The 113,047-nt window shown below is 43.9% G+C and overlaps 1 protein-coding gene across 1 annotated transcript; it reads right to left on the bottom strand.

Annotated features, from left to right (window-relative positions):
• Window positions 1-11,629: 11,629 nt before the first annotated feature.
• Window positions 11,630-80,121, bottom strand: RELL1 (RELT like 1). Its single transcript, XM_030314055.1, is given in 8 exon segments — window positions 11,630-13,722; window positions 30,268-30,406; window positions 35,121-35,357; window positions 37,960-38,017; window positions 45,252-45,323; window positions 47,451-47,630; window positions 47,633-47,674; window positions 79,969-80,121. Coding segments are annotated over 7 exon segments (813 nt in total). The 5' UTR covers window positions 80,057-80,121; the 3' UTR covers window positions 11,630-13,722; window positions 30,268-30,270.
• Window positions 80,122-113,047: the final 32,926 nt, after the last annotated feature.

Below are 113,047 nucleotides of genomic sequence, written 5' to 3'. Positions count from 1 at the left end.
GTCTCTAAAACAGAAGAAGGAAAGAAGGAAATTCAGACAGAAAGAGGGTAAGGTGAGGAGTTAGTGCAGACAGGTCTCTGTACCTTGCACAGAAACCCACTCCTGCACTTGGAACGTGTGCACGATTTTACATCCTGAGACAGCTGCATATTCACCATGATCAGCAGTTCTCCTAAGTTTTAAAGATTCTTTTTTGTGCGAATAACTGCTTCAAAAAGGTTAGCAGATGGCCAAGGTTTTCAAGGTGTGTTTTTTTTTTTGTTTTGTTTTGTTTTTACGTTTGTTTGTTTTTAAAGCTATCGTGGCTCCTTTTGTCTAACCCCACATCCAGGCTCTACCAAAGGATGTCAGAGGAAGTCAGAATCTAAAGAATGAAAAGAAATTCCAGACTGTAGCTTCATCCACCGGGTTGTCTAGCAACTGACTAAGCGTCCCACCCCGTGTAGCGTGTCTTCTTTCTGCAGTTGGGTGCACCCCCCATCAGAAACGTGATGCTTGCCAATAGTGAACTTTTCAAATATTCTGAACGCCCCCAAAGCGCCAAAGCACCCTGAACGTGAGGCACTGGCTGTGGTCAGGAGTGGACATCCTGGTCTTCCGTGAACTTAGCAAACTGCGTCCTGTAGGTATCCACCACGTTAAACCTCGACTGTGATTGTGATATAAGATTATTACTATATTACATGTATGTGTATATATGTATATACGCACATACACGTTCTTTACTGGCAGAAGTTGAACTGTCATATAAATATGAAAGTAGATATTTTTCCTCTGGTTTCCAAGGCCATTAGTAGCAAGTTGTTATAACTGTCAAACCCGACCTTCAAAGGAACAAAGAGAATTTGAGGTTGCTTAACACACGCCCATTTGTCCACGCTCAGCAACTGCTGGCCAGACGCCATTTCTCCCTTTCTGCTTCACTCTGCCTCTGACCCAAAGGATAAGACTCACTCTTCCTAAGTTTTCCATCAGCATCTGCAAGCAGGAGGCCCTCGGAAGAATAAAGGAGGCACAAAATCCCAGTATGTGAGCAAAGATCTGACTCCCTTAGTTTTGCCTGTGTGGTCACGGGAACCAAGCCTCCAGTCTTGGACTTACTTAGTCTTTCAGATGAAAATGTGGAAATTCTTGCTTTCTGTTTGTTTATTTTTAACTCCAGAGTAAACCTCAGTTATTTTCAAATCCTCTATTTGGGAACTAGTGATAATTAAACAGAGACAAGCTGACATTTGTTTTTCATGGTAAATGCTTTTCCTGTGAATATGTGGGAAAAATATGTCGTACATTTGTATACTAAATTTGTCAGTTTCTCCAACACATGAGATTATAGTAGACATCTGTAAACAGTCTGACCTTCCAAGCACTCTTGGCCACTTGAAGAAACAACACTTGAGGCGCACCGATTACATATGCTGATTCCAGATGATTCTCACCTGCCACATTAAATCAGTTGCCTGGAGTCGACTGCTAGCAATTTTTTTTCAACTAAAGCAACTATAACAAGTGCCTTTAAAAAAAATTTTTTTTTCATGTTTATTCATTATTGAGAGACAGAGAGAGACAGAGCACAAGCATGGGAGGGGCAGAGAGAGGGGGAGACAGAGAATCTGAAGCGGGCTCCAGGCTCTGAGCTGTCAGCACAGAGCCCAACGTGGGGCTCAAACTCACAAACCGTGAGATCATGACCTGAGCTGAAGTTGGATGCTTAACTGATTGAGCTGCCCGGGTGCCCCACGAACAAGTGCCTTTTGCCTCGATCTAGGATAGCCTGTGGCGTAAGGTGAGGACTCAACACATTATTGGGGGGGCGGGTGAACCCATAAAAACTCCTCACACTATAGTTGAGGAGACCTCACACAGCTGAGACTCTGGATGCTAATTAGGAGATGGTGACAGGTGTCATAAAGGTATAAATGCAGGGCCGTGAAAGAACAAGTCCATTTCAGTTTGAGAGAAGAGAACTGGCATTTATTTATGCTTTTCACTCTTAGACTGTCCTGCTCTGTTTGAACAACGGGCCTTTACAGTGGTCTCGGGAAAGGCAGGCAGAGAGTAGAATTTGAACAGCCAGAGAAGGTTCAGTCTCTCGAGTGAGGCCGTGTTACTCTGAGGACCTTAATTCCAAATTGAGAACAAAGCCTCAAGAAAACCAATGTTTGGGACGAAGCAATGGGAAACTTGGCTAACCACATTTTTCACTCATTTTGAACCTAATCTTTAAAATCCTGAGGGAGAAAGAAAGGATGTGTATTTGTATAACAAGACTCAGATGTCACTTTTCTCTTGGCTTCTAGCGATGGAGAAAGCCCATGGGGGTCGGCTCTTCAGTTAACCACCTGCAGCCATGCATCATGACCTCCAGGTCTCAGAGGTTATGATCATGTGGCATGTACCAAGCACTCATGCACCCCTGTAATCCTAAAAAAATTGGGGTGGAATCAGCCCATGCCTCTTGCTCGCTGTATGACGTTGGGTTTAAATTTCTTGACTTTCCGGAGCCTCAGTTTCCCCATCTGTAAAATGGGAGTGACTCCTACCTCCCAAGTTGAAAGCAGACACTCTCCAATTTTCAGTGTGCTTGTTTCCAAACAGCCGATTTCTGAGTCTTACCTCCCAGAGATTTCAACTCAGTAGGTCTTGGGTGGGGACCTGGCGTATGTATAGGTTGATGCGGGTGACTTTCCAGCCACACATGGAGAAGCACTAAGACTATATACTAGGAACTGCCACATCTTCTTGATCTTGGCAGCAGTTGCCAGTAAAAAAAGTTTGCGCTCATACCCCTAATAGGAGCACATTTACAATTAAATCTACGGTCAGGACAAAGCAATATTAAGATGGGATAACAATTAAATATAAAAGTTTTTTTTTTTGGTTTTGGGTTGGTTTTTTTTTTTTTTTTTAGAGAGTGTGTGCAAACAGAGGAGAGGGGCAGAGAGAGAGAGAGAGAGAGAATCCCAAGCAGGTTCCATACTCAGCATGGAACCCAGCACGGGGCTCAACCCTAGGGTCATGATCATGATCCCACGACCCTGGGATCATGACCTGAGCCGAAATCAAGAGTCAGACGCTCAACCGTCTGAGTCCCCCAGGTGCCCTAACTATCCAAGTTTTAATATTTTCTTCCCATACCCCTGGGTTATGTAAAATCCACTTTGAAAACCACTGATTTAGAAGCCCAAATGAACTATCTGTAAAAACACTTTGTAAATAGACAAAATTGGAGTAAGATTTTTGACAATATATACAGCATACACATGCATATGATCACACACCTAGAATGCACACTCAGCCATACGAAGCAGATGTGAAACATACACCATCAATACCACTCATCTGTTACCATTCGTCCTCACCTTTTGAGCCTGATTTTGTAGGAAATTCTGTATTTTCTGCTTTTAAGCATTTTGGAGTAGTTAATATAAAACTAGGGTAAAATATGACCTAGAGGCCAGAAAGCAAAGTATTTTACTCATCTACCTTATCAAAACTATACGCTCCCAACCAATATGAGCAAGCCAGCTGGGGGACAGGCCAATTAGAGTATTTGTTTTGTCAGGATCTCACTATTTGGAAAGCAGAACCATAACATTTTCTCTTGACATCAGTTACCAACTTTAAAAAACATCACAAAAATAATTTCATTTTCAGCTCCTACTCACCCTTTCCCATTCCCCCAAAATAGTCCTAAAGCTGTGGATAATGGTGCATGTAAACCTTGGCGCTTATATAAAAAAAGGACAATCTCACAGGCCAAAGAGGGTTGTTGGTCTCTTCCCATTAATGAACGTGCTCTCCCTGTCTTGAATTTCAATGCTTAGAAAGGAATCCAAAGTTTTAAATTATCCATTTACAAAGCCACACGATCATAGGCTCTCAGATCTTCCTGACCTCAGCCATTAGCTGGGAGACAAACCAAGGAGTGTTACAGTATTTAAAATGTTATAGAGAAAAAAATTCATATCAAGGAAAGTTTATCAGCAAAGACACCATTTCAAAATAATTTGCCAAATCATACAATTATTGATACAGAAATCCTATTCAGTGCTGATTTATGGGAGCCATCAAGTTACAGGTATTGGTTTTTTATAGGTGCAAATATGACTTAACTTTTTTTCAAAATGACCATTTATTAAGCATTCAGTCCAATCTAAGATCTGCGTATGCATCACCGTGTTTAGGTCCACCATGACCTCATGAGTTGGAGGTATGATTATCCCCCATTTCACAGATGAGGAAATGGAGGCTCAAAAAGCTGTATAATTCGTCCATGGTCACACAGAATCTCAACTGAATCCAGATTGAACAAGCTGGTCCTTTTAAGGAATACAAAATACAGCCTCCTTGTGGAGACAGCCATGTTGCCGTCAAACGAACAAACAAAAGACTAAATCAAAATATGAAATTTCTAGGAAAACAAAGCCTTTGGTCTCCATGATCTCAAGGAACACAACAATCACAGCAATGAAATGAATCTGAGATCTGAAAAGTGAGGGAACTTTCAAACAAAATGGTGGAGAGAAAGACAATGCCATTTCGAAAAAGTAAAATTATATGGATTGCCGGTTGCTCAAGAAAGGTTATTTTCTGGTTCTGAGGAAGATTTTAATAAAGAATTGAAAAATTAGCCAAGGCCTTAATAAATTACAGTCTCTAAGACTGTCTACTGTCAATGATACTTGTTTTTAAATGATCATAGGACCACAAGCTTCTTATCCTACAAAGTATGAGATGGACCCATGGCCCTGCATGTCTGCCTCATGAGCGGCCGGTACAATGTGTGTTGAGATTCCTGTCCTCAGTTTGTCTCCCTCTGGGCCCTAATGAGACTTACGTTGAGATAAAGTGCTTCCACTTTATCAGCATGAAGTAAGTAATAAATGTTAGATGTGATTTTATTACCCAGTGCATGTCATCTCACACCGACCACCCTTTCTTTGTAACACCCAACACTTTGATTGCTGTGAACCACTTGTTTTTGCTTTTTTTTTTTTAAGATTTTCTTTTATTTTCGTGAGTAATCTCTACACGCAATGTGGGGGCTCGAACTTACAACCCCGAGATCAAGATTTGTATGCTCTACCGCCTGAGCCAGCCAGATGCTCCAACCACTTCTAATAATTTTAGACACTTTCTAACTGAGTAAATCCTTTTCTGCCTACATCATGAACGATCATCTCAAGGCAAAAATGTACCTGAGGGGCACTTCACATTTAGTGTATTTTTTATTCTCATGATTATTCTTTATTTTCATCATTTAACTATTGTAGGACACAGTAATTTATGCTGGGTTAACAAATTTAAATCATACTGTGTTTGAAGTGAATATTTATGACATTAAAACTGACCTATTTCTTTTATCTTTCCTTCCCCTAAGTAAGTTTTTTATAAAATAAAATGCACTTAATGCAAGACAGAAACCTGGGGAGGCTTGGTAAGGGTCGGTTTGTTATTTCAGAGGATTTGTTTGGTTTGTTTTTTGTTGGATTTCATCAACATTAAGATATTCATTCATAGTCAGCAAACCCATAAATTTGTGATTTGGGTATAAATGTTATGGATCCCAAACACATGTTAACCTATCATTTCTCAGCTAGATCCACTTGCAAATAAGAAGAAATCACATTCTTTTTAAACTCGCCGGGATGACCACGGTACATTCAGGTCTTATCGGAAGAGCGATAAGATTAAATGACAGCCTGAATAAACACAGAAAGAACAAACCCTTGTGTATCTGCGGCCATTCGATATCAGGGCAAAGAGATTGGTATTTAACTCAAGGTATTTAACCTGGTGTCAAGAGAATGTCAGGACCAAGAGATATCATGGCTCCCTCTTCGACCGGGGCCCTCCTACCCCCCTAAACCCAACCCCCACCCCCAAGTTCATCTTAAAATGTTGAGCAAAGTGAATACGGAAGAAACGTCAAGAACCGACTCTCAAATGGCCTAACTCTTCATCATTCCGTCACTTATTTCACTGAAGAGAATCTGAACTTGGCAATTCTGAGGCAGCTCACTGAGTCAGCACTGGCTGTACCTGGCCCTGGGCTAAGTGCATCACACCCTCGCGTTCACAGAATCCTTGCAACCACCCTAAAAGGCACATGTTATCTTCACTCTACAGTGAGAAGATTGGGTCCAAGAATTTAAGGTCACAGATGGCCAGAGGGATCCGAAGGCCAACCTGTGCTCTTAAGGGAGGTTATCCTAAAGCAATCAAGGGCAGAGGGTTTGCAAGGGCATTTCGGAACAGAAAACCCCCACACGACGGCCAGGCCGCCTGGCCACGGATCCAAGGCAGCTCTGGAAATCTCAGTTTTAGGGCTGGATGCCAGGGCCTCACTAGCCCTGTGCTCTCTAACTCCTCCTGTATCTATTTTTCTGTGAATAAGTGCATTAGTCATGGGGTTTTGTTGTTGTGCTATAGAAACTCAACCCAAACGAGGTAAGACGAAAGAGGAATGTCCTGGAATGTCCATAAAACCCAGAAGGGCAGCTGATCTTCAGGGACAACGGAGCCCCGGGCTTGAGAGCAAACAGGACGGCCTCTCTTCCCTCTGCATGTGTGAATGCGGCACAACTGGAATGTCTCTTCCTTTCCCCAGACCTGTGTCCACATGGCAGGACACATGGCCTCCACCAGCCCCTGAGCCCACAGCTTCAGCCCCCAGAAAAATAAGCCACCTTCTCCAGCTCCCTTTGGCAAACATCCCAGAGGACCTGCATTTGTCCAGGTCACCGATGAGGGTCCTGTGCCCACCTCAGCCGCGTCCGGCTGCGGTCAGAGGGCGTCAGGCCGTGGCTAGCTTTCTAACAGGGAGACGAAGGGTTCTGCAAAGGGAGAGGCATCATTCCCAGAGAGGGAGCGGTGCTGGGCTGACAGAGTCTCAGCTGTCCCGCACACGCTGCCTCGTCATCCTCAGATCCTTTTCCTCCCCCTGTACCCCTGCCTCCTCAGAACCTGGACCCTTCTCTGTTCCGTGGCTCTTCTGTGAGGCTTGGAACTCTGTGGTTCAGCTCCCGAGCAAGACACTTCCTGCTCCAGCTCCACTCTTGGACGAAGCTGTGTGCTGGGCCACTTCCTAGGCCACGTTAATCAGCTGTGGTGGGACAGAGGCACCCAGAACGCTTTACCCAGTGACCGCGTGTGGTGGCTCACAACGGCAGTGCCCGCAGTCAGGGTGGACACGAGGCCGTGGCAGGCGCTTTGTATACTTCATCTACCTCTTAATAAGTGACCTGCGAGATAGGTCATTTACCAGATGAGGAGATTGCGGCTCAGAAAGGTAAGGCAGTTTTTCCCAATGTCACACAGCAGTGAGTAGCAGAGCCAGCCTTGAAACTCAACAGCAGGGGCACCTGGGTGGCTCAGTCGGTTAAGCGTCCGACTTCAACTCAGGTCATATCTCGTGGTCCTGAGTTCGAGCCCCGCGTCGGGCCCTGGGCTGATGGCTCAGAGCCTGGAGCCTGCTTCCGATTCTGTGTCTCCCTCTCTCTCTGCCCCTCCCCCGTTCATGCTCTGTCTCTCTCTGTCTCAAAAAAATAAACGTTAAAAAAAAAATTAAAAAAATAAAAATTAACAGCAAAGCCTGGGCTACCCCTCCCCGACCACACTGCTTCAAGTCACACCAGTTCCCCAACGGGACTCAGGGCATGGGGTTTCTTCCAAATTGGAACTCAGTTATTCCTGGCAGCACTTGAGCTCACACATGCAGGGACGTGACATCCCGGGTTTCTGATGAGAAAGAAAATAAGGACAAGCTGGCAGAGTCAGAAAATGGGTTAGGCCAAACCCAAACTTGAATTTTTATTCCCATAAAATAGCTAATGGTCTTCTTGCATTTTTAAAGGTGGACTTTGTTTATTCAGTAAGCAAATGATCATGAACGCCTTCTCTGCACCAGGCCCTGGAAGGACAGACCAACACATGGCCTTAGGAACCAGGCTCCCTGCAGTTCTCCCATGTGGCCAGCAGGGGGGGCGGGTGCCAGCTCTGCGCCAGGCAGAAACCCGGCAGGTCTGGACTTCCCGCCGATTGGAGTAGGCAGGGGGACATCAGCTGGGCTGCCACAGAATGCCAGAGACAGGTAAGTCCCGGCTGTCCTTTCAGGTCTTTGGAGCTACAATGGGGGTGCCCCGGGAAGACCTAAGAGCAGTCCTGAAGAACGGTTCTGGGAAGGTGAGGAGTGAGCAAGGGAAGCCCTAGGTAGAAACAACCTGTTCCATAAACTTTCCAGGGGTCAGAGGATCCGGGAAGCGGCAGGACCTCAGGTGCAAAACAGCCCCCCTCTGACCACAGCCGAGCCCCCCCCCCCCCCCCCAGTGACCAGGACTGAATCGTGGAACCCCACCTCCAAGCCTTCAACATCGTGCTGTCCTCAGTGGAAAGAAGGAAGGTCCCTAACCTTTCTCTTACACCAGATTAGGGTGGAAGGCGCCTGAGACTTCCGGATAGATTCGCAGGAGCGAACAAGGCCGCGGACAGTTGGCAAATCCACCCAGGACCCGGGACTGGGACCGAGCTGAACGAACCGTTCAAGGTGGAACTGCCAGCTTGGTGCTCTGTCTCCACGTCCCACAGACGGGCCACAGGGGCCGCACGTCCGCATGCTCGTCGCTCCCCTGACGCGGAGAAAGACACGAAAGCCGGGTGACTCGGCCGGGCCATTCTGCGCTGCACTGTGCTGGAGAATCAAAGGCTGACCAGCCAAGAACAAAAACCATCATCCCCAGTGACCCCTTTCGACTATAAGATGAGGAATTTGGAGGCGCCAACCGGGGTGGGGGGGAGGGGGTGGGTGGGGGGGGCTCAGTCGGTTAAGCATCTCTTGGTTTGGGCTTCGGTCGCAGTCTCACGGTTTGTGACATCGAGCCCCTCGTTGGGCTCTGCGCTGACAGTGTGGGGTCAGCTTGGGATTCTCTCTCTCTCTCTCTCTCTCTCTCTCTCTCTCCTCCCCTCCCTAATTCATGCCTGTTCTCTCTCTCACCCACAAAATAAATAAATACACTTAAAAAAAAAAAAGAAAGAATTTGGAGGAAATTTCTCACATTCTCCTAGTGCATACATTCTGGAATTCTTGGTTTGGGGGAAGTGAAAACGATGAAACCAGCTTTTCCACTTTCTTAACCTAAGCCACTATTGGTCATCTTGTTTTCAAGGCACAACAAAATCCCCATGAAAATTCAAAATCCAATCCAATGAGGCACCACAGTGAACTCTGCCGCATTAATTTTAAAAATTCTAACCAGGACGTAAAGGAAAGACGGAACACAGACAATGACAAGTGACTCTGTGCTAAAACTGAATCACGTGACCACGCTGAGGGGGACAAAGGAGCCGACCTAAGCACCTGTGCACAGGGCTGGAGGCTGTAAGGCTAAACACTAAGTGAGCTGTCCACACACACTGTGCTCTAGATGGCAATTTGTTCCTCCCAGGGCTATATATTCAGACTACCTTATATGTATGCTAGGATTGAACAACTATAGACATTTTATAGTTCATTTATTTTTGAGCGGGGGACAGGGAGAGAGAGAATCCCAAGCAGACCCCATGCTGTCAGCACAGAGCCCAGTGCAGGCTCGAACTCATGAACCGTGAGATCACTACCTGAGCCAAAATCAAGAATCAGACGCTTAACCGACTGAGCCACCCAGGCACCCCCTGGGTACAAATATTTCAGACAGTAAGAGCCAGGTTTCCTCCCTGGAGGAGGAGAGCAGGATGTTTGGAATGAGCTTTTAGAGCTAGGCTGCAGTCAGAATGCCGGTCCCAGCTTATGCTTGTTCTAAAGATATATACAGAAAGGAACAGAAGTGGGTGTGGGTGTGTTATACACATAGAAGCCTAGAAGCAGGGATGCCTCTGCTTCAGTGAGCACACCCACTGTCCTGAGCTTTATTTCTACACCCAATTGTACAGTAAGAGGAACCAGGGCTCCTTGATTGCTGGCCAATTCTGGGGCTGAGACAAGGGAAATACAAGGCAAGGTGACAAGATGAGTCTGGAGCCTCTTGTGGTTCCACCAGTGAGAATGGGCCAAAGGGTAAAAGAAAAAGGAAGGGATCAAGAGAGGGAGGGAGGCAGAAGGGGGGGGGGTAGGAAGGGAGGAAGGAAGGAAGGAAGGGAAGAAGGAAGGAAGGAAAAGAGGAAAAGAGGGAAGGAGGAAGGGAGGAAGGAAGGGAGAGAAAGAAAGAGGGAGAGATGCAGGGAGGAAGGAGGGAGGGAGGGAGGGAGGAAGGGTAGAGGAAAGGATGGAATGGAGGGAGAAATAAGAGCATGGAACCCTATCAAAAGGACACGGGCACCAACCTGAAAGAGCCCCTGATCACAGTAATACTGTCGCAGGCAAGATCCACCACTGGATGGTGTAGTGGCTTGAATTGTGTTTCCTAAAAAACGTGTTGAAGTCCTGACACCTGATGCCTGCGAATGTGATCTTATTTGAAATTAGGGCCTTTGCAAATGTAATCAAGTTAAAATGAAGCACACGGGACTACGGTGGGTCCTAAATCCAATGACTGGCATCATGAGAAGAGCGGACAGAGGCACACACACAGGAAAGACGGCCATGGAAAGACAGAGGCAGAGCTTGGAGGGGAGCAGCCACAGAGCAAGGGACACTGAGGATTGCTAGCAACCAGCAGCAGCTAGGAGCGAGGCATGAACACACTCTCTCTCAGGGGCTTCGAAAGAAGGAGTGCTGCAGACCCCACAGTCTCAGCCTTCTGGACTTCTAAACGGGGAAAGAATAAATTTCTGTGGTTTCAGGCCACCCAGTTTGTGGCAATTTGTTACATGAGCCCTAAGAAACTAATACAGATGGTAGAACTAATGGGTGAAACCTTAAGTGGAAATAGGATACCTGCCTCAGCTCAAAGGCTCTCCTCTCAAATGTTAATTGCGACAGGGAAAAAAGGGTGACTTTACCAAAGTGAAAGCTGATGGCCGTCGCCTTGACCAAAGGATGGAAGTTAACATCACTAGTAATCTGTACGGACATCACGCCCCCCTGCTGTGATGCAGTGGGAAAGGCACATGGGATCCTTCCCGGAACACGGACCCTCCATCCAGTCAGGAGAAACAACTGGCCAACTTACACTGAGGGGCATCCTGCAAAATAACAGAATGGTACAGAGTAAAGCATCAAGATCCTAAATCCCAAGAAAAGAGATGAGGGACGATCACAGCTCAGAGGAGACCAGACGACCAAAGGCAGTGAGTGATCCCAGGACACTATTGAACGACTGGTGTGGCTTCACCAGTAGCATTGTACCCGCGTTAATGTCTTAGCGTGGATCACTGGTCTCCAGTGACGTAAGATGCTGACATAGAGGGAAACGGGGTGAAGGGCACACAGAAACTCTTTGCACCGACACTGCAACTCTTCTATACAGAAGAGTGATCTCTACATCTTAAAAATAATCAAGGGTTGGGGAGGGCTGTTGCTGGGAGAGGCAGGGGCTGAAATCCAGCGGGGAGAGTCAGGCAAATCATCACGGGTCGATTCGGACCCAAGAAATCGGGCACGGCGCTAGCCAAGCGCCACACGAGCCTTGTCGCTCCTGTCACATTTTCAGGGCCCCGGGGGCACCGACAGCTCGATCGTTCAAACACCCACACAACGTGTTCAACGTTTTATTTTTAACTCTGTTTTGGTAGTACAAAAGTCGTAAAAGTACAAACCAGACAGTTAAAAATACATCTGACACTCAAAATGGTGCAAAATTTCCTTTACAAATTTTTACATCAAGGTCGTAGCCAACTCACGCGTTACACCAGAAGTTAGCCATCGTTAGTGTTTTGTACAGTAAGTTTGTTGTGGACCCCGATCCTTCTAAAGAAGGAAGAAAAACACAAGCCCTGTAAACATCAGTTGCGTTGGGAACACTTAAGAATTATTAGTAAAAAGCTTATGTGTTAACACATTGAATGCATAACTTTTGGCATATTTGGAAAGCCGGCCAGACAAAAACTGCTCAGTATTAGAAAATATTTAAAACGTACTCTTGGTATAAACACAATTTTAAATATGTTTGAGTATTCTCTTGCCTGTTGTATTGCTATAAAAAAAGTGCTCTGACCTGAAAATTTTAAAAATAATTAAAGCTGAAGAATATCTTACATTTTATTCCTCACCACTTGAGGGCGTGATATTTTTAAGCCAAAAACGGTGCTTTATTTTTAAAAACTAAAACTATTGGTCTAGACCGCACCTAGAGTATTTACACTAAGACACACCCCCAGAATTCCTATATCGCTCCTTGCTGGACCTCAGTGGAATCTTTTTTCCATACTGACCTCCTCTAGTCCACTGTGTGTTACATACGCACACACAGCTCGTATTAGTTGTCAGTTAAAAAAAAAAAAAAATCACATGAAATCGAACCTACCATTCATTTCAAAGGTTGGGAATTTTTAATTTCGATGCCAGAAACAGAATGGAATGAGCATATTTATGGGGAATAGTTTACACTACACTTTTATGGAAATCCTCCTCTTGGGAGTGAAGTGAGAAAGATGCTCTTTCTCGCTGAGATGAAAAGAAGTGCCCCGGGGCATCCATCACCCCAACACTGATGACAGGTCTCTGGGATCATGGCCCCTGGGCTCCTGGCCCCAGGCCCACGCCTATCATAAATGTGCTACTAACTCCGCCCCGGTTCTTTCAGGTGTTTCATAAACTACAAAGCTAAAAATAATATATAATAAATAAAAGTGAGGTTTTCCAGCTTACAGGGGAAATGCAACCATTAAGAGTCTTTTAAATAACGCGCATTGGTTAGAAGATGGAAAAATAGGAAAAGCCCAAGGAAAACATGCCAGAGGAAGGTACGGGCCCATCCTGCCTCAGAAGTCGGGTGTTTTTGTGTTATTTTGTCCCCAGGTTGTCAAAATAAGCATTTTTGTGTTTTGTTTTTAGACACTTTAAACTATTTCCCCCCTTTATTCAACGGACTAAATAAGAATTGCTTAGTGCAAGTTAAAAAAAAAAAAAAAAAAACGCCCTCAATATTTGTAAGTGACCTGGGAGTGGCACGGTGGGTGGCAGGAGTCAATGCAGAGTCCTTGGTCCGGGAATCCAAAGTCTGGCATCTGGTGCCATCTGACTCCATGATGTCTCGGGGGGGCCAGTTTCTCAGGACGAGGCCAGATGATCTGCAAGGACCTTTCACACCAAAGCCTCATCTTTATCTCTTGTAACAGTGAAGCTCTCAGAGGATCTTCTTGTAACCAGTTGCAAAATGAGATCCACGGGTGGCAACAAGAGTGTGCGTGTGCACAGATGTGCATGTGTGCATGCGCACATGCACACACACACACACACACACACACACACAAGGAAACACCCCCAAGCATCGGCTCGATTGCACACGAATAGTTCCCCTACACACAGTGATCATACAGGAAAAACTGCAAAATGTACACCAAGGCCAGTAATGGGAGATGGGGAGGTATGGTGGTTGGGAAAGTTCTTAAATGAGCTCTTTTCTTCACTGGAAATGCAATACATTTTCCATCAGACTTTTAAACCCAAAACTTGATTCAAAGCAAACTGATTCTGTATCCAGCACAGCACAATATTCCCTTGGAGCTTCTATCCACGTGCCTGCAGACTCCACAATAGAAACTTTATAGAAATTTTAAAAACCTCCCCAAGCAATTTCTTATCTTGTAAGTCCTCAGTGTCTTAAAACTCTTCAAATAAAGTCACCCCTGCAAGAGAAAACAAAAAGGTAAGGCTTTCCGGAAGGTAAACATCCTATCACATATTAACCTGTGTGGATATTTAAAAACACAGAGGAATTGTAATCAATCCTGACCCCATCCCACCCCACCCCACTGTGTTCCTTCCCGGGACCATTATTACATTTCTTCTAGAATTAAGTCTAAAGAAATGTAAGTACCACAATTTCAAAAGGACCTCATTATCGAGGTTTTATAAACCATGAAAGAAGAGAATTTGAGAACCACAGTAGACTAAGGGTACCAGTCTGTTTCAACAGGAGTTTCTACAGTGAAGGACTGGTCGGGCATTCTCCCCCAAGTCGTGTATCACTTCTTCTCAGGACCGTGCTCTTAACTCCTCGGCCACATTCTGCCAAGTACGAGCAGTAGGACAAATGTGTTCAGTCACAACGAAACTTCTATGTATCAGATAAGGTGTCTTTCCCAAGCGGCACCAGACAGAGTTAACTCGGTCTCTACTGGGTACACAAGGCATCTTGGCTGGGATTTCACTGGGCAAATAAGAACACAATGATGAAAGGGCCCAATCCTAGGTGTTCATTGTAGCTCGAGGGCTGCATTGTGTCTTTAAGTTCTAACAACTGGTCCGTCCGTGTCAATGTCTACATTTATATTACAGATGAAGCCCCTGATAACTTGTAAAACAGTTTTCTATTTTTCAAGGCTGTTTTCTGTTGTTGTTTTTACAAACATCTCCAAGTGACAGACAGTTACATGCCCGTGTACGTTCCGGTTTGCAGGCTGGGAAAACTTAGGACATGACTGAGATTCTAGTTCTGCCTGTGTGTGTTGAAACACATATATCACATAGGCCGACGTATACCAGGTTAGGGAATGAAGCATTCTCCCCTCTGCCTGCAAACACCAAAAAAACAAAAAACAAACAAACAAAAAAAAAAAAAAACCACCCAGATGAAACCAACTTGCAGAAATAGGAAGAATAAAAACTCAAGAGGCATCTTAATTTAAATGTTACTTTGTACTTATAGCTCCTTCTTCAAGATCTAACAGTATCCATATTATCCTCTTCTGTAATACTGTCATTTACAGTATTCATAATAATTATGAGAGAGAGAGAGAGAGAGAGAGAAGAAGAAGAGAAAGAAAAAGAGAGAGAGATTGCCCAAATGAAAAGATTTGGGTAAAGGATCCTTCTCTCCTTAGCTAAAAAGGAAGTAAAACACTGTCTCCTAGAGGTTTGTTTTTTTTTTTTAGTGTTTTATTATTTTTGAGAAAGAGAGCATGAGCGGGGTAGGACAGAGAGAGAAGGGGACAGAAGATCTGAAGCAGGCTACACACTGACAGCAGTGAGCCCATGTGGGGCTCAAACTCACAGACCGCGAGATCATGACCTGAGACGAAGTCAGGCACTCAACTGACCGAGCCACTCAGGCGCCCCTGCCTTTTTTTCTTATGTTTTATTTTATTTATTGTTTGAGAGGGGAGGGAGGGGCAGAGAGAGAGAGAGAGAGAGAGAGAGAATCTTAAGCAGGCTCCACACTCAGGGCAGAGCAGGACGCGGGGCTCAATCATACAACCAACCATGAGATCCTGACCTGAGCTAAAATCAAGAGGCAGACACTTAACTGACTGAGCCACCCAGGCACGTCTGGAGTTTTTGATTATACATGAAAACAAGAATTCCCTGCCCTGCATAGCTATAGCCTAGCACGGCCAAACCATGGATCTGTACCGTAGCATTGAACAAAGGCAAGCGTGGGAATACTTGCATTTGAGAGTTGATGAATATGAAAGATGTTAGCAAGGGAAAAGGTAGAAAAGGCAAAGATAGAGAAATAGAAAAATGGTCCTAAAAGACAAAACAGTAAAAAGTAGGAGCGAAATTTCGAAACTAAACTACAAACTAGGCCGTTGTCTACAATATAGGGAGTCAACTATTTTTATGTCTCCTCCTTTTATCTTCTGCTCCCTTAGACCTAAATTTTTTTGCATCAAGGGAAACAAGGAGGTCAAGGGCAAGGAATACAAGGGCCTGGAATGCAACGTTTCATCACAGTAAGCGTTTTCGATCCAATATAGGAAAACTTCCAACTTAGAATTCTTTGTACGATGTCACCGACTGTGAACAAACAGTGGGCAACGACTGAGGGCTGGGCTAAGGCAGGATCTGGAGCCGGAGGCCTGGATTTGAATCCAGACCCCTAGACTCTAATCCAGCCCCCTGTGACTACCTGGGGAACCCTGGGCCGCTCTGGAGCATTTCCTCAAAGGGTTGTTGGTGGTTTTGCAAAAGCACACGATGCTTAACACAGGGCCAGCAGTCAGTACGCTCCCCAAGACTAGCTAGTATGATCGTTACCGTCATCCAACTGCCCTAAACTATCATGCTGGCTTCAACGGCTGCATTTTGTGGCTGGTTAAAATTGTACCAGATGCAGTCTGAGAGAGGAAGCGAAAGATACAATTTGCTGCTTAACGTCCTCACTACTAGTAGCCGACACTAAACCGGAAAAGGAAAGTTAACCTTTCTAAAAACTCTATTAAAGCTACCTGGCACTGATACGTGCTTCTGGGCTCTCCCTCTTCAAAAGAGGCACTTTTGTTTATCAAAAGACGGCACTCCACCAGTACAGAGGCTCTCCATTTCCAGGTAAAGACCTCTTCTATCAGAATGACCATCTCGGGCAAAGAAGACGCCACCCCCTCTAGGGCTTGTACATTTCCAGCTGTGAACTCACGTGTGGGGCTGTGTCACGGGCGCATTTCCACATTGCTAAATTTCTTCTCACCGCATCCTCCAGTCGTGAATACATTCGTGTGGAGAAACAAACACATACTTTTAAATGCTATTTCTCCAACACAGCACATTAACATTAAAAGGTGCCTTCCTTGAGGTCTCACAGCAGTCAGACACCATGAGTGGGCCAGCAGCAGTCCGCCCACCCATTATTCTCCATTCCCATCACCAGGGGACCCTACCACAGTAACAAGCCAGACTTTCCTCTCTCTGGGGATGATTTGGTGATTACTGTCTCACATACGAGTGCTCAAGCTGAAAGAAGTTCAGCAAAACTTCCTTACAATGAAAAGACGATTGGGAAATCCCAAGCGTGACCATTTCCCCTCATAAAACAAGCCTGATGGAGAGAGATCAGAAAAGGTTTATCTGGAAAGAAGGAAGAGGTCATTCTAATTATAAAGATAAAGCCCTAATTCCATTATTATATTATGGTTCCACGGAAACCACAATACAGCACATCTTCGATTAGGACATACATGTACCTTGTTAAAAAAGGACTCTCCAGAAAAACAATAGCTGGTCCCTTTAAAAAATAGAAACATGTTTTAAAAAACATGGACACTGAATACTAAGACCTCCAAGGACAGGGAGTTAAGGAAGGAAAACACAATCTGATTAATAATAACAGTAGCTGACATTTACAGAGTGTTTTCCATGTGCCAGGCACTGCCACGCTTGGTATTCTAGAATCGTTAACTCAATCTTTCCAATGACTCCATGAGTCAAGGACGATCCCCATTTTCACAGGAAGAAACGGAGGCTTCCAAGTTCAATAACTTGCCCACAGCCACACAATTAAGAATGGTGAGGTAGCAGTTGTATGCCATGCAGCCAGACCTGGAAGCCCACCCACTCACCCCCACGCTGCACTGGCACACCAGTCCCCACGGGAACAGCCACGGCGTCACTGAGATCTTCCGGTTCCTTCACTTCCTGTTCCCCACCTGTGAGGGGGGCAACAGACGGGAAACGCAGAAACTGGAAACCTGGCCCGGCCACTCTCTAGGGAGAGTGCGGCTCTTCTAGTTCATCGTAGCTACACAGGAACCCGCAGAGGCTCAGACCCTGAGAACATCAAAAGTGCACGTGGAACATGGCACGACATGAATAGATACAAGGCTCCGGCATCGCAGAGCTGGATTAAGACTTTCCTAGAACACATTTCAATGAAATGGAGAGGGCAAGTTGTTTATAGAAACAGAGCTAAGATTAGAACAGTAATATTCATACTCAAAGTCCTACAGCAACACATACGTGATCTTTCACCAGTAATCTGTGACCCTTCGAGACTCTAACTTCCTAATTAAATTTTTTTTTTTAACGTTTATTTATTTTTGAGACAGAGGGAGACAGAGCATGAACGGGGGAGGGGCAGAGAGAGAGGGAGACACAGAATCGGAAGCAGGCTCCAGGCTCCGAGCCATCAGCCCAGAGCCCGACGCGGGGCTCGAACTCAGGGACCACGAGATCATGACCTGAGCTGAAGTCGGATGCCTAACTGACTGAGCCACCCAGGCGCCCCTCTAACTTCCTAATTAAAGGATTACCTTCTACTAGGCTCTCCTGAACACTCTGTGGTTATGTGCCCACAGGTCATTTTGCTGAAAATGTGAAGGCGGTACTGCCTGCATCAAGGGGCACCTTAGCCACTGCGGGTAAATGGGATGATACCAGAAGGTACTTGGTGTTTGCAGTCCTTTAAATCTTGCTCTGGTCTAAATTGTGTTACATTTTATAAATTAATATTAATGCCTTCCTATTTTTTAAACGTTCATTTACTTTAGACAGAGAGACAGAGAGAGAGAGTGAGTGCAAGCAGGGGGAGGGCAGAGAGACAAGGGGAGAGAGACAATCCCAAGCAGGCTCCACACTTTCAGTGCAGAGCCCAATGCGGGGCTCGAACTCACACACCTTGAGATCATGACCTGAGCCGAAACCAAGGGTCGAACGCTTAACACACTGAGCCACCCAGGTGCCCCAGTGCCTTCCTATTTTAATAAAGTCTCCACATTTAATAAAAAGCTAATGCAGACTAATGGATAGATCCATGGTACACTAGCTAATCAGTGAAGTCTCTTTAAGTCAGCCGTTCCTCAGGATGATACGCAGCACCTTCTTTAGAAGCAACTCAAATGCTACTTAAAAAAACTGCCAATTCTTTGGACTGCACCCATGACCTACGAAGTCAGGATTGAGGGGACTGGAGCCCAGGACTCCCCTTTCTTACCAGGTGCCTTAATGCACATAGAAAGGTTTAAGCCATGAGATAAAACCCAGTACTGTTTGTCAACTGATAAAAACCACAAGAATTAAGTTCACTTCCAAAGGGCAAAGCCTGCAAACACAACCCTACAAAGTCAGCTGAGGACAAAAACTGTATCAAAGAAATGGAGGAGGAAACAGATACGAAGCATTTCAAGACTCAACTATTAATAACAATCTCAGCAACTCAATCTGAATTACAACATTTTATAGCTCAGAAATCTTACACTGAACTATTAACTAAAAAAATCTGACGCAGTCTCAACTACAAAATTGTGGGATTACAGAATCATTTTTTTAAAGTTTATTTTTGAGAGAGTGAGCAAGCAGGGGAGGAACAGAGAGGGAGACAGAATCCCAAGCAGGCTCTGCCCTGTCAGCGTGGAACCCGACGCAGGGCTTGAACCCACGGACAGTGAGATCGTGACCTGAGCCAAACCCAAGAGTCGGACACTTAACCAACTGAGCTACCCAGATGCCCCAGGATCATTTTTTAACTTCTTTCATAATAGTTTGGAACTAGAGTTCAGCTCATTTGCGGACGTCTATTTTAATGATCAGATGAGTGTGCTAGCATCACACCTGTTAAGAAACCACTGAGCGCCAGCTGTGTACATATGGCCACCTGCAGGCATGACAGAAGGTAAGACACGGTCTAAAATCTCAAAGAGCTTGGTGCTTATACAAGGAAGTGTTAAGTGATCAGCTTCAACCCAAGACAAAACGAGAGACGTTGTGTATCATTTCTTAAAACTGGGGTATTTTATAACTTGCTTTTTCAGCTAATGATAGAGAGTAAATGCTCTACTGTACCAAGGAAGCAGCTCCGCTCAGGGATGCGACAGTGCCCATCCCCCTCCACCCTCTTCAACATCAAGTGCTAACCAGGGAAACCACGTGAACCAGCTGGCCTGGAGGTCTCGGTTTACTTATGTTTATTCTTTGAATGCATGTGAGTAATTATTTACAGTGTCCCTTTCACTCTCGGAAGAGTTCCATTTTGAATATAAGTTATATCATCATTGCTAGTGTTAACATTCATCTTCGCCAACAGAAAAGCAAAAAGCAATCTCATTATTTTAGTTTGTATTTATTTGAGTATTAGGAAGTTTGGGCATTTCCCATTGACCATTGTGTCTTTCATGCATTGCAAGGGTTCTGCAACCAACTCCAGTGTGTGTGTGTGTGTGTGTGTGTGTGTGTGTGTAGGCAGGGTTTCTCCCACACCACAAAGTAATGTTCAAGACAACTGATGGGGGTCCTACAATTCAACTCAATCCTACCTCTACCTACCTGATGATAGCATCAGATCCCACAGGTTAAGACTTCAATCCCACAGCGGACTGCCCTCTGCTTCAGATACTAATTTCAAATCCAGATTGGTACCTGTACTTCTGACCAACTGGCTATAGTCAGAGATTCCCACAAACCCCTCCGTGGATTCAACTAATTTTCTAGATTGGCTCACAGGGCTTAAAAGTGAGTTTATTCACTAGATTACCAATTTATTACAAAGGATATTAAAGGACATAAATCAACAGCCAGATGAAGAGATACATAGGCCAAGGCCCCGAACAAAGGAGTTTCTGTAGAGTTAGGATCTTGGACATGCACGGGGCCTGGCACAATGGCATGTGGAAGTGTTCTGGTTCACAAACCTGGAAGCTCTCCGAACCCTCCCTTTTTGAGTTTTAGGGAGGCTTCATTACAGAAGGATGGTGCATTCAATCACTAACCATTGGTTGCCCTCCAGCCCCTGTCCTTCTCTGGAGGTGGGGGGTGCAGTGGGAGTACTAAGAGTTCCACCCCTCTAATCAGATGGTTGGCTCCCTAGCAAAGCCCTCCCCATCTTTTGGTTACCTGGGGGCCTTTCAAAGTCACTTCATTAACATAAAACAAAAGACATTTTATAGTTCTCATCCCGTAAGAAATTTCAAGAGTTTTATTAGCTCTGTGCAAGAAATGAGGATCAACTATATATTTCTTATTATAAAATTTTTTTAATGTTTACTTATTTTTGAGAGAGAGACAGACAGAATGCGACCAAGGAAGGGGCAGAGAGAGAGGGACACGCAGAATCTGAAGCAGCTCCAGGCTCTGAGCTGTCAGAACAGAGCCCAACGCAGGGTTCAAACTCGGGAACAGCGAGATCATGACCTGAGCTGAAGTGGGATGCTTAACGTACTGAGCCACCCAGGTGCCCCTAGCTTTTTGTTATCAGCTGTGAGCAACTTTTTAATGTATGGGGGTCAATTCAGGAGAAATAAAAATGCTTATAGGTATTTTCCATTCAAAATTTAAATAGCTTTTTTTAAGTAGCATAGAGAAGAAATACATATTCCTACAAATTATATTATCTTCTTTATTGAATGAATAGAACCAGTAACAAATTTTTCACTCCTTATAGCTTTGAAACTTCTGACATTAGATTTGGATCTTACTGAAAAGTCTGAAGGCTGCTCTTTACTAAGTTCTTATATTCGCAGCAATTTAAATGTGTTCATATATTTGGCAACAATGGGTTTCCCAAGTGACAGTAACCGAACACTTGTGACTTACCAGCCCTTTGGGATGGTGAGATTCAGAGCACTTTATTCCAAATAAAATGTACCTGACATCAAAAGTTATTCTGTATCTAACGGGGGCACCTGAGTGGCTCAGTTGGTTAGGCATCCAACTCTTGATAAATCAACTCAGGTCATGATCGCATGGTTCGTGCGATCGAGTCCCACATTGGGTTCGGTGCAGACAGTGTGGAGCCTGCTTGGGATTCTTTCTCTCCCTCTTTCTATGTTCCTCCCTCGTTCGTATTCTTCTCTCTCTCTCTTTCTCTCTCTTTCAAGATAAAGAAATAAACTTAAAAAAAAAAGTTATTCTGTATCTGGAAAAACAAGGGTTCGCTAGGGAATTATTTAAATGCAATTCAGCAGTTCCCTCTTAGTCTCAATACATCTGTGATTCAACAGGTATACTGGCTACAGGTAGCTTTCTAAAAAGGAAAGCCAAACTAGTTAGACATTGCCTCTCCTGGCTTGTGAGCCAGAGGTTCAGCCCACTGGCTCTCGGTAAGCCGCTTCATGAGAATCAAGTGAAACACTACAACACCTATGTCTAACCTGGCCTCTCGGCACCTCAGGAAAAATTTTAAACCTCACAAACAGTAATTTTTTACACATTAGTTTGCTAAGTGTTTAAATAAGGCTTGCCTGATACAGTAATAATATCTAGCATTTGCCGGTTTAGCACTTACTAAGTGCGAGGGAATGACATCCCTATGAGGTAGGTGATATTATTACTATTATCCCCACTTTACAGGTGGAGAAGCTGAGGCATCAGAGGCGGAAGTTGTCCAGGGTTACACAGCTGACGAGTGACAGACCAGAACTTGAGCACGAGGAGCCTGATTCCAGAACCTACGCTGTGGGGTTCCTTCAGCATCCTATGTCCTGCTACCTCCAGCAAACAGGCACTATTACTTACTTGAGCTATTTAATGTTAGTAGATTCAAAGCCTCAAGTTACAAATTAAGAAAACTAAAACTCCCAGTTACAACCATTAATTCCCTTTTCTTTCTAGTTCTAGGCAAAAATGTCTCCAAAAGCCTTTCATTTTCTGCCTCTGTCACGCCCCCACAGGTCTGTGTCCGGATGGACAGTCTCCAGGAGCCGCCAAGGCTGAGTTTCTGTGTTGAAAAGGACAGGGGTCACAGCCCCCTCTTTCTTAAGTCCTGTCAAAGGACTGACAGGCTACCGAGGAAGAGGAGCTGAGTTCTCTCGAGGGGTCAGCGGGTCAAAAAATGGGAGGGGCCCTGGAACAGACACTGCGGAGGGAGAAGCACGCAGGGGACACACAGACAGACAGCTTGCTTCAGTGGCAACTGGAAGTCTGCCACCACGAAAAACCTTTGGGCCGCCACACTGTCTGAATCCTGAGAATACTCAAGAATACGCTTCAGTCTCTTCTGTCCACACAGCTGGGGAAGGAGAGCTCTGAAAGAACGTCATCGCTGACCAGCGAAGTATGCTCGCAGGTCCACCAAAACCCTCACATTGTCTCCATACGTGTCTTGGAGCAACTCCCAGGAACAAACAGGGCACATCACTTGTAAACAGTGTGCCCAGCACTTGCACTCGGCAGGGCTCAACCAATGGGGGAGAGTAAAAAGCCAACAGTCCCCGGGACCGATTAGCCATCAACCTCAACAGCAGGCAAGGTGCAGACAAATATCTACGTTCATCTTCCTCCTTGGAGGAAGGGGCAAAAGAGGGAGCTGTACACACGCGTGTGTTGCATACACACGTATACGCATAGAATACTCCTGAAAGGACAGAGGACACCAGTAATCATGGCTCCCTGCCGGGAAGACTTCACTGCAGTGAGGAGGAAGGGCTGCAAATTGGGTGAAGAATTCACGGTTTTCAAAGACTTATTTTTCACCCTGCAGCCTTTTATGCTGCTTGAATATTTTATTGTGTGCATGTCTTATTTCTCAATTCTTAAAAAATAATTCAAGTTCGGGGCTACTGGGTGGCTCAGTAGGTTAAGCATCCGACTTAGGCTCAGGTCATGATCTCGCGGTTCGGGAGTTCAAGCCCCGTGTCGGGCTCCGTGCTGACAGCTCAGAGCCTGGAGCCTGCTTCAGATTCTGTGTGTGTGTGTGTCTCCTCTGCCCCTCCCCCGCTCATGCTCGGTCTCTCTCTCTCTCTCTCTCTTAAAAATAAATAAAACATTAATAAACAAAATCTCTAAAAATAATAATAATAATTCAAGTTCAAACTCTTGTAAAAACCAATTCACCAGAGACAATGAGGGAAATGAATTGCCAGGAAGTCCAGGCTCTGGAATCCATCACTGGCATGACCTTGAACAATATACATAACCTCTTAGGAGCTCCCTCCTGACAGGAGGGGACGAGGAGGCATGGGGAGAAAAGTCCTACATAAAAACTAGAACCGAAGCTCCGAGAAAACATGGCCTTTGTCTGTCCATCTTCCACATTTCTATCTCCCTAAGGCCTGGCACAGAGCCTCACACATAGTAGGGGCTCAATAAATACTGTTAAAAAATCTAACTGTACCTGAATTGACCTGAATTGGCAATCACAGCTCCTCTGAGAACTCAAAGTCTATGATCTTAGCGTACCTGTAAGAAAACAGAATTGCTCACGGACCTGAACCTGATGCAGGCACAGCTCTAACAGCCAAATGCCATCAGAGGGTCCCCATAGGAGACAAAAGGAGGCCATGCCTGGTGAAGGCAGATAATGTGACATGATCGCTACTTTGATGCACAGCGCTGAGAGACTGAAGGAGGACTTTTTTTTTCCTCAGAGAAAGCAAAGCTCCTTCAAACTCCAAAGCCACTGAACATGTTAGCATCAAATGTGGATTTCTACCCCTCCAAGCCCTGTCACTGCCTGAACCTGGGAGCTGGGCAAAAGTAATCGCTCTGAGCCTGGTTCTTCATCTGTAGTGTGGAGAGATTATCACCCATAAGGTTGCATCTAAATCTCTGTCACTCACTCAGCTTTTCTCCTCATCTGGCCAGTTCCACCTGCCTGTTCTTCCCACTGAAAGGTCCCGGGCAGGTGTTAGCTTCCCTCCACTTCCGCGTTTCAGGTGGGCTCAGCAGGGACTTTCAGGCTCTTCCGCACAGGGACACAGGCACCCACCCAAGTACTGCTTTTGCCCTTTAGAAACGTGCTCAGCAGCTAACAATCGAGGCAGGTGTTCCTATCTATGCCTACTTAAGTACAGTTTCTTCTCATATATTTCTAGGCATGGCCTCTTTAAGGCCAGCAAGTCAAATGAAGGACTTTCATCAAACCTAAGATACCTCTGGGACACCTCGGTGGCTCAGTCAGTTAAGCATCCGACTTCGGCTCAGGTCATGATCTCACGGGTTGTGGGTTCAAGCCCCGTGTCTGGTCCTGGCTGACAGCTCAGAGCCTGGAGCCTGCTTTAGATTCTGTGTCTCCCTCTCTCTCTGCTCCTCCCCTGCTCAATCTCTCTCTCTCTCTCTCTCTCTCTCTCTCTCTCTCAAGAACAGAAAAAAACCTGAGATAACTTTTTTTGCTTTCTAAAAAAATGTATATTTTGCCCTGAAAAAATTACAAGCTCTGGAGAAAAATATTAGCTAACAGGCAGTGCCTTAAGTCTCTCATCATCCTCCCCTTGCCTGGAGAGTTAACAAAAGAACAGCAATGCAAAGGACTACAAATAATGCAGCCTGACCTCATCAGGGAGGCCCCGGGGGACCCTTCACTACACCCCAGTCATAGAGTTCAAAAGGAAGGAGGAGGAAAGGAAGGCACCAAAGGTCAGGCAAGCTGACCTTGTGATTGGCCCTGATGCTCAGGAGGCAGGGAGCACGGTCCATGAAAGAGCCTTGTCAGAAAGAAGACTTTTATCCCAGAACAGAGCCCCAGCACAGCAGTTTTGCACAGAAAACTCGGTCCACACTACCTCTTAATTTAACCCGCCCTCTGATCTGTAGGATACGAAGAACTAAAGCCGGGAAAACCTTCCAACTGCCTTGTTCCTAATTCTGATTCCACCTCCAGTAGGAGGAGACAGTTATTTCTAAATCCTCTTAACACAGACAAGAAAATGGCCCAAATTCCGGAGAGACTTGCCAAACATTAACTGTTAAAATGTCGTGAGAGTCCAATGCTCTAATATTCTTTAGATTAAAATGTCATGAAAGTCCAACGCTCTAATATTCTTTAGAGGTAAAAAGGGATTCACAGAGCCTCAAGCTGATGCTTGAGAAATGGGCCAATAAATAAGACCAACAGAGAATGGGATGAAAATTATTGGTGATAGTGAATATTTAGTAAATACTAACTCTGTGCCAAGGACAGACTGAGGAACAATATGTTACCTCACTGAAGTCCAACAACAACCCCGTTATAAAGATGAGGAACCTGAAGCTCGTAGGGGTTAAGCAGTCAGAAGCAGCACCGTTCAAATTAAGTCTAAAAACAGTTTAAAACTCAGCTTTTGGGGCGCCTGGGTGGTTCAGTCGGTTGAACATCCAACTTTGGCTCAGGTCATGATCTCGCAGTCTGTGAGTTTGAGCCCCATGTCGAGCTCTGTGCTGACAGGTGGGAGCCCGGAGCCTGCTTCTGATTCTGTGTCCCCTCTCTCTCTGTCCCTCCCCTGCTAATGCTGGGACTCTCTCTCTCAAAAATAAGTAATAATAAAACATTTTTTTAAATAATAAAATAAAACTCAGCATTTAATCACTAAAATAAATTCCTGAAATAATCAACAGAACCACCCCAATAATAAAATAGCTTAAAAAATAAAAAGCCATGTGTAATATTATGAATTTTTGTTTTGATAAAAAAGTGTTACGTACACTTTCCAAATCAATGTTTCAATAAGATCCTACCGTAAGATGCAAAAATGAACACAAACGTCAGAAATGTGTGATATCAAATGCTTACGACAGCTTCATTTTAAAAAGCAAAGAACAGTGATAATGAAGACAAGGCGGTGGCATTTGGAGGCTGAAAGCAATTTGATTTATTTAACTTCAAAGAACAAAAGCTTATTCTTCTAAGAAATCAAAACACATTTTCTGTGGAAAAAAAAGAGACCATTTTAACCGCATTGCCAAAATAAATCAGGCAGAGAGCAAGTTAGATCTCACTACAAAAAAGACCTCAGGCCAGTGAAACGGGGAAAAAAATAAGGGGAAGAAGAAATGCCAACAACAGATTTTGTTTTTTAAAAAGAGAAGGAGAGAGAGAGAGAGAGAAATATAAGTCTAGTTTCTAGTATCAATCCCTAATTTTAAAAAAAGGAACCAAGCCAAGGAGTAGATATGATTTCACATGTGAATATTTAAATCAATTTCTTCACTAAAAATCCAAATTTAAACAAAAGCATTTTTCAGGAAAAAACAAAACATTCAAAACTGTATACTAGGCTGTATGAAAGGTGCATAACACTCCTGTCTTACTTTATTAGCTATATTCTCGCAAACCTTCCGATTCAGTCCTGAACCAGAGATTTGGGGCCCAAATGGAAAAATGTCAGGATTTCTCTAGCTGGAAAATCAAGTGATGTTAAATACCCAAAACATACCCTTTGGGGGTGGGGGGTGGAGCAGGGGGTGTGAGAAATATTAAAATACCTAGCAAGAAAAATTTTAATGAATAGATTTTTACATGTCAATGACTATTCCTTTCCCTTCTTTTTCAGAATCCATTCTCATCAGACTTGGCCACTCAGCAGGCCCCAACTCCAGGAGGCTCTGACCACAGCGTCCACTTTCCCCAGACCCAGATGGGAGGTCAGGCCTGTGACTCCAGAACCTTGGCAGGGGGCGGGGCTCTAAACTCCACCTTCTTGCTGGTGACTCGGAACACGTCGCTTAAACTCTGTGGCTTAAACTCTGTGCTTTCATTTGCAGAATCGGGCACCAACTAGCACCTACCTATTGCTGTTGTGAGGATTAAATCAGTGAATATGTGCGATGTGCCTTTCAAAGCATGTCAGGTACATAGTAAATACTGGATATACAACAGGTATTTAAATTACTCAATGGCTCATGAGCATTCAGGATATAATTCTCTCCACTTCTGCATTTGTTTGAAAATTTCCATAATAAAACTTTTTATTTTTAATTTCAAAACTAATTACAATAGAAGGCTTGGAAAACACATCCCCTTTCTAAGGTCATTCATGAGCTCGTTGTTGACTTTGGATGGCTTAGTCCAATATGATTACCCTCTAGGAAGAAGAGCCAACTACATGCCAGACTCTGTTGCACTTGCCTTAAATCAATGAATTTAATGTCCTTATGTCATATTCAAGGAAAGTGGGTTTACGTGGGAGTTAAGTACAATTTCCACGAGGTGAAGCTAGGGTGTGAGACCACGTCTGCTGGTCAAATCCAATGTTCTCTTACGAAATCCTGGTGGATGACTGTGCACTTTGAAGAGAATATCGAACTGTAAATCAGATGTGGTCAGGACTTCAGATGACTGGATCAAATTCTTATGGTCAGATACAGGCAGAATTTGGGCCAAGAAAACCATCTGAGCAATCCTAATTCTTGTAACCTTCTCAAATCTCAAGTGCCCCTCTCTCCAGGAAGTCGGGCCAAGACTGAGCCTGACATGGGATCACGCTGCACTTCCTGCCTCAGGGAGACCAGTGTCTTCTTACACGGGGTCTGCTCCAAGTGTCGACACATGGCCAGGCTGAGGACTCAAGGGCAAACTGTCGTCACAACCCATAGCTTTCTCTGCTGCTGAGAGGGCTGGGCCTTCCTCACCTTACACGTGGACAGCCAGATGCTTCTCTTCTCAGGATTAAAGTCCTCACGACTTTAATCAGATTTACCTCTTTTTACCAAAGTCACTCACATTCCAACTCGAATACCGAGAATACCATCCACTCTGTTCAATAAAACTTTCCGTGACGACAGAAGTGTTCCGGATCTGCACTGTCCGGTATGGCAGCCCTAGCTGGCCAACTGTGGCTACTGAACATGAGACGTGGACGAGTGCAACCGCAAAACTACATTTTTCATTTTGATTAGCTTAGATTTAAGTAGCCACAGGTGATTAGTGGCTACCATATTAGGACACAAGCTTCTGGATCACTGTGGAAATGTCCTCCATTCATGGGTCTAGGGGTGCCTCTTAGGAAAAGCATCTTAGGACAGTAGAAGAATATAGTTGGTCTTGTAGTCAGAGCCTAGGTTCAAATCAGCTCCTCCTTCCAGTTAAGTGACCCTTAACATGTAACTTACCCTTTCCATTCACTGGCTCTCTCATCTATAAAACTGGGAAAATGATGTCCATCCCATTAGAGATGTTTATAATGGTGACATGTGAGATCTGTATCAATCAATACAACGTCCAGACGACTAGAATACTGAATCGACATCAGCTGCTTTTACTGTCTTCATCATTCTCTTCCTTTTCTTAAATCCCTCTTGGTTCCCTCCCCAAGGCACCAGTAACTGGCTGAGAAGTCAGAGATAGACTTTTCTGCTCTTCTTTCTTTATTTTTAAAGTTTGTTTGTTTGTTTGTTTATTGAGAGAGAGAGAGAGAGAGAGAGAGAGCGCGCACGCATGCACACATGCACCCACCAGCAAGGGAGGGGCAGAGAGAGAGGCAGAAAGAGAATCCCAAGCAGGCTCTGCACTGTTAGTGCAGAGGCCAACTCGGGGCTCGAATCCACGAACTGTGAGATCATGACCTGAGCCAAAATCAAGAGTCAGATGTAACATACTGAGCACCCCCGTCACCCTTGTTCCTCTTCTTTAAAGAAAGCCCTATTGGCTTCTAAACTCAGGGAAATGGGCCAGATCGTTCCCAAATGCAAGACTGCGAGAACTAACATTGGCAGCTCTCAGAGCCCCTGTGTCTTAGAGATTTCAAGAGCACTACTCCTCCAGATCATCCTCAACCCCTCCGAGCCTGGGCAGATTAGCAGAGAAACTTCACTTGCAAGGCACTTCTCTCCCCAACTCGGCCGCGCCAGCCACATCCCCGCTTGACTCCTGGGCTCAGGTTCAACCTTGCCTCTCTCCTGCACCTTCAAGACCCCAGCCAGCCTACCTCTCCACGCCCCACCCTCCCCTCCCTTTGCCAGTGTGACCTCTTCTGCCTTCACATCCAGGCTCTGGAAGTTTGACTGGAGTTTCCAGAGCATAATCACTCCAGAGTCTGTGCACTCGCCTTCTTACACATAATGAGAAACGTGAAAGGGGTGAATGCTACCCAAGCCAGAACAGAAAGAAAAGAGTCAGATGAAAGCTAAGCCAATAGCAAATTATCACAAGCCTTTTTTCTTTTCCGAGCACAATCATTCAAAATGAAGACTGCCCAGCCAAGAAGCATCCACTTTTGCTTTTTAAATCACTTCAAAATATTTACTTGGAAGAGTAATACTCCTACTGGGGCACATCAAAGAAAACTGATTTCCAACTCAATTGAAGGAAAAAACATAGGTTTGTTTGCTCCAGGCTTTTTCAAATCAGTTTACCTAGAAATGACGACAAGATTATATTTCATTTCGCCTGCATGGGTTGTTAAAGGATATTTAATAAGCTGCCAACATTAAAAACCTGTGGTGATTTCACATTTTAAAAGTCTAGATTTCTGCCTTTTTTTTTTTTTTTTTTTTTTTTTTTTTGCAGAAGAACTAGCAACACTTAAGTGCCTTCTGCCTTGTGGTGATAGAAGCCCTGTGGCTGGGTTTGCCGCAATCCCGGCCATTCCACATTGCTTCTGGAGGAACCCTCTCTCCCCATTACCATGCAGGCCAGGCCCCTGGAGGCAGCCAAGCTCGTGATCTCTTTACCAGAAGCTCTGAAAAGGCAAATAATCCCATTCCATCCCCGACAGTCCTACAGGTTGTCACTTCCCTGCCAAGTCATTCCCACACTCCCACACACCCCAGGAGGCTCCAGCACCTTCTCCCCACCGTGCCCCGCCCCCCATGCCACCCCAGCTGCAACTCACCTGCTACTCTGTGTCACTCCGTTCTCCCCTCACAGGGGTCACAGGCACCTCCCCATTGACGCCGTCAGTCCCACTAACTGACATCAAACTTCTCCGCTCCTTCTGGTTTGACTTGTGTTCCACTTTTGTCACTCTAAACCTGAGGAGGCAAAGAGCAGACGTGATGGGTGTTGCTTTTTTAGTAAAAAAGAATCAAGAGTGAATCAAAAATCTAGAGGATCCTGGGGCACCTGGGGGGCTCAGTCTGCTAAGCATCCAACTCTTGATACGGGCTCAGGTCATGATCTCCCGGTCAGTGGGTTTGAGTCCCACGTGGAACTCTGTGCTGACAGGGCAGAACCTGCTTGGCATTGTCTCTGCCCCTCCCCGGCTCATGCACACTCTGTCTCTCAAAATAAATAAATAAACTTTTACTTTTTTTTTTTTTTTTTTAAATCTAGAGGATCCCAAAGGATCTCAGTCAAAAGTTGGGACATCAAGGAAAAAAGCCCTAGTCAATAGGAGGGGCGTTCCCACCCAGCAAATGCCCCTGTCCCCTGCCAAAGTTTCCAGCTGATTTTCACTCAACACATCACACACAATGCTGGATACTTTACAGAGCATGAAAAATGCATTAAAAAGTTTGGGTACCCAAATTTTAAACAGCCTCAGGGTTGTGGTTTCTAACAAGGACACGAGATTACCATCAGTTGTTTTAACCACAGAAGGCTAGAGAAAAGCACAACTAGTTTTCAGTTAGACTGATGTAACCAAAATGTTCACTCAAGAACCGCCTCAGAGTGCACCCCTCAGAGAGACTTATCTCCGCACACACTTGGCCAGAGGAGCCCCAACCATGAATTTTATCAGGATCAGTTGGTGGTAGTTTCTGTGTGTGTTCCATTTTTGACAGGTTTTTGTTTTTTTTTTTTTAAGGCAAATTTAGCTTTTCATTAAGGGTTAAGGAAAAAGTGAAGGGAATAAGGAGGAGATTTTCACTGAGAATTAGAGTCTGCTCGGCTTCCCCTCTCCTCTGAAGAGAACAGTCACCAGGCTCACGGCAGGGATTTTGTGCTCTGTAGTTCAGAGGCCCCCGCACAGCCTCCAAGTTTGGCCTTCACCTGCAGATCATGAAAAACACGGTGGCGATCCACAGCACCCTCATGAACTACATATTGTTGCCAGGAAAACAAGTACAAGAATATGTCCATATGGGAAAAAGATAGAATAAAGATGCTCAGATTAGAAAACACACGTACTCCTGCACTTCACAAGAGTATCCCTCCAGCGAATGCAAAACTGAAAGTGGTTAAACACTTGATAAGAATCAAGCCCCTGAAGCTGCCACAAGGACTTCCGGCAGAGGAGGACCCATCTGGCACGCGGCTCGGCTCGAGAGTGCTGGGGAGTCAGTAGCATGGTGGCATCTCAATCCCGTACATCAGGAAGCACATATGTCCTGATGCCAGAACAGATTCGTATTAAAAAATGAACATCAGGGGCGCCTGGGTGGCTCAGTCATGACCTCACCGTCCATGGGTTCAAGCCCCGCGTCGGGCTCTGTGCTGACAGCTCAGAGCCTGGAGCCTGCTTGGGATTCTGTGTCTCCCTCTCTCTCTGCCCCTCCCCTGCTTGTACTCTGTCTCTCTCTGTCTCTCTCTCTCTTTCTCTCAAAAATAAATAAACATTAAAAAAACTTTTTAATTAAATCATTTTTGTTTAAAGATAATGAGAAAATGTTTTCATTAAAATACATCTTAGGGGTGCCTGGATGGCTCAGTCAGTTAAGCGTCAGACTCTTGATTTCTGCTCAGGTTATGACCTCACAGTTCATGAGACCGAGCCCTGTATTGGGCTCTGCACTGACATGGAGCCTGCTTGGGATTCTCTCTCTTTCCTCTCTCTGCCTTTCTCTACTTGTGCTTTCTCTCTTTCTCTCTCGTTCTCAAAAATGAACATGAAAAAAAAATTTTAATTAAAAAAGTAAAATATATTTTAAATGTTTATCTATTTTTGAGAGAGGGAGAGAGAGAGAGACAGAGCATGAGTGGGGGAGGGGCAGAGCGAGAGGGAGACACAGACTCAGAAGCAGGTTCCAGGCTCTGAGCTGTCAGCACAGAGCCCAACATGGGGTTTGAACCCACAAACTTCGAGATCACAACCTGAGCCAAAGTGAGGTGCTTAACCAACTGAGCCACCCAGGTGCCCCAAAATATGAAATATTTTAAAAAAAATTTTTTTTTAACATTTATTCATTTTTGAGAGACAGAGTGTGAGTGGGGGAGGGGCAGAGCGAGAGGGAGACACAGAATCCAAAGCAGGCTCCAGGCTCTGAGCTGTCAGTCCAGAGCCCAATGTGGAGCTCAAACTCATGGAGCTCAAACTCATGGGCTCAAGATCGTGACCTGAGCCGAAGTCAGACACTTAACCGACTGAGCCACCCAGGTGCCCCCCTAAAATATATTTTAAATAATAGTCATTTCCACTGGCAAAAAAAAAAAAAAGAATTAAAAGAGAAGTTAAGGAAATTTACTCAGTCTGACTGTTTTTCTAGTTCATCGTGTATCAAAATCCCAAAGTTTTTCATAAAAGTTTTTCTCTAGTTCTGGTTTTAAATTTCCTTAAAACCACCTAAAACAAAATACATCCTCCTCCTTTGTCCAAATGAGATTACCAGCCACAGGGAGGAGGGAGACGCTGAGGAAGTAAAAGAAGAATCAGAGAAAAGTTGTAACTACAGATCTGCTCGGTGGAAATGTAAGAGCCCCTCTGAGCAACACGAGAGGCCAGTAATGATTAAACGCTCCCGGCATTCTACATCCAAGAAAGAGAGCTGCATTTGGGGCATTTATAAGAGCCATGCTGAATCTCAGTTGAAAATTTCAGCAGATTTTTTTTTTTTAAAGCAAACAAAATACGCTTTGTCTAAACAAGCCACAGGTTCTCATGACATTCCACATTCACAGACTCCCATGACTCTGCTTCTTAATAAAACAGTGTGGTCATGAGTTGTACTCTTTTGCTGTAAGCGGGCAAACAGCCCTGCAGTTTTCTCGTTTCTTGCGCATAATAAAAACCAAACCGAATCAAAATAATAGTAAGAGCCAACATCCGAATGAGTAAAAAGTGCGAAAACCGGTCAAAGTTACATAAGTCATCGTATTTAATCATCACAGAACCCAGTGAGCTGAGCACCACTGCTGTCCTCGTTTTATAGAGGGGGAAACTGAGGCACAGAGAAAAGTGAGTTTGTAAGCAGTCGTGCCTGCACTCCAACCAGGTAGAGGCAACGAGTTCAGGCTACTCTGTCCGGGGTTTGTTCGCAGAGAAACAAGGAGCGTGGGCTCAGTACTGTCAGCTCTGGCTTCCCCGATCTGCCTCCAGCACACATACTCTTTTTATTTTATTTTATTTTTATAGGTTTTTTTCTTAAGTATATTTATTTATTTTGAGGTGGGGGAGGGGAAGAGAGAGAGGGAGACAGAGACTCCCAAGCAGGCTCTGTGCTGTCAGCGCAGAGCCCGCGACTCGGGGCTCAAATTCACGAAACGTGAGATGGTGACCTGAGCCGAAATCAAGAGTCAGATGTCTAACCGACTGAGCCACCAGGGCGCTCCCAACCGGCGCACATAACAACCATTACTTTCTACTGCCTTTCCACGTGCAACCTTGACAAGGCGGTTCCCGCGTGAGACTCAACATGGAAACAGCAGACGCCGCAAAAGCATCCTCCGTGCCGTCAGACCGATTCCCCGCTGAGCTGCAAGAGCTCCCCATCACATGTGGGTCGCAAGGAAATGGTACCGGAGGACTGGAAAGGCCAGGACACAAGGAAAGTGGCCTCAAAGAAGGCAGCCCTGGAATCCACACGGAACTTACATGGCAGACACTGCAGAGCAGGGGACCAGCCCCACCCCTTCTCTCCTCCCCGCGAGCTGGCACGGAGGGATGGCTGAGTGTCGGGGTCTGGACAGCAGCACGTGAGCGAAAATGAAACGTGTGGCTTCCGGGCCTGGCTCAGCAAACCTACAAACAATCTTCCTCGTACGTTTGCCTTCTACTTGCAAAGCTGGCAGGGCCACAGGGTGGAAAGCACCTGGCAGGCTGATCCTGCACTCTGTACCAGTGAAATAGAAACTTCTGTTCTGTGTTGAGTTGAAATTTGGGCTTTATCTATTAGAGCAAGGCTGCTAGTGAATTTTGTGTGTTAGCCTGACTCGACTCACAGATCCCAAAGGGCTGGTATGATGTTATTTCTGGTGGTGCCTATGAGGGTGTTTCCAGAAGAGATTAATTAGCACTCAAATCCATAGATCGAGTAAAGAAGAGTAAAGCTCTCTCACCGATGAGGGTGTGCATCATCAAACCCCGTAAGAGACTAAATAGAACAAAAAGGCTCAGGCAGGAAGAATTTGTTTTTTTTTTTCTCTTCCTGCCCCGGAACATCAGCCTTGTGGTTCTCAGACCTTTGGAATGGGGCTGAATTACACCATCAGCTTTCCTGGGTCTCCAGCTTGCAGAGGGCAGACTGTGGGACCTCTCGGCCTCCATAATCATGCAAGCCAATTCCTATATTAAATTTCCTCCTATATATATCCTATGAGCTCTGTTTGTCCAGAGAACCCTAATACAGCAAGGAATTAATTTTTTTTACCTTAATTAATACACCTGACCTCTAACCTAGCAATAGCCACCTCTTAGGATTCCTCTGCTGCTGGAAAAATGTAGGACTCACAGCAGAAAACATTTAAAAGTCCAGAGATATGACCCGAGCCAGGCTTAGGAGGTCATTCTCTATATTTAACAGGTACGCACCAATCCACACACCACAGAAAGCATGTCACACAAACCCAAAGCATCCACAGGGATCTTACCTGCCAACAGAGAGGACGGTGACCTCTCCCTGACGCCTCGCGTGGCCCTGTTTGGATTTGTTGGTAGGTCTTATGAAGTGCCACCGTTTGTGCCTACACCGATGACACACGTCCCTCTCGACAGCACCGCCCACTGTGTGCAGATGGTGGCCACAGATGTGCTTCCCGGGGGTGCCTCCTGGCGACAAGGGCCCGGGACTCACAGGTGGGCTCCCAGGAGTGCTGGGCGTCACAGGGCTAAGGGGGGGAAGAGGAAACAGTAGAACCGGTTACTTACAAAAAGTACTAGCTAAGGCGATCTCTCCCTTGCAATTCAAATAGCAGGTTTAAATCACAGCCAAGTGTCTGCCTAGATCTCTCAACAAAGAGATCCCCCGGACACATGTGCGTTGAAGGAGAGACACACGTGAATTCCCAACAAATTATCAAATGACTTAAAATAGAATGTTTGATCCAGACTGACTACTGCATCAAAGGAAGAAAGCTTTTAGGTCAAGATATCAAAAGTAATGCTCCAGCGATGTTGATGGTGTTGACAGCAGTAACAAAAAGAGCTAACAGTATTCTAAGCATTTGATATGTGTTAATTCAGTTAATCTTTACAAAACCTTCCAAGGTTGGTATTATGAACTTCCTCATTTTATTTATTTTTTTTTTTAATTTTTTTTTTCAACGTTTATTTATTTTTGGGACAGAGAGAGACAGAGCATGAACGGGGGAGGGGCAGAGAGAAAGGGAGACACAGAATCGGAAACAGGCTCCAGGCTCTGAGCCATCAGCCCAGAGCCCGACGCGGGGCTCGAACTCACGGACCGCGAGATCGTGACCTGGCTGAAGTCGGACGCTTAACCGACTGCGCCACCCAGGTGCCCCTTGAACTTCCTCATTTTAAACATGAGAAGTTAAGGAACTTGCCAAGGACACACAGCTAATAAATGATGGATCTGAGATCCAGATCTGGAAAGTCTAATTCTAGAAACCATGCACTTAAGCACCATGCTACAGTGCTTCAAAAAAACAAGGGAGCCCACATTCTTTGATAGCCCGGGGAAAAAAGTCCAGGCAAAACATAAAAAGGAGAAGTATATAGGTCAGATGTTGGCAACTTTCAAAAGACACGTCAAGACTCTGGTCCACTAGAAAAGGAGGACTTAAAACAGGACAGGGCCAGCCCGACCAGGCATCAGCCCTGCGTCATGGTAGAGGCGGGCAAGGTGGGGTGGCATGTCACCGCACAGGCTGACACCTGAGCCCGTCCTAGAGCCCCAGAGGCACGTGGATGTCTTATGACAGCATGAACCAGCCTTTCTGCTGCTGAGAACCATCCCACTTGCACTTTTAAAAAGAAGTGTGCATGGTTGAGGAGAGTCTCAAACACCACGGACAGCCAAAAGCTTTCTGGTGTTCGTTAGGGATGCTCTTTAGGTTGTTAAAATAAAAACACGCAGCAGCAGCTTTCTGAGATAAAACAATGCCAAATTAACACCACATAGTGGAAGGTAGAATTCAAAATTTTTGTTTAACGACATCCGTTCGACAAATGTTCATCGAGTACCCGCGGTGCATAAAAGCCAATGGCAGGCACTATACCACACCCAAAAATAACCGAGGCAAACACGCCGTGAGCCAACATGGTCCAAACACCATGGTCAGGGCTGGAACGTGGGAGAAATCCCAGCTCATATGTCTCTATGTAGCTCTATGAACTACACCACCAGGACTTCCTAAACAGAGCTTCCTGCATGAGCTTCCTGGTGAAAATGCAAGCCTAACACACCAGTCTGACAAACACAAGATATCCAAGATATGCCAGATGCACCGCCCCACAGAGTAAGCAGGAAAAAGGTGCCAAACTCCTTGCCCTGTCCCTCGGTCCCAACTTGCCCTCCTGGCCCTTCTTCCTACTGTCCACGGTGCGTTCTTTGGCCTCCCTGGACTGAACCTTTGGGGCTTTCTCCACCTACAAGCAAGCAGCCCCTGCCTCTTGTCTCTGCCTGTCGAACCTGGGTCAGATGGCATTTCCATGGACCTTCTATGAACCTTCCGTCACCTCCCACTGGCCCCATGGAGTTTGCAGAGCATCCAGTCTTTGCTTCTCCCATGGCACAGTCATGCGCATCCCCATCGTAAGGCCTCACACCCACACCTCCACTCCCCACTAGACCGAGTCTCCGTGCCAACAATCTGTGAATGCCCAGCTCCAGCACTGTGCCCAGCACTGAGCAGGCATTCAATAAATGCTCCTAGCTGACGAAATAAAAAATTATATAGAAATATAGTTATCTGTAATTCATTAGGAAGGACTATAATGCTCCATAACCAAACCAGCCTAATTTTTGCTGAATCGTCATTACTCCTGGAGGTCTCTCAATGCCCCAGGCCACTTGTCTTCCTTATAATAACCCAAGAAAGTGGGTACAATGGCCATCTCCATTTATAAATGATGGAACTTGAGCTCAGAGTGGTTAGTTAACTTGACCACAAAGAGGTGGCCAATAAGTGGTGCCCAATTCCAAGGCTGTTAACTTCTTCAGCATATCTCCAACACTGCAGTTCTCAACCAGGGCTGAGTTCTCCCCAGTGGACGCTGATGCTATGTGGGGACATTCTGGGTTGTCACATGGGGGACCGGGGGGGGGGGGGGGGAGAAGACACCAGAATCTAGTGAGCAGAGACCAGGAACACCGATAAACATCCCAGGATGCACAGGACGGTTCCCCACAGCAAAGAATTATCTGGCCCAAATGTCAACAGTACCAAAGCTGGGAAACCTGTTCTAATAGATAAGCAAGAAAAAAAAAAAAGTCCCACTGAAGGGAGTGGAGGGAGAAGCGCTCACCTTTCAGGGTCACCCAGGCTGTTATCTGCTACCATTGCCTTTAAAACATCAACGTTTGCTAAGGAAAAAAAAAGAAAGTAAAGGATTACAATGGGATGAATCACATGAGCAATCCTAGAATTATTACATCAGAAAAGCTGTTGGTAGAAAAATAAGAAAGAAAAGAAAAGCTGTTGGGAAAACATCCGAGTTCCTTCAGTTCACAGGACCCTGGGGTCCCAGAGAAGGGAGAGTTTTTCCCAAGGCAACCCCTCGAAATGGCACCATCGACAGATAACTCACCATGCTGGAATTTAGTATGAGTGCCAGACAGTCTACACAAAGGAAAGCAGATTATTGCAGAGCTGTGCTTCTGACACGTCATTCCAACATAACATAGAAACATACACTTCTTCCCCCGCTCCCAAACCACAGGGAAATTTACATGTTGCTATTCCACTGCATTCAACTCCCTTTGCTAAATATGCATGACATGCATGTCTTAAGAGACCTGTATTCTAAGTAACTAACTTGAATCTAAAAAAATAAATTAAAAAAAAAAAATAAACCGGTTAAAAAAAAAAAGATCTGTATTCTAACAAGTTACACGTGCCCAAATCACAAGCCTTCACCTCTGGATCCACATGTATTATCAGGTCTGTCTCACATATAATCAGGGATGGGAGATAATTTTCCAGGTGGGCCATTTGGCTTAGCTCAGCTTCAGGACCATATAAGACCTTAACTCTGGCCAGATACTTTAAATTTCCAAAAGGTGGTCACAAATATAAGTTACCTAATACGGACTGAATTAAATTGGACTTCTAATATTAATTTTTCAAAAAATCCAAATTTTTAGGTGGAGGGTGTAGGCTATCAACAAAAACAAACTGTATCTAAGCTTCTTGGGTCCCCACTCCCCCTCCCCCTCCCGCCTCCACAAACACACATCTTTAAGCCTCTTACAGAGCAGTTAGACTCTCAAGGATGGAAGACTGAATGTTCAAGTTCCTTTTGGATATTTAATTGGCAAGGCCAAATGTTATTACTGACTCCTACCCTTTTCATTGATTTTTAAAGTGCTGTTCTCATGAGGGACCACAAATTCTCCAGAGATGAAATAAAAAATCACTATTTATCATGTGGGCCAACACCAACATTTAACATTTAACATTTCAAATGACATCCCTAGGGAAGAAAATTCACACTACTGATTTTAAGTATTAACAGTGAAGGGTTTATCCAGTGATTCTCAACTTTTTAAAAACTAAATTTATCTGGGCACCTGGGTGGCCCAGTTAAGCACCTGCTTCTTGATTTCGGCTCAGGTCATGATATCACTGTTTGTGAGTCTGAGCCCCACATTAGACTCCACACTGAGTATGGAGCCTGCTTGGGATTCTCTCTCTCTCCCTCTCTCTCTGCCCCTCCCCAACTTCTCTCAAATAAATTAAATTTAAGTTTTTAATTGAAATAATTATGGCCCACCCAGGAGCCTTTTGCAACATCTTTTTCCTAATCACCCTCTCATGAAATTCTAATCTTGAAGATGCATACCTGTTTACATAGTAGATGCAAATCTGTGTTTTATATGTAAAATAATTAGGGGTTTTTGCTCCCATGATCCATTTCCCCCCTTTACAACCCTTACAAATAAACAGATTCTTTTAAAAGAAATACTAACACAACATGCCATCTTTCCTTTTTTTTTTTTTTTATTTTTTGTAAGTTTATTTATTTTGAGAGAGAGAGAGAGAGAGAGAGAGCGTGCGAACAGGGGAAGGGCAGAGAAAGGAGGAGAGACAGAATTCGAAGCAGGCTCCGCACCATCAGCACAGAGCCCAGTTGGGAGCTTGAACGCATGAACCGTGAGATCATGACCTGAGCCGAAATCAAGAGTTGGACACTTAACTGACTGAGCCCCCCAGGTGCAACCATTAACACAGCAGGCCATCTTTTCTAAAAGAAATATCCTCTTTGCCCTTCATGACTGTCTGTGAGGATGGCCAAATGCATTCCCTAACACACGTTTTGACCTAAGTAAGCCTCTTGTCATTACTGAAAACGTACTGAAATGGATCGGCACCTTGTATGTTCTCCCACACAACAAAGAAGACACGTTACCTTCTGTGACACAAACTCCAGTACAATCTAGTGATGTCACTCATTTTCCTTTTGACTAATAATAAGGATGCACAAAATTAATTTCTGTGTAGTCAAGGGGTTTAGGGAATACCCACAGTAATTTGCCAGTTGACGCTTATTCTCTGCCATCTAAACTTCAAGACTACAAACATTAAAGAGGGAAAACAACAACAAAAAAGGTCTGAAAATAAAGATAGCACTAACAGCACTCACTTACAAGAATGGGCTTTTTAAAAACAAAAGTTTAAATTAGTTGCCGGAGAAAATTTACCACCTCTAAAGATGACCTTCCTTAGAGACATGGAGTCAGAAAATGATCGAGGAAGATTACTAAAATACATTAAAATCATTCCTAAAACTGTTCTTTTATAAACTTGTGTTATTTTTTCTATATTTATGTGCTCCTGTACCTCGCCCTTATCTCTCATAAAAATTAATAAATAGCCCCATTGTTTGCTATGAGTGAATTCTTTAAGAGTGGACTCAAGTTTCTGTGTAAACATTACCCACACCCTCCCTGTCCGAGGAGGTTCAGTGTGTGAGGTCATGTGGTTTCCCCGGATGAGAAAACTTTCTAACATAACCTCACCATTAGGACTCAAACACATGCTTGAATTTGGCTGTAAAACTACTATGAAGGAACAATCATCTGATTAAGTTCTTTTGAATATGTATCCCCTCCTTGATTGTGACTCATAACTCCAATAAGCCATAAAAGATGGCTCCCCTACTCTTGTCAACATTCTGTCGACTCTACTTCCCTTCATGGGTATCCAGAGAATGGGAGGGGTCAGTTACAGGGCAAGGAAAGCCTGTCAGGAACAGGAGACATTTTCTAGAGGGTAGTAATTTCATGAAACGCTTCCTCTCTTCTGTCCTGAATGTCTGCCTGATCTTAGGTATAAAGCAGTGAAAATCAGGCAGGAGAAATGCCCTATTTCTTCCACTACCAGTCTTTTCTGCAAACATTCCCTTGCAATCAAGGCAAATCCCCAGGCCAGAACTATTGCCACCGGCAAAATCTGAGTGCCTGCCATGTGCCAGCCACTGACCGAAAGCTTTAGAGACCCTACCATGTTTGACTCTCCTGACAAGTCCAGAATAGACAGAATCATCATGCCCATTTTACAGATACAGAGGCTGAGGCACTAAAGATCATAACTGACTGGCCAGAGTCACACAGCTAGCGGGACAGAGCTGGACACAAACCCTGGTCCGTCTGAGTTTGGGTGGGTGCTTTTGACCCCATGTTATCCTTTACATTCTTCAATGTCCAAGTCCTTACCCAAATGATCAATAGTTGAATGCTTCATAGGGCATTTGCATAATCATTAAAGCAATTTTCAGAGACCTACTCGGTAATGATAATTTGTAATGGAATCCCTCCTGCCATAATATCAATTGAACCCCAAGGTAAGAATTTCACAAAAGGATCTCCCTGCCTAGAATAATCACAATATCTTCATTGTTACCAGATCAGACAGTTTAAGGGCCTGCAAGAGAGCTGTAAACGTGCAGGTATTTTCCAAATTCCCATAGAACCCAAGAAAACCCCAATGACCACCCACACACTCTTCAATTCAATCTATTTACAAAGATAAATTAAGGGTAGCACTGTGGTTAATCCAAGCCTTGAGATTAGCAGGACAGTGATGAGTATGCAGGTCAGCTGATAAATGTATCCCTCAAAAGATTTACCTAAACGAACCTGATTTGCAACATTCGAGACATGATATGTTTAAACCATAAGCAAGAATGTCACCATGAGTACAGGTGAAATATTACCCCATTAGTCAAATTAAAAATGCAAAGCAGAAGACTATTCATAAATCATGATAGCAAATGTTTTAAAATATGTAAGTACAGGCAAAGAAAACCTAAATAAACATGGCAAATGGTAATGGATGGGTTGTATTTAATTGTATTCCTTTTTTTTTTTTTCAATTTTAAAGGAAAAGTTACGTTACGGTGTGCTTACAATTAAAGAAATGGAAAACTGAATTAACATCAATAGGCAGGTCTAAATTGATATTAAGTCCAGAGACTGCTAAAGACATAGACAAAAGATTAAAAATGCATTTGTTCTCTAGAGAATTGAAGTCTCAAAGCAAACCAAAGAAGCTAGGATATAAACTGGTAAGAGACCCAACAATGGATCTAATTCCCTAGCTGTGGTTTGGGCACAGGCTGGAAGGAAGCTAGAGATGGCCATGTCTGGAAAAGGGATGTCCAGTGAGGTCAGATGTCTCCTGGTGGCCAAGGAGAACCAACGGCCACCCAAAGGATCGAAACCACCACTCATGCTCACAGGTCACTGGAGAAATCACAGGAGACAAATGAAGGCATGGACCGGGGGAGAGGGGAAAAACCAGGGAGCAGAGGAGAAAGAAGGAAAACAGTACCTTAGCTGCTACTTTCATGTACCTACCGGTAATTAACACAGAGGAAACAAAAAGGTTTCTTCCCAAAAGGAAAAGGACATCATTAAAAAAGAAAAGGACAGACCTGTTTGCCCATGAGTGTGGGAGGTAGGAAACTACACAGCAAGCTTGTTCCAGAAAGTCAAACGCTTTTCCTCTGCTGTAATGAAGCAGAGTGCCACTGTTGGCCCATCCTGCCATATGCTGCTTGTCATATGAGCTGGGGGCCAGTTTCCTCATCTGCAAGATGTGATGGTAAAAGGGCCTACCTCCATAAGGTAGTTTTGAGAATTTAATGACTTAATGCTTAAGGGTTTTATAAACTATCCCAGCTATACACTTTATCTCTTTGAAAGGAAGACACCTCCATCCCTCCTTCCTGCTACCAGGAAAGAGGCAGTAACAGCAAGTGGTTAAGTACAGACTCTGGAGTCAGATGCTACAGTTCAAATCTCAGCTCTGCCACTTGCCAGCCGTGTGATGTTGGCAAGCTAGTTAAGCACTATGAGCCTTTTGGTTTCTCAACTGTAAACTGGGAATGAAGTATCTGAATCGAAGGGTTGTTAGTCCCTAGAAAGCCCTCAGGGCCACCATACGGCAAACACTCAGCTCATACAAGGAAGTTGTACATAAGAACTTCAGCCCTTGCAAAGTTTTCACAATTTATTTATTTCTGATCCAACAGTCAGTCCCACCACATCCCATACTAACTAATTCAGCAGCTGCCCCAGCTCCCAGAAGCCCCAGTCCCAAAGGCCCCCAAGATCCCAAAGCCACGTGAGGTAGTTTCCAATGCACAAGGCACGCCATGCCTCACCGTGTGTACCTCCGTTGGCCTGAAGTTTCCATGCCAAGAACATATTTGTTTATTTCTTGTGCAAATTAAAAATGATTTCTTATGTAGAAATGTGCACCATTGGGTATTAATGAATAACATCACCAAATATCGTTCCCTGAAGGAAGGTCTCTGGAAGGCAGAGATCAAAATCCAAGTATTCTGGTCATTTTTGTTCTTACTTTAAATGCCATTCTAATAAGATTGATTATGCGGTTTTACATCCTGTAGAAACTGAAACCACAAATTAAAGAGAGGAGAGGTAATGCTGTGTAGTTGAAAGAGACCCAGCTAGGGCTAAGCTGTTCACTGACCATGTGAACTCAACTACTTGAAGCCTTCGTTTCTGCACCCGTAAAATGGGTATAACAATACTAATTTTAGAGGTGCCTGGGTGGCTCAGCCAGTTAAGTATCTGACTCTTAATTCTGGCTCAGGTCACGATCTCATGGTCGTGGGATCCAGCCCCCGAGTCCGGCTCTGCACTATAACAGTGTGGGGTCTGCTTGGGATTCTTTCTTTCTCTCTCTGCCCCTCCCCCACTCATGCTCTTTTCTCTCTCTCTCTCTCTCTCTCTCTCTCTCTCAAATAAATAAACGTTTTAAGAAAAACAATACCAACTTTAGAGGGATAGTGTGAGGATTAAATGAGATTACATACGAAAAGCACACTGTAAAGAATAACGAAAATGATGTGGAACCAGCTGAAACTGCCGTTTCTCTAAGTCAAAAGGCTGACCCACACCCAGGGCCGGGCCGGTGCTCTGCTTGACAGTGAGGCTGTGGGGGTGGGGCTCCCCAGGGAAGGGCTGGAGGCAGAGCAGCAGCATCTACTTAGCAGTACGGCTAGTTTCCCCTTCGGACGAATGGCTCGGCTGCATCGGTGTGCCCTACAGCACCGCTGTGACTGGAGCCAGGACAGAGCCCAAGGAAGAGGTTTTCTTTTCGATTCTCGTGAGAACTCAAAGTACGGCGATCTGCAGCTATTGGAGATGTGCCCAACGAGTTCCACATGCCCCAAAAGTCACTGAGAGCCTCACCCTGTGCACCCCTGTAATGGTATCCTACAGAAATAATAACCAGTGTTCTGAACAAGAACCCTGATTTATCAAATCAAGGTTCAGTTCATCCTCCACTTCAGAAGAGAGGAGTTAAGAGCACATTTCCGAGGGGGGAAATTGCCTATGTCCACAAAGGTTAAACTGTTTAAAAATTGGAACACTTGAGAATAGATCCAGAAGAGGCAAATCCATGGAGACAGAAGCAGAGAGGTCGCCGGAGGGTGGCTGGGGGAGGGCGGTGGGGTGTGGACGGTGACTGTTTAATGGGTACAGAGTTTCAGTTTGGGATGATGGAAACATTCTGGAACAAGGCAGTAGTGACGGCTTACATCATTATGAATGTACTTAATGCTACCGAACTGTACCTTTAATGGTAACTTTTTATGTTTTGTCTATTTTACCACAGTTTTTTTTAATACAAAAAAAAAAAAAAAAAGGAACAGACGATGTTTGAGTGCCTACTATACTAATAAGCATTTTACATGCAGGATGTCACAACAATGTTACCATATAAATATTATTTATTATCCTCCTTTTAAAAACAGGTGGAAATGGAGACTCCATGAGGTAATGTGACTTCCCTCAAATCAAAGTGAGGCCAGGACTAGAAGGTGCGCCTCCAGGGCGGGCTTTATGCACTACTCACACCCACTGGCTCTCTGAAAACACACTTACGTGAAACTTCATGGTTGGATAACCTGAAAGCTTAATGGATTAATGAGCTTAGGTAAAAGGTGCTGCCAATGACCAGAAATATTGACAGGAGAGTTCATACAAATTCTGACTCTCTGAAGCAAGTTTTCAATAACACATATGAATATCGAATTGTTCTGGAACACTAAAACATCCATACCTTCATTTTTCATGATGTAGCGAACAATCTGCCCAACGGTGTCACTGTTTTCATTTACACTGTCATTCAACTCTGAAAGAGAAGGCAGAGGAGGGTATGGGTTAAATTGGTCACTTCTGTGGATTGCATGACACCTCACTGAACAGTCTCAAGAAAGCTCTTGTCGTGGCACTAAGGGTCTAGGCTTTCTTCCTTCAGCCCCAAACTGCCTGGTGCACAGTCCATGGTGATTTCCTTGGCATATATAACAGACATAATGAGTACCAGAATTATCCATCAACTGTCTTCCCAAGTCCAAACACCCACTCACTTTCATGCATCTGTATCAGTCATTACTACTATATTTCTCTCTCATCATTTCCTTAAACCCTTAGGGGAAATGGGAAGAAGATAGTTAATTAAAAGAAAAAATTCTCCTTGGATTGATTGATTGATTGATTGATTGATTGATTTTGCATGCAAGCAAGTAGGGGAGGGACAGAGAGAGAGGGAGACACAGAATCCGAAGCAGACCCCATGCTCAGTGCAGAGTCTGACGCGGAGTTCAATCTCACAACTGCAGATCACAACGTGAACCGATATCAAGAGTCTGACACTTAACCAACTGAGCCACCCAGGCACCCCCGGCCTTGGATTTTCTTTTAATTGCAGGTATACTACATTAATTTAGAGTATGAACTTCTTTGGGGGCAATTATTCATCCATGTTTATAAGCCTCTCCTTTCTTTTAAATACACTTGCAACTGACCTAAATATCAGCCGTGGTTATTTGCCCACAAACCGTTAACTTTATGAGACTCTGTATATGTGACAGTGTTTGAAGAAAAATCAAACCTCCACTCTGAAACTGTGTAATTTCAGGGAGGAAGGAAAAAGGAGGGTTGAAATACACCATCTTAGTTCACAGAGAACGAATCAAGGTGTGCAGTGTCCTACTCGTGTACCTGGGAAGGTGTCTTTCTCCATCCACAGTCGGCTTCCCCCTCTGTGAAAACACACGTCTGGCCGGACGGTGCAAATGTTGACCTGCTAAGCCGGCTTACAGAGCATCTTTGAAGGAGGGGAGGAGGAGGCTTGCTTTCTATTGACAAACACTCAGCTTTGGTTTGCTCACAGCTACACATGACTCATCCTGCAACCGGGTTCTCTCTCTGCCTCAAAGGTCAGTGGGGGTGGGAAAAACCAACAGGCCAGCAGGCTGGCAAGGAATGAGGAAGCTCTCCCCAGTCCGCCCTTTGGACTTTCTTGAAAGGTGACCTACTCCAAATGCCCCCCTCTGCAAAAACTGACCTTTGAGGAGCTGAAAGGGATAAGGAAGGTTAGCTACTACTCCCCAACTCCAAGTCTGGAAATGTCCCTGAAGGATGGTTGAAAAAAAACATCTATGAAGAAAGAAAATCTCATTCTCTTGGGTTTTTCTGAACACTGCCTAACACTCCACGTTAAGAGGAAAAGGTAAGATATCCTCAAGTTAATCTAAGGCACCATTTCTTGCCACACTTTTATCGTACTGTTGACACAATTATTTTACTTAATAAATATAAATTTCAGTCACACAGATTTAAGATTGAATTCCCCCAGCAAGAGTAATACCATACAAGTGGTGAGAGCTATTTATATTTCACATTATCCTTATTAGCATCTCTTTTAATAATAATAGTAAGGATTCATATTTACTGAGTGGGCTTATGTGCCAAATACCAAATGCATCATCTCTCTAAATTCCACAATAATCCTACAAAGTGGAGATCACTGCCCTCATTTAAATTAAATTAAATTGGCATGAAATTAACTAAGATTAAATTCTAGTTAAATTATACATAGTAGGGATTTAGAGCATATGTGACTTGCCCAAGGTCACAAGGAATGAGCTGGTAGGTGTTTCGTAAAGGACAGGCAGGTTTCAAGCTCTAGGTGGGGTTACTACGAAATCTACACGGACACTCTGCCATACCACCTACTGTGAAGATGGACCATTTTGCCTCATAGAGATGGAAAATACATATGACTGGTTACTTATTTCAAAATTGCCCCCACTTGGGCACCTGGCTGGCTCAGTCAGTACAGCATGCGACTCTTGATCTCAGAGTGGTGGGTTCGAGCCCCACACTAGGTGTAGAGATTAAAAATAAAATAAAATCGTAAAAAAAAAAAAATCGTCCCTATCCACATCTCCATAAAGAGAATGCAGGTATTTACCTATCTTTTCAACCTTTTCCTCTTCCACATCTTGCTCGGCTTCTGTTGTACAACGATAGCCTTTCTTCTTGAGCAGGTGGCAGATGAGGACGCCGAAGAGACCCATGATGAAGAACACAGGGACGAGCGCATATGCAATATACTCTGGGTGTCCATTGCCAGTATTGTTAGTGGGCGATGTGTCGTCTCCGTTTTGGAGTGCAATGTGCGGCTGCCACCATTGTCTACAGGAAGAAATACACACGGCCACGTCAGATGTCGGTCGGAGGCAAGAAAAACCTGACAACACTGGGGAACGTGCACGTTAAATCCGAGTCTCCTCCCCAAACCGTGGGCCACGCGGAGACTGGTGGGTCTGGCAGCACAGAACACAGGCTGAGGGCCAGGCTTGCCTCAAAGTCTGAGTCCCCTTCCTGTCCCTGCTCCTCATAAACTAGGTCCCACCCTGGGAATTTCTTTCAAACCTCCCAAGCTAGTGTGTGCTTCTTCAGCTGTGGCAGCACCCACACAGGGCAGAAAGCATGTACAGAGTTCCGGTGAAACATAAGCACAAAGCAAACACACTATTGTTCGGTGGCATTATAGCGGGGTGCTTAGTGGTTAAGAGCATGGACCCAGGAGACCCGGGTTCAAGTCCTGGCTGTACCACCAGCAGCTGGGTGACACTGGGCAATAACTTAGCATCTCCATGCCTCAGTTTCTCGTGAAACAGGTATACTAATAGAAGCGTCCCACCCTTCTAGGGTGTTATGAAGGTGAAATAAATTATCCACGTAAAACATTTCAACCTTTTTGACAACATACTAAATGCTCAACTACGGCATCACCATGCTAGGTGTGTGTGATATATCACTGAGTAAAACAAAGATCCTTGTCCTCATGGAGCTTATGTTCTAGAAGGGTTTAGTAAGCTGACAGACCTAAAATATGCGAAAGAGAAAAATCCAGAATGGCATCAGTCCCTAACAAAACACATGGGCAGGTCACAGGTTGAGAGAAATGCCGTGGAAGGCATATACATGGGTAAACAGAAGAAAGAATAACAGCAGGGACCTGTTTTATGACAACAAAAATAGGGCGGCTGGGAAGGAGGCATCTTTCAGAGAAAAGGAGAAATTTGCCTGTGGGCATGTCAAAGCATCACATGGACTTATTTACCAGAGGTGGCAGACATCCAATCCTGCAGGGATACCACACGTAGGCTCCCAAGAGGTGCATGAGCATGGGGATCTGAATCTCCTCTATGAAGGACAGTGAGAGGCAGAGAGCCTGGTGCAGTCATGAGACATGGCCAATGAAGATACCAGAGAAAGAGCAAATTACATAGAAAACCAGCTCACAGACACAAAATGAGAAGAGAATTATGAAACGAAGGAGGGGGTCAGGTAGGATGAGAAGTAAAGGGAAATGTGAGGTTTGATGGAAATGAAGGCTCGTTATTTGGAATACTCAGATTCTGAAGTGCTAAAATGAAGTTCTCTATATCAGGGAGATTCACAGTGCTGCTTAAGAAACCCAGAAATAGGAGATGCCAGGGTGGCTCAGTTGGTTAAGCATCCAAGTCTTGATTTTGGCTCTAGTCATGATCTCGTGATTTGTGAACTTGAGCCTTGCATCAGGCTCTGCACTGACAGCGTGGGGCCTGCTTGGGATTCATTCTCTCTCTCTCTCTCTCTCTCTCTCTCTCTCCCTCTGCCTTAAAAAAATTAAAAAAGAAAAAAACAGAAAAGAAACTCAGAAATTGGAAAACTAAATACACTTAATTATAAGCTCTCTCAAAGAGTGTTTTGATAAAAAAGAATCCATGTGGCAATGATTGAATGGGACAAATATCAGGTGTGAAATAACCACATTGCATTATTGCAGCAAACAGAATCCCAATTTGCAAACCAGAGGCCATACAAAGGGCTATCAGTCTTTCACATGGAAATATCCATTACCTTTGAACATGAAAGGAAATTGCTGGTTTCTTAGGTTTGTAAAAGGCTGCTTTCATTATTTTATCAGACAATCTCTAGAATTGGGGATAACCTATTTTTTTTTCTGATTTATCTTCCAGGAATCAATATAATAAATGAATGAACAAATAATGGAAGTACACGCACACACACACACACACACACACTTCCCTAAAAATGCACAATATATCATCTAAATCAGGATTTAACTACCAGCCTTCAGTAAAAACCGGAAACATTTCTTTAACTCCTTTATAATTCTAAGTAAGTCTTATTTAAAAATTCCTTTTTTTAAGTTTATTTATTTATTTTGAGAGAGAGAGAAAGCAGGGGAGGGGTAGAGAGAGGGAGACAGAATCCCAAGCAGGCTCTGTGCTATCAGCACAGAGTCCGAAATGGGACTCAGACCCATGAAACCACAAGATAGTGACCTGAGCCAAAATAAAGAGTCGGACGCTTAACCGACTGAGGCATCCAGGTGTCCCTATTAATTCCTTTTTAGTAACATATATTCCATGTAACAGGAATAGGTGAAGCAGGCAACATGCTAAGACCGAGAGAGTTTTTACTCAGAATCATGGTCTGTTTCAATCTGGAAGTGACAACCAATTCTCTTTGGAGGGCAGCAGGAATAGGGACAAAAGCGGAGGGGCTCAGAATTGGAGCCAACAGCTCCTCCTGAATCAGGGGGTTGAGAATGTGTCTTTATCATCCATTTGGTATTTGGCAAACCCTTGCAAATACTACATTATTTAGAGTCTGTGATTTACAAACAAGTATCAGTCACTTAATCTCGTAATTATTCTACCATGGGAAAACTGAAGAGATATGAATCTAAATTAGTGAAACATGAATTACAGAGAGACGCAATATAGCACTGGGTTACAAGGTCAGAACGCCCGACATGAATAACAGTTTCGCCATCTATTAGGCATGTCACCTTGGGCAAGTTACTTCATTGTTCTATGTTCAGTTGCCTCATTATTAAATAAAATCAAAATGATTATATCTTTCTAGGATGATTTTAAAACATGGCCCCAAATCCTTTGGTACTGCTCCAACCGAGAAGTCTGTACGTCCTACCCTTGAGTATATACTCTGAGGTTTGCCTGATCAATAGAATATGGAGTGACACTTTGTCAGTTTCCACCTCCTGTCTCTTGGGGCACTTGCTTTTGGAAACTAATCACCCTGCCGTGCAGAAACCGAAGGTTCCTCAAGAAAAGAACCCAATAACAGTCATCAACTTGCCAACTCTGTAACTGAGTATCTTAGAAGTAGACCCGAGGGCCCCAGCTAGTGATGCATGGAACAAACATGAGCTGTTTCTGAACCCTGACAAGTTGTAGATTTCTAAGCAAAATGAGTGACTGTTGTTGTTTTGAGCCACGAAGCTTTGAGGTGAATTGTTATACACCAAATAGAAACTAGAAGACTACTTCATGGAGTCATCGTAAGGATTAAATATATTAATATGTAAAGCACGTAGAAGAGTGTTTAGGAAGAGGCACGCATTGTAAAAGTGTTTACTCACCACCTTGATAGAACTGTACTATCCAATATGGTGGCCACTAGCCACAAGTAGCTATTTAAATTTAAGTCAATTAAGAGGCGCCTGGGTGGCTCAGTTGGTTAAGCGTCTGACTCTTGACTTCCGCTGAGGTCATGATCCATGGTTTGTGAGATGGAACCCTGCGTTGAGCTCTGCACTTGACAGCATGGAGCCTGCTTGGATTCTCGCTCTCTCTCTCTCTCTCTCTCTCTGCCCCTCCCTCGCTCACACGCATGCTCTTTTTCTCTCTCACTTTCAAAAATAAACATTTTAAATGTAAGCCAATAAAAATGACATAAAATTAAAAATCCGGTTCTTCAGTTGCATTAATCACATTCTAAGCGTTCAGTAGTCACATGGGTAGTAATTGCTACCATACTGGACAGGTCAGATAAAAAACCATTTTCGGGGCCCCCGGGTGGCTCTGTCGGTTAAGCATCAGACTTCAGCTCAGGTCATGATCTCATGGTTTGTGAGTTTGAGCCCCACGTCAGGCTCTGTGTTGACAGCTCAGAGCCTGGAGCCTGCTTCGGATTCTGTGTCTCCTGCTCTTTGTCCCTCTGTTGCTTGTGCTCTCTCTCTCTCTCTCTCAAAGCAAATAAATAAACATTAAAAAAATTTTAAGAACATTTTCATCATCTCAAAAGTTCTGTTTGACAGCCCTGTTATAGACTACAAAGAACTGCTAAAAAGCGGTTGACTTGAGAATCTACTGTGACCTACCATAGCAATTCAATAAAAATAACTTTAAAATTACAAAGTAACTATTGACAAATAATGACTTAAAACATTGTTAACTTAGGCAATTTAGTTTTCCTTCAGTTTACACTAAAGACTTGTTTTAGAGACATTGACCATCTTTCTCTTTCTCCCCAGCTGAGTCATATCTGAATTACAAACAAATTATTTGAATCCAATTGAATAGCAAAAGTGGTCGCCACACTCTCTATAAAACAAAAAATGGCAACAATATGAATTTTGATCATGGGATAGTAAGAAAATATCTAAGTCAATCATTATCCACCCATTTGATGGAATAATATGCATCATTTAAAACTATAAAGATTTCATGAAGACATGAGAAAACACTTAAGATACAATGTTGAATATAAAAGGCTTGATTCAACATCTTACATACAGTATGGTCCAACTAGTTTTTTTAAAAATGCAAGAAGGCATAAAATGTACAAAGCAATGACCAAAATATTAAGTGATTTCAGGTAACTAAATAATAGAATAACTTTAAATTTTATTTTTATACTTATCTATAATTTTCTAAAATTCATATGTATGTATTACTTTTGTACTAAAGTGGTAGACACCTTAGGAAAAAAAAAAAAAAAAAAGATACAAAACAGAGGTGGTCAGCCATTTGGGAATCACAGACCCCTCTGGTAAACTGTTGGATGCTATGACGGTTCCCTTTCCAAATTTTGCCTTCAAGTTCTACAAGCTCTGAATCCCAAGTTCATGTAAGGGCAAAGTGAATCGATAAGGATGATGCCTAAGTTTCTGCTTGATAACAATGGTGGACATTGATGTCATTTATCAAGATGGGAAGTAACTTTAAAGAAAAAGGAAGCTTGCTTGGTGTGATGTGTTGAATTTTACCTCCCTCCCAATTCAAATGCTGAAGTATCCCAAGTACCTCAGAATGTGGCCTTATTAAAATATGGGTCTTTACAAAGGTAATCAAATTAAAATGAGGTCATTAGAGTGGACTCAAATCCCACATGTCCTTATCAAAGGAGAAATGTGGAGCCAGACAGGTACAAAGGGAAAACACAATGTGGAGATACAGGCAGAGATGGGGTGATGCTTCTAAAGGCCAAAGACTTCCATGAAACCACCAGAAGCTAGGAGAGAGGCATGAAATAGATTCTTCTTCACAGCCCTCAGAAGGAAGCAACTCTGCCGGGCTTGATCTTGGAATTCCAGCCTCCAGAAGTGTGAGGCTCTTTTTTAAGCCACCCAGTTTGTGGTACTTTGCGACAGCAGCCCAAGAAAACTAATATACTCGGCATGAGAGGACGCTATCACGAGTTCAGTTTTGAACATGGGGACAACCAGACGGAAATATCCAGTGAGAAAACCGGATCCACTCCATGAGGAAGCTGAGGGAGAGAAGCCAGGGTTCTACCCTAGAACAGAGGATAGAGTTTCCAAAAGGAATGAGCAGTCAGCAAGGTCAGAAGCTGCAAGAGAGAGCAACTAAAATAGGAAAATGGAAAATCAGTGCAGCCATATGTAAAACAATAAGTTCCTCAAAAGTTAAAAATAGAACTACCTATGATCCAGCAGTCCAACTTATCCTATTACCCAAAAGGACTGAAATCAGGATCTTAAAGAGATAACTGCTTCCCATATTCACTGCAAGTATTATTTACAATAGCCAAGATATGGAATCAACCTAGTGTTTGTTCACTGATGACTAAATATAAAGAAAGACGATGTACATATACAACCAAATCCCTTTCGGCCTTAAAAAAGAAGGAAATCCAGGGGCGCCTGGGTGGCTCAGTTGGTTAAGCGTCTGACTTCAGCTCGGGTCACGATCTCACGGTCCGTGAGTTCAAGCCCCACGTCGGGCTCTGTGCTGACAGCTCGGAGCCTAGAGCCTGCTTTGGATTCTGTGTCTTGCTCTCTCTGCTCCTCCCCGCTCACACTCTGTGTGTGTGTGTGTCTCTCTCTCCCACAAATAAACATTAAAAAAAATTAAAAAAAAAAAAAAAAAAAAGGAAATCCTGCCATAGACAACAGTTAAATGGTCCAGGAGGGCATTAGTGAAAAAATGTACATAAGTGAAAAAGCCAGTCACAGAAGGACACACACTGCATAATTCCACTTTAGGAGCAATCTAAAATAGTCAAATTTATAGAAACAGAGAGTAGAATGGTGATTGCCTGGAGTGGGGGAGGAGAAAATGGGTAGTTCCTATTGAATGGGTATAATGTTTCTATCCTGCAGCACAGCATTGTGCCTGCTGTTAACAATACTGTATCATGCACTTAAAACTTTGTTAAGAGGGCTGATCTCATGTTAAATGTTCTTAACACAATTTAAAAAAAGAAACAAGAAACAAACAACCTGAGAAGACTCTTTAGAAAAAGAATTGAGAACTCAGACAAGTCAGGCAACATAGAAGTTTCTAAGGACTCATGGGAAACCATTAGTTTCTAATTTAAGAAGCTGCTTGGAATTTTTTAAACTTTCTCCTTGTACTTTACTTCCTGTTTTTCTGTAGTTTCTTGAAGTAAACTTCAAAACCCCAAAATAAATAAATACATACATACAATGAAAAAATAAATTAAATTGGAAGGAAAATAGATCTTCGTGGCCTTGGACAGCAGTTTTTCAGTAGACCAGAATGTAAGATTCGATTTCCTGGTTTGAAGAAGAGAGACTGAGCTCAGTGTACCCCTTCTAAAAGCCCAGTAGAAGCACAAAAAGGGTAGTAGGGTAGTTCACCTTCAGGGTGAGAGGAAGAAATTTCTGTTTGGAGTTTTGTTTTGTTTTTAAGCGGCTGAAACCAATGTATTTACATACGAAAAGGGCAAAAGGAAAAGACTGAGAGGGAATAAGGAGTGATAGCCTTGAGGAGATTTCCATAGGCAGGCAGATTAAATACTGGAATGGGGGAAAAAAATTCACTTCTTCCTGAATCAGGGGGTCTGTGAGTTAGAGAGCTCAATAGTGGGCTGAAGGAAGTTGAGGGCACAAGGTGCATGACACCTCCATTTTCTCTCAGAATAAATAGGAAGAGATGACATCTGTTGAGATCTGGGGGCAGCAGGTGGGCCTGGCGGAGAGACTGAGCGAACAGGAGAGGAACAGGAGAGGGCTGTGCACAGGCACTCAGGGCACAGCCGAGAGGAGCACCCCAAATCTCCAGCAAGGCTAACCCATGTGGAGAGGTCCACACAAGCTGGAAAGCCCAGCACAGTAAGGGACCAGCGATCAGAGTCAGAACCAAAAGCATACAGAGCCATAGTAAACTAGGAAGAGAACTGTTTTGGGGGAGATGGTGTTCCAGAAGAGATGGAAGTGTGGCTCAGAGTGGTTTATTTCTCTGTTACCACTGACAACAATAACTACCACATTTACAGAGCATTTAGGAGCCAACGCTAAGCTAAGCATCAAATCTTCACGACAAACTTAGGGCAGAGTTAGAGGTCTGTCCCCACATTACAGATGGGGAAAGGAGGCACAGAAACGTACAGCAACCATCCCAAGGTCACCCCGCTACTTGGTGGCCGTGCCTCAATTCAAACCAGTCCGTCTGGATGCTGCTTGCCTTTATATTGTTTCCTCTTACCTTCTGGAAGCCTGGGTCTCCACATACGTAAAACTGTGCCTATATGTAACTGGGCACCATCCAAGTACAAATGCGTGTGTAAGGTATATTTTAATTAGTTCTCTTTCAACAATATTTTATCATTTAGCTACGTCTCTGTCAAAATGCTAAATGCTGGTTTGCTCTCCTATTTCACAACTTAGAGTAAAGACTCCCCAAACTTCAAAACCGTGGTTTCCAATTATCGCAGCAAGAAGTAGGATAGGTTTGAAAAATGCCCAGCACTAATGGACAAATACGAAACTGTTTTTTGTCCCCGTCTCTGACCTCCCTCCCCACTCCAAAATCTGACCCAGGCCGCAACCCAGGTCCACTCAGCCTCTTCAAAAAGAAGCCCATCGCCTCATCTGGAGTTTGTCCTGCACACAGCAAGCCCACCGAAGCAGGGAGTTCTTGGCTCTCAAGGAGGAATGTGATTCCCTTCAGCAACATCGCAAGTAAAAAATGTTTAACAAAAGCCAGTGTCATCAAAATCCTTTGGATTTTTCCTAGACCCAGCCAGGTTTGGTTTCTTCATTGCATTTTGAGGACCCACTATGTATTGTGACTTGCCAACATCTCATTAAGAAGGTCACAAAAGAAGACGTGATTAAAAAAAAAAAAAAAAGCCTGCAGATGGCAAGGAACTGAGGAAGAGCTCTGAAGAAATGGCTCCAAGTCAATCCCCAAAATCAAAAGCAGCTTTTTAGCTTGTTTCTAAATAATACTTGTATTTCCAACTGACCTCAGTGGTCAGAGGAGCTGAGAACCCTGGAAATGGCATTCCTCAAACCCAGTGGGCATTGCTCGAGGTTGCTAAACAATGGGGAAGACGAAGCTAATAACCAGAGACTACAGATAAGGAGGCCCTTGTGACCTCTCCCAAGCAGCTTTGCTCCAACCAAGGGACATTTTGATGGTTCTGATAGGTATCCTTCCACTTTTATCAGGAAAGGGTACACATTCTCAGAATCTAGGGTTTCCCAGCAGGGTGACCTGACAGCTCAGTGATGGAAAAGGCACTGGCTGGTATATAGATAACCCACACGAAGCCTGGCTGGAAAATCACTTTTAAACACACACACGCCCTATTTTGTTTTTAGTGAAGATTCAAATCACGGTGCCCAAGAGCAGTCTATTTTTGGTCTAGATTACTAAGATCAATAGACGTACATTTCCCTAAAAGGGTTTTTCTTCATTCAGCTTTGCCACTGGCTACCTCTGTGATCTGAACAAGTCGCTTTACCTCTGTGGACCTCAGTCTGCTCAGCTGAAAAATTATGAGCTGCAGCCAATGGTTCTCCATGGCTCTCCACGTTCCCAACCTTCTCCAGCCCCATCCGCAAAGTGTGACTGGAGATAAAAAACACAAGCTGACCCTGTTGTGTCCATCAGGCAAAATCCAAAAAGCCCTGAGAACAAAAACTTTTATGATTCACTTCATAGCAAAACCAAATCTGAGAAGCACATTGGTGGCCACACCTGTTCTGCTCTGATGTGAAGCTATATATGACCTCTATTCCGGTGAGTGTGCTGCATAAGCATTGACGTATTTGATCAGATTTCTTTTTTTTTTTTAAGTTTATTTATTTTGAGAGAGACAAAGATAGCATTGGCTGGGGGAGGGGCAGAGGGAGAAGGAGAGAGAATCCCAGGCAGTTTCCATGCCGCCAGCACTGAGCCCGACGTGGGGCTCGAACTCATGAAACCATGAGATCGTGACCTGAGCCAAAATCATGAGTCGGACGCCTAACCGACTGAGCCACCTGGGTAGGAGCCCCTTGATTCGGCTTCTGAAGCAGTGGATTACATTTGTAAAGTTTCAGCCTTGGGCCCCAAGGGTTTCAAATCTCTACGAGGTGGGTATTATCCTTTTATAGAAGGGGAATCGCAGATTCGGGGAGTCCGAAGTCACACAGTTAAAAACTGGTAAGAGCCTGCATGAAAACCAGGCAGGTGCTCGCGACCAGCCCACATGCAGCTTCTCAAACACCACTTTAGCATGATTGATCTATGAGCTTCTGCAAAACGACCTGCTTTATTAAGTTAATTGTCGAAACACAGTTTAAATCAATTACATACACTAATGATAGGGGCAAATACATAACAAATTCTACAAAACTAAATCATCCCCAAATTATTTCTATTTTGGCTACAGAGATAAAACCAAAGTCACAGAGCTTTTAAGACCATCCCCGACAGTGCCAGTTATTGAGACAGAGCATCTATGCAGACACATTTTTAAAAAGCTTAAAATGAATGGGGAGAACAAATGAGCTCAAAGGGAAACCAGAAAGACAATGGAAGTCAGTATAAATAAGTGCTAACCTTTGTAGTGAAACTTCAGGCCACCGCCAACTTCTATACAACTTCCAGATAAACAGCTGCTACAGCCCTCCCCACCCCCACTCTGAATCTGTGACCAGGCAGGGAGGGGACATCCAGATAGGATCCAGCCGCCCAGAATCCACCCACCCATGACAGTGCACCCACTCAGTTACCATTATTTTGTCAAAGTCCTTGAAATGTTCCATGACACTGGAGCACAGAACTCTGATTCGGGACAGTGAAGACCACTCTGGGAACAGACAGGGGCCGAGACACCTTCCCCAGCAAATCGTGCATAAATCAGCAATGCCCAGCTATGAATCCCTGGTTTTCAGAAGCCTTCCGCTAAGACGTCCCTTGGAAAATGCAGCTGTCCCTGAGGCTTCTGCTAATACCTGTGTGAGATCAGTGGTACCCTGGAGGATGCCAAAACGGAGAGTTCAGCAGCACCCAGACCTGTGGGAGAGGGAAACAGGGAGGGACGAGTAGCCAAAGATTTCAAAATATTGCCTGTGGCCAAGAAAGTTTCTTCCCTTCCCCAGTCCTTGGCCAAATGTTCGCTTTTGTTAGAAACGAATATAACCAAATACACAATAAGTAAACCTTGACTGGAGCCTGGCTCAGAAATTTAATCAATAAAAAAATTTCAAAACAGCTATAAAGTATATTTTGAGGACAACTGAGGAAACTGGGTTAAGGCAGGATTAGAGATGCATTGTTTATTTTCTCAGGTATAATGATGGTACTGTGGTTATGTAGAAGGAAGTCCTAAATCCCACAAGATGAATGATACAGGTATTTAGGGCGAAATGTAACAATGTCTGCATCTTGATCTCAAATGGTCCAGCAAGGAAGGATGGATAGCTAGCTAGATAGGATCAGCTAGCGGATATGGCAAAATGTTGGATCCAAGTGGTTAATATACAGGTGCCCACTTTACGATTCTTTCAATTTGGATATTAAAAGTTTGCAAAGGGGGGCACCTGGGTGGCTCAGTTGGTTGAGCGTCCGACTTCATTCAGCTTAAGTCATGATCTCGCAGTTCGTGAGTTTGAGCCCCACATCAGGCTCACTGCTGTCAGCACAGAGCCTGTTTTGGATCATCTGTCCCTCTCTCTCTGCCCTTCCCCCACTCATGCTCTCTCTCTCTCTCTCTCTCTCTCCTCCCTCAAAATAAAAGGGAGTGTAATAAAAAAAAGAGTAAAATGTTCCATATTAAAAAAAAAAAAATGGGGCACCTGAGTGGCTCATTTGGTTGAGTGTCCAACTCTTGGGTTTCAGCTCAGGTCATGATCTCACGGTTGGTAGGTTCGAACCCCATCAGGCTCCAGGCTGACAGTGTGGAGCCTGCTTGGGATTCTCTCTCTTCCTCTCTCTCTACCTCTTCCCTGCTCTCTCTCTCTCAAAAAAATAAACATTAAAAAAAAAGAAAAGCTCACAAAATCCCACTTAATCATTTTTTAAATACCCTTTGTGGGAGCCTATTATTATTTTTTAATGGGAAAATACATTTGAATCTCCAACCCAATTACTCAGAAAGGAATGTTTGGAGCACAACCCATTCTTAAGCTTCGCTTTCTTTGTATATGTACTACAGGTGTGGGAAGGGAAGTAATTCGTGTGATCCAGGAAGAAAAGGGACTTTACATTAGGCTTCAAAAGAAAAACTGAATTTGGCTGGATAAAAAGGGAACAAACATTCCTGACAGGCAGGAGAATGGGGGACAAAACTGAATCACTCCTGAACCCAAGCTAGTTACCAGAACAAAGGGCTGAAACTAGGGTGAGGTCAATATAAAGAAACAAAGATGCTTAAAATAGTGATGGAAATTATAAATATTTATCATCATAGATTTCAAATGAAACTAGAAGGGGAAAACTGCAGAGTCAGAGAAAGTCCCCAACATTCTCCAAAACTGTCAGATTTACCATTTGAAGTTACTTCTGAAGGCTACAGAACTCCCTGACCAAACACAATTCCCCAAGGGCATCAAAAGATTGAACAGAGACAACAGCCACAACCCCACAGCTGCTCCTTGGGAGAGGATTAACTTTAGGATCCCAGTGTTTAGAGAAGCCAAGGAACTCAACTTCTGGACTCTTCCTGAACCTTCCAGAGTCCTTCAAACAATGGTCTGCATTCAGAATACAACAGAAGGTTCATCTGACCCGGCCTCACCCCAGACCAGAGCAAGGTCAACTCACCAGCATCTGCACTGGGACACAGGAAAGGAAGCCACCACACATGGCCCCAAGGCAGACAAGGCTGAAGCAACGCCAGTGGGCCCTGAGCTGCAGGGCACATCTTGGGGTCCTCAGAGAGGGGTGTAAGCAAGGGCAATGCTCGTGGTTGCTACAGGGACAGGAGGGCTCCACAGTGCAGGCCCCAGCTGAATCCTCTCCTCCTCTTTTTCTGTCTCCCCATTCCCCTGCCCCTCCTCGTCTTTTGCTATTTTCAAGTGTCACCAGTCTGGGGATTTTTAAAATTTAAAAGTCTTTACCTACTGAGAGCACTGTCTGTTTTCTGGGGAGGAGCTAGATGGCTGGAGAACAGGTTTAGAGAGACACTTTTTTTTTTTCCCCTTTCTGCATGCACCTTTTGAATTGTAAATTCTGTCCAAACAAGAAAGCAATGGAATTTTTTAAAAAGTCATCTGTTTCAAGTGTCTTTAAAGCAACAAAACTTCAGAAATCTAATCTTCACTTTGGATCCTTTTTGACAAGTGGTATGTTATGAGAAATGAGCTGCTACATTAAAATAACTGTGATGGCAGCATTTACTGAGTGTTCACAGTATGGCAGGCACTGTTCCGGAAGCCTCATGTACAAAGTCATTTCATTTCCACAACATCTGTAAGGTAGGTCCTCTCACTAACCTCCAGGCCCCTCACTCTTAGCCACTAATAGTGCCTGTAAGAGTGGAGGTGGCCTTCAGTTTTAGCTAGTGACACACACCTCACAGTAAACAGGCAGGTTAAACCATCATCAACTGAAGGCAGAGCCGGGCTGGGGCCCAGGTCCACATCCATCCACTGTAATGCCCTGAAACCCTAAAAGGCTGCCTCTCTCAAAATGATCCTAGTATGTATAATAAATACTGAAATCTTCATGCATCTTTTTCTAATGTAAAAATCTTCTTCGTGAAAGAATAATTAAAGCCAGCTATAGCAAGATGAAATTTGTAATCAATTAATTTTTTTAAAAACATCCCAGCAGCATAAAATTACCCAATATTAACTTTTAACTACAAAGGCCAAAGACCACTCTAAAGTATAACTGTTTTACCCCTCCACAACTATGAAAAGGAAAGGGAAATTTTTTCCTGTCTGCTGAAATCACCTTGTTCACATACGTATGTTTTCACATTATTATCCCAAAGTATTTACTTAGAAGCAATTCAATACTTGGCACAAACATAATTTGTTCTGACAGCGTTAGTTCCGTGGCATCTAAAAATCTTTCAGATAAAGAAGGCAGGAAGGGAAAGAAAGCAAAGGACAAGGGGAGGAAAATCTTCAATCATACACATCAGCTAGAGACACCATACAAGATATAAAATTTCCTATCCAAATGACACTCGATACTTTTACATTCATTTTATCAAAACCTCTGTGGGTTTTTAACTGGGTGGTTCAGTCGGTTAAGTGTCCGACATCCCCTCAGGTCATTTATGGTTCATGGGGTCAAGCCCTGCATCGGGCCCTGTGCAGACAGCTCAGAGCCTGGAATCTGCTTCAGACTTGGTGTCTCCCTCTCTCTCTCTGCCCCTCCCTAGCTCGCGCTCATTCTTCCTCTCTCTCTCCCTCTCTCTCTCTCTCTCTCTCTCTCAAAAATAAATAAATATTTTTAAAAAGAAAAGAAACCCCTAATCCCAAGGAGATAGCCAAGAGGGTGGGTGAGATCCTCATTTTGCAAGTAAACCCACAGTGGCCTAACATGACGTCACTGGGTAGAGGCAGAGAAAGAGCCAGAAAGAAAAACCACGGCTCACACCTGCTGACTTCTTCCCCACGCCCTTCACACAGCACATGTCACCCGGCCACAGGACTGTGGTCCAAGCTAGGAAACCCAAATGTGAAACAGAACTCACAGGAAAACCCTGGTTTAAGTCACACACACCTATCTCCCCAGCTGGAAGGGCCGGTGTCCTGCCTCCTGCCTATCACACCTCCTGGGATAGGGTGTAAGCACCTTAACCATTTGTCAGGTGGTCCCTGCAAAACTGGGAAAGCAGATTCTACCCCCTCCCAGAAGGGCTCCTGGGTAACTGAGTGTCCACTCTCCCCTGTAACCTGACCAGCAGTTTTGTCAAGATGCTATTTGTAGGACACAATGTCCAGTGTACTTACACACCCATTTGCCAAATACTGACAGTCTGTTAAAAAAACATAAATATTTTCAGAGCTGGACAACTGATATACCCTGTAGCTTTACACACTTGTTGGGTCAGCCCTTTCTGAACGATGTTAATCTACCAGCAAGCCCCCGGGCTCATCGGAATCAACAGAAGGTTCCAGTTAGCAGAGATTCCAAAGGAGGCCACAAACAGCACATTCCTAACCCCAGCCTGGGGAACTGGCCCTGAAGGAGATTTTCACAGGACTCCATTCCATTCCAAATTGCTAGATCGGTAAAGGGACAGTACACAGGAGAGGAGTTTACATACCCTTTCCAAAGCCACTGCCCACTTCTCACAGGGTTGCAATTCCTAACAGACCTGTTCGTGTATATTCCTTGCAAAAGGCCAAGCAGGGACTAGGTTAGAAATTATTTAGGGGCGCCTGGGCGGCTCAGTCGGTCGAGTGTCCGACTTCGGTTCGGGTCATGATCTCACGGTTCGTGAATTTGAGACCCACGTCGGGCTCTGTGCTGACAGCATAGAGCCTGGAGCCTGCTTCTAATTCTGTGTCTCCCTCTCTCTCTCTCTGCTCCTCCCCAGCTCATGCTCTGCCTCTCTCTCTCTCCTTCAAAAATAAGTAAAAAAACATTTAAAAAAAAAAAAAAAAAAAAACAAGAAAGAAATTATTTAAACTGTGGGAGAAAGCGAACGGCAAGTGTCAGGACAAAACCACCAAACAGGCAGAAGAGGACAAGCCCAGGTAGCCTGTTTCCACCAGAAAAACAGCAAGAGTGGGGGTGAGGAAGGGGGTCCCTTAGGAACCCGCGGCTCTTCCCGAGCTCTACAGACAGGGAGCTGGCACAGAGAACCAGGCCTCTGGGATCTTCTAGGTCCCTGGTTTGTGGCACAATCCGTCCCTGCCAGGGTCGGAGTTCAGCCAAGTAGCTTCCACCCAGCAGAAGACGACACAAACTAACCACGTGGGAAAACAACAGGTGTCACTGAACCGGCAGGAGCCACGCAAGGGCTTCACGGAGGAAGACTGGCAGAGGCAGAGAGGCAGAGAGATTGATTCTCCTGTGGAGTGTTTGGGTTCATCAATCCCACATTCAAGGCCTCAGGGAAGTTCATCCACTCTACCACCAGCCGCTAACAGCACGGAACCTTTACCGAGTACTTATTTATGTGCCTGGCATTTCTACTCACATTTTTTTTTTTTACTTGTCATGATTCTGAGGCAGGTGTTATTATCAAACCCATCTTAGAAATGAGGACATGTTAAAGAACAAAATTTTGGGGTGCCTGGGTGGCGCAGTCGGTTACGCGTCCGACTTCAGCCAGGTCACGATCTCGCGGTCCGTGAGTTCGAGCCCCGGGTCGGGCTCTGGGCTGACGGCTCGGAGCCTGGAGCCTGTTTCCGATTCTGTGTCTCCCTCTCTCTCTGCCCCTCCCCCGTTCATGCTCTGTCTCTCTCTGTCCCAAAAATAAATAAACGTTGAAAAAAAAAATTAAAAAAAAAAAAAACAAAAAAAACAAAATATTGAAGTCAAGGTCACTCATCCGGGGAATGGCCAGGATTCGAACCGAGGTCCGCGGCAGGGCCCAAGCTCTGCACCGAAGCTGCTCCTGCTAAGAAAGAGGCAAAAGCGGAAGCCAGCTTGTTCTTAGCTGCACTGAGTTCCTGCACCTTGCTTCTTAGCTCCGGGACCCCAGCTAAGTCAGTTCACTTCCCTGTGCCTCAGTTTCCTCATCCCTAAAACGCAGAGAATAACAGAATTGGTTCTGAGCATGAAATGAGATGAACTCGGGTTTACCCAAGTGACCAGCACAGAGTAAGCGCCTAATGTTTGTTTTTATTGCTGCGATGATTGTTATCCGTGGTAGTCAGTGTAAAGGCCGCGAGCCTCTCCAAGCTTACGTCTCAGCCGGGGATAAAAACCAACACACAGGAAAAGACAGTGAACCACAGGAGCCACACCGGAGGAAGTGGTGTTAAATGTGTGGGACAAAAATCACTGCATAAGGCCTTCAGGTGAGGGAGCGGCTGCCCTAACGGGGCTCCCAAGGCGGCACCGTGGGGCTGTGGCCGCTGCAACCCCCACCCTGGCCCAGCAAGCGCTTCTCTTCCTTCCAGGAACAGGAAAAGGAGCATAATTAAACAGAAAGCTACAAAAGTCCTAAACACAGGATTTTCCCATTAGTCACACTTGGGCAGGCAAGGTTCTTGCAACAGAGGCACGTGGCCTGCCTTCTGGGAATACAGGAACCCGGACGCCGAGATGAGTAAAGGTGGAGGATGAGGCCCCGGCCCAGTTGAAATGCTCTGATGTGAAGCCACCTCTCATGCGGTGAGAGAAGAAGCAAAGCAAAAGAGGGCCTAAGGGAGAGAAATAAGATCACTCTGGAAAAGGCAGATGAGGTGAAGTTTAAACAGAAGTAATCAGGAAAACCCTAGACAGAGAGAAGCTGAATTTCAAGGGAAGAATAAACATGAAGGTCACTAGTACGACACTCAAATAAGAACTCTCAAAACAAGTAGCAAGGGTAAGACCCAGAGAAAAATACTATTAATGATAGTCACGTGTTGATGCGTACTTTCTATAAATACCGTTCCAAGAACTTTACAGGTATGAACTCATGTAACCCTTACAATAACCCTAGGAAGTAGGTACGATTTGTTTCAACCCCATTTCACAGATATGAAAACTAGAGCACAGAGAGGTCAGGTAACCTGCATCAGGTCACACAGCTAGCAAGTAGCAGACATAATATTTAATCAAGGCAGCCTGGTTCCAGAACACCATTCTCTGTGCTCTAGGGCCTCTGAAGTGTGACAGTTAACAGTTCTGATGTTCAGTAAAGTTCCACGAAATAGGATTATCCATAGCTCATCTCTGGTTGAGTTAGAGTCTTAAGTAGCAAATCTATGGGTAATTATTATTCACCTAATTCAAAAATAAATCTAGAATGACAGAATGGTTTTTCCTAGTGAGCCAATCATTGGGAAGGAACGGTGCATTTAAGTTTATTCTCTAAGTCAATCTACCTATTTTTTTTTTTTTTGGTATCAAGTACTAACTAAAAAAAAAATCCTGCTGCCATTTATAAGAAGCAAAATCAGAAAGCCATCCTGATCTACATTTAACACTTATAATTGTTGGTTACTCAGAAATCCTAAACCTTCTTTTGACTCTTTTAATTCTTTTATTTTATTTTTATGTTTATTTATTTTTGAGAGATAGGGAGACAGAGTGTGAGCAGGCGAGGGGCAGAGAGAGAGGGAGACACAGAATCCAAAGCAGGCTCCAGGCTCTGAGTTGTCAGCACAGAGCCTGACGTGGGGCTCGAACTCACGAACCTCGAGATCATGACCGGAGCCGAAGTCGGACCACTTAACCCACTGAGCCACCCAGGCACCACCCCCTTTGACTATTAAAACAATAGAAACAATTTGTGTGAAGGGATCAAATTTGCCATACAAGCTTTTGTCTAGAATAATCTCAGTTGTAAACGAAAAATGTTAAGTGAAAAAAATAAACACAAAGCAGGATTTTGAGCAAATATGATCCCAGTTTTATTGAAGAAAAAGATAGCAAAATGGTAACACTAGTTATCTCTGTGTGGTAAGACTGCAAGTTATTTTAATTTTTAGTGTTTTGTATCTTTTCCTGGTGGAACCTGGGAGTATTTTTTCTTTTCCTACTTACATTTTCTAAAATGTCTTGATGGTAACCAGTACAGTTGTTTTTTTTTTTTTTTAAACTGAAGATAAAAGGCCAATTAAGAAACCTGCATTACCATTAGGTTCAATAGTCCCTTAGTAAGGAGACTACTTATAACTGCAATCCATAACACTTACACACTAGATATTTCCACAACTAGAGGCAGACACAATGCACCACAGGAGAGGAGGTCAAAGAAGGCCACAGAGTCATGTAACTTCTACTTTATTACACCATAAAACACAATGTAAGTACATAAACAATAAGGCACTGACCTGGCGATTTCTTTTCTTTCCCACTGTTATTTTTTTTAATTTTTTTTAACTTTATTTATTTATTTTGAGACAGGAAGAGTAAGCACAAGTGGGGGGAGTAGAGAGAGAAGGAGAAAGAATTCTAAGCAGGCTCTGCACTACCAGCACAGAGCCGATTCGGGGGCTCAAACTCAGGAACCGTCAGATGAAGACCTGAGCTGAAATCAAGAGTCAGATGCTTAACCAACTGAGCCACCCAGGCGCCCCTCCCACTATTATTTTTTTTAATGCCTTTCGAATCCTTATCTAAGAGATTCCTCCAGGCATAATGTTTAACATTATGAGTTGGTTTTTCCAAAGAGGAAAGATTTGACTTTCACTTTTCCAACAACCAATCCTCCATCACTAACTGTGTGTCCTGCAATTCAATTCAATTTCTGACTCCAACCACATGGAGTTAGTGCAAACCCCACAGGCTTAAGGGCTCTGTCCCACAAGACTGCCCCCACTTCAGCCGCCGGCTGCAAATGGTGTCCCCAGGTTAACCAGTTACAAATTCAAGATTTTTCGTGATCTTCTCAGGTTCAACAATTTGCTAGAATAATTCACAGAATTCAGGAAAATTCTAATACTTAGGATTATGGTTCTATAAAGGATATAGGATTTAGGAACAAATGAAAGAGATGCATAAGGAAAAGTATGGGGGGGTGGTAAGCTGGTGTGCACAGAGCTCCCACACTTTCTCTAGACACACCACCCTCCCAGCACATCCATGAGTTCTGAGTTTTTATGGAAGTTTCTCACATAGGCATGACCGATTAAGTCACTGCCATTGTTGATTAATTCAATCACCAACCCCTCTCCCTTTCCTGAGATGAGAGGAAGGGACTGAAAGTTCCAACCCTCCAACCCTGTTGTTGGTTCTTCTGGCAACCAGCCCCCATCCGGAAGCTATCTAGACACCCACCAAGAGCCATTCATTAGCATAAACTCAGGTAAGGGCTAAAGGGCTCATTATGAATAACAAAAGACACTCCTATCTCTGAAAAAATTCTAAGGGTTTTAGGAGCTCTGTGCCAGGAACGGGGGACAAAGACAAATACACATACGTTTTATTATTCCACACTGACTCAAAGTCTAGAGTCCTTACTCATTTACATATCAAGATGCAGCACTGAACAGTGTGGAAAAGATAAACTTTTGTCAATTCCAGCAAAAGAATTCTTTCTCTTTGTCGTCCCCCTTCCCACTCCCACCCAGGAACTAAGGCACACCACATCCAGCACCTAGGTAACTACTTCCATAATGTGTATTCGCCTAATGTATATTAGCACTTCGAAGCAGATTATTTTCCTCTCCCAAAATCAATTTGGTCACATTATTATAAAAAATCAAGGGACATAAGAAAACGGACTTGCCAGAAATGACGGGAGATGAAGCCCTTAGCCAAGCAGGGTTTCATAAATCACCCCAGTGCTGATCTGCATGTTTTATTTAAAGAGACTGCTCTATACATCGAAGGGCCAACACTGCCCTCCTGACCTGGAGAGAAAACAATGAGAACTTGACCAACAATAGGGGGAAAGAAATAGAAATCACAACAGTCTTCTGAAAATAAATGCTTAACGATGAAAAATTCAGAAGTTAAGCAGATTTGCATAATTTCAGAGGATTTACTCGAGCATAAGACAAATACACAATTAGCTAGCTTTACCGTTAATGAACACTTCCTGGCCTTCACACCATCAAGACGGTACACTGATCTTACTTTAGGATTCCAATCTCCCAGCACACCTTAAACTTAGAAAAATGGTTTCTGTGTGTCATATGTATTATATTAAACCTATACACTATGTGTCATATTTCTATTACTTACAAAGGACTACAATATTCGATACTCCTAACCACTCTGAGATGTATAAAGAACAGTTATTCTCCTTACCCCTGCTCCCCACCCCCCCCCCCCTCCTCCTCTCTCTCTCTCTCTGTCTCTCTCTCTCTCTCTCCATCTCTGTCTCTCTAAAGAAGCAACTTAGAAACAACAACAAGAGGGGCTCCTGGGTGGCTCAGTCGGTTAAGCGTCCGACTTCAGCTCAGGTCGTGATCTCGTAGTCTGTGAGTTCGAGCCCGTGTCGGGCTCTGTGCTGACAGCTCAGAGCCTGGAGCCTGCTTCTGAGTCTGCGTCTCCCACTCTCTCTGCCCCTCCCCCACTCATGCTCTGTCTGTCTCACTCTCAAAAATGAATAAATGTTAAAAAAAAAAAAAAAAACTGCCAAAGAAACCAGAAGAAAGAACAGCAATATCAATTGCTGAAGTACTGGGGCCATGTCTGAAACTGCGGGCTTACTGAGCTCAGCATCTAGGGCTCTGCCATTACATCACAGTGCCTGGGGACTGCCTACACAATAAAGTGCAGAGTTTCAGGAGCTCCAGAGGCTAGCTTCAGCCTCCCCTCCCCCCAGTCTCATCATGTGATTTTCACTGAGGAACCCTGCACTGACTTTTCCTGTCCTACCTCTATACCTTCTCACAGGCTGTTCCTCTTGCTGGACATGCCTCCCCTACACTCCCTTTAAGGTCTACTTATGCCAAGCTTTAGGCATGTTGAAGTCCTTTCCACCTCTCCCAACAGAAGGAAAGTCCCTCCTCTGTGATCCCACGCAGCACTTTGTAGTTCTTGGATTATACCAAACTCATTCTCCATTATTCTACAATGGTTTGCATTCATCGCTTATCACTCCCTTCTCAGTCACAAGTTTGTGGAGGGCAGGAACCAAGTTTTTTTCATTTTTCATACCTCCACAACAACTAATAGTATCTCAATAAAGCCCTTTGTCTTTTAATGAACTGCATGGTGGGAATATCTACACGTTTTACCTGCAAAGACTATTAAGATGCTAACCTGGCAATCTGGCATGTGAAAGAGATTTTACCCTCAAAACTCAGCTTCCTGGGGGCCTGGGTGGCTTAATTGGTTAAGTGTCCGACTTCGGCTCAGGTCATGATGTCATGGTTCGTGGGTTCAAGCCCCATGTCAGGCTCTGTGAGGACAGCTCAGAGCCTGGAGCCTGCTTCGAATTCTGTGTTTCCCCTCCCCCATTTACGTGCGCGCGTGCGGCGGCGGTGTGGGGTGTGTGTGTGTGTGTGTGTGTGTGCGCGCGTGCGTGCGTGTGTGTGCGCGCGCGCATGCTCACTCTCTCTCTCAAAAGTAAAAACATTAAAAAAAATTAAACAACAACAAAAAAACCAACCCAGCTTCCTGGCTCTATCACCTAGCTTCCAGCAATCTTCAATGCCTCTTTTTTCTACCCATGCTTGTTTTGTGCTTTGCCTTTAGTAGGGGAGGAGGAACTTGGAAAGAAGTGAGGAAGCAGCAAAGGAATTAAGGCTCTAAAAGCATATAGCACAAACGTGTAAAGAAAAATGAAGGAATGCCTGTTCATTAGCCATCTGCCACTTTACCAATGCCAGGAAATTCCGGGCTGCTGTTTTTATACTGTAGTAATTCACATGATTGTGTTGGAGACTTCCAGCTATGAAGCGCTGTTAGAACACTGAAAATTGGTGCTATATTGTGAGACAGAAAGCCCAGTGAATTCTTCAAGCTTCCACCCCTTACAGGAATCTCAGAGAGCCACGTTATGTTCGTATGTATGCACGGGGAGGAAGGCATGTTACCGATATTGAAAAGGATTTTTGTTCGTTGTTTTTTTTTAATGCTACCTATCATGTGACATTTTATGCATAGGTTCTTTATAAGTCTTCAACCACTCGGCTAAACTTATCTGGCCAATTAAGAAGGGTAATGGCATAACTGTCTACTGTGTGTCTTTTTAGGAAACCAAAATCCACTTTTCCTTAATATCTCCCTCATGCCAAAACTTTTAAAAATTCATTTTTAAACTTAATGACATGTAAATTGAATTACTCATTCAAACAGTCACTCTAAAGCAAAAGGATGATTCCTAAAGAATTTCTTGGAAAACAGCCCATTTGAGGGGCGCCTGGGTGGCTAAGTCGGTTGGGCATCTGACTTCAGCTCAGGTCATGATTTCACAGTTTGTGAGTTCCAGCCCTGCATCAAGCTCTGTGCTGACAGCTCAGAGCCTGGAACCTGCTTCAGACTCTGTATCTCCCCTCTCTCTCCACTCTCTCCCGCTCGTGCTCTCCCTCTATCAAAATAAACATTTTTAAAAAAAGAAACAGCCCATTTCCCACTAAAAGTAAAATCTATATTCAATTTATGATGCCTTTGTTTCCTCTGTGAAAAAGTTAAAAAAAAAAAAAGAAAAGATTAAATACAAACCTTCCTTTTACCTGTGGTCCTGAGCGTGCAGGACATGCAATTTTACATAATGACAAAGGACACTTGCGAGCAAGGAACACCCATCTAGCAGTGGCTTCTCCTCATCTGTGCCGTGAGCGGGAGACACATCTCACTTCTCTCTCCATCTCGGTGACTCCTCAGTAAATCTCAAATCTCCATTTGCTCATCTGTGCGAAACAGAGAAGACGGCAGCCTGCTCCCCAGACTGGTGGCAAGAATCTGGTCCAGCAGTGAAATATCTGAGCATGTCTTCTATGCTCAAGGAGCTCCGGTCAGAGAAACACAGCGAAAACAACTGCTTATAATTTAATGTCCAATAACATGGAATGGATGCAACGTGTGTTCATGGACTCTCGTGTCTACTGACAGGACGGAAACATCGGTGTGAAACCCGGGAAAGGTTCCTGAGGAGTATTACCCTTGATCTCGGCTTGAAGGACAGGTGGAGAACAAGATTTGGACAGCGCACCAAGCGTACCCCCAGCGCACCAAGAGGGGGGGATCTCCTGGTTAAGAGAAACACAGCCCCCTAGCTCTTCCACCTCCTACCTCCCCACTCACAAGTGATACTCCAGCAGCATCACCTGGGAAATGTGTTGGGAAACAAATTCTCCAGCTCCTTCCCACATCTGCTGACGCGCACACTCTGGGGTGGGGCCCGGTGACCCACCTGTGTTTGAACCGGACCTCTTCAGCCCCTCTCTTCCGTGACCACTAGTTCTCTTCACCTCACCGACACCAACATTTTTACAAGTATAAGCTAAGCTTCATTTCCTTGCTCGAAGAAAGTCTGGCTCAACCTGTACTGGCCTCTCATCCCACTCCCAGCCCCAGGTTAGGTACTCCGGCTGGAGCCATACTTACTAAGGACACTTTATCGTGACTGCCTGTTTCATCATCTTTCCTGATAAGCTGCTAGCTCCAGAAAGGCGCCCACTGAGCCTCGTTTGTTCACATCACTTTATCCCCAGTTCCTCCCAAGCCAGAAGGCCCCTCCTTGACCAACATTTGCTGAATTAAGAAACCTAGCAGGGAATTAACTCGTGAAACAAGGTATTAAGGAAAGATATAAAGTACCATGGAACATGATAGATAGACATTAATAGATGCATTTGAAGTACTGGTTGTAGAGACACAACCGAATTCAGTTTACCTCTGAAAAGAGTTTCACGAATGGATTTGGGTTTTGAAAACTTTCTCTCTGAAATTTTCACTAACCCTTCCAAACATATCAATGTCCTACCATACTCGTCTGATAAAGCAGGACTTAACTACTTTTATTGCCATTCTTTTTTTTTTCTCAATGACCAGATTTTTCCACCTCAGGTTTTTGGAACAATGTGGCCCATTGAGGCTGACAGACAAAACAGCCTCTTATTAATTCAAGAAGGGACGGTGCAGGGAGACGACAGCTAATATTTGTGGGTGAATACTGGAAAGCCTAACCCTTCACTTTATTGTAAACAAAAAGCCTTGGGCTGAGTCAGAACACCTGGATTCCAACTCTGGCTTCCTTCCTTCCAGTATTTAAGTATCTGCTCTGTTAGAGGTCCTGTGCTTGGATCTTAGCCGGGGACAGCGACCAGACACGAACACAGGCCCTCCCCTCACCAAACCTAACGGTCTGCTCCTCCACTACAGGCTAAGGCTGTTCCTGACTCCCACAGGCCAGTGAAACTTCGAGGGCTCAGTTTCCCCATCTGCAAAGAGAGGCGTTAGTTACAAGATGACCACCAAAGTCCCCTCTGACTCTAAAATTGTACGACTAAGAACACCACAATCACTTCATGAGTCAGTAAGCCAAGTCATGCTTCTTAAGTCCTGCTCACCCAGATCCAGAGAGTTGGGAAACCAGAATCTGGAGCCTGAGGACCAAGGGCAAATGTGGACCAAGGAGCCTTGCCAGAAGCAGCAGAGCCAGGGTCACTGCATGGAAAGCCAGCTTTAATGCAATGGGAAGAGTCCTAGACCCAGGAAAGGAACCCGCTTTGGCCCTGCCTAGGCCAACTCAGTGTCCCCATCTGCTAAATAAGCTCTGAGGAGATGGTCAAGGTCCTTCCAGCCCTAATGCTACAGGATTCTACCTTCTCATTCCAGTATGTGTTTTTCCCAGCACTACCAAGCAACAATTCTATTCTGAGGCTATTTACCCGATAGAGCATCAGATCCCACAAGTTAAGGGCTAGGTCCTACAAGAATGTCCCTCCCCCTACCTTGGATGCCAATTCCAAGTCCAGGTTGTCACCTTGTGCTTCTGACCCACAGGCTATAAATCGGAGGTTCTCACACCCTCCTGCTTGGGTGTGATTAATCTGCTAAAGCAGCTAACAACACTAAGAAATATTTCACTTCCTAGATCACCGGTTTATTATAAAAGATATAACTCAGGAACAACCAGATAGGAAAGACGCCTACAGTAAGGTATAGTGAAAGCACGCAGAGCTCCATGCTCTCTGGGGGCGCTATTCTCCGCATATCTCCAGGCAATTCACAAACCCAGAAGCTCATCAAGTCTTGTTCAACAGTTTGGGGTTTGTTGTTGTTGTGTTTTTAAAGTTTATCTATTTGTTTTGAGAGAGAGGGAGAGGGAGAGAGACAGAGAGAGGGAGCGGGGGAGGGGCAGAGAGAGGAATCCAAGCAGGCTATGTGCTGTCAGTGCAGAGCCCAACACTGGGCTCGAACTCATGAACTGTGATACGACCTGAGCCAAAATCAAGAGTCAGACTCTTAACCTACTGAGCCATCCAGGTGCCCCCAAAAGTTTTTTAAAGCATTTAATCAGAAGCTTTTCCCCTAACTCTTCCCCTTCCCAGAAATTGGTGGGTGAGGTTGAAAGTCCCAATCCTCAATCACAAGGTCTTTCAGATGACCAGCCCATCCTGAGGCTATCTAGGGTACCACCCTAAGTCACCTACCTAGCATTCACAAGAGCATTCACATTCGCTCCAAGGGGCTTATAATGAATGACAAAAGACATTCCTACTATTTAGGAACTCCTAAGGGCTTGAGGAGCTTTGTGCCAGGAACTGGGGGCAAGGACTAAATATTTTCTTATTTACCCATATCCATGGGGCACCTGGGTGACTCAGTCGGTTAAGTGTCCAACTCTTCATTTGGCACAGGCCGTGATCTCAGGTTTCATGGTTTCGTTCCTTTTTTCTTTCTCTCCTTCCTTGCCTAATATTGGTAGCTAAAGGCTCAGCCCCACATCTCCCCTGAGTCCCAAAAGAACTCCCCACCAAGCCAAGCCCACTGGCCCCTACTCCTCCTCCTCCCCTGGGGCCTCAAGCACTGCCCACCCCTGCCTCCTCAACCCCTACCCCTGCCATTACACAACCAGCCTCATCAGGAGCTAGGAGATGCCTCGGGCAATGGCAGAGGACCTGAAAGGCAAATTCTATAGCACTTGGAAACTTTGTCCCACCCAACAGCTGTGATGGGTTAATATTTGGTTCAGGACAAATAACAATAATATACTCTTTCAGTATTTGCTATGTGCCAATCACTGTCCAATGAACTCTCCTGTTTTAGCTCATATGATAGTCACAGCAACCCCAGGAGGCAACTCTGCCATATTTTCTCCATGATACAGATGAGGAAAGTAGTTCAAAGCCTTCTTTCCCTCAGTACAATGGCACTTTACTAATGGCTGGAATGCATATACACCGGAATGGGACGGGGAGAGTCGGTACAGTGGGCGACTGCCTAGAATCCTGGGCTGAGCAAAGACAAGAGGGTGGAGGCCTTGGGGTATTGATTGCTAAGGAGCAATAGAAAACCAGTTCCCCAGTTCAACAGAGTTGGCAAAAGGATTCTCAAGGTGAGCTGACTGGCACAGGATGGCACAGAAACAGTCTGCCTGGGGTATCTGCCACGCTCTATCCATCCCTCCCTCCCCACAAAGTCCCCTGGGTAGATTCTGGTTGTTTTCTTTTTCCTCCATTACAAAGAGATCCATTTGCTCTCCATGGCAGAGGAGAGCAGAAGAGAAATTGAGCCCAACTTCTCCATAAAGCTCCCATTATAATGGGCATCCATCCCCAAAGCCACCTGGAAGAAACAAAACCTCAGCTTTTCCCAGGTATCTTCATTTTATTAGATTCCACACTAGAATACCAAAGAAGTGCTTCTTTTGTGAAGTGCCACTTGTTTGAGGAGTTATTTCTCTCCATAGGATATTTGACTATTTTTTTTTAATTTTTTTCAATGTTTTTTATTTATTTTTGGGACAGACAGAGACAGAGCATGAACGGGGGAGGGCAGAGAGAGAGGGAGACACAGAATCGGAAACAGCCATCAGCCCAGAGCCCGACGCGGGGCTCGAACTCACGGACCGCGAGATCGTGACCTGGCTGAAGTCGGACGCTTAACCGACTGCGCCACCCAGGCGCCCCTTGACTATTTTAAGCAGTTTTACGTTTGGGCTGCCCACAGACAAGAACAAATGAGTCATGGCGAAGAAGTGCAGGACCATAATCCTTTATCTGAAAACCTGGAGGTCAGCTGTGCCTCGAAATTCAGACTTTGTTGTTCTAGAAAGGTAATGCAATGCATTTAGCACACAATATGTAACATTCAGAAATCAAATTCATTGAGATTACTGCAGCAAAATTTAGCAATCTTCAAACGAAGTGAGATAAATACTACACTATAGAATCTCACAGTGCTTCAGGTGAGGTTTTACTGCCAATGGAGTATGCAAAAAAGCCTCAAAAAACTTCTGGTTTTCCAGAGCTTTTCAGACCTCAGAATTGTCCAGAAAGGATGACAGCCGTATGCAAATGACTCAAATAGCAGAAGAAACAGTCAACCTGCCAGTAATCAAAGACATCCGAATTAAAACAATCAAGATACCAATATCTGCCTTACAAATTAGCAAATGTGTTTTGCAGAGAAAATGCCAACAGTGTGAAAAGTGAGTCTTTCCACCACTGCTGTGAAAAGTAAACTGGGACAATCTTCAGATCACTAATACTTGGGTCATCATGGCCTCAAAAACATGAACACTTTGACACCAACACTGCCTTTCCAAGAATCCATTTTCTGTGGAAGTCATCGATATCCAGACAAAGCGTTACACATACATGTTCACTGAAACCATTCATATGAAAATTCAAATCCACTTAACAATAATCAGTAATAACTGTAATCTTCTAAAACGGAGGCACACTGAGGTGAAAATCAGTGAATCCATATAATAAACTACTATGCAGCTATTCTTTGAGTAGGTAGGGAAATGAGAAACCTTCATGTATAACATTAAATGAAAATGCAGGATACAAAATTATATTTGCATTATGATCCTACCCAAGTGAAAAATAGAGAGAGGTCTAGGAGGAAATACACTAACAGTGGCAAGTACCTTGGAGTGATGAGATCAAAAGGTGATTCTTTCCCCTTCCCTCCAAACTTTAAATACTTGGGAGAATTGGGATGCCTGAATGGCTCAGTCGATTGAGCATCTGACTTCAGCTCAGGTCATGATCTCACGGCGTGTGAGTTGAGCCCCGCGTCCGGCTCTGTACTGACAGCTCAGAGCCTAGAGCCTGTTTTCAGATTCTGTCTCTCTCTCTCTGCCCCTCCCCCACCCATGCTCTGTCCCTCTCTCTCTCTTTCAAGAATAAATAAACATTAAAAAAAAAAAAAAACTTTAAATACTTGGGAGAATTTTCTGAAACGGAAATGGGAAAAGAAGGCCTGTCTACATAACTCCAGTCAATGGCAGCAAATTCATGAATCTAAGGTATTGTCACTCTGGGCTTTCATAAATGTACAATGAATCTATCTTCGCAAAACCATCACTACCTCCAGAATGAAAACCTAATAGTACATGTGGTCTACATTTATTAAATAACTTGGCTAAATTATAGTTCAGCCTAATGGACACTTTGGGGAAGAAACACAGAAAAAAATCACACATAGGATAAAAGAGATATGCCACTTTACCCTTGCAAAGACTTTTCAGAGACAACAACTCATTTGATCCTCACTTGCAGCCGGTAAGGCAGACAAAGGTACGAGCTGGCCACACACCCATTTACAGGTAAGAACATGGAGTTCTAGACAGAGCAGAGGCTCTTCCTGACTTCAATTGCAGGGCTATGTCAGAGCCTGGGGCCTCTTTCCGCTGTATCTTGCCATTACCCTATCACTTAGTGATTCTTTACAAATATCTTAGAATAAAAAGAAATTTCTCACTTGAAAGAAAGAAATGATTTACTAATAATAAGAACAGGCTTCAGAATTGAAGAGATCTGACTCAAGGTCAAAACCCAGCTCACACATTTGAGTGACTTTTTCAAGTTAACTTCTCAGATACTCAATTTTCTCACCTATAAATACAGAAATAAAATTACACAGCTGACAATGTGTTGTAAAAATTAAGTGATCTGAGTACTCAGACCAGAACCTGCCACAAAACAGGTATAACAAACACCGCATTCCTTCCTCCGAAAAGAGTGAGGCGTCTCCAATGAACCAACTCCAAATTCCAATTTTAGTCATTGTTGGCACACCAGACTCATTATTCTGCCTGCTATCAGGAGCCCACCAAATCTTTACCAATTACTGAAGTGCTCTCGAAAATCATTAGAAACCACCCAACATAATAGTTTTAACCAATGACAATTTAAATCATTTTTTGTCAGTTTTAAATAGTTTCTCCTTTGTCCTAATACTAAGTAAACTTCAGCATCAGAGCCAAATTCTTTAAAAAGTAACAATGAAATTGTTGTTTCTATTGCCTGGGGCTTTGGCCTGACTCATTGAACTCAACTACTGAACTCCCAAATCATCTGTTTGATTAATTTCTTTTAGCAGGGTAAAGGCAGGAGAGGGAGAATGGCAGGCACTTCTCAAATTTTTCATTTCCTCTTGAATAGATTTGGGCATGAAGCCCACGCTCCAAGACTGCTTTTTCAAAACAGTCTGTCCACTGATTAAGTATTATGTGCATACACAGCTCGGTAGCTACCTGGCCAAAGGAGAACCCAGAATTTAATAAAGCTTATCTTTAGCATCAATGAGAAGTCAGGAGGCTGGATGGAAGCACACAAAACCCAAGGAGAGTGCCCTTCTCATTTCACTAGCCCTGGAACCTTTCCACCCACTCCTTCCTTAGAAGGCCATGCCCATTATCTGGTAGAAGAACTAATAGCCCAAAGGTTGAGTAACCAGAGACCTTAAGGACATAAATAAGCCAAGATTGGAAAATCATCCCTTCTGGTGCTTGTGGTATATAGTTTCAAACGCTGCTTCTAAGAGACAGAAGTTTAATGAGATTCTTCTACTAGGCAAGAAGAGAAAGAGACAATGTCACTACCCACTGTGAAGTTACCTGTCCTTCTTTTCTCTGCTTCCCAACTTCTGCTAACCACATGCTTACAATTTTAGGATGTCCTACACTCCCTATCTTAGAATCTCAACAAGCCTGCTGAGGTTGATTTCGTTCTATTTTCTCTCCAGGGACAAGTGGGGTACAGTAGAGAGGATGGACTCTGGAATTAGGCAGGCTAGTGTTGTCAAAGATCCATATTAAAGATACATAGACACACACACACACCTCCTAGTGGTTCTGCTCCTCTGACTGAATGCTGATACATCAGTTACGTGACTGAAACAATGATTTACTGCTCTGGGCCTCAGTTACCTCACCGTACATAAGAACTTCATAGAGTTATGAGAAATAAGCGTGCAAAATGCATATGAAGTACCCGAGTCAAAGCCTGGCATATAGCAAGCACTCGACATTACTTCGTAGCTCTTTCTCCTTACCTTCCTAAAACATTCCCTACAAACAATACTGTCTTAGATCCCAAGAGGACCAGATGTTAGCTGGTCAGGACATCATTTCTTCATATAGGCCTCAAGTCACACTGGCACATTGGTACTCTGTACTCTTTCCTTTTTAGATATTTCATTCTTTTTTTAAATTTTTTAATGTTATTTATTTTTCAAGAGAGAGTGCAAGCAGGGGAAAGGCAGAGAGAGAGACAGAGACACAGAATCTGAAGCAGCCTCCAGGCTCTGAGCTGTCAGCAGAGAGCCCGATGCGGGGCTCAAACTCAAAAACCCTGAGATCATGGCCTGAACCAAAGACAGATGCTTAACGGACTGAGCCACCCAGGCACCTCTAGATATTTCATTCTTCTTAAATATTAAACTTCCATTAAAATGTTGCTACACAATTACATGAGAACTTTTTTCATCACCTTCCAGACCTGAGAGCTGAGCATTGCTCAGAGATCCATCGAAACCCAAACTTACTCCAGGAATAGACTTCCCCAGCTGATGGCTGATTACATGCATCCATGCTGAAGTTTTAACAATTTTACTCCCAGGTTAAGCTATTCAAATTCTGGGCCAACTGACTCTAGCTCTCTAAGTTTCTGTCTATGACCCCGAGTCCAATTTGAACTTGATTATGCACCTATTCATTCTCAGCAATGAAACCCAGGGTGAAAACGAAAATCTCTCATCCAATAATACATGTCACTAGCTGTCATTTCCCCGGGGGGGGGGGGGGGGATGACTGAAGGAAATACAGGTCTGCTAATAAAGGCTCAGGAGACATATTTGCCATCCTGTTCCCTTCTTAACATGATCTGTTTCTACAAAAAGTGAAGACCAAAGTGATAAGCCAGTTTACAAGCTGTAAGCATTTGGAATCTTCTCAGGAGTAAAGAGCAGTGTACGTGTTTTCATGGAGGAGAGTTACGGTTGGAAGGCTTCCAGATGCTTATTATTTGGATGTGAAAAGAAGCTGCTCAAGCTTGGAAGAGCTTGCTGACGTAAGATTCCAGGCTGTGGTAACCCCAGACGGCCACGAAGAGATATATTTATTAGTGTTTTTTTAACTACTGCTCTAAAGTGACAACTAAGAGGGAAACCGGTGGCAAGGGATCCCTGGGGTCTATAGCCATAAAAACAAAAGAGCGTGAGACCTGACTTCCATAAAAGTTACACCTCCTTTTAGATATCAATTAAAAACTCCTGCTCCAAATTCGTCATTGGGGACACTTTACGGTCTCTGCTGGTGGCTTCCTGCTCTGACCACAGAAGGTTCCTTTTGTGGTGACAGGAATTGACTCAAAAAAGAAAAAAAATGTAAGTTTACAAATGAGCCTTCCCTTTTTCCAAGACTGATTTGTCCAGGATATGTGGGTAAGAGATCTGAAATCCCCAACCTGTTACAAGAATCCATCAACCACTACAATTAACGAAAACTTGGAAAGGAAAGAAGTGGAACTCCCCAAGGTCTTAAAATATAAAACAAAGGTGGGGCGGGGGGAGGCGACGACCGCGCACCCGGCCCCTTGTGTCACGATCTTCCGCTCGCGGGCCTTTGAGGACAAGCGCCTAAGGAAAGGGGTCCGCCGGGCTCGAAGGTGCTCAGCCCGGCCAGAAGCGCACCCGAAGAAGCTAGGCCAGCTCCCTACACCCAGGACAGCTCAGAGGGGCGCGCCAGGGGTAACAGGTCCTCAGAGGAGCCGGCGAGCGGAGGGAAGGCGAGTCCCGGGCAGGCGGGAAGGGAGGGACGGGAGCCGTCGCCCCGCGCCGCACCCGGCCCGGGCCACCCTCCAACAGCCAGATGTTCAGTGTCGGGATCCCGGCGGTGCCAGGGCGAGGGCAGCTCGGGGTGCTGCCGGGCTGCGGTCCGGACCCCTCGCCTCCTCCCGAGCGCCCAGGCCCCGGCGGGGCACTCACCCGGGGCCACTAGCGGCGAACTCATGGCGCCTCCCACGAAGACAGCGGCGGCCAGGACCGCGGACCCCAAGAGTTCCCGTGGGGCCATCGCCGCGTTCCTCCGCCTTCCTTCCCCGGGCGCCGCGTCCGGGGCTCCCGCAGGCAGTGCTGCTAGACAGCCGGCGGCTGACGGGGGAGCAGGACTCTGCCCCCGCGCGCTGTAAGCCCCGCCCCGTCAAGCGCCCTCCTCTCCGGCCCCACCCACCCGGCTCGGCCAGGCCTCACCCCGCCAAACCCGGGGCTCCTCCCTGGTCCCCACCCACGGCAGCCTGGCCCCGCCTCCGCCCGCGGCGCCTGCTTCCTCTCTAATTTCAACCGCGGCCTGGGCCGCCGGGATAAGGCTGTGACCCCGCCCCTCCTGCCCCGCCCACCACTGCTCGACCACGCCTCCATCCGCCGGTTTCCCCCCACCCCCGGCCACGCCCACCTCTGCCCGGTCCCACCTCTTCTCGCGGCGCCCGCTTGGTTTCCCAGTCTGGCTTCAGCGCAGACGTGGGGATTGAGCGGGAGCCGGGCGGGGGGCAGGGTCTCCGCGGTTCATCCTCCCCCGCGCAGAGAGCAGGCGGACATAAGAAGAGGAAGAGGGAGAGCTGGACAGGAAGCTCTAGACGGGCTGACTTGGCCATCATCGAAGTGGGCACGATCTTAATTCTTTGTTGGCATTTCTATCCAACTGGCTTCCCCCTCCGTGACTGGTCCGGAGAGGGGCGCTGCACGTGAAGTTCCACTGTTTGAAAATTGAAGAGAAAAGGCCATACATTTAAATTTCTTCCTATCTCTGCTTCCATTTAAACTGTTTCTACATACCTCTACATACCTGCGGGAATTGCAGAAGTGGAATCATCACATGCATTGCATTGATTAGCCTAGAGCCCTTCTGAGTACTTCCCTGCTTACTGCACTGTAGAGACTCCTGAAGCAACACGGTCAGCCCTTTTTTAATCGTGTGCCCACATTGCACCTTGCAAATAGTTTAACGAAATAGCTCTTTAAGTGCCTAGTCACTTATGATCTTGTATGCTCACTTAAGCTCTGTGAGGTGAGTAGTATTCCCATTTCACAGGCCCTTGAGTAAACCCACCGGCCACTGTGATAAACTGGAATTAACTTGTCTTCATTGTGTTTGCTCACTGCTATGCCCTCAGTGCCCAGCTCAATGACAGTACACATTAAGTAAAAGGTCAAAAGTGGTTTTGAAAAAATCCCCATCATAACATTAGGATTCATATTTTTAGTGTTTTTTGAATAACATGCCTTTCATGATTAGCCTAGAGCCTTTCTGAGTAGTTCCCTCTTTACTGCGCTTTAGACACTCCTGAAGCAACACAGTCAGCCCTTCAGCAATGCTCAAGATCACAGGCATCATGAGGCAGGTGAGGGCTGGGGCTTTTCACAGAATGAGGCTCTTCCTTGGCTTGACTAGCATCCTCCAATTTTCAAAAAAGGACTTTTTATTCTTGTTAAGTCCTCGGAACAGTCTACTATAGACTCTTATCTGTAAATCTATTTTGGCAGGAATCCCCAACACCAGAAGCTCAGACCACTACAGATAGCTGGGACTGGAGGATGGGAGTCGCTGTCCTCTGAAGCCAAGGGCAGGCACTATGTGTCCTGTGCACAGTTGCAGACACATCCTGCAGTCAGGCGGGTGAAGCAGTTTTATACTACCCTAAAAACTGAGAATGGCTGCAGAGGAAAAAGTTCTGTGTAGGTTTCTAACAACAATAAAAAAAGAGTCCTAAGCCTGGAAATTAAACTGCAAACTATCAGTTGTAGCCAGAAACAGCTATATAATTTGCAGAGCCTAGTGTAAAATGCCACTTCAGATCCTCTGTCCCCCTCTCTCTCTGCCCCTCCCCTGCTTCCTCTCTCTCTCTGTGTGTCTCAAAAGTAAACTAAAGAAAATTTTTAAATAAAAAATATCACTTGAAAATGAATAATGTTTCACTCTTTTTCCATATATTGAATTTACTATTAAAAAGACAGGACCATTTTTTTTAAAGTAATCTCTATACCCTACTTGGGGCTCAAACCCACAACCCCAAAATCAAGAGTTATACGCACCACCAACTGAACCAACCAGGGTCCCCAAGACAGGACCATTTTAAACAACATATTTGAGTTGGATGTCTGCTCATGGCTCTCCAGAAGTAAAAATACAACACTGTAATTAAAGCTGGAGAAAACCTTAGTAACCATCTACTAAGCCCCTTACTTTAGAGATGAGAGATAGTTAAGTGGCTTGCCAGATACCTCATACCTCGTATGAGCCAGGGTTGGAAACCAAGGCTCTGAAATTTCCCTTCTCAGATGTTTTGGTAACACTTAGCTGCTTGACAGTCTCAATAGAGACCTTACTGTCACATAACCCCATATGTGTGTATTTGCACATCTCATTGAAGGGAAGAAGGGAAGGAGAAAGGGATGAAGGGAGGGAGGGAAGAAGGAGGGAGAGAAAATCAAGTTTAAATTATTCTCCGGGTACACTACAGATTTGCCTGCACGATTTAAAAAGCACCACAAACACACATCTAAAAGCCATCACTTGTTTTATTTTAAACATGAAGACTCCAATATGATGGAAGTTCTCTTTCATTAGGAAGGGGATGTTACGTTTCTCCTGGAGAAATAAAATAAAAATAGTCTCATGACTAGTGATCTTCCCTTTTTTTTTCAGAAATAAAATTAAAAGATAGTAGGTAAAAATGGTTATAACAATAGCATTCATTACTTCATCCCTTAGATTTAACCCCATCCCATGGTGAGGGTTTCCGTCACCAAATCCTCACAAATTTTTATTTTAAGAAGTATTGTTAGACTTTCCCTTCAAAGCTGAGAAGACTAGCCTTTGAGGATTAAGGAATCTACCCAAGTCACACAGCCTCTCCATGGTGTCACTGGGACTCAAATCAGGATCAGCTCACTGCAGGCCTGCACTTGAACTTCTGCCTATACTGCTCTGCCTCTGAAATGCAGAATACTAGCCAAGCAGCTCCCCTTTTCCAATGTGAAGTCTTATTCTGTCTTTGCATGCTTACCCTAGCCTTCTTGAGCTCCACGTCAACAATTACGTGCTCTTTTCTTCAAGGAGAATATTTGTTTATAGGGATAGATTATAAACAAGAGTTTGGAGGAATCAAATTTACAAACTTATGCAATGTGCTGTCCTGTTTTTTGTTGGGTTTTGTTTTGTTTTGTTTCCAGTGTCTCTGCAAGAATTCAGTTAATCATTCCCCTTAGCAGAAACCTTTCCTGTTTTCCTAAAGTGGTCATTTTCATCACCATCATTTAAATGCGTAAGACTCAGTTGGCTGGTATTTACTTTAATTAATGTTGAAAACACTTCCGCAGAAGATCTCTGTAGAATTTATTCTCCCTGTGATTTAGATGTAGTCATCTTCCCTTTTGAGACGTTATATCTAGGAGAAAAGCTTACAATTTTACATATATACATATATGTGTGGTGTATACATATACATATATGTATACATATACATATACATATACACATACATACATATACATATATATGTATATATATGTATATATGTATATATACACACACACACACACATATATATACATAGCAGGGGAATAAAATGATATTTTATAAAACCTACAGTTATTTTGGTCTGATAGCAAGTATATACCATGTTCCTAGTACTGGGCTGAGGGTAGGCAGTTGGAAGGGAGAGTCACTGCACATTTAATAAAACATCCTAACCTTACTTAAAGAAACTCTTCAGGGCGCCTGGATGGCTCAGTCGGTTGAGCGTCCGACTTCGGCTCAGGTCAGGGTCTAGCAGCTCTGTGAGTTCGAGCCCTGCGTCGGGCTCTGTGCTGGCAGCTCAGAGCCCGGAGACTGCTTCGGATTCTGTGTCTCCCTCTCTCTGCCCCTTCCCCACTCATGCTCTGTCTCTCTCTGTCTCTCAAAAATGAATAAACGTTAAAAAAAAATTTTTTTTTAAAGAAAAAAGAAACTTCACTATACCTGGAAAAAAGGAAACAGCATGGCAGAGTGGAAATGGTCAAAGGTTTGGGGGAGAGTGTAGAGTCCCTTTCAGTCCCTAGAGTGACTTTCAGCAGCTTCTCTTTGGTTAGTCTTCTTACCCATAAAATTCAGGGGGGTGATAGGCTGGTTCCTGAAGGTTGCCATCCATCCCGAAGACTCTATGCCATAATAAGTAATCAACTGATAGGTTGCAGGGTGCCAAAGTCAGGCTAGACTGAAGCGTTTCTCAAAATTATGAAAACATTATGGGCCAGATAATTCTTCGTTGGGTGGCTGTTTTGAATATTGTAGGATATTTAGCGGCATCCTCTGCCTCTACGAACTAAATGCCAGAAGAACTCTTCCCTCCAAAACCCTGAGTTGTGAAGACCCAGAATATCTCCAGATAGTGCCAAATGTTTCCTGGGGGACAAAATCACCCCTGGTTGAGAACCACTAGGCTAGAGAAAATTCCAAGAAGACCAAAAGGATTGCAGCCGGAAGCTCTGAGCAAGGCTTCGCAGAGAAGGAACAATTCGGGCTGAGTCCTGGGGATTATCGCAGAGGTGAGGGAAGTGTATGAGCAAGTGCTCTGTGAGAGAATTTGCATGGTGTTGGCTGCACAGTGATGAGTATGCAGGAGGGAAAGAAGGAGAAAATGGGTTGACAAAACTGTGGGTCATAGCTGAGCATAATAGTCCAAAAAAGGAGAATCAAGAACTTCAAATACCCTGAAATTCTCATAAATTCTCATAAATTATTCTATCACTAAAATAGTTGTGTGTTTTTTTTTCTTTTTAGGGATGGTGAGAAGAATTTCCATTGTTCAGTTAGATCTTTTTCATCCTAAGTCAGGAGCTGCACATACCAAAGTCCTAATTTTGCCAACGTGCTCGGTAGATGTCAGTGAAATCTGATGGATAGGTTAGCAATGGTGTCCATAGTCCCTGCCTCCTTTCCTGGACATGATGTTGTGTTTTGTTTCATGGGCACACATTCTTCTGGAAATTGTGTGTAAGTGACTCAGGCCATGTGGTGGTAGAGCCTCAAAGCCAGGTGGATATACGTTGGCACGGCTGTTCTCAGTGAAGAACAAGAGAAAATTGTAGCGGGGAACCGCATGGCTTGGGCCCAGTAAAACCCACAATGCACATTTCAAAGGACATGCTCTATAGGGTACAAGGTATCTGTTTTAGTCAAGCTTCCTTTTGACTGCAATCAACAGAAATTTAAACACTAGCTCAATAAATACTAAATGTATTATAAGGGTAAACTCTCTCATGGATATAAAAAGGGCCAGGCCTCAAGTCCTCAAGCAAATTAGAACCAGGAGCAAAAAAGAGTAAATGTAAGAGGTGAGGGGCCTTCTCCAGCTCTCTGGGCTGCCACATCATTCTCACTTCTACCTCTTAGCAAGTATATGCTTCCTCTCTGTCTTTCTGTCCGTGTCTCCCTTCTATATCTCTCTTTCTTCTTCTGTCTCTCTCTCTCTCTCTCTCTGTTTCTCGGCCCATCTCTCTCTCTCTGCCTCCTCCCTTCTGTCTCTGTTTTCTCTTTGTCTCTGTCTCTGTCTTTGTCTATCTCTCTTTCTCTCCAACTCTCTCTGCCATATGCTGCTTATTTACTACTTATTTATCTTGGCTGGGGCCTCCCAGAGCTTCCTCACACCCAGGCCCCATGCAGCATGACCTCCAAGGTTTGGCTGTGGATCGATTTCCCGTGTCTCAGGAGAACACAGGATTGCCCAGCTGAGCGCACCTGGTCCTCTAGATAGAGATGTTGGGCATGGTCCTCACCCTAACCCGCAGAAGCCAACCGAGGCAAGGTTTTCCTGAAGATAGAAGTGATCATCAGTGTCAAATGGACGAAACAGTCCAGCAAAATAAGGGCTGAAAAGTTATCCGGCAAATCAGGCGCCATGGAGGTTCCAGAGGCCCTGTGAAAGAACAGTGAGGGGGAAGCCAGAGCGCAGTGGACAAAGAAGTAAAAATAGTCCCAGAGAGTTCTCTTTCCAGAGCTTGGCTGGGAGAGAAAAGAAAAGGAGTGGTAGAGGGGCCTTGGGCGCCAGGAGAATGCTTTTATGAAATGGAGTTGATTTTATGGGACAACTGGAAAACAGAAAGGAAGATGTGACAAGGGGGACAGCTAACGCAGCAAGGTTTAGGGAAGGCTCCTGATGGGATCAATAACGTAGGATATGTTGGCCGTGAACAAAAGGCAGATACCTTTTGCTCTGTAATTGAAGGGAAATGGCAAAAGAAAAGTGCAGATGTGAATATACTTTCAGGTAGGAAATAGAAAATTGAGGAGGTTCACATTAACAGACGCAAAGCCATCCTCTGACAATGGAAGGGAAGGAAACAATACAAGGGTGTTGAGGAGACCATGGTCAGAGCCATCAGTACAGTCATCTGTGTTGTGTACTGCACAAGGGCATCATTTAACTTATCCCAGGACACGAAGGCAAGAGATTCTGGCTTTCTGGTCAAGTCTTGGAAAAGCAGAGGAGAGCCTCCCCTGCTTATGAGCTCGCACTGCCCACGAGGCTGTGTACTCGCATGGAAGAGCACACATGTACACTCTCACCAGTGCTCACACACACATGCACACTCAAGCGTGACTGTGTCCTATGTCAATCATGATCTGGGCATTGCTTGAGATTTTTCTCTCCCGCCCACAGAAGCCTGAGTCATGCCAACCAAGATCCAACCTTGCTTTTCTTTCCCTGGAGAGGGGTAGAGTTAGCCCCGAATGTGCTGACTGCTGACACTGTGGAGACCCAAAGTCAGGGGTTGGTGGCAGGGGAGGGGGACAGGTTTTAAGCACTGGGGTGTGTTGCCTTATTGTGTGCTGCCAGGTACGCTTCCCCCTGGGACTCTGCAAGTCCCGTTTCCTCCTATGCTGAGGACAGAGCTCTCCAGATTGCACGGTATCAGAATAAACTCACTGGAGGGAAGGGCACTTTTTGCCAATGCTTAGAGATTCTGAGAGTGATGAAGGTTTGCACGGTCGCTGAAGGGAACAGGAGAGGGGACTGGTGTAGGCAGTGCTGTGTGTCACTGAGGGAACAGCTGGAGCTGAAGCCCATGAATTTTTCATGGGCCAATCTGCTCAGTTGAATGATGCTCTGTTACGGTGCCTGGCAGCGGGGGGTGGGAATAAAGAAGGCAGCCTAGGAGATGTAGCCAGGTTTAGGGTTTTTCCAGGAAAAAGCCTGGCATCCTAGAGGTTTTTCAAGTCATTTAGCAGTTTGGAAGGCTAAGGGGTCCAGGAGACAAGCTCATGTGTGGGCTGGCACGGGGAGAACTTGAGGGGTCTGGTGGAGCATGAAGTGCATGAATCAGGGCGGCGGGACAGAATATATGAGATGACAAGGGCCCTCTTGCCACATAATCCAGATGCTGCCAATGTCTTTGGAGCTCTGAGAATCCCATATGGGCCATTCGGTTGCCAAGACCATACATAGCCACGCATACCGTAGAGACCTGGCCTGAGCCCCTAATTCCTTTCTCAGGTGGTAACTGAAAAGCCTCTTGGACTCCTACCCTCTGCTTTTACTCCCAAGGGTCGTGCTTTCCAAGATCTCTCCATCTTTCTGAGCCTGCAGGAGGCCCTGGGGACCTGTGCCTCCCCTAGTGCCTCTGTGCCCCCTGTGTCTGCAAACCCCGTGAAGTCACAACAGTACAAATGAATGACAGCTCATGCATGGTATGCACTAAATAGAGCTTTAAGGTTCTGCCCTGGGGCTCAGCACTCATGCAGAACTGTATCACCAGAAACATGCTTGGCCGAAGGTGAGATTCAGTGCGGTGAACATCCCTCCCCCACCCAGCAGCGCACTCCCGTCTCACTCCCCACCGTGAGACTCAATGAAGAACTTTTTATTTATTTATTTATTAAGGTTTATTTATTTATTTTGAGAGAGGGAGAGAAAGCATGATTGGGGGAGGGGCAGAGAGAGAGAGAGAAAGAGAGAGACTCCCGTAAGCTTCCCAAGGTGCACAGCCCAACGTAGGGCTCGAACTCACCAAACCATGACATCATGACCTGAGCCGAAATCAAGAGTCGGAAGCTTAACCGATTGGGCCACCCAGGCACCCCTTGATGAAGAACTTTAATGCTGAAATTCTAATCAATCCTTTCTTCTGTAACTACACATGAAGACAGATGGAGGAACTGGGTAAGCCAGTTCCTTCTACTTCAAAGCAATCACCCAAGTTTTTCTTGCTGAAACCACCTCACGTTTGACTTTGGAAGGGCAAGCTATGTCCTAAAAGGCATGATTCTAAGGGTCTCATATTCCTTTTGTGTTCCTGGTCATGCAGTTGCCTCTCAAACAGAGTCTGTGTCTAGCCTGACCCCCTTACCCCACCAGCACCTCCCCTCCCACAGCCCACCATTCCTCTGCTAGAGTGCTCTTTCCAAAAGCCTGATTATAGCAGACACTCCCTGGCTCAACACTCCTCCAGGAGCAAGCCCTTTGTTGCCTATGGGGTCACGGTAAAACCTTTAGCCTGATATAACATAAATGTCTGCCCTCTGGGTAGTTCCTCTCCTTGCAGGCACGATCCAGCTCCTCCCTCACCATCCAGGCTCACTTACCTTTCACATATTTGAGTTGAGGTAGGTTGGTCTCTTGGCCTTTCTGACTCAGTTCACACTGCCAGCTGCTTATTCATGGTCAACTGGCTCCCAACGGTTCTCTAGGTACGATTCTAGGATGGCCACTCTGACCTCTAGGAATGGCTGCCATTCCCTTCTTTGCCCTCCTCCCTAACATGGCTGCTGCCTACTCTTTTCCCCCCCAACATGCTAATATAAAGGTGCTGAACATGACAGACTTTTCCTGAAAGTTTGGCAAATGTCATCTGTGGATCCAGCACAGACAGAAGAGGAAAAGGGCAGTTCTCATCATTCTCCTCTCAGCCATGATGGCCATGGAAAATTTCTTATGGCAAGCACACCACACTCCTTGGGCCCTCACTTACCTCTTCGATATTAGGATTAGTGAAGGTCTCCTTTTCTAAAATTCCAAGACCTTCAACACAGTCCACTGCCAGCTTACCCTCCCACAAAAAGATCCTAAAAATTCTCATTACTTTATGATGTAGAGGATTGCCTGGTCTTATTCCAGATTGCAAACGTTCTAGTCTGGAATCCATGGGCCCCCAAGGGGTCTGTATAAATAGAATTCAGGGGTTTTTGGATTTGGGTGGGGAAAATTACATCTTTATTAATCTTGCAATTCTTCATTACATTAATCTTAAATTATCCATGCAATAATTATTCACTATTTTCAATAATCTCGAAGTGAAATTTAGCATCGCCTTGAGTTATGGACGTAGGTAACAACCCGCAGTGCCTGCAACACTGGCAACAATAGAAATCACAGGTATTTTCATATTTATTACAGATGTGCAGATATTTCAAAATGCTGCGTATACCCATTATTATTGTAGAATCACTTTGAAATGTAACATTTCAAAGATTTAAAATAAAACTTTATTATTTAACGTGTGCAGGGGCACATATCAAGCTACCACAATTTTTTTAACTTTTCTAAAATTTTTTTTTCAACGTTTATTTATTTTTGAGACAGAGAGAGACAGAGCATGAATGGGGGAGGGTCAGAGAGAGGGAGACACAGAATCCGAAACAGGCTCCAGGCTCTGAGCTGTAAGCACATAGCCCGACGCAGGGCTTGAACTCACAGACTGTGAGATCATGACCTGAGCCGAAGTCGGCCGCTTAACCGACTGAGCCACCCAGGTGCCCCTTTTTTTAACTTTTCAATAACAGTATTTCAATGGACTTGGTTTCTTTGTAATACTATGTATTTTATTTCATATATTTAAAAGTAGGATTTGAAGTGCTCCTGGTTTCAGCTCAGGTCATGATCTCACAATTTCATGAGACTCTGACAGCACGGAGCCTGCTTGGGATTCTCTCTCCCTCTCTCCCTGCCCCTCCCCCACTCACACTGTCTCTGTCTCTCTCAAAATAAGTAAATAAACTCAAAACAATTTTTTAATAAGAAAATAGGATTTGGCTAAGAGATTCCACAGGCTATGCCAGACTGCTGAAGGGATCATATACAAAAGCACACACAGGGTCGTCTGGGGGGGCTCAGTCAGTCAAGCATCTGTCCGACTCATGATTTCACCTCAGGTCATGATCTTAGGGTTCATGAGATCGAGCCCTGCATCTAGCACTACACTGACAGCATGGAGCCTGCTTGGGATTCCCTCTCTTCCTGTCTCTCTCTCAAAAAAAAAAAATAAATAAACTTAAAAAAAAAAAAAAGCACACACCAAAAAGGTATGAAACCCCAGCTTCAGGGACTGCCTTTGCATAATCCCCGCCACCCCCCCCCCCCCCCCCGCTACCCCGGAATCTTCTGATGTAAAAGTTATCTTCCCTGATGCTGCTTCTCTAGAAACTGCTGCACTCATAACCAAGGTTTGGGGGGTGTAAGTTTATTTAGCTAGTTAGCTAGATACACATTTCCATAAGTTTATTTTGTGGGGATATCTCTGTCCTGGCCCATGGATGAAATGTAGAGCAAGCCCTATGATTTTCCTCCTTCCTTTAAGGCTTTGAGAGCTACTCTGGAGCTAATTGGAAGTTCAGTCCGCCGTGATGGTTACAAACTCCTCTCTCTCCTGTGCCCATGCCCCTGTAGACAAGATGCCTGCACTGGGAAGTTTGTGTCATCTGTTTACTGAAGCATGATGTGGCATCCGCGAGCAGGCTTGAACTGTCCCTCGGCTGCTGGAAGATGGGTCCTGAAGGTTCTCAGAGGAGAGGATCTCTGGAAATTGGCCTCAGCAAAAGAGAGCTACCTCTTCCCCAGAGACACCCCTTACCCAGGCACTGACCAATGGGGGCAAGGAAGTGTAGAGAACCCTCTTCTAAGGAGGGACGACTTGAGAAGAGCTGCCCAGCTCTAGAACTACCCCAGGGAAAAGCCTAGAGCCTGTGTAGCAACTACATCCCGGTCCAGTGCCTTCCTCTGCCCAATCCTGATCACACGCTCCCCCCCCCACACACACACTGTTGATCTGAGGGGTACTCCCTAATGCACCCCTTGTGTGCAAATCCCCATCCGAGTCTGTATGCTGGGGACTCAGTCTTTGCCTCTCCTTCCCCACCAGGTCCTCTGCTTGCCATTCTCCTTCCTGCTGACCAGTTTTTTGTCTTCACAGACTTGGGCTGTGAGGGAGAGGAAGAAGGGCAAGGAAATTCTACTTCGGTACTCTCATCGAGCTAAATAGTAATGGAAGGTGTTTAAAACAGACTTTTCTCTCGTGTGAAGTTTCATTGGCTCTTTGGAGCCTCCTCTCCCCGCACTGCCTCCCACCCCTGGGAATCTATCCTCCTCCATTCCCACCAAAGAGAGAGAACATCTGTTATTCCTTGACTTATTCCTCAGGCTCCAGGTTTCTTTTCTCTGGGGGCTGTTGGTCCCTCCAGACCATCTTTATAGATAAGACCGAAGACCCCTTGACAGGCCTGCCCCGCCGGAGCATATTCTTTGCTTCAAAAAGCTATGGGAATCACAGCCACTCCTTCCCCAAGTGAAGCCACTTCTTTGCTCTGCTGTCACAGCAGCTGACTAGGCCATCCCTCACCTGTTAGCCTTTCCAGGTAGAAGACAGCACCAGGAAGGGGATGGCAGATGAAGCTGAGTGGTGTTGCCGGTAAAGTTGCCTTGCAGTGAAGAAGGAAGCACACCCTTCCCCTCTCCTCTTGTGTGCTGAAGGCAAGAGTTTAACGCCCACACCACCCCAGCCACTCTTTCTAAACCCCCTCTCTTCTCTTCTTTGATATTCCCAAGCTTTTTTTATTTTTGAGAGGCGAGACACAGAGCATGAGGCAGGGAGGAGGCAGAGAGGAGAGAGGGAAACACAGAATCGGAAGCACACTCCAGGCTCTGAGCCATCAGCACAGACCCTGACGCGGGGCTCGAACTCACAAACAGTTGGAGATCATGACCTGAGCCCGAAGTCAGAGGCTTAACCGACTGAGCCACCCAGGCGCCCCAATTTTTACACATTCCAATATAGATGAGAAACTCAGTCATGTCACTGGATTTTGACTACCTCATTGATAAATCAGCAACCCACTCCTCAGTTTGGAATGTGGGATCTATTATATTTTGATGCCTTAGTTGAAACAGCAATCGGTACCTATTGTAATCTATCTTCCTTTTTCTTTCTTTCTTTATCTGTCTCCACAATGTTGGCTTCTATGGCCTTTACTCATTATTCCTTTACTTAAAGTCTATGCTCGCCAAATGGGGCTATTTCAAGTCACCAAAGGCCCCATAATATTCCTACCTGCACCTTCTTCAACATCTATCACCTTCAATGTCCTGTGTGCTCTCCACCTTTAGGTATCAATCATGTGCCAAATTCCTGTGGAAATGGTACTCTTAACCATATCTGTCATCAGTTGCCATTCTGTCCCCAGATTGAATAACTCACATATCTTACTGTATTCTGTTACTTTCTGACCGATGCCTCCTCTGTCACATGTTGCACAGATAGCAAACACTGAGGATACAATGATGTTTTATGTGGGTAGAGAAGTAGAATTTTAAAATGGTACCACCACATGCCTTGCTTGGATGCTAAGGAAATAAGTTCTTTGAAATGCATACCCCTGGTGTCCCTGGGTGGCTCAGTCAGTTAAGCATCCAACTCCTGAACCACACTTTGAGTAACAAATATCTATACCTCAAGTTACACTTTTGAGGTTCAACATTGTGAGAAACTATTTTATGGGTTCGGATAGTCCCACTGAGGTTCTTTGGCGGGAGTATCAGATTCCTATTGCTCTATAACAAAATTATCACAAACCCAGTGCCTTAAAACAACACACATTTATTAGCTCATAGTTCCTGGGGGTCTGCAATCCAGGTATGGCTAACTAGATCCTGTTTCAGGGACTCACTTGAGGCTGCAATCAAAGTGTTGGCCAAGCAGGGGACTCATCTGCAGGCTTGACTGGGGGAAGATCCACTTTTAAGCTCAAGTGGCCATTGGTAAGATTCAGGATTCGGTTCCTCGTGGCATGTTGGCCCTCTCTTGGTTCTCTGCCATGTGGGCTGCTTGATTTTTCCAAGCGTGCAAACTGAGAAGGCGATGTAGAGGGTGTGTATCAAGATGCAAGTTACAGTCTTGTGGAACGTAGTCATGGATGTGACATCCCATCGCCACCGCCAGCCCATTGATTAGAAGTCAGTCACAGGTGTCACCCACACTTGAGGTGGGGGAATTACACAAGGGCATCGATACCAGGAGACAGAAACCATTAGTGGCCCTTGAAGAGTCTACTGGCCATGGTAAGAAAGAATGAGATAGGCTTCAAAGAGAAGATGGTCCTGAGGGAAGAGAATCTGTGCTAGTGTCATGAGCAGAATGATGGCCTCCCAAAGTTGTCCATGTCTTAAGCCCTGGAACCTATGGATACGTTAGCTGTCATGGCAAAGAGGAATTAAAGTTGCAGGTAGAATTAAGGTTGCTAATCAACTGACTTAAAAATAGGGAAATTGTTCTTGATGATCTGAACGGGCCCCATGTGATCAGAAGAGACCTAAAAGTGGGAAAGGGAAGCCAAACAATAAAATCAGTCAGAGTGATATATATGACTATGGAAGACAGACACGGAGAGATACAATGTTGCTGGCTTTGAAGATAGAGGAAGGAGCCAAAGAATGTGAGAGGTCTTTAGAAGCTAGAAAAAGCAAGGAATCAGATTCTTTTCTACAGCCTCCGGAAAGAAACGGAGCCCTTGTTCACGCTTTGATTTTAGCACAGTGAGACCCATTTCCAATTTCTACCCTACAACACCTGTAAGATAATAAATTCGTGTTGTATAAATGGCTAAATTTGTGGTAACTTGTTACGGAAGCATCAGGAAACTAATACAACTGGATAACTCAGCCTCTATGCAATGGCTTTTACAGGGTTCACGATGAGAGGCAAGACTAAACCTACTGAATTCAACCCCATGGGTCCTACTTTGGAAATAATGTCTGGGTGTATAAGAGCTATAACCTTTGAACAACACCAGTGTGGGGCTGACAGTCTAGACCAACAAGGGATCACAGAATCCTGGAAAAGCATCTACAACTTGGAAAAAGTTCAGTCATTACCAACACTGGCACAGCAACCAAAATAAAGGTTGTGGAGGCACTGACCAGCCCCTCCCCACCCCCATTCTCTCTTCCTCAGGGCATTACAATGCATTAGGGCATTGGGGTATTAGAAGGCATTAGAATGGTTCCCATAGTGTCCCCCTGTCATCCAATTTATTAGAAAAACAATACAAGGTCACAAATGCTGAAGCTGTTTATATCTGTCATTGTTGTACTGGTATTGAACACAGTGCCACCTACTCATTACGCACTCAATAAATGTGTTGAGTAGTATCTCGAACTTTCTTTGTGATGTGAATAAAATTCAGCAGTTCTGTGACAAGACATGTGAATTTAAATGACAAATCTAAGGCAAGATCCTTATGCCAAGTTCCAGGGAAGTAAACAGCAGTTGAATGATGCTTTTTTTCTCTAATGACCCTTATCAGAATTTCTGAGTTGGAAGCGTAATGAAAAGATCTGTTCCAGTATTTCTAACTCTTGCATTTTGCTGATTATAGCTTTTTAAAAATTTTCTTAACGTTTATTTATTATTGAGGGACAGAGAGACACATCTCTGTGTCTCCACAGAGGTGGAGAGGTGGAGAGACACAGAATCCGAAGCAGGCTCCAGGCTCTGAGCTGTCAGCACAGAGCCTGACGTGGGGCTCGAACCCACAAACCGCGAGATCATGACCTGAGCCAAAGTCAGACGCTCAACTGACTGAGCCACCCAGGTGCCCCTGATTATAGCTTTATATTGAAAACTGATTTGGGGGCAACTGGGTGGCTCAGTCGGTTAAGCATGGGACTTCGGCTCAGGTCATGATCTCACCGTTAGTGGGTTAGAGCCCCGCGTCCAGCTCTGTGCTGACAGCTCAGAGCCTGGACCTGCTTCGGATTGTGTGTCTCCCTCTCTCTCTGCCCCTCCTCCGCTCACACTCTGTTTCTTTCTCTCTCTCAAAAAAAAAAAATCAGTACTTAAAAAATTAAAAAAAAATTGATTTGTAAACTTAATGCAGCTTTTGGGGTTTACGTTTGTTTTTAATTTTTTTGTTGTTTTGGGGGTTTGTTTGTTTGTTGTGTTTTGTTTTGTTTTAATTACACTCTTGGAATCGAGGAGTGTCTATGCATTCAGGTCATGGGCATGAAGCAGCAAACAGTATATTGAAATGCCACTTGGAGGAATCAATTCCTCGACCTCTCTTAAGCACTTGGCAGCAAAATTACGTGAGAAATGCTGAAATGTTTTAGATGCAAAATACGGTGAAGTGGAGCACATATCTCCTCACGGGGATTAAAATTAAAACTTGAAATTATTTAATCGTCATATGAACCAAGGTGACTTGGCAAGCTCTCAACTGATAGTAAGGGTTCTTTGGTCCACAGCACACCTCAAGCAGCCACTCCACGACAAGGTGACTTTTAGGATCGTGGTAGGGAATTGCATCTATCATGATTCAGGGCAACATTGCAAAATGTTGGATGGGATTTGCCTTTAGCTCCTCCACACCTTGTTTTTGTTATTGTTGTTGTTGTTTTTAAATGTTTATCTATTTTTTGAGAGAGAGATTGACAGAGTGTGAGCAGGGGAGGGGCAGAGAGAGAGAGGGAGACACAGAATCTGAAACAGGCTCCAGGCTGTTAGCCTCCAGCACAGAGCCCAACGCGGGGCTCAAACCCATGAACCATGAGATCACGACCTGAGCTGAAGTCGGACGCTTAATGGACTGAGCCACCCAGGCGCCCCAACAACTTTTTTTTCAGTAACATCCTTTTTTTTTTTTTAAATTTTTTTTAATGTTTATTTTTGAGAGACAGAGAGAGACAGCATGAGTGGGAGAGGGCAGAGAGAGATGGAGGGAGACAGAATCGGAAGCAGGCAACAGGCCCTGAGCAAGGCCCTGAGCCGTCAGCACAGAGCCCGATGCAGGGCTCGAACCGTGAGATCACGACCTGAGCTGAAGTCGAACGCTTAACCGACTGAGCCACCCAGGCGCCCCTCCACACCTTCTTTTTTTTTTAATTTTTTTTTCAAACGTTTATTTATTTTTGGGACAGAGAGACAGAGCATGAACGGGGGAGGGGCAGAGAGAGAGGGAGACACAGAATCGGAAACAGGCTCCAGGCTCCGAGCCATCAGCCCAGAGCCTGACGCGGGGCTCGAACTCACGGACCGCGAGATCATGACCTGGCTGAAGTCGGACGCTTAACCGACTGCGCCACCCAGGCGCCCCATCCACACCTTCTTTAATTCACTCTCTTCTCATCATACCCTCAAGAAATGTCCCCCAGCCTAACATCATGCCTTTTCCCACTCGCCGGCTCAAAAACCCACAGTACTGGTCTCAGCCAGAGGAAATGTGGTTCATGGATTCACACTCGGTCATGCTGATCAGTATTCTTATTTTCACTAGGAACTCAGCTTTTAAATCAGTCCCTTAATAATGTTCTCAGTTGGCTACTTTTTCCACATTCACTAGATAACTTCAAATTATCCATGTATGTGAGACAGCCATTGAAAAGGAAAGACTGGGCAAAATTGGTTCATTGTTATAGCTAGTGTTAATATACTTATGCGTGTACATATTCCATTTGTCTTCATATCAATCATTATATACGGAAACGTATAGTACAAATACATCTCAAATGTAAAGTATGCGAGATTGGCATTCATTTACGAAATTGCTAAATTCCTTCCACAAAATGATAGGGAAGGATCTGCCTGAGTGTTGAGAACGTCTTGAGAAAGCTGCTTATATAAAATTACTTGTAAAAAGTTAAGAGAGTCTATTTTAAAATCATCGAGATTGGGTGAAGAAAATGATTTTGTAAATGACTTCATGGTTTTTACCTGAAGAAAGGTAAGATTTTGAGTTAGCTTCCTTTTCATGCAGTGACGTTTCCATCTCTCCGGGTTTGAAACGGCTTCCTTCTTGCCATCAGCAGATGGTCTGGGGCACTGCCCTTAACTTCCGCCTCACCTCCCTCAATGCTGCCAGCCTGCAAACTTCAGGCATTAGATCCCTGAAGCATAACAAGAATGAAGGCAGACTGAAGACAGTTCCTAGACCTGGAGATTGCTATCAACATGCTCTTAATGCCACCAACTTTTCAATTCCCTCTTGGAGGGAGTCCACAGGGGATGTGCTTTGTGCTTTGCATTTTATTCATCTATTTGTCCAAATTTCAAGTATTTGTATTTTTCAAAAATTTTTTTCTTGAGGCGCCTGGGTGGCGCCGTCAGTTAAGCATCTGAGTCTTAATTTCCACTCAGGTCATGAGTTCATGGTTGCTGAGATCAAGCCCCACCTTGAACTCTGTGCTGACAGTATAGAGCCTGCTTGGGACTCTCTCTCTCTCTCCTCTCTCTCTCTCTCTCTCTGCGCCCCTCCTCCACTCAAGTCTCTTTTTTCTCTAAATAAATAAATAAATAAATAAATAAACATTTTAAAAATATTTGTTTTCTCTAGCAACTAAATAGTTTATGCTCATTGAAAAAACTACAAAAAATAAATTTTATCATAAGTTAATCACTGACAAATTACCACGTGGAGTGTTTTGATGTCATATTGCATTGTTGGTTTTTTTTTTTCAACTAATATCATTAGCATTTTCTCATGTCATTAAATGGTCTCCAAAAACATGATTTTAGTGACCGTAAATCATTAACTATTCTCTTAATAAGGGCATCTACACTGATTTCTGTAACAATGTGATGAGAAACAGTCTTATTCACTAACCATTCTCTGCATATCTACATTTTTTTAAAAGTTTATTTATTTAGAGAGAGAGAGAGGGAGAGAGACAGTGGGGGAGGGCAGAGAGAGGTGGAGAGAGAGACAGAGAGAGAGAATCCCAAGCTGCCTTTGCACTGTCAGTGCAGAGCCCAATGTGGGGCTCGAACCCACGAACCGTGAGATCACCACCTGAGCTGAAGTCAAGAGTCCTACTGTTAACCGACTAAGCAACCCAGGCGCCCCTGCATATCTAAATTTTAAAGGATGTATTTCTAGAAGTAACTTTCCAGATTCTTAATGAATAAGAATTCCTAGAAGTAACTTTCCAGATTCTTAATGAATAAGAATTTCTAGAAGTAACTTTCCAGATTCTTAATGAGTAAAGGAAAACCCATTTTATCCAAGCTTCTGCGAGGATGCTTTCTAGTTCTTTTTACTGAGTAGACCTTTTAAGGCAGTACCATTCAGAAGAACTTTGGGTGATGATGAAAACAATCCAGATCTGTATGAATATGTAGCCACTCACCCCATCTGGCTATGGAACACTTGAACTGAGTAATGAGAATGAGGAACAGAATGTTACATTTTATTTTGTTTTAATTCATTAAAATCAGATTTCAATGGCCACTTGTGGCTAAAGGATACTGCATACAGAACAACTGGAAAAAACAGAATGCTATTGATTGTACCTGGAGTTTACCAAGCAATATATTTTTTTTTAAATTTTGCTTTAAGTGCAAAATCCACATTCTCTTTAGTTACTGGCATTTGAAACCTTAAGTTTTTAGCCAAATCACCTCTCCTCTACCCCTTATTTAATAGTTTAGTGATTTTGATGACTGGCAGGATATAAATGATATCCAGCAACCGTACAACTTGTACCTTTACAGACATCGTGGTGATTTTCACAACCACAAGGGTCAAAAGATACTTAAGAAATCATGTTTGACAAAAATCAGTTACGTTATTCAGATTTTCAGAAGTAGCTTGAGAGAGAATAAAACTGTGGCGTGATTCAGAACACCAGAGAAATTTGAAAGACATATTACTCTAGAGCTTTGCTAAGTATTTCATGTTCTGAAAAAGGAAGCACAAAAAATCAGCCCACTTTGTGGTTCTTAGTTCACATCTGAAAAAAAAGTTAAATGAAATTGTGGATCATGTTTGGGAGGACACTAATCAAGGTTCACACTTGCAGGAAAAACTGTGTCTCAGCTATGATCTTACCTAATTCATACCTGATTCAACTCTTTCACTGCTGATATAGCCAACATCAACAAAACCTCAGAATCGTCTTCTTTCTCTCATTTCAAATACTCTTTCTGCCTCTTGCCACTTTTTTCTTCCTCACCAAGAGGCTTCTACTCATCTTCCACCTCCCTATAGAGTTGGAAGTTCATATCATTCATTGCATTCCTTACTTGTTTTTTTTTTTTAATTTTTAAATTTTATTTTAGAGAGAGAGAGAGAGTCTGCACGAGCAGGGGAGAGGAGCAAGGGAGAGAGAGAGAGAAACCCAAGCAGGTTCCATACTCAGCACGGAGCCTGACATGGGGCTTATTCCCACAACGCTGGGATCATGACCTGAGCCAAAATCAAGAGTCAGATGCTTAATCGACTGAGCCTCCCAGGTGTCCTGCATTCGTTACATGTTAATCAACACCTGTCTTCTCCTTTCTAGTAGAAACTTCTTGAGACTGGACCATGGATCATGTTGTCTTCTCCATTGTTATATCTGCAGTGACTGACAAACAGCTGTATCTATATCTAACATATATCTATATATCTATAGATATATATGGTGGGGTGTTCCATAAATATTTGATAAATGCATAAGTGAATTAAATTGCCATAACTACCGTGGGTGGGAGCAATGGGTTTTTATCCCTACTGTGAACGAGGAGAGTGAGGCTCAGAGACAGTACAAAGTGCTTCCTCCAGGTTGCACAGCAAAGAACTGGGTGAAATGGGATTTGAACCCAGATCTCTGACTTCTAGTCCTGTGTCCTTTCATTACATAGAAGCTGTCTTCTCATTTTCCTTCTCTAGAATGGCACTGACATCCATCTCTACGTCCCCAGCCTAAGACATACGTGAACGGAAGCAATTGCGGTAAGAACACGGCTACAGTGAGAACAGCTGTGGCCACAGAGGACAGAAATGCGAGCACGGGGCTGTCTCAGAGCCAGTGCTTTTCTCATTCAGAATGAGTTACCGTGCTCTCTCCAGTCTGAAAACCCAAGATCACAGGGGACAGCTCCCTTTCTTTGTAATAAACACCACAACTGCACTTCACCACCTTAAAAAGAAAAAAAAAATCCACACGGAGTACTGTGAACCTTTGGCAATTATCACGTTTCTGCTACTGTCCCGTGGCTTCTGCTTTAGTTAACCAAATTGTGCCGCTCTTTATATAACAACGTATTTCACCAGATTAGAATGAGAATGGATTTTAGATATATCCCTTTCCTGCCATTTCTCTTTTCACATCTAGGAAGCGAGGTCCAGAGAAGTGAGAAGCCTTGCCCAAGCCACACAGCGCTAGGGTGAGAACAGAGCGATCGCTTCTCTGTCCGGTGCTGTCCAGTTTACCAATGATCTGCAGACCCCGGGGCTGCACGGGGCCACCACCTATGACCCAGCTCCTGGGGGTCCAGCCCGTGAGAACGCTGTCAGTACAGTGAGCTTTACATTATAATGACCACAGTTTATAATCCGTTGTTTGCTCATTTGTATGTTTTGTACCGGTCTCCCTCACTAAAATATTAGCTCCACATGTCAGGGGGCACGGCGGTCTTGTGACGGTTCTTCCTTTCACACCTGGACAACTACCAATCCTTCAAAATTCGGTCCAAACATCTCCCTGTCAGGGAAGCCTTTGCTGATCTCACCACACAGAGCAAGAACTGCCTCTTTGCTACTTTTGTAGTAACAACTTTTCTTCTTCTTCTTCTTCTTCTTCAAGATTTTAGTTTTAAGTAATCTCTACACCCAATGTGGGGCTCGAACTCACAACCCCAAAACCAAGAGTTGCACACTCCACTACATGCTCTACTACAGCCAGGCGCCCTGTAGTAACTTCTATTTGATGAATGAATGAGCCTTAAGTGATTTTTTTTTTTTTTTAAATCCTAAAGACGTCATCCGTACTGTATGTTTTAGGTTGCTAGGGCTGCTGGAGCAGAGAACCACAGACGTGGTGGCTTAAAACAACAGAAATGTATTCTCTCACAGCTCTGGAGGCTAAAAGTCTGACATTAAGGTACCAGCAGGGCCTGGCTCCTCTGGAGGCTGGAGGGCAGGATGCTTCCTTGTCTCTTCCAGCTTCTGGTGATCCCACTTTCCTTGGTTCGTAGCAGCATTACCCCACTTTCTGCTTCCATCTTCACACAGCTCTATTCCTTCTGTGTTTCTCTTCTCTTCTCCTAGGGCATTTGTCATAGGCATGAAGGTCTCACTCTACTCTGGGGTGACCTCATCTTAACTAATTACACCTGCTACAAGCCAAATTCCAAATAAGGTCACATCCTGAGGTAGCAGGAGTTGAACATATCTTTTTGAGGAACACGGTTCAACCCATAACAATAGATACCCAAAAATGTACACTTAAGCACTCAGTTCTAACTCAACGTTTATTTATTTTTGGGACAGAGAGAGACAGAGCATGAACGGGGGAGGGGCAGAAAGAGAGGGAGACACAGAATCAGAAACAGGCTCCAGGCTCTGAGCCATCAGCCCAGAGCCTGACGCGGGGCTCGAACTCACGGACCGCGAGATCGTGACCTGGCTGAAGTCGGACGCTCAACCGACTGCGCCACCCAGGCGCCCCACTCAGTTCTAACTCAAAGTGGACTGAGCCATGTAATCAAAACTCAGGACAAGAGACAGAACATGATCTGAACCCCGAAGTCCTCTCGTGCTTCCTTCCAGGCACCTGCCCACATGATCACCAGTAACCACTGTCTGCCCAACAGAATGGATTAGATTTTTCTTTTAGTCATAATTCACATACCAAAAAATTTATCTTTTAGAGTAAAAGAGTCAGTAGTTTATGGTATACCCACAAAGTTGTGCAACCATCACCATTATCTAATTCCAGAGCATTTCCCTCACCTATGAAAGAAACCCCATACCCATTAGCAGTCATTTCCATCACACTCTGATTACTCTAGCGCCTGAGGAACCACTAACCTACTTTCTGTCTCTACTGACTTGCCACTTTGGACATTAATTTCGTATAAATGGAATCACACAGTGTACGTCTGGCTTCTTTCATTCATGTCGTAGCGTGTGTCAGTACCTCGCTTCTTCTTACGATCGAAAAATATTCTATTGTATGCATATACCACATTTTATTTATGCATTCTTCAGTTGATGGACATCTGGGTTGCCTCCATTTTTTAGCTGTTAGAATAATGCTTCTATGAACATTCTTGCGTATGTTTTTGTATTGATCCATGTTTTCAATTCTCTTGGGTATGTAAGTGTATGTTTTTGTACTCTAATCGTCCAGCGCAGTTCAAGGCCAACAGTAGATACCAGTTGATTGATTGCAAGTTAAAAGCAACCCTAACCTCTGAAAAGGCTAGCCTCTCCTACATAAGGGAATAATTTGGACACTTGAGAGGATTGTAGCTCTCCTACGTTTATTGATGTTTATTGATGCATATTGTCTCTTTTCATTCATTCTTCCAAGGAGTTAATAATCATCTGCTTTTCCACATCATTGTTAGTGCAGGAAGCAGCACACTGCTCATGTGCTCAGAAAATGTCATCTGACGTCACCATGAAAGGGCATGTGCTTAAAATAACAAAATAAAATATTTTGGAAACTGAATTTTGGAGGAAAGAACCAGCAGGAAATAAAGCATATGCCTATTATCTTTCCCTGATGAGGGCATCAAAGAAGTACAGTGCTAGCGAAATCCCATGGGCTCTGCCCTGGACATCTGACAACAATGATGTAGACGTAGTTATAGAAGCATGTTTCCAATTCTACCTCTTTACTTTTTATCATGTTTCAAAAGAGTGGATCCCTAGATAGATGATAGATAGATAGATAGATAGATAGATAGATTCTTTTGAATGAATGTATAGCAGATAAGATACAAAAAATAATAAAACAAATACATATGTATCTACTAACCCTGCTTAAGAAATAGAATATTATCAAACTTGTTGAAGTCTATCTTCCCCAAAGAACCCACGATCCTGAATTTTGCGATAATGATTTGTGGTTTTATAATTTTATTACATTTGTATGTATCTCTAAGCAATTTATTTAGTTTTGTGTCCCTCTGAATTTTATAGAAATAGTATTCTACTGCTGCATTCTTCTTCCACGTGTCTTTTTCACTCAATATTCTGTTTGTAAGATTAATCCATATTGATACACTTTTATTTTTTTTGTATAATTTTTTTTTAATGTTTGTTCATTTTTGAGAGACAGAGAGAGACAGAGCATGAGCGGGGAAGGGGCAGAGAGAGAGGGAGACGCAGAATCTGAAGCAGGCTCCAGAATCAGATGCAGGGCTTGAACTCACAAACTGTGAGATCATGACCTGAGCCGAAGTCGGGCGCTCAACCGACTGAGCCACCCAGGCACCCCCCCATATTGATACACTTTTAGTTTCTGCACCCTCGCTGCTCCGTTTTATCTAAACACTATACATTTTTTCCTTTATGATGTCAGACGCTTGTTTGCATTTTTTTGCTATTATAAGCGGTATTGCTGCGAACATTCTCATGCATATCTCTGGAATATGCATTTTTCTAAAGTGCACATACCCACACCCAAGAATGGAACTGCTGAACCATGAGGTATGTTCCTATTTATAAGATAATGGTCAATTAGTTTCCAAAGTGGTTTTTATCAGTTTGTACCACTGGTATGTTAGGGATTCCCATTGCTTTATAGTCTCACTAACTCTTGGCATTGTCAGACTTCTTAATTTTGCCAGTACCGTGGGTCTAAAATAGTACCAGGAGCAGCTAGTCACTGGTGCATACCAGCTACCACAAAACTTAGTGTCTTAAACCAACACCCATTTATTATTTCTCACTAGTCAAGGGTAGGCTGGATGTTTCTGTTGATCTGGGCTAGGCTCTGCTGATCTCACCTGGGCTTGCTTGAGGCCTGCAGACAGCTGTCAGGTGATCAGTGGGTTGGCTGCTCTAGGATGGCCTCATGAGTTAGCTCCATTCCACTAATGGAATCGTCTGGTAGGACAGTCCAGGCTTGTTCTCATGGCTTAGAGAGAAGAGTAAGAGAAGAACAGAAATGCACAATTGCTTGTACAAGCTCTGCTTGCAATAAGTTTGCTATTGTCAAGTGGGACATGGTGAAGTTCTGAATGAGTGAGGGAGAGCACTACCAAAGAGCACGGACACAGGGAGGCGTGAAAACTTGGGACGCTTTGCACACTCAGTTCTCCTAAGGGGTTTGAATTTATATTTCCTTGATTAGTATTGAGGTTAAATATCTTTCAAAACTTTTTTGGTCATTTGTACTTCCTCTTCTAAAATGCTACCCCGGGCCTTGGGCACCTGGGTGGCTCAGTTGGCTAAGCGTCTGACTTTGGCTGAGGTCATGTTCTTGTGGTTCATGAGTTCGAGCCCCCGCTTTGGGCTCTGTGCTGACAGCACGGAACCTGCTTTGGATTCTCTCTCCCTCTCTCTCGGCCCTTCCCCCCGCTTGCCTCTCTTTCTCTCTCAAAAATAAACATTAAAAAAAAATAAAATGCTTCTACATGTCTTTTGCCTATTTTTATGCCAAGATTTTCTCTTTTTTTTATTCATTCAGAAGGGATTATTGTTGTTATTATGATTATGAAACTAAACTTTAATCCTTTGTTAAGCAAATGTATGTTTCAAATATCTCCCCCTTTCTTTTTATTTTCTTTCTTTACTAAAATCAATTCATGATTTTTTTCTTATTTTTGGTATATGTGTATGCTTTTTTACATCTTATTTATGGCATCTCTCCACATTCCAAATCATTAGGATACTTTCTTATGTTCTCTTCTAATATTTTAAAAGTTTTTGTTTTTCATACTTAATATACCAGGAGTTGATTTTTGCATCTGGTATGAAATAGGGATCCAACTTCCACTTTTTCCCATAGAAAAAAAATCACATCCTGGCACCATTTATGGACTAAACTCCCCTTTGCCCACTGCTCTGACTTGCTGTAGTGGTAAAATGTCATGTTTCTATCTTTGTTTTATCTTTATTTCTATTCTGTTCCTCTGATCTCTTTGTCAACCCCTGTCCCACTTCCATACTTTTTATAATTATAGTTTTATAATAAATTTTAATATCTGTTTGCAGCACATTTCCACACTTTGCTCTTCTCTAGAAGTATCTCGACTATTCTTGGCAATTTGGTTTTTCAGTTAAGTTTTGGGATCAGACTGTCAAGGCCCATGAAAAGCCTATTGGAATTTGGATTGAAATTGGCGTTTCCTATAGATCAAATTGGGAGAAAACTGATGTCTTCACCATATTCTGTTTCTCTTGCCATTAACATGATATATCTTGGTATTATTTTATGTTTTTCTTTTTTGTTTTTAAGCTTATTTATTTATTTTGAGGGAGAGAGAGCACAAGCCAGGGAGGAGCAGAGAGACAAAGGAGAGAGAGGATCCCAAGCAGGCTCAAGCCCAGGAACCATGAGCCGAAATCAAGAGTCAGATGTTTAACCAACTGAGCCACCGGGTGCCCCTACTTTATGTTTTTCAATAAATGTTAATAATTTTCTTTCTAAAGGTTTTGCCCAACCTTGTTAAATCTATTTATAGTTACCTTAATTTTCTTTCTGTGGTTATTGCAAATCCTTTTTTTAAGTATATTTTTAACTGTTGCTAGTATACAGAAAATATAACTGATTTTTATATCGTTCCTTGTGAGTTTTTTGTGGTTTCTGTGCCTATATGTGCAGATAGTCATATTATCTGCAAATGACCATAGTTTTATTTTTTTCCTTTCCAATCCGTAGAGCTATTTAATTTTTGTCTTATGGCTCTGGCTATAACCTTCAGCACAATACTGACTAGACTAAAATTGGTGACAGTGGTATCTTTATTTTGCCCCTGATTTTAAAGGAAATGGTTCTCACATTTCATTCCTACATCTTTCTTCTTCTCTCATTGTGTCGCCGCTCGACTGGTTCGGCTCAGGACGCTGAGAAGTTCGCAGCAGTTCAGCCACAAAGTATTGCTTCCCAATAGTTAACAGTTTGCTGATTTTCAAGTGTCTCCACGATTGCAAAGCACAGTTATTTTCTAGCTAATTAATTATTTTCTAGGGTTATCACATATGGTTCTCACCTTGCTGCGGAGTTAGACACTCTTTTTCTCCTGTGCTGTGACGGATCAATTATATAATATATCAAAATCCAGTTGTTTGCACAGCTCTTGTTTTCTTCAGACAATAAACTTGCTCAGTATTCTTACACTTCCATTCATCTATCTGATGGAACACAATAGTATGAAATCAGTGTTTTTTCAAACATCTAAATTTTTAACTAAGGAGTTCATCAGAGAGAAGAGGTAGTGAATGAATATTTATTAATGGCCTTCTGTATATGCTTTACATTTTTACATGTAACCTATTTCCTATGTGTTATTATATACATATTACTGCCATTTAGCAACCAGAGAGCAACTACAATAATTCTATGATGTTGTCACTGTAAGTAAAGCAAGAAGTTAAAGGAAAACTTTCTCACTTTGTCTCCTAACATAACTAATTCAAGACTGAAATTGTTCTGAGTCAGGAAGGGAAACTTTATCCCATAAAGCACCATTGTACTTCCCACCTCTTCCCTATTATTAGTAGGAAACCTGCAGAAGGAACTAGCATAGGCCCGAGATGCCTCCCCTCTTCTCTGAGTCACTTAACTTTAAATTACCTAGTGGTTCATGTGAGGAAAGGAACAACTGTGAATGTTGTCAGACTTCCAAATGCCTGGTAACAGTTGGGATAAAAATATAGGTGTTTATGTATGATGACATTATTGGGATCACAAAGCTTTCCTAAGATACGTTCCGGCCAGCGAATGGCTCTGTTCTCGACTCTGCCTGCTGGCTCGCCTCTTGGCAGGGATTTGCTGCTTTTTGTATGAGTAAAGAAGCATTATAGTCATTGCCCTCAGAGCTAACTTCTATCCATCAGCTCATTTTATCCTCTGGTAAAGCACATGGAACCTGTATTGTATACTCATCTTCTATCTTACAGACCTGTTCATCATTAGGCTTAAGATTGTATAGCTGTTTATATTCAGTCCTAAAAATAGAACACGCTTTTAGGGTCCTTTGGACTCAAATCATGCATTTCCCTTTCCTTACCCTATTTTTCTGCCCGGACACCAAACCAAGTAACAACAGCAGCGGGAAAAATACAAAACAAAATGCTTCGTGTGTGTATCTAATTTCAGATGTACCCGAGAAGCTGCTTTCTCCTTTATGACTTCTTACAAGATCACCTGGAAGCTTGAGAGAAATGGCTTTCCGTGGACTATTTGTTCTGGAGGAGCGGAAGGGAACTACAGATTGGCAAACGGGCTTCCAGTGGAAGCATCAGCTCTGAGAAGGTCCCAGGAATATTGGGCCTGATCAGAATAGGTGCGGCAGGAATAGGGACTCGCTCTAAGGTGCCAAGAGGGCGAGGGTGACAGGAGAGACAAAAACATGAACTTTGCAGTCAGGTCTTGAGCAAGTGGTTAACTTCTCCATGCTTCAATTTCCTCTTCTATACAAATTCAGTCTTGTAATATCATGAGCACCTACCTTAGAGGATAGTGATGAGGATTAAGGACAGTAATGCAACTTTAAAGTAGACAAAGCTTTCTTAAATAGCACGCATAAGGAATTGGCCACAAGAGAAAAGGTTGGTAAATTGGACTTCATCAAAATCAAGAACTTGTTTTTAAAGTTTTTAATTATTTTTTTTTACATTTATTTATTTTTGAGAAACAGAGTGAGACGGAGCGTGAGTGGGGGAGGGGCAGAGAGAGAAGGAGACACAGACTCGAAAGCAGGCTCCAGGCTCTGAGCCAGCGGTCAGCACACAGCCTGATGCGGGGCTCGAACCCACAAACTGTGAGATCATGACCTGAGCTGAAGTCCGACGCTCAACCGACTGAGCCGCCCAGGCACCCCAAAAGTTTTTAATTTTCATTCCAGTATAGCTAACATACAATGTTATATTAGTTTCAAGTGTGCAATATAGTGAGTCAACAATTCTTTACTTTGCTCAGTGCTCATGATGATAGGTGTTTTCTTAACCGCCTTCATCTATTTCACCCATCACCCCACCCACCTCCTCTTGATGGTAACCATCAGTTTGTTCTCTAGAGTTGAATCTGTTTCTTGGTTTGTCTTTCTTTTTGTCCTTTGCTTCTTTGTTTTGTTTCTTAAATTCCACGTATGAGTGAAATCATGTTGTATTTGTCTTTCTCTGACTTATTTCATTTAGCACAATATACTCTAATTCCATCCATGCTGTTGCAAATAGCAGTATTTCATTGTTTTTTATGACTGAATAATATTCCATGGTGTGTGTATGTGTATATATATGTATATATATATATGTATATATATACATATATATATATACATATATACACACGTGTATACATATATATATACATATACACACACACACATACCACAGCTTTTTTATCCATTCATCAGTTGATACACACTTGGGCTGCTTCCATTTTGGCTATTATAAATAATGCTGCAGTAAACATAAGGGTGCATGTATCCCTCTGCACTCGTGTTTTTGTTTTTTAAGGGTAAATACCCATTAATACGATGTTGGATCATGCGGTAGTTCTATTTTTAACTTTCTGAGAAAACTCTGTACTGTTATTCACAGCGGCTGCACCAGTTTGCACTCCCACCAACAGTGTAAGAAAGTTCCTTTTTCTCCACATACTTGCCAAGACTTGTTTCTTGTGTTTTTTATTCTAGCCATTCTGAGTGGTGTGAGGTGATATCTCATTGTAGTTTTCATTTATATTTCCCTGATGATGAGTGACGTTGAGCATCTTTTCATACGTTTGTTGGCCATCTGGATGTCTGCTTTGGAGAAATGTCTGTTTGTTGTCATCTGTCCACTTTTTAATTGGATTATTTGGTTTTTGGGTGTTGAATTGTATCAGTTCTTAATATATTTTGGATACTAACCCTTTACTGGATATGTCATTTACAAATATTTTCTCCCATTCAGTAGGTTGCCTTTTAGCTTTGTTGATCATTTCCTTTGTTGTGCAGGTTTTATTTTGATGTAGCCCCAGTACTTTACGCTTCTTTTATTTCTCTTGCCTTAGGAGACATATCTAGAAAAATGTTGCTGTAGCCAATCTTGGAGAAATTACTGTTTGTGCTCTCTTCTAACATTTTTATGGTTTCTTGTCTCACATTTAGGTCTTTAATTCATTCTGAGTTTATTTTTGTGTATGGTGTAAGGAAATTAAGAACTTTTATTAACTATAAGATATCATCAGCAGAGTGAAAAGTAAAGTGTGGTAGATTGTATTTTCCATATTTCCTAGATGATATGCTCATTCAGAACCTTTGGCATGGTCCCATCAAGGTCTATGTTTCAGGTCTCTTCCTTGAACATGGGCATGGTCCCATCAAGGTCTATGTTTCAGGTCTCTTCCTTGAACCTGGATGGACCTCTATGGCTGTTTGACTAATTCAATATGGCAGAAGCAATGCCATGGCACATTTAAGGCTAGAGCATAAAAGAACAAAAACAAAAACACCATACAGTTTCCACCTCTCTTGGGATATTCACCCTTGGAACTCAACTACCATACTATGAAGAAATAGAAGCCATATGAAAAAGCCCATTTGGATAGGAACCAAGGCCTCCATTGCTCAGCTCAGCTGACAGTCCACATCAGCTTACATGAGTGAGCCATCTTGGGAGAAAATGTTCCATTTATATAAAGTTCAAGAACAGGCAAAACTAAACTATGGTGAGAGAGGTCAGAATAACACCTGCCATGGAAAAGTTAAAGGTATTGTCTCGGAAATGGGAATGAGGGAGTCTGAGTGTTGGAAATATGTTGTATCATGATCTGGGTGGTGGTTATGCAGGTGAATACATCTATAAAAATTCATTGAGACTCACACTGTATAATAAAGATTTATGTACCTTACTGCATGTTATATATCAATCAATACTGTTCAGTGCAAGTAAATCACAAAGCACAGTGTCTGACATATAGTAAATGTTCAGTAAATGTTTGACAACATGAACCCAGATGCTTCGCACAGTAGTCAGTTGCTATTAAAGAGTAGCAAAGAACCCATAGCCCTGTGCTTTCCAGTGGGGTGCAGTGTATTTCCTGAGAGTTTGAGTTCTCTGAGTTGAATGTGACTGGAACAAGGGGGAATATGGAAGAAGCAATCTGATCATTTTGTCTTCTCAGATCCAGGTTTGACAAAGCTCTGAGGCAAATCTTTCTTATTCCCAAGTGAACTATCAGCAGTACAGGTCCAAGGAAGAGTAAACACAAAATAGACTTATGTTTTAACAACCCTAGGACTGGGTCTGAGGTAATAAAATGGCCACGATAAATGTAATGTCTGTTAACAAAATGCCTTCTCCAGGGTTACCTTTCCTCAGAAAACAAACAAAATTACATGAGCTGGTGCATTTCACAGGGAATGTGACCAGGTAAACTGCCCAGCAGATAATCTGAAAATGAAATCGACTGGAGAAAGTGTCAAACACAGATGAACTGGTTTGAGAAGAGTCCTTTGTCATAGTTCAGAAGGAAGCTATGATTACCAAAGCAGCCATCAACAACAGAGAGGAACTCATGTCCACACGGATTAGAGGAAATTTACCAGTTTCTCAAGTGAGGGTTGGATAATGGTAGTCGACATATTACCAAACTCTAATTTCTACAGGAAATGTTCATCATTTAATCTATGTTTGATCTTCCCAGCAAACCAATGGGAAGCTCTGATCATCATCCAACATGATGGGCAACAGTTACACTTAACTATGGACTAACTTCTCCCTAGTAAATCTTAGTTTCTTAATTTTTCAAGACAAGAGCAGTCTATTTAAAAATTACAATATTGGGACATCTGGATGGCTCAGTCTGTTGAGCAACTGACTCTTGATTTCAGCTCAGGTCATGATCTCACAGTTCATAAGTTCAAGCCCCACATTGGGCTCTGCACTAACAGCACGGAGTCTGCTTGGGATTCTCCCTCTCTCTCTCTCTCTGCCCCTTCCCACCCCCAAATAAATACACTTTAAAAAATTATAGTATTGAAGTAAACTCAAAAGATGAACACAAAATGTTGGAATATTTTCCAATATTGAAAATAACTTTGATCCTTCCAAGTAGTCTTTGTTCATCCTTGAAACCTCTATTTGTTCATTTCTTATATTCAAACCATCACTGAGTCCTAAAAATATCTGGCATCTACCACCTTCTCTCCATTTCCATCCCAATAGATTGACTTCTTTCATATCTCACCTGGATAACTCCAATGGTCTGATTGAACTGGTTATAGCTTTTTCATCTTAGTCCTCACCTACCTTTACCCTACACTAACACCAAAGTGGGACCTTTTCAAAACACAAATCTGATCACTTTACCACTTTTCCCCTCCACTAAACCACTTCAATAGCTTTCCATTGCTTTGAAGATAAATACCAAATCCGTAGTATGTCTATAAGGCCCTGCATAAGTTTGACCCCTGCTCATCTCTTCAGCCATGACCTTGTGGCCACCAAATTAATTCAGGTCACATCTTGATTGCTCTTACGCAGGGACTTTGAACATTCAATTGCCACTGGCTGGGAAGTTCTTTACCTCTCTTGTTACCTAGTCAAACTCCGTTATTTCTTCAGGTTTCATTTCAACCATCACTTAGTAAAGCCTTCCCTGAGCTCTTAGCATTTAGCACAGTTGAAAATTTTCCACTTATTTGTATGATTATTTGATTAATCACCAACCCAATAAAGCAGAGTGCAAGCTTCTTGAGGCCAGAAATGATGTAGTTTTTGCTCATCATTGTATCACCAATGCCTGGCTTAGTGACTAGCACATGGAGGTGCTCAATAAATACTTGTTGAATGAATAAATGCATGAATTAATGAATGACATTTCAAGGTAGTACAGTCAAGAGTTATTCTGAGCCAAAATTTGGCCTTCTCTGATGTTACGCTGTAGGTAATTCTGCCTCCAGGAATTGAAGAAGATACATGACTCATGACCCAAAAGCAGTGACTATGCCCATACTCTGAAAAGCCTTAGCTGAAACTCACGATGAAGCAGTTCATCCCGTAAAGGAATGCCCTATGGGAAAGGGGACTACAATAGGAATCAAATGTGTCACAGTAAAAATATCCTTGTGGTGATCTTCATCCTGGTGTGAGAGAGGCTTCTCCTGAATGGAGATATGAGCAGCTGCCATTTTCTTAACCTGGCATCTGACTCTGCTTATTGTAATGGTTACAGAATTAGAATGTTCTATATTCATACTCGAGCCATTCCTAGTGTTTAAAATAGAAGAAAATGGACTAAGGGAAAATGGAAGCCAAGAGTGCACTTCAGAAGGGATGGCATCTGGGAAGAGAACAGAGAAACGTCAAGATGTGAAGCTGGAGAAGACCATGCTAACTACATAAAGGAAGTATACTGTTCCACAACTCTAGCGTACGTAGTAAGGTCCAAGGGAAGTAGGGGGTGTTGGTTATAATGGTTGATTACTTGAATAGATTAAGATTAAAATTAGAGCACATTAGGCACCTGCTACCAAAAAGTTAGCATTTGCTACAAGTTTCTGCTTAATCCAGAGATAGGAGGTACCTTGTGTTGAAAGTACGTCTGAGACCATGATGATGTATTGGTAATAAGATTACTTGAATGACCGCCTACATTCATGGTCTCTCTAGCTTCTAGGATAAATTGTCCTCACCATATTTCCCTGTCAATGCCAAAAATTCAGAAGCCATTTTATTTCACCAGGAAATAAGCTTTATATCTTGGAGAATGCCTCATATTAAAGACTCTAGTCCTGGTCAGAGATATTTTGTGCAGAGATTTTTGTACAGGTCACATCCATATGTGAGACTCAAAAGTTTTTAGTTACAATCTAAGAAACTAGTCATAAGAGACCCTCAGTG

Source organism: Lynx canadensis, chromosome B1, assembly GCF_007474595.2.
Source record: "Lynx canadensis isolate LIC74 chromosome B1, mLynCan4.pri.v2, whole genome shotgun sequence".
In the NCBI taxonomy this organism is placed as follows: domain Eukaryota; kingdom Metazoa; phylum Chordata; class Mammalia; order Carnivora; family Felidae; genus Lynx; species Lynx canadensis.
This window is presented reverse-complemented; position numbering and strand designations above follow the sequence as displayed.